Source organism: Drosophila albomicans, chromosome 2R, assembly GCF_009650485.2.
Source record: "Drosophila albomicans strain 15112-1751.03 chromosome 2R, ASM965048v2, whole genome shotgun sequence".
Taxonomy (NCBI): Eukaryota; Metazoa; Arthropoda; class Insecta; order Diptera; family Drosophilidae; genus Drosophila; species Drosophila albomicans.
In genome coordinates, this window is record NC_047631.2 from 9,304,829 (window position 1) to 9,448,303 (window position 143,475).

Consider the following 143,475-nt stretch of genomic DNA (forward strand, 5'->3'; position numbering starts at 1 on the left):
TTTGCTGGCTTGCCACCAACCCGCTGGCCAACACATGTGCGAGCTGATTATGTTAATGCCGTGGCCCATTTAATGCGTTGCCAAGTCAAACAGCTTTTGCGGGCGCGCGCTCTTCAAATTAAATTAAAAAGTTCAAGTGAAAAGCGAACTGGCAATTAAATTAAAACTTTGCAATTTTATTTCAATTTTATGACTCGCAATCAGAGATAAGGTGAGGTGTTAGTTCAACAAATCATTTTAAAAAGAGAGAGAGAATAAGTTCGTAATAGGATTATTTGTATCAAATGTTATTTTTAACCCAATGGTAAAACAATTAGGAGATTATTTTTGCTGCTAAATGGATTAACTACATTATGTAGAAGGGTCTAAAGGATATGTGTAAATAATCTATATTTTTTATAAAAGGTTCAGAGTCGATTTAATTTGACATTCATTTATGTATTGCCTTCTCTTTTAAGTTTAAAATTTGTAACTTGTACATCGTTAGCTTCTATCTGAATAACATACTGTTTTTTTAAAATTTAATTCGAATTTGGCTATGACTAAAAACACTAACTTAGTTTTAATTGGTTTGGATATTAACAAAAATCCTTTTAGGCATTATTTCTTAATTATAGAAATAAAGTATTTCTGAGTATTATGAATTATTTCCGAAATTTATTTTTGGGTGTTTGGATGGCAACAGGAATATGTATAAATTTTAATCTAGACTCCAGTCTTAAGTACGACTTTTCAGCGAGAGTTAATAATTGTAGTAATAGATATAAAATTCCAGGTAAGAAGCTCAGCTTAGCAGCAGCATCAAGAGCTTAATAAACATTCATTTACCGTTTCTTGAAGCTTTTGTTTACTTCCAACCTCTTATCGCAAATGAAAAGCTGCTCGGAAAGTTGACCTGCATTTAAAGCTGCTTAAGTGGTCGCCAACCCTCCGGAGAAAAGGCAAAGGAATGTTCTCTGTTCTTTCTCTCTTTCTCTGTCTGTATGTGAGAGCAATCAGAGAGGCTAAAGAGGGCGGTGGGGTATTTGTATTGTGGAAGTTTGAGGGTGTGGCACAAACAAAAATTCATTAAAATTTTGCATATTTTTAAAACTTGAGTGACCCGCGACGCGCCTTGGGGTAATTTCGGCCTTTAAAGTTCGCCTGTTCTCACAATAACAACAAGAACAGCAACAGCAACAGCAAAATCAACAGCAGCAGCAGCAGCAAATTCTCTTGTTTATGCCACGTAATGTGGCAGCTTAAGTCTGCTGCCCCCGAAAAGTATGCAACGAAATCCTCTAGCCGAGTGTAAAATTTAAGCACACAGCAAACAAAACAAGCTAAAAAAAGTTTTTAATATGCGGATAGCTTTAATTAAATATGTTTTCCACTTGGCGAACCCAAAACGAAACGAAAAGAAAGCAACAAAAAAATGGAGAATATAAACAGCAAAAGCAAAAATAACAAAACTGTGGGCGTAGCTTTGTGTGTGTTGTGTTCAGAGTGTAGAGAGTGTTTGTATTTTGGTTTTCCTTTTATTTTACATAAACATTTATGTCGGTCTGCTGTGGCAAACAAACAATTTGTTTTGCTGCTTTCCGAGGTGCTTTTGCCTAGTGAACTAAATGCTGGATGAACGTTGTTGTTTCTACACTATTTCTTAAATAGCTAAGAGCAGAAAAGAGGAGATTTTAATTAGTGACCTTTGTGCTGATGACTAAATCTTTTTTGATACGTTAAAGGCTGCCTCTCAAAACAAATAAAATAATTTTTAATTATAACTGGCCATAGATTGTGGATGGTGAATGCTCTCAATGTGAAAATCATTTGCATGTTACTTTTTTTAATTTAATTTTCAACGCTTCATTTCCATTATCAGCTGCATACAATCTTCATTATTAATTTGATTATTAAATACATATATATTTTGCTTTTATTCCATTTTAATACATTGTATTCAGTGGCTCTGTCTGGGTCTGAAAATGTGCTGAAAGGCTTTCAGCACATCGCAACTCTGCACTGTGTTCTGTCTCCATTGATAATAATTTATTATGAATTTCTTTATTATTTTTCGGTGTCGCCAGCTTCGATTCACAGTAGCCATTGTTGTGTTGCTTTTCGCACTTCTCAATGCTTTTCCTCCCGCTCGCCTTCTCCCTCAATCTCTCCAACTCTCCCACTCTCAATTCACAGTTCTCGTTCGTTGTCTCGTTCATTTTGTTTGCCTACAAGGAAGTTTAAATAAACATAAAATGACGACACGCGCATGAATAAGGCAACAGCTACGACGTCTGCATATGCAGCATATATAAAATTTATACCTTACACACACTTTGACACGCTTCCACTCCCACACACAGATACACTCCCACACACACACACACACATACACGCACAGTTGCCATATGAAAAACAAACAAATTGACATGCCGATGCCGAAAATGCAAACAGAATGTGTGCGGAAGCGAAGTGGGATCTTTTTGCTACTGTTTGGTAAATGTTTTAAAAATTGTTGTAAAATTCATCGGATATGAAAATCTAATGATTTGTAAAGTCGCCGATAAGCGCAGAGCGCAGCAACAAAAACTCCTGTTGTTGTTTCTGTTGCGTGATTCGTGTCGGGAAAAGTGTGAAAGGATTTTCCGCATTTATTCAAATATTAATATTTGCTTTTTATCCCAGCCCATCCATATGATTGCGATTGCGATTGGAAATGCGATTGCGTGTGCCTCTGGAATTATTGAAAACTTTTGCTTCCAAAGTTTTCCCTCCTGTTACGTCGAGCATGTTAGGCTGCTTTTTTGGGGGCACCCTTAAGTTTTCATGCCCCACCAACGCATGCCACAAATGTTTGCCCAAGGAATTCAATGGACCAAAAAAGTTAGCACAGTCTAAAATCAGAAACAAAATCAATTCAAAGTTTCTGCCACTATTTTGTGCTCCTTTTTTCAGTGGGTCAACGCAATGGGCTCCGCCTCCTCAATTGATGAAGCATCTGGGTCTCAGAATGCGGACGCATGTATATACATATATAACATATAGTTTATAGTATATGTAAGAGGATTAACATCCATTATGTTGTAAATTATGCATCTGAGTTCGCTCGTAACGCATATTTTGCAATGCGTATTGTGTAAATTTCATTTATTTTTAGATTTATATTTTTGCTCTTATACGAAATCTCTGTTCGGTTTCAAGCGTGCGGCATTAAAAAATATTTACTGTGTCTAGACTTTGTTCCGCATAAATCAAATGCAACGGCCAAAGACTCGGCTACTGCAGTTTTCGGTCATAAAAAAAAACTGAAGCAAGGAAAACAAGAGTGTTGCCAAAGGTTTATTATGCTGCACTTGAAAATATCCTGCAATAAAAAGCTGAGTTTCAAGATAATCAAGTTTTGTTACTTAGCTGAAATAAAAAAAGTGAAATAACCATAAAAATAAAATCAACTATGTTTTTTATGATATAAAAAATGTTCTCGCTTTTAAATACTCTCTTGATTACATGACCAACAGGGTATCCAAATACAAAAATAAATAAAATGGTAGCCATAATGTAGTTGCATGAGTGTGTCCCTGGATTGCGTATACTTAATGTGAAGCGTATGTGGCGTCAAGTTTTACGAAAGTGGCAAAATGTGCAAAGACCTTGTGTGCAAGTGTTTGTTGGATTTTTGAGAATTTTATTTATATGTTTTTGTGTCAAGTTTTAGTTGGATTTATACTGCAAAGTATCGCAAATGAATTTAGAAGTGAGTGCCAAGCAATTAGTTTAGTCATGGGTTTAACATTAAGTGTAATTCGAGCCGTCGAACATATTTATAGAAGAACGCATCGTTGGATTATTCCACTCACACCTTTAATCTGACTTCATTTCATTACCGCTACTCAATCTCATTAATTAATAAACTACTAGTTATGCTGTAAAACCAAAAATTGTTTTAACCCTTGTACATCTATCTGATAATTTGGTAAAAAAAATATAATTCAAACATCACAAGAACATCTCTCAGCGTCTCTCAATCGCCGCGTCTCAAACCACTTGGATCTAGAGTAAATCGCATTCCAAAGGCAAAGCGATTTGTGGGTAAACTCATGACCACACTAAATCCCATCTGCAGTGGTAAATATGTCAAATATCTGCAAGAAAAATGAATGCATAGAAAACATATTTATCACAAGTGAAATGGAGACAAACCGAGTCCACATGAAGCCCACAAGAGCATCCGAATCGATCATGCCGTGAACAGCACAATTCCAGAAGTTCCATTGATAGCATATCGTGGCAATAGTTTTTCTTGTGCTGCGATTCCAGGCTAGTAAGTTGGCCATCTGAATCTGAGGATGAACACGCTGCCAATAGCTTACATCCAGGCCCTGGCGTGAAGCTGTTGCCGCAAATGAATAATTGTGATGCGAGTAGCTGAAGATAGGGGAAAAGATTTGTTAGGAAATTCTTACATTCATGTTCATTTTCGTTCACGAACGAATCTGAATAAGTTCATCTTCATCGTCCTTTTTTTGAGTTGATCAAATTTGGTCTTTAGTTTGCTCTTGTTGAGTTGCTCACACTTGATAGTTTGTACATACATATTTGTTGAGTTCTACACGTCTGATCTTTAGTTCGTTAATGTTTACATATTCAAAGAAGTGTATTGAACTGATGTGGCAATCACAAAAGTCCGAAACATTAAGATAAGAAATATTTCGAACTTTTGTGGTTGCTCAATATTTTCTTGAAAAATGTATATACTATACATACATACATATATCAAACGATGAAGGTAATGAAACGATAGACGAAATAAAAACCTTAAGGAAATTAAACGAATAATTGATAATCGATTAACAATCTTAGATAAAATCGAAAGAGCAAATCGAACCATTTAGTTCGTTGATCAAAAATGAACGAATGAACTTATTCAATGGATTGAACGTTGTTTAACACTAGTAACACTAATTTGTTTTGACGTTCTGTAGTCAACGTATCTGTTTACACCAGGATTGATAAAACTGATACCAGCAATTGACTGTAAAATCATAACTACTTACCGCGCTGCAAAAGCCAAGTCAGTCATGAGTCTTTTGGGCTCGTTCCACTCCAGAAGCAGTTCACCGCCAATAGCCCAATGAGGACTGATCGAGCGCATGGCGGAGAGCGTGCAACGTCCATTCTCATTTCGAACATTGTAGAAATTTGCAGTCCACGTGTCGCTGGGTCGCGTCCACTCAATTGTATACTGTGTCTCGACTGGCACATCCTCGGCATGCTTTTGCAGCACGGCCTCCATGCGAAGAGGCTTGAAGGGATAGTAAATCATTCTCAAATTGGCCGCCAAAGTTGTGGGATGCACGTTGCCAATAATAGTTGGAGTAAGCTGAACGAAAATGAAATTTAATGTGGCATAATTAATACAAGTTTTAATTGCAGACTTGCCATGAAATCGTCCTCCACTCGAAATGTGTAGACGCCGCCAAAACGAAAGCCAGCAGCTCGCACATGGCTGAGAACCCATTCGGCTGAGATGAACTTGTTCGGTGCCAATCGATGATAATAGTCCAGCTCGATGCCATCGTAGAACTTGGGCATCACATTGTGGGCCAGACTATGCAGCGATTGGACATTCCCAGGATTCTTGGTGTTCGAGATGCCGCCATAGCGTTCAAAGCAGGAAGGGAACTTATAGCCACCAAATGGTGGACAAGAATTACAGGACATGCCTTGCAAAATGTAAACCAAGTGAAGAACTCTTTCTGCGAATGCAGCGCAATCGATAAAACTAGATGCGAATACGAATTGAACTTTGCTTTAGGCGTGAGAAATTTTGGGCGTATTGTTTGTTTGTCGGGAAAAACGGTTACTATATATCTCCATTTTTTATAGTTTTTCTCAACGAACAGTAAACGAAATGTTACATAGATACAGTTCTCAGTCATCGGTTCTCAGTTCTCGGTTGCAATCAAAAATGTATGGAAAAGTCGCAAAGCATCAGCTGCCAATTGTCATTTTATGCGCCATTTCATGCAACGCCTGTCAGCGCGAAGGCAAACGAAAACGGGAAGACGACACGAAAAAAAAAAAAAAAAACTGTCATCCTTTTCGTCCTTTTGGCACACCATTAGGCGCATTTCACACTTTTTACATTATTTATAAGCCATACACTCTGCCTCGCTACTTTATCTCTCCCACTCTATCTCCTTTCTGTGTGTTTCTCTGCTCGTCTCATTGGCGATTCGTTATTTCATGAAATATTTAAGGCAACCACGAGCCTGGCTGAGTTCCTGTTAAAGGATCAGCGACAAGGCGAAGCACGAAGCACTAAATAAGTGCTTGAATAGTTGGTTATATTTAACTTTGGCTATCGCACAATTTCGCAATTTCTTGCCTCCAAAAAGTGATGACAGCCCAAGCGAAAGATACTTAAATTTATTGTCTGTCAAATCAATTCGTTATTCATAAGCTTTAAAGGTATGTGCAAGACTTTCATCCTATTTTATGACTATTCTTGCCACATTCGAGCCAAGTGTAGTTTGGGTTTATGGTACACGTACTTTTCATCACTGTTGCATAGATTTGTGTATTCCATGTCTTTTCTACGGCATTTTACTCCTGGCTTTCCGCCCCATTCGTAGATCCTTTCATCCTCCTGAATAGCTCTGTTAAAGGCACAACTGAGTATGACATAATTGAATATATCGTCTCTGTAATGCAAAACGGCGCAGCCAAATTTTGTATTATTCTCCAATAGCAGCAAAGCAGGTATTCAAAACACCACTGAAATATAATAATTATAACTAATCGTAGGATATTTTATATTATTTATTTACCTTTCTTTTTCCCCCACTTTCAATCTGAGTGTATCAAGTCTTGTTATTCTACTAATATCCTTCGACCAATCTTGAGCAATGCTTTTTATGGCATTTATCATATAAGTTGTGGAGTTACTATTTACAAAATTCGCTAGTCCAGCTAAATGGCCAATCTGATAAAAGTTCTTTGAACTCATACAAGGTCTGGGTACAACTGCGCATCGGCTCACGTCCAGTCGGGCAAAGTAGGCCAACTCCTTGTTCCAATACAATTTTCCCATGCGTGCTGCAACTGGCAAATTTCTATAAATTTCTCCCCCTGCAACGTTATGACGCAGCTCATTAAGGACATCATCCATAATACTTCTATATTCATGCTCTCTCAGCAGCGTGGCTCTTTTAAAGCATTTCTTGACTTTCTGCAATGTGATTTATCTATTTATATAGTACTATATCGGTCAGTATTCATACTCACTCCTGTATTATCGCAGGCCAGGTTGAAACTATAACAAGGACCCACTTCACAGTACACACTTGAATTCAATTCGCTTCCATGCAACACATAAACGAGGTAAAGTAAGTCAATTAGCCAGTGTAGCAACTGATTCATGTTAATTTTCAGTACTAACCATATTCCCGACTTGACCAACTATTTATAGATATTTGCTAGCAAACTTAAAGCTCTGTTTCTTGCAGATGTTCATGTGGCTTTTAGCAGCTGGGAAATCGGATATCAATGAATGAAGTTCACATTTCTTGTCAAATAGTTCGGCAGCGAAGTGTCTATGCTCTTTAAGTCTGTAAAGTTAAGTTTGTTTGAAAACCCAGTTACATACAAAAATTAATTTATTAATATACATTTTTTAATAAAAACAGTTCAATAAACAGTATGGTATTATCGTTTAAATATTGATATACTACTATATTAAAAATATACCGCAGAATACAAAATATACCAGATTGTCAACACAAGTTATTAAGACTTGACAGCTGGAGCTGTTTTTTGCCATATAAAATTATTGCTTAAATAACTTTCATGATTTTAATTTTGAATATTGTGACTCAATATCAGTTGGATAAACCAATTGATTTATTTAACAAAATGTTATTAAGTGATAATCACAAGCTCTAACTATTATAGTACATTCATATTGAGCAAAATCCTCGTGTCCAAAAAAGAATATCTCAGTGAATAAAAGTTTAATTTTTAAGCAAATACCGCAGACTTACACAAAAGACGCAACAAGAATGAGAACTTATTTGTGCACTTGCCATTTGCTTCCATTAAATAAGAAAGCGAATATGCCATTTGTTAGTGTAAGTATAATGACAGCGACAATGTCGCTGCTGCTGCTGTTGGCCGTCTAAGCCGATTTCCAGTTGAGTTCATGAAAGCAAATGCAAAAGTTGTTTATTCAACAGCTAAGTCGCGGCTTGGACTTTAGCATTATTCTTTCCTTTTAAGAATGAAAATGCTCAGAGTGCAAAGGGGCAAGAGGCAAGAGGCTTCAGCAGGCTCTAGGGTCGAGAGGGGGAGACTTGTTCGTCCATTACTTATTTAGATGTCGCACTTAAATTTGTCACTCAACCAACAATCTCAGTTCGCAGTCTGAGTTCTGAGTTCAACCCTCCGACTTTGGTTCTCAGATTCCATTTCCATTTGCCGCCATTTGCTTTAATTTAATATGCTAAAATATTGCTGGCCGCATTCGCAATCGCTAAATCAAAGCGCACGACCACAAGACTTTTGTTAACCACAAAACAGACTAAAAAACAAGGAAGGGAGCAAATGCGTTGGCAATGGAGATGTAGATAGAAAGTTGGGGAAACAGATAAATAGATGAGGATGGAGAGACAACATTATAATCATGAGTAAATAAAGAAAGACACAATGACTTCAACAAGTTCTTTGATTTTTGGCTGAATAAAAAGTAATTATTGCAAATGCAACAAGCCCAAACACGATCCCATCTTATATTCTTATTTAATCTTTTCCATATAAGAGGGATTTCTTTGAATTACATTTTTAGTTTCCATACAATCAATATACATATATTTATTTTTTCTCTTTCACTTGCCTTTATATTTCAGTAAAACTCTAATAGACCAAAAAGCGTGTTGGTTTTTTGCAAGTGAATGACGATAAACAATTGAATTTTCATTTAACACAAATTCACTTTTGTCTGTAGACGCCGTCAGGCACATGCCCCAAAGCGGCACACATTTAACTTATTCACTTTTTTAATCAATCTGAGTGGGAGGAGAGATGTGGAGGAAGTTGATACAAAATACAAGTATTCCGGAGCATATAAATTAAAATTGAAATATATAAATGATAGCGCAAAAAAGCAGCAACACTTAAAATATTTACTGTCCTTTATTGTGGAAAATGTAAAACATTTCTCATATCAGTAAATAAAAAAGGGTTAAATAAACTAAAGGTGAAACTAGTTGATACCCTTTAAAAATACAACTTTTATACTCAATGATTGATTGTTTCACTTTAACGAATTAGAAAGTTAGCATAAATTGCTTAGATTAGTAATTTTGAAATTTACAGGGTATTCGAAATGAGAATCCGACTTTATTTCAATCGCATTGCAATCTACAAAATGTATTTATTTTCATTTTTTTATTTGTTTATATGCAGCTTTTTATTCATGTTTGTGCAAAATGCTTACAAACGTGTTTATTTTTTAAATTGATCATTGTTTTTTATGCATTCGGCAAATAATTTAATTTTATTTATTACGCGTTACGTTACAAAACAAAAACTTTGCCAGCACAACGGAGGCGTTTGCAATAAATTTTAAATATATTTCTTGCTTTTTTTCTCTTTCTCTCTCTCAATATTTTTCATTACGCGCATTTGCATTGATGAACTTTTTCATCGTTCGCTCAGATAGCAGTTGAATGGGCGGCAGTGGGCGTGGCAGCGGCTGTTTGCAACACTTGAAAATTCGTTATCAATAAATGTTATTTGTGTGTTATGTAAACTTGTTGGATATAGCTCGAGGGAAATGCGCTTTCGATTGCAATTGCGATTGATACCAACAAAAATATTATAATATTGCAAGTTTCAATTTATTTTGCCACGAAAAGTGCAAGCGACAAACAAATTGTTAGAACAAAAAATTTGATTTTTATTAAACACATGTTCACAAAAAATGATAATCAAGCTTTTGAGTTATCAACGTTGTTTTTTCGACAAAAAAATATAGAAACATTCTGATTATTAACTAAAACTCAATTAGTAAGCTTATCCAATGCGTGCATAAATCCATTTGTGAAACTGACAGCTCTTTTATACAGATTTTAATTAATTCAAATTGAGTTTAATTGCTTGAAAAGAAAATTTCAAGTTTTTCCACAAAATCAAAGGAGGTTTTTTATTGATTTCAATTTGTAAATAATTGCAAGGATTTTATATATTTGGTTTCAATTTATTTAACAACTTAACTTTTATTTATGTACGTATAGTACATATGTTCGCTGTATTCAATATTAGCATTGATGTTGATTTAGTTAATTTAATAGATTTGAATCTCATTCGAATCAAAATAAATTTTATTTTATAACATAACAAGTAGGAAAGTTGCATTCGAGTTTACTCGACTGTAAAATACCCGCTACCCATTTTTAATAAAGCCAAAGCAGTGAGGTATTATTTTTATACAACCGATTTTGAGAAACTTTCTCTGCTTATATCTCGAACTGACTGGTCCCAACTTTCTTTGTTTACAAACTTGGATATAGCGGTGGAATTTTTTTATTCTACTTTAAACTCGCTATTTGATGCTTGTGTTCCATCAAGTATTCCACATTTGTCTGATAAACCCTTTTGGTTTACCAAGCAATTATCGAATTTAAAAAATCGTAAGTCGAGACTTTACAAAAAATTCAAAGGAACTGGCTCTTCCTTTGATTTTCTGCGTTATTCTGTTGCACAAGCTGCTTTTCGCACTCATAACAATGAGTGTTATAATAATTATTTGAGTAGGTGCAGAATAAGATTTCAGCGTGATCCAAAGCGATTTTACGACTTCGTTAACTCGAAGCGTAGATCCGCGTCATCACCAGCATTTATGTCTTTGGAAAATATGACAGTATCTAATGGTCATGATGTTGCCGATTTATTTGCGGACTTTTTCCAAACGACATATTCTATCCCAAGTTCTCAAAATTCCTTTTCTTATCCTTATCAGTTAAATTCATCTAATTGTATTTTTGGTCCTTTAATTACTGAAAGCTCTATTTTAACGGAACTATTGGCTATAAAACCTGTTTTTTCGGCTGGTCCGGATGGAGTACCTAGTTGTGTGCTAAGGTATTGTGCTGGTAGTATCTGTAAACCGCTTTTTAAATTGTTTGAATTATCCGTTAACTCATGTTCTTTTCCTAAAATCTGGAAAAAATCATACATTATACCTATCCTAAAAAAAGGGAGCAAATCTAAAGTTCAAAATTATCGCGGTATATCTAAATTGTCTGCGATTCCGAAAGCATTTGAAAAAATTATAACTTCTCAACTGCAACATCTGTGTAAATCTATAATTTCACCTTACCAACATGGGTTTGTGAAGTCTAGATCCACTTCTACTAACTTATTGGAGTTCTCTTCTATTGTAATTAAAGGATTCGAGAATAAAATGCAAACGGATGTCATTTATACCGATTTTTGTAAAGCTTTTGACTCTGTTAATCATCACCTTTTACTGTATAAGCTTAATGTTTTAGGGTTTCCTCATAGCCTAATTGAGTGGATATCCTCATACCTTTCCAACAGAATTCAGAATGTTTATTTTAATGGTTTTGTATCTAAATGTGTTCAAGTCACTTCTGGTGTGCCCCAGGGCAGTCATTTGGGTCCTCTATTGTTCACTTTGTTCATAAATGATCTTCCTTCTGTTATTGAGCATTCCCGTGTACTTATGTACGCCGATGACGTTAAGCTTTGCCTGACATTTAATGATAGTCTTGCGAGCTCACTGTTACAATGTGACCTTAATCGTCTAGAATCTTGGTGCAGAGTAAATATGTTACATCTGAACTGCAATAAGTGTAAGTTTATGACCTTTTGTAGGGGTTCTTCCCAGTTAAATAACTATATGATGATACTCCTCTTGAGCGAATTGAAGGTGTGAATGACTTAGGGGTTCTGCTTGATGCAAAACTAAAATTCGATAAACATATTCTGTCTGCTGTAAATAGGGCCATGGGTGTTTTGGGATTTATAAAACGCTGGTCGAAAGAGTTCAATGATCCCTACATCACTAAGACTTTATACTCACTGGTTCGTCCTATCCTTAGTACGGATCTCTTGTCTGGAATCCCCAGTATAGGGTTTATCAAGATGGGATTGAATCGGTGCAGAAACAATTCTTATTATTTGCTCTTCGTAGTTTAAATTGGAATCCTAATATTAGATTACCACCGTATCGAAGTAGACTTTTATTACTAAACCTTCCTTCTCTTTCTGACCGTAGAACTATGCAAGGTGCTGTTTTTATACAGAGACTAATTAATGGTGAAATAGACTCTTTGGAGCTGTTAAGTCAAATTAGTTTTGCAGTTCCTGTCAGGATCACTAGGAATTATCTTCCTCTTGTCATTTCACGTAGATCTACTAACTTTGCTTGCCATAATCCCTTCCGTATTCTGTGTGTGAACTATAATAATCTCAATAACGTAGTTTGCTCTAGTAAATCTATTCCTTTGCTTAAAACCTTATTATTAGCTTATTTATCGAGTATTTAATTGTTATTTATTTTATTATACACTTATTCTAACATATTTTTAATCTAAATTAATTAGCTGTCCAGCGTCTTTTAATATTTATTCGCGGTTTTCGTTTAATGCATGCTGTTTACAAATTTATTTTGTTTTGTCCGCGCGTCAACAAGCCCGTGCTTGGTATCGCTGGGCCACTTGATGGTACTGCCGTTAGTACGTCAACGTCCAAATAAATAAAAAATACTTAAATAAGCCGATAGATATATTTGGTTTATTGATATGTCATAGAGTATAAAAAATACCAGATTGTCGTTGAAAGCATAGTTTTTTTTCCATACAAAAGTATTACCCTAATAATAACTTCTAGTCTCAACTCTGCTCTTAAGCCAATTAGAATCGAAATAAATTTAATAATAAAATTTTTTTGTTAGCATGTATATTTGTAATTCGCGTCTTAAAGTCGATTTGGTGTTTAGTGATTAGGCATATTTGATTTATTCATTTTAATTAGGTTTTAAACTTATTGGAATTTCATATTTAACAACTTTAATATATTCAAGGTTTGGCTTCATATGCTTAAAGTCGAATTTTAGGAACATTCTAGTGTCAAGCTCAGTTGATTTCCTCATTTTAATCGGTTTTTAAACTCATTCAGAGGGTCTAAAAGTATATTTATTTTTATTGGCGGCCCTTTCAGCAAATAACATAAAGAGACAGATACTCTCACACATACTTAGACAAATGTCTGCATAGACACCATTCGGTTATCTGTAATTACCAGAAAATTGCCGAGCTGCCAACAAAATAGTCAACAGCAACAAACACCTTTGCAAAGTACACATACACACACACATACATGGATAGCATTGAATAGAAAATCCTCAATGTTCATTTCCCTCAGCCAGCCACATTGTGTGTGGATTTTGAACTGTGCTGTCAATGCTATCAATTGAAGGCGACCCTCTGGCGCCAAGTCCAAGTAAGCTGCACACATAAAAATGGCCAACAGGAAACGGAAAAAGGCTTAACAGCTGCGCTTAGATGGCCGCCCCGGGGGAAAGAGTGACTCAAGTAAGGCCAAGATGGAGGCAGAATGAAAGTGGGAGGAGATCCAAGGGAGCAACGTTAGCTGGACAATCGCTGTACGAGCATAAGCGGCATAATCATGAAAATTGTCAGTACATAATGCCTCAAAGGACCTCATCGAAGCCGAAAAGGCGGAAAAGGTTTTTATTCGCAACTTTACTTACTTTACACGCTTGACTCGAGTAGGAGCGAGTGAGCGAGCGGCTCTGCAAAAATTTGTAGAGCGGAAAGTAATTTTCTTGCGATTTTTTGCTCTTTTTATTTGCAACGTTCCCTTTTTTATGAGACTCGATTTTCGCTTAGTGTCCCGCCTCAAAGAATCTTGCCAAAAAAAAACGAGAAGAAATGAAAGAGGAAAAGGGAAAAATGGAAAAGGAAAAGTTCACATGCCGGCCGCACTTTGATTTTGTTGTCTGACATTTTTTTTGTGTTGTTACTCTTGTTGTTGTTATTGTTGTAGTTGTTATTGTTGGTGCTGCTGGCGTTGGCAAAAAGCAACTTTTGCACGTTTCGATTGTGTAAAGTTTTTATGGCTTTTTGATTTTTTCACTTATTGGCCACGACCGACGAGGGTTGGAGAATGACGAGGCATTGAGGCCGACTTTTCTTTCGATTTTTTTTTTCCTTTCCCTCCCTAAAGGCACTTAAATAATTACGAAATAATGGATGGGCGTCCAACTGGAGACACTTTACTGTAGCTACTTGGCCAACATAAAAAAATGAGAAAGAGCGAGAGCGAGAGTGATGAAAATGAAATGGATTTCTGGTTCTATTCGGGAGAATCTCGCCGTTTTATCGATGGCCATAAGTAATGCAAATCGTGCCTAAGTGCCAACTTGGCAGAGGGAATGAGAGAAACTCTTTCACGTGAAGAGCTGTTTTGTCATCTTCACCCACAACATCGCAGTCGATTCTCTCGAACTCGCTGTCATTGAGTCAATGGTATGCAAATATTGTGAAAAGCGAAAATCAGTAAAAGTGCCTCGAGGGGGCCTCAGTTATAGTCATGCTTCATGCTGTGTTTGAATGTCACACTTTGATTTGTCGCCCCCTTTTTGTAAATATTTAATGGAGCAGAAGTAAGCGTCAGTTTGAAGTTGAAGCATGTGTTTACATTTTAGTTTACTATTCAAACCTAAGTTTCAAGTGCTTTATGTTAGAGGCACTCAATATGACGCTCAGCCCAGAAGTATGCAACAGAAAAGTTAGACGACGCTCGAATACTTTGCCTTTAGGTTGGGACTTAGATAACCTTAAATATCATGCTATATTCTTTAATTATAAACTAGTTTATTGAACTTTAATTTTAAAAATATAGTAAATTAGAAAAATATTATACTATATATACTTTAAGTATTATCTAAAAAGAAGATTCATTAAATTAAGAAAGAGAAATAATCTTCTACTATTGTCTATCTACCATAAAGCTAACATTTTATGACTCTAATTTCTGATTGATTCTGCTGATAGCCATTTGAAAGCAAACAAATTGATTAAGCCAAATAAACCAAATAAAATAACATTAGAGCAGCGCACGTTTTCATTAGTTGTGCAAAGAGTCCATGAAAATGTCATAACTGCAAACTTATTGTGGCATTTGCAATAAAGAAGAAAATAGCAAAATTGGCAGCTGTGCTGTGTGCTGTGTGCTTTTACCTACGTTCAGATATTGAAGTTTTTGGACGGGGACATTTGTGGTTAATTTACTGCGACTACAATGCGCCAAATATGCAACATAAATAATGTTGAGCGTTCGACATAAATAACTAACGATGGCTGAACGAGCTATGCTCCAGCTGCTTGACACAGCTGCTGCTACAACTGGGGGGGAAAAACTCTCTTTCTCATTCTCTCTCTTCCTCTCTGTTTCTCACTGTCTTTGTCTGCTTGGTCTGTGTAACTGTTACAATTAATTAGAAACTAACAAAGTTCCACTTGGCAAGGCGCTAAACTTGTTCCAGCAGTCGCCGCCAACCCCAAAGACTGTCGCGTACATAAAGCGCTTTTAATTGATTTTTGTGTGTTACGTGCAATGGGCAAATTGTCGTCCTTGTGGCTGCCACTCGACTCGACTCGATTCGCCTCGACTCGACTGTGGCAGCCTCTTCTTCGTTTGCTGCTGGCTTGAGTAATCGTTCATTCATTCATTCGAATTGTAGTTAATTAATAAATTATTCCATGCGATTGAACTAACAATGGCAAGCTGCTACTTTTGCTACGTGTCTGTCTCCTGCAGTCCAAACTCAACTTGTGGACTTCAATTACCCCTCCTTCGTTCTTCTTCCTCCACCCACTTCCTGCTTGCATCATCTTCTCATATTCTTAACACCCTTGGCGTTTCCATTTGGGGCAGCACTCACGTATATAAATTACATTTTTTGCAATTAAACACATTTTATGCGAGAGCGATGCGAGTGCTCCAAAATGTTTACGGCCGGCACATGCTGCGTATACGCAATGTGCTAAACTCGTCGTGAGTCTCACAAATGGCGACTATTCGGTGAATCCGTGTATTCTTTACACTGTTTAAGCGAGATATGACCCTGGGTATTAACAAACTGTCCCTCTTCACCATGCCTTGCCCTTTTTGACCCCTCCCCCTCCCCCTCCGACGATCCAATGCTGAACAATAAATTACATTTTCATTTTATTTCATGTCCATTTGGGAGCAAAGCTTTGGAGCTCTTAGAGCTGAATGTGTTTCTGCGTGGATCAGGTGTGCCGCACATATTGGAAATTTATTAAAAGCACAATATAACTTTGCGAAAATACTCGCGACTCGCATCGCGATTTTATGCGAGCAGCTTTGTGGTCAAGTTGAAATTAATTTTGTGGCTTGAAAACGTTTCGTCATTAAACGAGATGTTGATTAAAGAAATTAAATGCACAAATTAAGAACAACAATAATTAAATTGCAATATCCAGACTCGGACTGGCTTTAATAAAATCGATGAGTGAATTAAAGTTTAATGTAATGTAATATGAAAACATGTTTTTCCATTGTTTACCAATGCTAATGCTAAGCTCTTTATTTTATTTGAGGCCAACCACAGGTCAAAATTGAATATTAAATTGTAAATCACAGCCGAAAAGTTTACGAAAAAGTCAAGTGAAAATATATTATATGTATTACAGGCTGCACACACTCAGCTCTTCTCTCTTGTGCGCACAAATTGCATGAAAACCGAAAGGCAACCAAATGAAAAACACAATTTTCATAAAAAATAATTGAATAAACAACCGCACTCTGCAAATAACATCAGCAGCAACAACAACAACAACAACAAAAACGGCAACAACAAGAGGCCGAAGAGACTGGAAGTAAAAGGCATTAGCAACAGATTACTGTCAGACTCTGAAGGATTCAGGATTCAGGATTGAGGACACAGCAGGCCCAGCTGGGCTGCCCAGTTGGTCTGCAATTTCCTTCGACAATCTCGGGAGAGAGTCATTAGCAATGTGACCCAGAAATGAACTAAACCACATAAAATTTTATGCCGTTTGCAATAATAAATTTAATTAAAAATTTCAAATAGACTAAAAGAGGCCAAACGGCGAGACGACACACAACTTGAGACTCGGCTGCAATTGCACAAATATAACACACACACATACATGAAGTATATTACATACTGAGATTGTCCCCAATGACCTGCTGGCTAGAAATTGGAAACTCACGTTTTAAGCCTCAAAGCGGAAGCGCCCAAAATGCTTTTCAATTAATTTTTCAATTGCGCTTTTCTTGTCTCTCATCGTTGTTTTTTTTTTTTTTACTTTTTTGACAGAACTTGCAAGCCATAAAAATCAATTGCCTTCGTTTCTTTTCCCTTGGACTTTTATGAGCGAGTTACTTGCAGTTAATTAGAGATTGAAAGTGCCTCGGCTAATCAACTGAAAGTTGCTCAACCGCCTCAAACTCCAAACTTCAGCGTCCAATTGCCAGAGCAAAGGTGTTGTCTGGCTGTCAAGTAGCTGACGATGGCGGCGTCGATAAGCCAGCTACACCATATTGTAACGGAAATGAGAAAAAGAAAAAAGCGTGAAGAAAAGAAAAGAAAACTCAGGCGTAGACAGACATCGCAGTGGAATAGAATGAGAAGTAGGAAGGGGGTTAATCCTAAATGATTGCCTCGATGATGGCTTTTGTGTATGGCCAAAAAGGGTTAACTAGACTCCACATCCGCCCAATAATAGATTAAACCGGGTGTTAAAGCGTGAGCAGCCAAACTAATGGGAGTCTGCTTAAAGCACTCGCAAATCATGTATACGCACAACGTATGACAGAGCCTGAGGGTAAAAATGGAAATATTACTTTAAAGACGTGTATACCACACGTTCATTGAATACTAATATATTTGAATGAGCTCAGAATATTATTGATGCAGTAAAAATAATAATAAATTTGTGCATAATTATTAATTGTACTAAGTTTCTAGTAAACAAATAAACAAATAAAGTAAATAAACACAATAATAATTCAATGTACAGACAATATGAAATATAAATTGATATTAGGAAATTGAATAATGCCTAGAGATTTTGAAATTTTATAGAAGATAGGACTATATACATAATTATACCAAATATAGCCGTTGTATATGTTTGTATATTTTAAAATGAATAACGCACTGTTTTGGTTTTATTGAAAATGTGTAGCGGGTATCTCACAATCAAGAACAGTCGACTTAAGCTTTCTTACTTATTTCATTACTCACTCCTAATTAAATAAAAATCACTACAATTGAAATGCATAACACGCTTAATATGAAGATTGTTTAGTATGGTTTCATTGATATGTTCTTTCAGTTTATAAATAAAATAAATAAAATGATGTCTGCTTTTTTACTAAGCGTTTGTTAAAATGTCCATTGAGTTAAAGTCTAATACGAATAGTTGAGTACATCTGAAATTTCTAATTACATTATAATGATTTAGCTGCACACGAATTCAGTACGCTGTGCGCATCTTATCCAAAAAGCTGTCAATGAATTCTAAACTGCGAGTATTGACTTGTTTTGCTTCGTTGATGCTTTGCTCAAAGTTCTTCTCATCACCCATGCGCTTATAAGCGAGAGCTCTGTAAAGAAAAGCTCGCAGATATCTCGGATCTAGTTTGGTTAGAATATGATTGCATTCGATGATTGCCATTTTAAAGTTGCGTAGTCTGCAGACAATATGCTGAATGAATTTAATATTTAATTTAATTTAATTTCTCACTCACTTGATGTAGCAGCAAGCACGATTTATGTAGAGAACTGGCGTATCTTTAATATATTCCAGACCTTTGGTATACATCTCGATGGCATGATTAAACTGATCCTTGCGATAAGAAACGTTGCCCAGTCTAAAGAAAATCAATTGAATATTATAATTGATATTTTTAACTAATTTCACCTCCGAAAATTCATTGCAACACGTTCGCGTTCTTTGCGTGCCACGACTCGCTGCTCTTGGGTTTGCTCAATTTGCCGCATGAACGTAAATTGATTTGTGTTTGTGGCTGACTGTATTTTTGATCTAGTTTTTCTGGTTGATCTGCGTCCCATCCTTTGTCCACCACGTGATGAGATATAAAAGTTCTCATCGGTGACATTGTCGCTAGGATCAACAACAGGTTGCTGCACAATCTTTTTGCCTTCGCGTTTGCTAACGAATCATTATTAATGGTATAGTAATTACTTTTTTAAGTACTTACTCCTCCATTTTATTGGCATTGACCATCAAGTCCATAAACTGCAACAGATCCACAACTTTTGAGGGTTCTTTGAGGAAATTTTCATTGGATTCCGGGTGATTAAAGTCTTCCATTGTCTTGTGTATATGTTTGTATTTTAAGTTTATATTTTATTTTATTTTATTTTTATTGTGTTTATGTTGTTATGTATTGTTTTTGTTGTAGTTTCTTTATGTGGAAGTATTTCATGTTAAAAGAAAGAACTTTTTTTGACAATTGTTTCAAATTGTCTTGAATTTCCCTACACTTAAAAGTTAAATGGAAGCGAATTGCAAACAAACCTATTTAATAAGCCGTCGATTAACCCTTTATCTCTTTAGCTGCCTCATTTGCCATGATGATCAACTTGCTGTCCGTTTGGCGTACTTACCACTTGCCATAAGCGCAATTTTTATACCCAGTTTTGGATTGGAAAAGAAGGCATACATTATACATTACAAAGTAAGAAAAATAATTAGAAAATAACATACTGGATTTTTTTTACGGTGTTCGTTATTACCTTCAATTCTATTTAGATTTATAAGTTTCATCAGATTGTTCTTTTTGTCTGCCATAATTATAATCACATTTTAATCAATCATATTAGAAAGAATAATAATTTTATGAGAAGAAGCTTATTCAATACCATATAATGACTCACACAGTATGTTAAAGTCGAGTAGTTACGACTTTAGCGCTTCTCCTTATTTTATTTTAATTTGAATTAAAAATGCATCACTGAGCCGAGTTTAATGCACGCAATTAAAAAAGCAAGTCAGGAAATTGCATTCAATGCATTTAAAATTCGCCGAGAAAATCAGAAAAGCGAATGAGCGAAATCAATGAGCGATGGCAAATTGCAAATTGCGGTGACAACAACAACGACAACAAACAGAAACGACAGCAATAAAAACAACATCAGCTGTGAATGTTGTAGAAAATGCAAATAAAAGAAGTTGCAACGAATCAAACTAATGTGCATTTGTCAACAAAAGACACCCTTCAGCTTCCCCCTTGACACCCACACACACACAACTAACTACATATGTGTGTGAGGGAGTCTGTGTAAAGTTGACGCTTAAAAGTTTTGCACGCTAATCGCTAATTGCTTTGAAAGACAGTGTTTGGTGGGTTACAGAGTGGTTCAGGCGATGCTGGAAATGGAAACAAGAGCTTGCGTTGTCACTGTAATTGTCGCTCTTTAAAATCACAATTTGCAATGCAAATGTACGCATTAGTTCGAGTAGCAACAACTAACAGCAGATACCCGACGACAGATGGCGCTAGCTCGATAGCAATCATCGATACCAAGCCGATGTTACATCGGTTATTTTAAAAAGCGCTATTCAAAGCGTAGCAAACAACATGCGATGCTTATTTTCAAAAATATATGTTTTATATATGATGTTCAATATATATATGTTATATATTATTTTGAATATATATATATATTTTTTTATTTTATATATATTTTTTTCAACGTCTAAAACGTTGCTTTAGCTGGCTTGCTAGTGCTGTTGCAGTTGCTGCTTGTACTGGCTATTGAGTGACAGCATCTTCGAGCTGTGCGTGCTCTCGGCACACTTTAAGAAATTCTCACGCACAAACTGCTTGTAGGGCGTAACCAGATGATCGATAAAGGATAAAACATGCACCTCCTCCGCATTGTACTTCTCCACATTCACCTCGAATTGACAATAGTGGCAACGCAGCTGTTGCTCTTCATCTTCGAACTTGATGATGCCATGCGAGCATCGACGGCACAGCAGACAGGTGTACTTGAACGTGGCATTGCAATCATCAATCTGTGGCAGCTCCGAAATCACCGATTTGGCACGATAAGCCCTGCGGCAAAATGAGAAATAAAGACTGTTTAGGATTGTTAAATGCCTCCCACTTACCACTTGCGGCAGTGATCGCCATGTCCAGTCTCACCGTGGTATACAAAGGCAGCAGCATGACACATCTCGTGTAGCAGAACCTTCACCAGCATGATCGGCTGCTTCATATGCTTCCAAAGAACGATGCGTGAGGTGCGCTGGCCATCAGATTTAATGGAATTCACAATTGCGCTCGGTGTGTTCATGCAACTCTTCCATGTAATTATGCGGCGCAGACCGCAATGGAAGATGCTGTGATTGAGCACATTGAACAGTGTCTTGGCCAGCCCTGCTTTCGACGATTCAAAGTCACGCTTGCGATAGTAGACAGCGAGTGGATGACACATGTTTAAAGGCGTCTCAGCTACAAAATAGAAAAGAGGAATTACATTAGGTTTAAGAGACTGCAAAATGTTCCAGACTAAAAAAAAACGGCTAAAAGTCAACTCACGACGTAGTGAATCCACAAAGCTGTAGAGACCCTTATAACGTTCTAGGTAATCACTGATCTCCTTGTGCTGCTGACAATTGACCGCACGCACCTCCTGGCTGGGTAGACCACTCAGATCAATAGGTTTCTTAATGTGCTGCGGCGTTTGCCTCTCAAAGTAATTGGCGTTCGTGCGCTGCACAATATCATCAAGGATCAGCATTTTCATTTCATTAGTTAGCTTAGCATCCAGGGATTTTACTATTGGCGTCGATGTTGCCTTCGCCACTTGGGCTTTTGGTTCTTTGACAGCAATGTGCGCATTGTGTGCTGCCCAGAGGCGTGAGCTTGGAGGTGTATCCTCATTCATGTGATTGTCCTCGAACTCATAGTTGGCCATGGGATTGAAAAGACGCCGCTGTGCCGGTCGTAAACCCAAAAACTTGTCCAAACGCATTTTCAATTCGCTATCGCATTCAACGGCAGTAGCATCAGCAGTTGGCTCGCTGCTGACAATGGCCACCGGTTGCTGCAAATCCACATAGATGAGTGCGGCATCTGCGTTGTCCGTCATGGAGAAGCCGGCAATGCTGCTGCTGCTGCTGTTGGAGTCGCTACTCAGCAGTGCGGAGACGCGACGTTTGCGTGTGGGCTTCTTACGGACTTTTAACACATAATCCTCATCGTCATCGTCATCATCATCAACCTCGAGGTGAGCCTTGTCGACCTTGTGATCGATGCGTTGACGCAAAACGCGCCCACTGCGCGTGTTTATTACTTTTTGTGCATCCAAAGGCGTCTCTTTTAGAAGACGCAGTTCTAGCGCTGCGGGCAAACAGAAATTTAAAGAAGTTTGTTTAGTATGTCAACTGCTTACTCACATGGCTCCTTTGCCTTGGTCTTCTCGCTACCGCTGGAGAAGGAATCGATTTTGCGACTAATTGGTGCGCTCACAGACTTTTCCATCTTGCTGTCATCACCTGAAAAGGATCGAACTATTGATCATTTGTTTTTATATTATTTTCATGTGTATGCAATTTACTTAGCTTCTCAACATCAATGTAAGAATCGTCATGATTGTCATGAGTGTCGACTTCGATGTTGCAGTCGATGTCTCCTTTGCCTTGATCACATGGCTCGCCACCGCTCAAGAATGATTCGAATTTGAGTTTAAATGCACTCACAAACTTTTCCATACTGCTGTCATCACCTGAACAAGATCGGACTAATGATCATTTGTTTTTATGTTATTTTCATATGTATGCAATTTACTTAGCTCCTCATCATCATCAATGTAAGAATCGTTCTCGCTTTCGGTTTCGGGTATTGTCGAAGCCTTACAAATGTCGTTGTTTTCGTCGCTATCTGTGTCCAAATCCGATGGATTAATGTAGCTGACAATTGACGAAGTTTCCGATGTATACGAAACGGATAAGGATTCCGCATCGCTTGCCGCTCTTTGGGGCATTCTCCCCGTGAGATTTTCTTTAGTGTCGACATCGATGTTGCTGTCAATGTCTCCTTTGCCTTGGTCACCTGACTCCGTTGCCTTGGACTTCTCGCTGGAGAATAATTCGATTTTGAGTTTAATTGCTGCACTCTCAAAATTTTCCATCATGCTGTCATCACCTGAAAAAGATCGAAATAATGATCATTTGTTTTTTTGTTATTTTCATATGTATGCAATTTACTTAGCTTCTCAACATCTATGTAAGAATCGTTCTCTCTTTCGGATTCGGGTATTGTCGAAGCCTTGGAAATGCCTGATGTATCCGCAACGATAATAACGTCTGAGTCGAAGACGTCACCATTGCACAGTGGTTGCGTCCATAGGCCAAAAATAAAAAAAGTCATAACAACAAAAATGTACGAAAAGTAAACAAATCGTTTCTAAATTGTCCAACCTTTTTCATGGCAAACTAGATTTTTCTGGATATCTAACGGTTCTTTCTAAAAATAGAATTGAAGTTGCGAGCAGGTAGTCAATTGCACAGCACAGCTTGCGCGCATCGCCAATTTTTCACAACAAAACCGAACTTTGAAGTGGTCAGTTCATTTATTACGTGTCCAAGTTTATAATATTTTTAATGAATTTTGAAGTTGAAGGTATTTTCTAAAATTTGAGATATTATAAAAAATCGTACTTGTTAAACTCTTCTTGTTATATTAATTTGAAATAATACATGTTTTTTGTCTATATTTTGAACGTCTTTTTTATGTTTAGCTAAGGTTTTAGTAGTGACGCCACTGAATGCCACAGTTAAATTGTATATCAATGTGTTTGTCTGGCTCTAAAGGTAATAAATGTGTAATTTTTTTTTGCCGAAAAGTGCCGATGTGCTTACAATCATAAAAATTCTAACACCGTCTTAACATTTTCAGGGTCAGTTTTGCACTAAAAAAATTTGTTTTCGCTCGTGTGCTTGTTGTGCTGTTGCCCTGTCTTCGTCTTTTGAGTTTGTGTTTATTAATAGTTTTTCATTTATTAATAGTTTTGATTTATTTTTTGTTTATTCCCTTGGTTTAAACTTTAATAGGTTCTTATTTAGGGATAGGAAAACTCAAATTCAAGCAGACTTTCGCGCCCAAATGGGAATACATGTCGACCAACCAAGGAGTGGAGGTAGTGGAACTTCTAATGATGGTAATACGGCAAGAACATTTTTTAGCGATACGAAATGGTCTGCTGATATTACAGGATTGGATGAAAATGTTTTAATTAGGTGTGCGACATTACTGCAATGCATGGCATCTGGATATAAAATCAATTCGGAAAAATTTGGATGCTTTGCACTTGACACTGCAAAAATGCTTATTGAATTGTATCCATGGTATTACCTTCCACCATCCGTTCACAAAGTTTTAGTCCACGGTTCTGAAATTATAAGCTATGCCCTTGTTTCGATAGGAGAGTTTTCGGAAGAAGCTGCCGAGTCTAAAAACAAGGATATAAAAAAATTTCGAGAGTTTCACACTAGGAAAACGTCTCGAGTAGACACAAATAGGGATTTATTCCATAGATTGCTGTTAACCTCAGACCCATTTATAAGTGGGCAAAGAAATTTACAATGCACAAATAAAACAAAATTATTAAGTGGTGTGCATTTTTTGCTCGATGAATAAAATAAGTGTTATATGTGAATTTATGGTTGTTTTAATTTTGGGGATTACGATTAAACCAACGTTTGTATTAAGAGGTCAAATATTGAATTTAGTCTTGGAAAAAAATTATTTTATCCGTTTGTATGGAAGCTATATGATACGATGTTTAGAATATTTTTATAGATTTTTGGAGTTGGAGTGGGCACTAATGAAGAAAAAACTCGAAGAGTAACTAGTTTGGTAGAAGAAAGCAGCAATATAATTTAAATATAATATATATATAGAATATATATAGTATATCTTGGATTCTAATATCAAATTTTAACACTGTAACTCCACCGGAAGAATTTTGGCGCACAATCGGCATATACGCCATAATAAGGTTATATGGGAGCTATAGGATATAGTCCTCCGATGTATCCAATTTTTTTACTATATATTCAAAATATTTTTTTAAATTTTTGGGGAAAATTTCATAACGATATCTCAACGGGAAGTATTTTTGGCCGCGGCTTCATACAAGCCCAACCACTGTGCATTGTTGCCATCATCTGCCGCTCTTTGGGGCATTCGGCACGTGAGATTGTCATGAGTGTCGATGTCTCCTTTGCCTTGATCACATGACTCGTTACCGCTCAAGAATGATTCGAATTTGAGTTTAAACGCACTCACAAACTTTTCCATACTGCTGTCATCACCTGAACAAGATCGGACTAATGATCATTTGTTTTTATGTTATTTTCATATGTATGCAATTTACTTTGCTCCTCATCATCATCAATGTAAGAATCGATCTCGCTTTCGATTTCGAGTATTGTCGAAGCCTTACAAATGTCGTTGTTGTCGTCGCTATCTGAGCTCAAATCCGATGGATTAATGTAGCTGACAATTGACGAAGCTTCTGATGTATCCGAAACGATAATAACATCCGAGTCAGAATCGTCACCATTGTCCGCATCATCTGCCGCTCTTTGGGGTATTCTGCACGTGAGATTGTCGTGAGTGTCAACTTCGATGTTGCAGTCGATGTCGTTGCTGTTGTTGCCATTTTCCGCATCTTGTTGTTGTTGTTGCTGTTGATGCCGCTTTCGTGTGTTACAATTGCTTATTTTTTTTATTACCACACAATTAGTAAAACTTACCAATATGCTTTTTGTTGGGCTTGTTGTGCATTCATTTAGCTCATCGGTAATGTCTATCGACTGGAATGCATCGAGAAGGCTTTGTGAATTCAAAATATTAGACATTTCATGAATTTCATTTAAGCACGAGGTCCGCTTTTTCTTTGGCAATTGCGCCGCCTCCACAATTTAACATAGAGGTGGAAAACAATCAATGACATTATCGACGCTACCGATGGTTGAGCGCTTTCGAGCCACAATCGATAGTAGCAGATGGTGCTATCGATAGCCGTTAAAACAATTTAATTCGCTCTTATTCTGTGTAAAATCGTCAGCAATTAAGAAGAAAAACAAATAAATATGGATCGATTTTAAGGAAAGGTATGTTTATGTATTATACAAAAGTATTTTGATCGATAAAGTGCTGAATTTAAGATAAACGTCAAATGTCAGCCACACTTAGTAAGTCAAGTACAGACAAGCAGGACTGCGATTGCACCAGCACAGACTCTGAAAAGGATTCTGTACCAGATAGGCAGAGTACTACAAAAAAGAGTTAAATTTCACATGTCTGGAAGTATTTTAAAAGGACTACGCCAAAGAATCAAGCTTGCAACGAATCAAGCTTGCACGACCACTTGAAAAGATTTCATCCTGGCTTCTGCCTTTAGCATACCAATACTTGCAGATATAAACGACACTGTGTCAAGTTGATACTGTCAACAAGAAGCAGTTGTACATCGACTGTGAACTCTGTAACGTCCTTCTTCAAAAGATCCGTCTTGTACAAATCGAATTCTAAGCGAAAAATCTACATTAAAAGCTTTAACTGAGATGGTTGATATCTTGGATGAACGTATGCCTAAAGAACTATTTATAAGTTCTATATAATAAAATAGATTAAAACTATAATTTTCTTGTATACTTAAAAAAAATATAACTATGTTATCGATGACACTATCAACAGTATCGAAAGTGCCACCAATCAATAGTTTTCCATCTCTAACTTAACGTAAGATCAGCGTTGCCACTTTCTTCAAATGTTTAACAAAATATATGTAAATCAAACTCTGTTCTCAATACTTTGTGCGAATTTCTCGAGATGCAGTTTGTTTGTTGTTTAATATATTAAGTAAAGCTATGCAACAGAAGCGATTGCAATAAAAACAACATCAGATGTAATTGTTGTAGAAAATGCTAACAAAAGAAGTTGCAACAAATCAAACTAATGTGCATTCGTCAACAAAAGACAGACACCCTTCAGTTTTCCCCTCAACACCCACAGACACAACTACAAATACATATGTGTGTGCGGGAGTCTGTGTAAAGTTGACGCTTAAAAGTTTTGCACACTAATCGCTAATTGCTTTGAAAGACAGTGTTTGGTGGGCCACAGGGTGGTTCAGGCGATGCTGGAAAGGAAACTGATTGTGGAAAGGGAAAATGGGGAAAGGGGAATTCGAGCTTGCGTTGTCACTGTAATTGTCGCTCTTTAAAATCGCAATTTGCAATGCAAATGTACGCATTAGTTTTAGTGGCAACAGCTAACAGCAGCCACCCGACGACAGATGGCGCCAGATCCGCAAAAATGCTCGCCCTGTAACATGGCTGCTCTTTATCTCCCTCTAAAGAGATAGGGAATAAAAGGGGGAAAAGGGGGTTTGTCGGCTGGCTTTCGTAAAAGTGTGTTTGGCAACAGCTTAGCGCGCAATCAATTAAAGTGGTTTATTGACACTTTTTGCACCGCCAAAGCACAAAAACCCAATCGGAAATTTCGACTAGTTTTGCGCTAAATAAAATGCCAAATTAATACTAAGAGTAACACACACGTTTAAGCCAAGAAAAAGCTGTACGCATTTCAGTTGCGATTTTGCCGCAGGGGCTGCGTCTGTAAATATTTGCAATTAGTTGACTTAACTTGTGCTTCGCATACGAGAGAGTTTGACACACAATTGGAAATTTATTAAGGCGCCACACACACACACAGAGCACATAGAGAGGAAATTAAGTGTCCTTTTGCGAAAAGAGGGGATTTATTTATGGTTCATAGATTAAATACTAATTAACACTACGCAAACAGCAAAGGCCAAAAAACAACAAGAGTGCGAGGTATTTGATTTATGCTGAATGAATGCTGAGACTTTCGATCTCTCTGTGTGTGTGTATTCTGTAAGGATTAGAAGCAGACAGCAGAACAACATAGCACAAAAAAAAAAAAAAAGAGAAAACAACAAACCAAACACAACATTTGCCTGGCGCTTTTTGTCTGGGCCATTGACCAATGGGCAATTGAGGGAAAAGGGATTGAGAGTGAGAGAGGCTGCGTATCTTTAGCTTAATGCCATAAATTGTGCTTAAATTATTGGGGTTGGTTAACGCACACACACACAAAAGCACACATACACTTATTGCGGCATTTTCTCTTTCATTTTGTGTATTTACTTTGTGTGCCGTTCAACTTTTGGCTGCTCATTTGCTTTGCTTTAATGTCCACTTGACCATTTCTCTGCATTTTCAGGTCGAGTTTTCATTGAAAGCAAACGGCAAATTTCTGGAAATTTTTGTCAAATTTTACTCAAAGTTACTCAAGTGATCGGAACCAGTTGATAAAAACCTCAAACAACTTGAGAGTTGAAAGTGAGCAGCAAGCAAAAGTTCCTCTCTCTTTCTCCTGTTCATTGTTTTCGCATTGTTAAATGCAAAATTGTTGCGTATTCATGCTCCATGAAGTTGGAGTTGACTCTGCTGAAATTTATGTGTCTGCGTTCTCGTGGGCTGAGGGAGGGGGAAGGCAGCACACAGGCACACATAAAAAAACGGTACCAGAATCAAAATCTGTCGGGCATAATCAAGCGAGACAATGCGCCAACAATGCCCACAGTCCTCCTCGTAAGCATTCAGTCTGGGGACAGTCACAGAGAGTCAGACAGCAGGTTGAGTGGGTTGATTAACGCCGCCTCGACTCCAAAGAGATTCTCTTTTTATCCCCGAGCAACGGCAGGAAGAGCAGAGAAACAGCAGCAACTGTCATTTAATTGGAATTATTCAATGCGGACTTTGATTTTAAAGCCCGGCTTACGCTTAATGCGCACATTAAGCACGCTCTTTAAAATTGCTTCGAAAATAATTGCACAGTTTTAATACTAATTATTGAACGCACATTAAGTATTTCGAATGTTAAAGTACAATCAGATTCCAGAGCTGAAAATCATTTGTATAATTACGAATTTATTAGTTGCAGAAAATAAATGTGCAGTTGCAATATTTAATATTATAGTTACATTTAAAGAGAATTTCAATTATTAAAGATAAAGCATGAAAAGTTATACAAATAAATAATAAATCTATACGTGTTTAAATATTTTATTTATAAATTTAAAATTATTAGCAACTGGGAATTGAATTTTTGTCAAACAAGTGCAAAAAAAGCAACTGAGATCTTTTTAGATTTCATGTTTTTTACTTAGGAATTATTGTCTTTTTAATGCACTTTTAATAATAACAGGTAAGAAATCTAAATGTGCTCAACTGTGAGATACCCGCTACCCATTTTTCAAAAAGACAATAAATGCGATATTATTTTTGAAATATATCCAATTAAATAATTAATTTTTGTTTGCCTAAGAAGAGAATTGATTTAGTTTCTCGATATTGGAATAGTTTGATTTTAAGTCAATTCATATTAGTCTTTGCTATTGAATTTCATTTTCCACTTAATATGAAAATAATAATATTTTAATATGCATTTGATAGAGTAGTTTTTCCACTACTCGCTCATTCAACTTCCCACTCTTTGCCAGTTAATTTCTCTCATACCACAGATTGCTCTGCTTTTCTCTCGTCATTTTTTCATTAAAATAAAAATTGAATTTGAAATAAAAATGAGCATAAGCTTTTCAATTTCGATTGCATTTTGCGACTTAATCGAATTAATTAAATTTTCAAAACAATTAAAATGCTATAAAGGAAACCTCGAAACCTCAAATCGCATGCCTTGAAACTTGATTAATTTTTGGCTGACGCTATGCATGTGTGCATGGAATTTAAGCTTCGATTATAACGTGCATGCATTTAAATTTAATTAATTATAGAAAATGTGCATTTCACATGCCAAGTTCCGAATGAAATGAGAGCGATGATTTCTTTCACTCTCACTGTGTGTGTGTGATGGTGTGTGTGTGTTTGTGAGTGCATATGAATGCAAATAACTGCAATTAAGCAGCAATAATAAGCATCGTTAATAAATTATGGCAGAAAATTGTTCAACATCAGCCGAGCCACTATACAAAGAGTATCAATGCGGTTGCTACGTTTTTTCCTGTGATGAAAGAAATTGCTGAGCTGTGTGTGTGTGGTTATATGCGTGAGTGTGTGTGTGTGTATGTGGTCAGTGAATAGTGCAAATATACAGTTATATATCCGTGTGTATTGCACTGAGTATTGTATTCGGGCGTTGAGCAGTGCAATTAACTTTTTAAATCTTGATGCATGCAATTTTATTTAACATTTCCAACTATGAAAAGTTCAATTGTATTCACATTCACATTCGCATTCACAATTCACATTCATCACCGAGCAAAGCAGCTAGCCAATCTGAAATTGATAAATGAGAAGCCTGAACAAAAGGCATAAAAATATATTCATAATTGTGAAGCACTAGACAGCAATAATATTATTAAAACAGTAGCTATAAGAGTTTAACTTCAAATAAATGAATAATTAAATAACCGGGAGACACAAGAAAATGAAATTTTTCGACCATTAAACTTTCTGCGCACAAAATAAAATATTATTAAAAGCGGAACGAAGATTTTTATCAAGCTTACTATATACAAAAAATTCCCAATTATTTTAAGTATTTTTAAAAATAAACCAAACTAACTAAATATATAACTATAACTATGAATTTAAATCATCTTCAAAGTTAGTAATCAATATGGAAATATATAAAATATAGTAGAAGAAACTTATAACATTGCAGGAAATGAACGTAACAGGCAGAAGGAGGCATCTCCGGCTTTATAAAGTATACGTATTCTTGATTCCCCACCGCAAATCGACAAAAATCGAATAGCTTTCGCAGTTTCAAAGTCATATTCAATAATAACACACAATAATAACATAGAGTATTTAAAATTCTAGTAAATTTGGTTGCGATCAGATAAAAATTGTAAAAGTTATTTAAAGTTAAATTCTTTAGTACGGGATAAAACACTTACTTACTAGTGGTCTTAGTTGATTTGTTTGAAAATCTGGTATATTTTGTAGTCTATGGTATATTTCAAATGTACTACTATATCAATATACAAAGTATAGATTTTGTTATATTTTAGTATTTTGCGATATATTTTCAGTATATTTGTCGTATATGGTTTTATTATTGCGAGTATCTCACAGTCGAGCACACTCGTCTGTAGCTTTCTTATTTGTTTTTAATTCATTTAAATTCTTAAACTTTAAATTAACAGACAACTTTGTAATAATCTAAATATGTAGGAGAGATAGTCTTTTATTTCTTATCTTCTAGAAATTCACAAATTTGATAAGCTATATTTTATAACCAATCTTTAGTTTAGTTATTAAATTTTTCAAGTCAATGATTTTATGAATAATATTTCCTGGTGTATTTTCGATAGATTATCATATATTACTTACTGGCGACTATTCAATCATGTTGATAGTCTATCTGTGGCTGTCGGTAATCTATCAAGGGGCGCATTAAAGTTTAGTTGGTGGGTAGCATTGCCTACGAAGCAAACTTCCAAATTGAATTTAGCTGCCTTCAGTCATAACTCATCTATCATAGAAGCCAAGCCTTGGACTTGGACACAATACAACATGCTACAACACGTTGCGACTTGTTGCCAAAGGGAAATGGCGCGTTTCGAGTGGCGAGTGGCGAGTCGCACAAAAGCAATTAAAATCGTTTTTGTTGCCATGTTTCTTGGCTAGTTTTTTGCCCCCTCCCCCTCCTCTCCCTTGCCATCCACTTCACAATCACTATCTTTATAAACCATCTTGCTGTCTCGCTTCCTCCGCCATTGTGTCGTTCGTTTTGTTGGAGCTTAGGAAAAGTTAAGCGCATTCTTTTTCAATGGTTTCTCGTAAATTTCGCTTTGGCGTTTTTATGTGTGTTTGGCGGGCACTTCAAATAATTTTCTGCACTAAAAATTTATTGCAATTTTCGGTAATGAGAGTGCCGAGTGCAGTTTGTGGAAGAGAGGTGGAAAAGCGAGAGGGGGAAGCAAGTGTGCAATATCTGCAGCTTTAATGTTGTTAGTGTTTGTTTGACTGTGGTTTCCATCTCTTCCTCTCTATCTCTCTCTCTCTCTCTCTCTTCAACTCTTCTAGTTTCTTGGTTGTTTGAACTTTGTGGCATTTCCGTTGCATTTCTTTTGTCTGTCGGTGTTTCTTAGTGTGAGTGTGTGTGTGTGTGGCCGGAAACGGAAGTTTTTAATGTTGCCCATTGCCCATTGCCGTGAGCTTTTGCAAAGTCTTGTTTTCTTCGCAAACTTCAAATTAAATGTTTTTAATGGCAAACCAAAAAAAGAAAAAGAAGAAAAGAAAAGGCAAGTTCCTTAAATGCTTTAAACTTAACATACCTTCCATAGCTGTCGTCTCCCCTCTTCCCACCTCGTGCTGTTTGCAATTCGTATAAAGCGCATTTTCCTGTTTTATTTGCCAGTTTTTGAAGCGGCTACCCGCATTTTTGTTGTTTTGCAGCTCTTATGCCAAAGGCCTACCAGCCAGTTGTTGGACTGCGAGTTCGCGGCTGGGCAAGATAAACACGCACACATACAAATACACACACACACAGTCACTCACACATATAGAGTGAGTCAAGTGCGTTTACGTTTTACCCAAAATGCATGTCGCTCGTAAATCTCGCGCGTGAAAACATCAGTTGTTGTTCTCGTGGATGTTGTTGCTGCTGGTTCTCTCTGTTCTGGTTCTGGCTCTGGTCTGGGTAGCACAAAGTTGCCCATGTCTGCGGTGTCCCGGCTTTTGCCCACACTCCAAGAGTTCTTGCCTTAAATCCCTATACAAATCTGGGCATAAAATGCACAATATGTGTGAGGTAAAATGTGTTTGGCATTAGGATTGAATGATACTTTACCCTGTAATTGCGTTTGCTTTCAATTCCGTCCCTGTATATTTGTGTGCCAGAGTGCTGAGATTTGCACTTTATTGTAGTCCTATCAAAACTGTGAGCTTTGCTCACAAAGCGAATGTGTTGGCTGCTGCAAACCAAGATCAGTTTTACATTGTTGTATAACAATGCGCGAATTCGCATTGAAGAGACTTTTGAGTTTGCATTTCAATGGATTATTTTGCTGTCTACAAAATCGTATATTGGAAAGTATTTTTTTTAGAAATCATATTATTGGGGTATATTCATTTTATTCTTTACAATTTATTTTTTTTAAATAAATACCAAAAATATTATAATAATTACATAAATAAATATCAAAATGTAAATTATCTATTTAATTGCATAAGATTTCATTTGTTTATCATATGCTTTTAAACATTATATTATATTATTATTATTTTGCAGGAATATACATTTTTTTTAGAAATATTTTATATTATATTACTATTGCAATCAGTCATAAATTTTTCTAACAATATTAAAAATAATATAAAATTAAAAATAATATTAAAATAATATTTATTACTTAATGAGTAAACTTGTGTATGTATTAAGGGCAGTAAAATTATTAAAACAAATTTTTACAAGATTTTAATTATGAGATATTTCTCCCGTTTTTGCTTAATGATAGCAAGTATTATTGTTTTTAAATTTAATTATTATCCACTACTATTTTTAAGTCTCAAGAAATCTTAAAGAAAATTACAATTACAATTAATTTACATTAGCTTAAGTTGTTATAATATAGTAATAATTCTTAAAATATATAAATGTTAACCATATAAAGAAATCTTTTTATTCAATAAACTAAACAATTTTTATCAATTTAATAGATATGTTATCCATATCAGGGCACTTCTTCGGTTGAAACGATCTGCTGACAAATATCTATCTATATATCTAACTTTGCATACCACAAAATGTTGCAGCTGTCATCCGCATGCCACTTGCCGCCACTGAGGGCTTACAAACCGGTCAGCCGCAGTCCCTACCCAATTGTGTTTCGTGTCATGCCAAGACGGAGACTGCAAGAATTTTCTGTAGATCGTTAGATGAATCGTCTTGTAGAATGCTTCTTGCATTGAGTCTGGTGTACGCGCCCTCTTAGCGCAACGCGTAATTTCCCTAACGCCTACTTTTCTCGAACATGTGCAATTTTGTGTATCATGCGTCATTTGTTTTGTGAGTGCTGAACAAGAAAGTTGATTTTTTCCTGCGCGTCTTTTATAAAACAATAAGAGGTAAGTTGTTAATACTTTTAAACTTCTATTCTAATCTGATTTAAATTAAGAAATATATTTGTATTTATATTTACAGTTTTAAGGACCACGAAAGAGCTATGTTGGATGACAAAAATAGAAACTACAATGCATTGTCCATGGCGAAGAATATAGAAAACGGCGAAATAAATTAGTTTTTTCTTTTAGCTATTAGTTTATTTAGTTATAAGTAAAACTGTTTAGATAATATATAATTTTAAGTACTCATTGTTTTAGTTTAAATACATTTAATTTGAAGTACAATAAACATTTTATTTACTGCATATATTTTTGAGCGTATTTTTATTTTGCATATTCCGAACTACGCACTAGAATCTAAGCACAGATTTTCGGCAAGAGCTGCACCGCATATTTTCTACAAGAAACGTCGAGTACAAATTCCGCCAGCGCAGCCGAGGGAAATTTAAATTTCCCTTTGGCAAGAATTTATACTCGACGAGTCTTGTAGATAATCAGTTCCGCATATACGGCAAAACGAAGTGAGAAAGTCTTTTCGCATCTTGTGTCTACACATGACGGGACTGGAAGAAAACTTGTATATTGTCTACGAATAAAACACAATCGGGTAGCCTATCGCTTAGCCTCCTTCTCTTCCTTTTTCTCCTCCTCTTCGTCCTTCGAAATCAGTCTCAGCGCCAACACACACCGCCGGATATTGCCCAAGCTGCCCATTTTCTATTTGAGGTTCTTTTTGTGTGTGTGTGTGTTTTTTTGTTTTCTGGCAGCTTTTGATGTTTGCTGTTTGTTTTGGTTTCATTTTTAATGCTCGACTGTGCGTGTGTGTGTGTGTGTGTGTGTGTGTGTGTGAAGCAACCCTTGCGTCGACAAGCCTGGCGTTCCCCCTTCACCTGAGGCACTTCAGTTGACGCTGTGATACAGAAATTAATTGCGTGGATCGAGTGGCAACAACTGGTTGCAGAGTGCAGGAGATTGACAGTGAGAGAGAGAGGCAGCGAAAGGTAGAAAGAGAGTGTTGCCAAAATGTTGACGTACACTAAGCCAGCTTCACACACACACACACACACACACACGAATACACAGAAAACCGGACACACACACACATAAAAGGGGAACCGCAGAGCGCCACAAGTGACAAACGCAAACACATTTGCCGCTGCTATCCGCCAAATATTGTATCTGTATCTATGTATGTCTGTGTCCGCATCTGTATCTATGTATGGGTGTATGTGTGTGTGTTGCGAGCACTTGACGAGATTTGTTTATTTGTCTAGGCGAAAGGCCCGTCTGTGTTTGGATTTGGCGTCTGGCGAAATGAAAAATAGAAGAATAAAATAAGTAGTATATATGAAAGCGAGAGAAAAAGAAAGTTAAATGCATATGTATAAAGAGTAAATCTCTTCAAAAACAACTAAGAACTCAAAGCTGGCCAACTCTTTTGTGTTGTCCGATGCGTGAAACTCTACGTTAGACCTGCAGAAAATAAAAACTCTTTGGGAAAAGATGTTCTTTAAAACGATTTCTAACTAAATATAATAGCTATTTCGCTTCGCTCATTTTTTAGTTCAATAATAGCCTTAAACTTCATTATACATTAAATTAACATACAATATTTTAGTATAAAAGTAATAACATTAGCCAACAAAATTGAAATGAATTGGATTTGAATATTCTGTTATATTAACTTAAGCGAAAGTGTAGAATTCGCATATGGGATTTCGATTCACATCTCTAAGTTTTGAATAGCAAATTTAAGAAATTGAATTGAAGTTATATAAAAAACATTAACACCTGCAGAATTGAACAAATATTGTAAATAAGAGTTCTAATAAAATAATTTGGATATCGTTTACCAAAACATTTGAAATGTGTTGATTTCATTATATAACTTAAGTTCTACTTCAGTTTATTCAAATCATAATTTTCCTTATAATGTGTCAAAATAAATTAAAGTAACTAAATTAAAATAAACTTCTCATTCTTATACAGAAATATATAAAAATTCGTATATATGAAATTTAGTGAAACCGCTTAGAAATCGTTTACGAGAACACCTTTAACGGGTTGTTTTCTACTAATGCATCACCGTTGCTTGTTCGAGAAATGCATTTAATGAAGTGCATCATTTCATCATCAGACACGTGCAATTTTCATTAAGTTTTGCAATTTCGAATTTTTATTGAATTTTCGTAGCATCATCATTTTTTAATTCAGTGCGCAATTTGTTAATTCTATTTGCTGTCCCGCTTTTGCACTCAGTTTTCTCAAATTGCAGTGCGAGCGAGCAAACAAATTTAATCTGATTTAATTATTTAATTTTGATGCTCGTTTCATGCAATTTTGAACATGAAATGAGCCGAAAGTCTGAAGTGAGTGTTATTAATTACGCTAAAGTGGGGTTATTTTTATTGCTGTTGCTTTGTGCTGTGAATAAATTAATAACAACTGCATTGTTACATAGATAATGTAATGTATGTCATTATTTCTATACCTCGTATCTATTAAAACAAGAGGTAAAATAATTTTGTACAAAAATGTAAATCTATTGATCAATAAAATTAAAAATGAAGGATACTTTGAGGCAAAGGTTTGAAAATATTTTAAAATGATTTGATTAAGTAATTGTTTTTATTATTTCCAAAGCCATTAAATAAGATACTATTAGTTTCTACAATGAACTGTATGTATATAAAATAAAAGGTTTAGGTTAATTATATAATAAATGCATAAATATAATTGTTTATTAATTTAATTTTTAATCTTTCTATGTTGTTCAAAATTGAGCTGAAAAATTATGTAGTTAAATTTAAATTAAATTATTAATAATGCAGTGTATAAAATCAATAAATTTAAAATATTATATATCACATTATTGTGTCTGTTTAAAATTCTTATATTATATTATAATGATTAAATGTTGCAATGCATTTTTCTATTCATTAAGTTTTTTGTAGTCGAATACACTCTATATTTATTTTTACATATTTTCATTTGTTTAATCGCATGTTTAAACAATGCTTTACTATTTATTTATTTGATTAATATTCATAGAAGAACAGCAGTTATCCATAATGATAAAATAATAGAAACAATTGGAATAAATTACACAAACTGACAATACTTGATGGACGTCACTAAATTTACATATTTTTGTCTACTCTCTTTATAGATTATTATGGTTAATGGATACTATGGTCATTCTTAGATTATTGGTCTTTGCTTTAATTAGTTACGTTGTAAATCAAGATGTAGACTTCGTGTTTTCCACCTTAAGCGTCTCTAAATCGTCTTGTAAAATATCAAATATTTTCGCAGCAACTTAGTGGAATGATGGCGTAGCCGAAGACGAAGGCAATGGTCATTAATTTGTGCCCACGCCGCGTAAATATTTATACGCAAATGCATATGGCGAGGCGCTGGGCAGGATTTTCGGCATTTGCTCATTTGTGTAAGTCAACATAATTTCCATAAATCCAATGCCACACATAAGGCACAATCCGCCATCCTTCCTTAGCAGCAGTCGAAGTAGCGTCTGCAATTACGCTTCAGGGGTTCGCAGCTGAACCAATTGCATTTGTGTGTGTGTGAGTGTGTGTGTGTCTACCGTCGATGCCGCCAGGATATTTGTGCATTTTGATTTATGCATTTGCCTTGGTCTCTCTGCATCTCTTATTGGTATTGTGCCTTGGCTTCTTGCTCTATTGGTCTACCTGTGAGGCAGTCTCCTTTCTCCTTGCTCCACTCTTCGCTGTCGCCTACGCTTGAGGCGCTGCTGCTGCTGCTGCTGCTGCTGCATCTACAAAGCTGCGTTGCCGTGGCATGCAACAAACCAGCAGACACGAGTCCCCCATGGTTGCCCCCGTTGAGTGATTTAGCGTGTGCCTCGCCCGTTAACCGCAATGCAATTGTAATTACCCGAACTGCTTCCGTACCCACAATCCTCCCCCTCCTTCCCCCCTTTTTGCGCTATCATTACATTATATATCCCTCTGTCCCCAGCGAAGCCAAGCCCTGCTGTTTTTCTGCTGTATTTACTGGTCGTGCAGCGCGTTGCAATTAGTTCCAAATCATAAACGAGGCTTCCGTTTGGTCAACAGACTCCCTTATCCCCCTCGCCCTTGCCCCCATTAGCCACTCCCCTCTTCTTACTGCACAATTGCGTGTAAATTTAAAATTTTAATCGTTTTTGTGCATGCACTCGAACAACAGCAACAAAAACAACAACAACAACGACGACCACAACAATCGCTTTCAAATTTGTATGCAATTTTTGCACAAATGCATTCGCAGGACTTTTGCCTTGGAGTTGCTCAAAAGGGTTGAATGCCACTTGATGTTGCAAATGTTGCAAATTTATGAAAATTACTGCCGCATGCACTCTTGCAAAGATATTCTTATTTGGCATTTGAAGCAGTTCTTTGCTGATCAATACGCAGTCAGAAAGATATCTTCAGTAGAATTTTATGTATAAACGTTTCTCATTTTTACTGCATACATACATACATAAAATGTTAAGCAGCAGCACATCAAATAAAATGCTACAGCAATTAAGGGGATTGATGCGCGCTATAAAAATTGTTTATTAAACAACGTACGATGTCGTTTTCTAATTACTTTTACAATACGTCTATAACAACATAAAATTGTTCACATAAAGCTCGTATTTTATATTAAAGTTTGGGTACTTTTAAAACTGCATAAATATCAGCTTATTCAGAAATATTTAGTGAAAAAAACGCAGATCTTTTAATTTGCTTGCATCAAACATTAAATAACATAGTTGTTATTTAACAATTTTATAAAAATAAAGATTTTGAATTGAACTAAGACCATTTTATGACCGAATTACTAAAATGAGAATATTAATGTGAATAATGTTAATATTTTAAATAATAAATAAGATTTGAAGTTTTAGAAGACTAACATGTTTTCCCTTATTAATACAAACTTTGTTTTTTTTATCAGATAAACAGAAAATTGGAGGTTCCTTACTTCAACATTTTTGTGTTCTTCGTGCTCCTTAAATTAACAATTTTGCCTACCAAGACGAAAATGTTAAGTTAAGTACTTCTTTTTATGAGTTGTAAATACTCGTTTATTGAGTTTTATTTTTAATTTAATTTTACAGCTCTACTTGATAATATTTTTGCCATTTTCTGCTCAGATTTTTCTAATGGAATAATTTTCTGCCTTTCGAATTTTGAAGTAATTCATTTCATTGATTTATTTACGCTGTAAAGTCTTGCCACTTTTCATGTAAACTCTTATGGATAGCTTTATTCAAATCGAATTAATAATTCAGAGGTAAAACCTAAATAATAATTGCCATAATTCAATCATTGTAGCTAACCATCGATTAGTTGTATTAATTTCATGCTTTAAAACGATAGAAATTTAATTTAATCGCCAATAAAAGAGTAGCTGGCCCTTACAAGCCACCCCCAAAAAGCGGTGTCCATTCACCGTTCGAATGCTGCACTTCCTCCGCTCACACTCACACACACACTCACACCCAATGTTATTGTGTGCCCAGCTGGGTGTGAGTGTGCGACTGAGTGCATATCGCATTCATAATTTATACGCATTGTCAGCAAGCGCAGGTTGGCAGCAAGCACACTCCAGCATCACTCATACGCCCCCTTATCCCTTTGCCTCTGCCTCTGCACTCCATCAATTCACGCATTGCGCATTCAGTCGTTACATGCGATTGTTTTATATGCCAGCCCCATGGAGCATTGTTGCATATTTAGCAATAATAAAATATTTAGTGGCATTGCAATAAATTTATTATCGTTGCTGCGGCTGCTGCTCTATGCCATACACACACACAAACACACACTCACACGGACATTACACACTCACAGATTGCAGGTTAAATATTATAAATGAGCGCATAAAAATTTCAGTTTGCTGAGATTTGGCTTGGCATACGGGGCGTATTATGTATTTCTATACAAATGCATTATGCGACAGTTTAGTCCACACCTCGCACCTCGCATTCTCCTCCCCCTCTCCAGCCATCACGTTTGCAAGTTTAATCAACAAACGGCAAAAATCCTTTACAACTTCTGCCCGCAGCTCACATGGCAGGCGACCAAAAGGACATTCTGCAGGGCATTTGAATGCAGGTCCATGCACAGACACATACGAGAATGTATGATAAATTGCCACACACCTTGAAAGCAGAGTGAGAGAGAGAGAAAGCGAGAGAGAAGGTGGGGCATTGGCATTCCATCTGTCTTTTGTGTTGCATTGCGCAAACATTTGGCTGGCATTTCAAGCATTTCTCAGCTGGAGTAAAGCAAAGCCAAAAGCCAAGGCGACAGGTGTGGCAAGCGTGTCCTGTGTGTGCTCTAAGATACCCCAATTGATGATAAAGCAATTAAATAATGATTTAAGTTTAGGAAATCCCCAATAGACAACGACTCCTTCTTAGATTTAAGTGTAGGATGAGTCGAAATTAAATTAATGCTACTATTAGTAAACTTAGAAATATGCTTATCTAAGAAAATGTTTTATGTTCTAAGTGAAAATGATAAATTAAGATTATTATTTTGATTTTAATACTCTCTTTAAAATGTTTTTATTTTAATTATAATATATGTCATTTTATTTCATATTTATTTTATTTGTTTTATTTATTTTAATTCATTTTATAATACATGACTCTAAAAATAAATAAAACATTAGAATAAAAATAATTTTCTTATTATTTTAGAATTTTAAAACAACATAAATATATTAAAACAACATAAATATATTATAATAATTACTAATTTTAATTTTAATTTTACTTCGTTTGTTTTATATTATTTGAATAAGAAGTAATGTTTTTACTTGTATTTTAGTATTAGTATTATTTTTATTTTGTAATAAAATCTTAGAATTTTCATCTCTCTTTTAACCCATTCTTAAATCTATCTTCTCACCTTTACAGAGTATTTTATAGTCAAGCTGACATAATTGCTGCGACATTGAATGATTTTATTGTTTCCCTTTTCATAAATTACCGTTTAAATGGTAATAATAAAATATTTTTGCTGGCTATCGTTGTGGGAGAGTTTCTCTCCTCGCCGAGGGATCGACTGCGATTCGATGCGATTGGATGATAAATGCGCTTAGGGTCGCGTTGAGTGTCAATTGTGTGAATAACAGTTAAACAGATTTACACTATTTATTGTCATCTCATGCCTTATGTGTACTTGTGTGTGTGTGTGTTTTCATTATTTATTGAGCTGCTTTCAGAATATTTAACACAAGTCAACAATGTTTAATTTAACATTGAAATTGCCATTTCAAATTAGCGATTCGCAATCAAATTCGCAATGCGTTGAGAGTTCTGTTATTAGTAAACAATATGATTAATAAATAAATAAATGACAGTAAATTAAATAAAAATAATTATAATAATTATACATTCTCAACTTTATTTTCATTTCAGAGGAATTAATGCGTTCTATCTAGATATTTAAATTAAACCTACGTCTATTAACACATTTCCATTGTTTTCAAGAAACTCACTTCCTATCTAGTTATAGAATTTTATTAAAGACTAAGGTATCTGCATCTAGTGCTTTAGAAATAATTTAAAGTTAATTTTAATTACAAGTAAATAAATAAAATATGATTAATAAAATATAATATTTAAATTCAAATTTGAATGTTCCTTATAAGTGGTGTATAAAAGTAATAGGATAATTATAATTTACTATTTAATAAAATATATATCCAGTTCATTATTAATTCTCTTATTTATACCCGCTACCCAAAGGGCCCATAGAGCCTTATTGCTTTGGCTGACAATCTGGTATATTTTGCATATAATGGTATATTTCAAAGGATATACCCGTTTGTATATTTTGAGTACTTTTTGAGTATCTCACAGTCGAGCACACTCGATTGTAGTTTTCTTACTTATTTTAAAGATTGCTTTCTTAACGTTGTATAAAATTTTAATTTAAAGAAAGTTTGCAGTTTAAGTGGACTTTGAATAAAATTTCATATCTTCATTCGCGTCATACAAAATTTACCTAAATTGGAATCTCAGTCAATTTCAATTTAATCGAGTTTTTGCAATCATAACTCAGGTGTGTGGTTGAATTTTAAGCTTGCTATGTGCGTTCAAGCTAAAAAGACAGAGAGAACTGACTGACTAAATAAAATATGATTAATAAAATATAATATTTAAATTCAAATTTGAATGTTCCTTATAAGTGGTGTATAAAAGTAATAGCCTAATGCTAATTTACTATTTAATAAAATATATATCCAGTTCATTATTAATTCTCTTATTTATACCCGCTACCCATAGGGCCCATAGGTATATTTTTGGCTGACAATCTGGTATATTTTGCATATAATGGTATATTTCAAAGGATATACCCGTTTGTATATTTTGAGTACTTTTTGAGTATCTCACAGTCGAGCACACTCGATTGTAGTTTTCTTACTTATTTTAAAGATTGCTTTCTTAACGTTGTATAAATTTTTAATTCGAAGAAAGTTTGCAGTTTAAGTGGACTTTGAAATAAAATTTCATATCTTCATTCCCGTCATACAAAATTTACCTAAATTGGAATCTCAGTCAATTTCAATTTAATCGAGTTTTTGCAATCATAATTCAGGTGTGTGGTTGAACTTTTTAAAGCTTGCTATGTGCGTTCAAGCTAAAAAGACAGAGAGAACTGACGATGGATGGGGGAGGTTTGGGATCATGGCTTTTGTCTGGAAATAAGCAGCTCAAGTTGCCCTGCATCGTTGGTCAGCTGCAGCACGCAGTTCCTTTTGTTAATGATACTCTTGCCGAACGCCACCAAAGAGTGGAAAACAGCGGCAACAGAAGAGTCATTATCATCATCATCAGCATCAGCATCAGCATCAGCATGATGATAATCATTATTGTCAAACAGATTCCTGAGCCACTGCAAAAGGAAGAGCGGGAACAAACGAGTTGTGGAAATGGGGGGCAACCATTTTGTGGATTTATTGACATTCTGTGATGTTATTAAAGTTGATTGCCAGAGGCTGCTGCACGTTTTTGGCTTAGACGAAGAAGTGCCTGCTGACTGGTCATAACTGCAACTGGGAGTTGCTTTCTGTTGTTGTTCTCATGGCATCATCAACATGCAACTCAGCTGCCACATTGCAACTGCAGCTGGCTGTCTGTCTGTCTATCTATGTTTGTGTGTGTGTGTGTGTGCAAACGGATGAGAAGCAATTTCAGTGCGGTCAATTCGAAAGAAACAATGACCAGGATAACACGAATTTTTCGACTGTTGTTGCGGAGGTAAAATGGCAACAGTCAAAGGAACCTGCACAACAGGCAGCCACAGATACAGATAGGGATACGGATACTTGTAGATAGATTGAGAGACAGATATATATTCAGTGTGGATAGAGAGAGAGACGGAGGGGGAGCGGAAGCACGTCATTGTCATTGCCATCGCCATCATCATCAAGTCTAATATGCGCATTATTGGTTTTTGTGTGTGCCTGGGCACAAGCTGCAGTTATCCTTAATATGCCTTGCATGTTAATACTACTACGTCCATGGCCATGTCCTCGAGTGGCCCGACATCGTCCTGGCTTGTGCCTGTGCTGTGCCTGTGCCGCACTCAACATGCAAATATGAAATGCAAATTCTGTGGCACCATATTAAAAATGTTACTCTCTCTAACTCCACTTTCTCCCTTTCTCCGTTCTACTTTCTCCGTCTTACACTTTATCGCACTCCTTGCTTCCACCGCTGTTCGCCTGTCCTGTACAAATGTAATAAAAATTGTGTAGCACACAAATCCTTTTGATCTTGCTTTTTAATTTAGCATTTTATATTTAATTTTTTTTTTGCATTTCGTTTTTTTTTTCGTTTCGTTTCGTTTTTGCGTGGCTGGGAACAACACATGGTGTATACGCAATACGCAGTAAGTGTGCCAAGCTGCCGACTCAATTTTGTCTTGTACGAATATGTTTGGTAAAATGTATTAAGAATTTTAAATGAATTTCCAAACGCCTTTTTCTTACTTACTCCTCTTGTTGCTCTTATTGTTGTTGTGCTGTGGCTGTTGTTGTTTTTATTATTATCATCCAAAGCCTGCAGAAAATTTCATAAAGTGCATATTAAATTTTCATATTAATATATTTGGTTTTTTCGGGGGTTCTTTTGTATCTTAACCTTGTTGCCAAACAATTGCGGTGAAACAAGGGGTCAAAACGAGCTTTCATTATAATCAAAGCACTTTGTTTATTCTCTAGGAGTTATGTTTTGTATGAAATTGAAAACAAGGGACTTAGATCTTTATGCATGTACTTAAAATAGGTTTTGTATTAAATTTCAGAATATAATTAACTGCGCAACAATTTAGTTGATGAAAACAAATGGCTTATTTTTCAATCGTTTTTGTTTGACTTAACATATCAAACATCTTTTCGCATTTTGTCTGGACATAAGATTTTATATAAATGCGCATTTGCTGATTTATCAAATGATTCATTTATAAATTATCAATACAGCTCGTAAAAAATAAGTTCACATTTTCTCTGGAAAATAATCAACGCAGTATTCACAATTATGAATTAAATAGTTCCTTTAAAAATTGTTTATATTTCGTGTAATATGTTAATTCTTTAAAAATCCGCTCGCATTTTATCTAGGAAAATATTTAATTATTCTGACTTTGATCTATTCAACAAATTATTAAACTCGAAACTTCTTTTCGTTTATAAATCGTTATTTTTGTGTAACATGTATTTTTTTTGTAACATGTAAGCTTATTAAATATCAGTTTGCATTGATCTATTATATATACATAAATACTTAAATTCGTAAATATTTTGTTTGAATGAATTAAATGGTTCATTAATCGTTTATATTTTGTGTAATATGAGAGCTCTTTAAAAATCAGTTCGCATTTTGTCTAGAAAATAGTCAATGTATTCGGACTTTGATCTATTATATCGGCGAGCATTTGCTACGCACTCTTCAAAACCATCTTCATTATTCATGCGCTTTAGAGCTCCAGCTTTATAGAGTAATGCCTGCACACAGTTGCTATCCAATTGATTGAGAACATAGTCCAGATCGATCAGGGCGCGTTTGTATTCACGTTTTCTATGAATACAATTATTTAATACTGATCAGGTCTTATAAATTGAAACTCACTTTATGTAGCACAGACTGCGATTGACATAGAGAACTGGAGAATCAACAATATAGTTCAAACCTTGACTATATAACTTAATAGCTTGATCATAGTTTGTCTTGCGATATTCCGCATTTCCCAATCTAAAATTAGTTTAATTTTTTTACATTATTTATAAAATTTGTTATTTAATTACCTGCGAAAACTGGTGGCAATATGAATGCGTTCTCTTCGTGCTATTTTGCGCTCTTCGTCGCTGATATCAATCTGTCGCATAAATGTCATTTGGTTCGTGTTTGATTTGATGACGCTGCTCTTTCTTGACGAACGAGAGAAAAAACTTTTTCTATCCGTAGTTTCAGTGCGTTTTAAAGCCAAAAAATTGTAATCAGTCACATCTGCACTAATGTCGACTTCCTTCTCCTCCTTCTTCTCTTTGGTGCCCCTAAGAGATATTTATTTAACAAGTAAGAAAGCTGCAGTCGAGTGTGCTCAACTGAAAGATACACGCTACCCATGAATAAAAGCATAACAGTGCGGTATTATTTTTAAAATATAGCAAAAATACAAAAACATTCCGAAGGCTATATATGGTATTTATTTAATATCTTCTACATTTTTTATCTGATCGCAACCAAATCAAGAATCATGAATACTGTAGTTATTATTGAGCTTACCAAAAATTGCAAGTATCAAAATTTCACTAGTTATTCGATTTTTTAGATTTTCGGGAGGCGGAAGTGGGGGTGACAAAAATTTTAAACAAACTTGATCAACAACAACAAATTATAGCTTTGTCTTTTACATCTCTATGATGTAGGTGTTCAAGTGGACAGATGTACAGAAGGATAGATAGAAAGTTATAATACCCTTCTATCATACGGGTAGCGGGTATTAAGATTAATATTGAAAACTAAAACCTTTAAATCTACTTACTCCATTTTATTGGATTTTGCCATGTCACCTAGAAGTTTCATTATTTCATCCACTTTTGAAGGTTGACGTAGGAATTCTGCATGAAGTTCGATCGGCTGCTGCATTTTAATATTGAGATTATGCGTGTATTTTTGTACAATTGAAAAACTGTGTAAAATTGTATGAAAGTGTTGACTGTATGTTTCTAGTTCGACTTGTGAGTATTATGACATTTTGGTGTGTTTCTCTTTCAACTTTTGGCATAGCCAACTTCGGCAATGCCGAGCAGTAATAATCATTATGTGCAGCTGTTAAATGCGAATGCGAATGAGAATGCGGTTGCAGTTCACGTTTAGGTCCAAGCTGCCACACGATGCAATGATGAACAAAAGCAGCAGCCATTTGCTCCTTGCCTCCTTCTTCCCCTCTCTGAACTCTTTGCAAATTAGCCTCGGATGGGGAAAAAGGAAAGCAGCTGGCTCGTTAGCCAGCATGTGGTTTTTAGGATTAACTCAATTAAAATTTTGTGGCATTAAAATTGTCTTGCAAAAACGAGCGAAAAAGTGACAGACCGAAGGCGGAAGTGAAAATGAAACTCGAATTTTTGAGGCGAGGGCAAAGCGAATGTAACATAAAAACTGTTAAAACCACATGTATTTCTCTCCCGTTCTTGGTCACATCTTTATTTGCGCCTCAAATTATTTAATTGAGTTTGTTTGAAAATTTCTTTTAAATTAAGAAAGTTTTTGCACGTGACTCTTTTGTGTGTTGGGGACTTCTTTTTTTCTAACTTTCTTTCCCTCAAATCGACGCGAGTTGACTTCACACAGTCTGCCGATGTTTCTATCGCATTCAGCACGTGCTGCAGTTGTCAAAGTTTTTCATATATATTTGCACTTTTTATAATTTTTGTCGTTTTTCTTTTTTTTTCCTGTGGCACAACGCATGGCAATCAAAAGTACAATAATCATAAAAATCACGCATACGCCAAGGGGTGCAAGCAAAACTAATCACGATAGCTAATGAGTAAAGCCAATTTGCACGATTCTGCCAAAAATGTCAATAAATATTGTTATAAAATAAATAGAACAAATAAATGTGTAACGCTAATATAATTAGACAACTTTTTGGAACGAAGATCACGTTTTAATATAATTCTATTTCTTACGAATATCGCTATTTTAAGTTAAACATCTCTTTGAGCTAAATTCAGTTTTTTAACACAATTTTCTTAGCTAATATTACTATGTGTTCTTCTGCTTGACAATAAATATGTCTATAATAACCGAACATATTTTTAACTATATATTTTATTCTAATCATTTTTACGTGAGCCATAATAAAATGAAACATTTTCGACAAAAACCTCGATAATGCTGCCTATTGTGTTTAGATTTAAAATTCATTGTGTAAATTAAATATACATATGTAAAAGAGTTTTTATGCAATATTTTGACTGTTATACAGAGTTAAAAAGGTTTGTTTGTTTTTCAAAGTTAGATAACAATAATAATAATAATAAATTCTGCAATTTAGAAAAGTAAGTGTTTTAAATAAAAAAAGTGATGAATGTAAAGTTATTTATTTATTTATTTAAAGTGAACATTTATTGTATATCCTAATAATTTAAGTTAACTCTTTAAAGTTAAGTTGCATCTAAAATAGAAAAAAATAAATAATATATGAACTCATATTTAAACCAAAAAGTCGCTATGCTTCTTTTACTTAATTTCGCCCAAATTTTAATTCGTCGATTTGAGATAAAATAAAACTCTTACTTATCTCAAAAGTGTAATACAAATCAAAAGAAAATGTTCTATTAATCTGTTACATTTTAGGAGTAGCATTAACCTAGCATATTTTATTTTCCCCTCTTATTTATCGATTCATCGCAGCAATATCGCTTCACTTTTTACTCGACTTTAGATATGCTTAGCATCGTGCGTAGCGTTGTATTAAAATATCATTTTGTTTTATAGTCATTTTTTATGACTATCGCCATATTGACGCATATTATTTTCAATTTTCGCAAAATGTTGCTCACGTTTTTCCAGAATTTGCTCATTAATATTTGTTAGCAGTCGCTACAAGTAGTTGAGTTCATGGTTGGATGGTTGGATGGTTGAACGTTGGTCATTGGCACAGAAACCCACTCTGTGGCATGCAACATGTCGGATTCCCCTGCGGGCGGCAAAAGGCGTTGGCGTCGCTGTTGCCGTTGCCGTTGAAATGTGCGAACATTGCAAAAGCATGGCATACTTACAGGACGATGGTGATGCTGATGTCACGGCGACATTGATGACTCCGTTGACAAGTTGCTCCAGCTGCGGCAACTGGACGACGACGTGCGCCAGTCTCCCGAGAAATGTGTCAAGCGTGGCAACTTGAGCTGCATAAGCAAGCAGTTTACGCGTGCCTGCCACAAGGGACCCACCAAGCGATGCGGGGGACGGGGTAGGGTGGTAGGTGTGTGTATATATGGTAGTAGTGTGTAAGGTGTTAGCCACCACAACTGCCAAGCTTAATGTAACATGGCCCATTGTTGTAAACTTTAAAGTTATGCCGACTTTGTTGCAAGTATTTCAGATTTTCTTTTTTCTTTCTTGCGCTTTGCTTGCTGCTTGCCACCAAAACAGACAAGCAAACTATGGCGAAAGTTCAGGTTAAAGTTGAAGTTAAAGCGCTGACCGCCGCGGGCTCAACGTTGACTTTTTAACTTGGCTTTTCACCTCTTTGGCCCAAAATAAAACATAACCAGCAAAAGCAAGGCTTAACGAGGGATTTAACCGACTTACGCATACTCTACTCTTCTTAGATTTACTTTACTCTGACAACAATTATCAGGAATGTGTCAGTTTCAGTGCTTTTGATTTGATTATTTTCGGTCTAGGTTCAATTTTTATTTTTTGTATTCTTTAATTAAAAATACATATGTTCATGAATTGAGGGCAAGCATTCTCAATTCATGAAAATATTTTCACCCTAGTTGCACTATAAGTAATTATAAGAATAAGAATAAGTAATCATTAAGAATGACTAATCTACATTTATTATTGCAAATTTATATGTTGATATATTTGCAGTCTAGAAATTAGAAAATATTCTTAGAGGCAGGTTAATCCTTCCAATTTTTTTTAATTTAAATTTTATTCTCTACGTTTAATTTACATTTCGGTATGCTTCAAAATATAAATTTTTTTATATTTGAGCTAAAATATACTTATTTCAGAAATGTCAATATAAAATGATTATAGAAATTTGTAAAGATGAAAAATATATTCTTGATTTTAATTAAATTATTGTAGAATTGTCCTAATTTATTTTATTTAAAGTCGACATTGGACCAGAATTTCTTTTTTTGATTTCAAATTAGATAATAGTATAATTAGTATATATATTATATTATAAACTGTCTCAAATTTACTATATAAAAAATAAATTAAAATCTGTGAAACATGCAAGATTATAAATTAGTACTTGATAACTAATATTGTAGAAATGTAATCTTTGATTTAAAGACTTCATTTCAGCATGATTCACGAAATATTTCATAATTTAAGCAGGTGTTATTGCTATATATACATGCTAAAGGAAAGCTGTTAAAATGAATGGACAACAAGTGAGAGTATTGGGAAAATTTGTTGCGCGGCACAAGTTGAGCAAAAGGACGAGAGTTGCTGTTGCTGTTGCTGCCGCTGAAGTGAAAGATTATACCTGGCCCAGCCGCTGGGCATGCTTTGTAATGGAGCAAGAGGCGGCTAAAGCTAAAGCGAGTGCTAAGGCTGATGAAGATGGAGCTGGAAGTGGAGTTCGAGTTTGTGTTAAGGCTGCTGACGGAAAATGCGGGGAAACTGTGGAAACTGACAGGCGGGGGGAATGCAGCAGAAATAAATTGCATAAACGTTGGCGCAGGCAGCAAAATAAAAAGTAAACATGTTTAAAATGTTGTTATTCACACACACACACACACACACTCACACATCCAAGCAACATCGCGACTGAGATTTACCACCTTTTGCTTGTTTATTGCGCCTTTCCCCACTTTCCATTTATCCTTGCAACATTGTTTCAATGTGTGTGTGTGTGTGAGCAGGCTGCGTTCCTTCTCTTTGCATATTTCTCTTTTCACGCTATCACCTTTTGCTGGTTCGTCGTGTTCTATTTACCTTTGTTAACCTTTTCTTGTTGACAAACTGTGCTAGGCCTGTATATGAGTGTGTTTGTATGTGTTTGGTGCTATGAAAAATGGAAATCTGGGAAAAATTTGTTTGCGGCCAAAGACATTTTTTTGACTGCTACATACAAAGTCTATATCAAGTGTGGCAGCTTTAAAAAAAAGGCAGAACAGATAAATATGTTACTTTATTTTTATGTTAGGCTTTATAGATAATCATTGACTATTTGTAGTGAATAAATAAATAACATAAATTATAATATAATAATTTAGAACTCAAAATGTATAGCTATGATCCTTACCTCATACTTTCTATAATTACATTGATTTGACTGTTTAAATGCCACATGATATGGGAAAGTACATATATTCTGATTGTGCTTTGGGGTACTTTCTATTGCTGGTACTGATATTTTTATTAATTTAATGCCTTTTTAAAATATATATTATTATTTATTATATGGGATAATAGAAAATTATGTAAAATAATACTGCTTCCTGCTGACGACTGACTGCTGCTGCTACTCTTATACTTTTGGCGACGGATGATCTACTTCTGGATCTCTACTTATTTCGTCTGCTGATGCCTATCGACTTGCTAATGCTAACCGATATCGACTAGTTTCCACCTCTGTTACACATACATAGTAGATAGTCTATTGTGGACTCTAAATAAAATAAATTACAAAGTTGTAAACTCGACAAGAGAATAAAATATGGTAGATTGACTTTCATTAAATGATTATTATTTGCTGTTAAAGATATCATTTAGAAGTTTTTAGCATAATGCCTATATTTATCTAAAAACATAATTCATAATGTGTTTCATCTTCGAGTAAACTTATAATCCCGTGCTTTTAAATAATATGTATTTAGAAACTAGCGCGTCAGAGATTGACGCAAGTTTAAATCAGTTAATTATTAATACAATTCTTGGCGATAGCTTGAAATGTGAATTAAATTGCAGTAGCGTAGTTTGCAAAAAAAATATCTGGTAATTTCTACCATAAATTTATTCCATGAAAAAAGATCCGTTTCTAAAATTTAGATAATTTGTCTTAAAAGTTGTGTTTTTAAAATAAGACTACTTTAGGCACAAATTATTAGAACTAAGAACATTAGTCCAAAAAATTCAAAATTATCAAAATAAAGCCAAAAATACTAGACTTAGCTTATAAATTCTGTAATCCATCGAAAATCCTATAAAGTTATTTATCTACTTTTAGTGATTTAGTGCATAGCTTAGTTAGTCGAGCTGTCGCGAAAAATTCTTCATTGTAGTCTAAAAGATGTGGTCTTGTATTCAATTGAATTGATTATAAATATTTTCGTAAGTAAAGTACTTTAGACTAAGATTCAACAAATAACACGTATACGTATACCTGCATGACCTAATTAATTTAAAAAAATACTAAAAAAATAAGTAAATTTAATATATATTTATAATAAGATTTTTGTTTAAAACTATTCGATTTTCTTTATATTAATAATAACAACTAATATAACATTTTTTTAAATTCAGATGAGTTTTTTAACTTTAAGATTTTTATTCCAGTGAATTCAATTTTTGAATTTCAATTCATTTAGTGTCACATGCATTCTGACTACAGTATTTTCGCTTCACAACTTTCATAAAAAATTGAACAACATTGGTTAAGGTTGCAGTTTCTAAAAGTGTGCTAAACTACAAGATACCCAGCAAATTGAGTAGCTTAACAATAATTAGAACATAAATTACTTCAGTATTTATTTGCTATCATTAAAACTCACTTACAAACTTAATGAATTAAAGATAGTTTAACCCACATTGTTGACTTCATCAGCTTAACTTTTATTACAACAGGGTATCCAGAAGAATTCTCTGTAGGAAGAGTGAGATATGCAGATAGAGAGGGAGAGGGAGTGGGAGGTGAAGGTGGAGGGAACAACTGTTTGGCAAATGAAATTTGCAATTTTTGCATAAATTCAATAAAAATTCCTATTGTCATGGGAATATTTGCCAATACAATATACTCGGTACCGAGAGAGGAAGCGGATACAGATACAGGACTCGTTCTCCTCTATCCTCCTCCTCCTCCTTTTACTCATCCTCCCCCCACTTGCTAGCCAACTCCCCCTACAACTGCAATTCCAGCCACGATAAGGGCCACTTATACGCTTCGTTTGGGGCACGTTTCTCCCCCTTGGAAAGCAACACCACAAAAGACTGACGCTGCGGTTGGCTATATGGCTATGCTCTGAGGTGGCGTTGTATACTATGGTGGCAGCGTGGAGGGTGTGAGGGGCGAGGGGCGAAGTGTGGCCACAACCACAGAGTTTACAATATGGCGCCAACACCATTTGCATTTGCTTTGGCTCAGGCTGTTGGCTTTGCAGGTTCGCCCCATAATGAAATGCAGTTCAAATGCTTTGGCTCTAAACTTTTGTCACAACTGGCAACGCGAGGCGTGACAAGCGGCAAGTGGGACAAGGGGCAGCCTTTTCTGTTGTTGCCGCTGTAAACTGGCAAACAAACGCAACGGAAATGCCACAAAAAGGGTTTCACTGTTTGTCAATTTGTGTGCGGCCGCCCAACGCTTGACACCTAAACCTTGCCCCACTTGCCACCACCCGCACTTGCCGCACTGTTGCATTGGCATTTCCCTTGATACTACTGACACGCTGACAGAGTTTGGCCAGAGTCTGTGCTCGTAGTTCTTTGCTATTGCTTCTTAGAAATGCAAAAATCCTTGTGGCCTGCTCTCTAATCAACTGCAACTGCAAGTGCAACTTGCAACTTGCAACTTGGTGTAACTGCTGATGCTGCCACGCCCACGCTTGTAATCAATGCTGTAAACACTTATTTTTGTGGTAGCAACAGCTGCAGCTGCACCTGCTTCACAGTCCAGCTGCTGCTGCCTCTTGCTTTGTCTGTTGTCATGCAATTTTGTGGCACAGTTGCAAAAGTTTGTCGTCTGCCTCAACAATGTGCTGATATGGTTAAATGTCCTGGTTGTGTTGCCTGCCTCTGTCGCTGCCTTTGCCGCTGCTTCCATCACATCTACTGCTAGTTCAGTTACTGTTTCTACTCAGACTTCTCATTCCCGATGGCATTTGTTGTTGTTGTTGCTGTTGCTGTTTGGTTGCCTGTGTTTTGCGCTTTTTGCAATCTGATCAGAGGCGCATTTGGATTTTTGTGTTGCGGCGTTTTATAGGTGTGGTAAACGGGAGAAAGAGGAGAGGAAAGAGGGAAAACGGAAACGGGGGGAACTGGCAACCAGCTATCGACAACCAGCGACCAACGAGCGACAGTTCTCAGATACACCTGCGGTTAGGCTTGCCACAGATTGTTGCAGTTGCAGTTACACACAATGACAATGATGATGTTTACACAAATGTTGTATGGTTATTGGAAAATGCCAAGAAACAGGCAGTCGAAGGAGAAGAACTCTCTAGAAAAAGTGTGTTTTGCATGCAGTAATGAGTATTTCCATGATGAATGTATTAAAGCAAGGAAATTCTAATGTATTCTTGTGATTTGTTTTTCCTACAGATTGGAGAAGGCTTAGTGGGCTTAACTGTTTAAATTTAATAGAAGTATTTCAAAGTAAATTGCAATTACAATAAAGGCATATGACATATATATTACATTGCATTATAAGGATTATACGCTTAGTAGGGATATATATTAAGTATATATTAAGAAGATAATCAATTTTATACAAAAGGGAGCTGACTAAACAAGCAAATATAGAATTCCGCTGAATACCTACGATGCTGTAGTTTAACTCTTTACTAGTAGAGTTACCTTTTGCAATATATAGCAAGTCAACTTTTTTATGTAAATCTTAAATATTTTATAATCATATGAAATGAAATCTAATCTTCTTATTAGATTTTGTGTTTTAGCTGCCGAAATTCATAATAATATATGCAGAACAAAAGCACATCAGGTTAAATCATCAGAATTCGTTTATTCAATTAAAAATTATTTATCTCGAGAAATTGAAGTTAATCCTTCAAATTTTACTTGCGTTTAAAGTTATAACTTATATTGCAGTATATTGCTTCATTTACTTTAAATATTTTAATCGATGGGATATTTTTTAACAAAGTTTTCTACATTTTGTATTTGTACAGTAGACTTTTCATATGATACCATTACTTAGAAATTCGTATTTATCATGAGTAAAACAAAATTTGTTCTCATTTATACTTCATATTTTTATTCAAAAAGTTCATTAAAACAATGAAAATAAAACACTAACATACCCACTACATTCAGAATGGCACACTTTTAACCTATTTAAAGTATTTGCCTTTGTCGAACATCTCTTAAAATAGCTCTAAGTCCAAAAAGTAGTTCAATGTCCTTGGAGAAATAGTGCAACTCCATTTAAATTGCCCTCACTTGATGGCAATGTCAATAAACTTATTCATAAATCAGACCAACGTCGCCGTGGTTGTTGATCTCTGTTCACAAATTCCCACTCAAAGCGGTTTTTGCAAGCGGACAACATTTATTTCTCAAGAGGATCACTATAAACCCATTTTCAACACACATACACACTCACACACACACATACGACATACAAATTCAAAACTATATTTTCGCATTTTCAGTCTTGTTGCTAAGAATAACAAGACTCTTCTTTCCTCCCTCTCTTTCACCCTCTGCTGACAAGTTGTCCAGTTGCTGTGTGTTTAGTTTTCAGCTTGCGGTTCGTGGGTTCGCATCTTGGCAACGTCTTGGCCAAAAAGTAATTTGGCCTTTATCTGTATTGCGGTTTAAACAGCCAAACAAGACCCAAAAACCCACAACCACTTGGTTGCCATGGGGAGCTCAAAGCGGAGTCGCATCTTCAGTGGAGTTCAAAAGGAAGCCCCGCTCTCTCTCTCTCTCTTTCTCTCTCTTCACTTGCCACATTTTGTTGTCTTTGTTGTAATAAGCATTTGTTTGCTTACCATCTTTTCTTGGTGGCTCATACTTTACTCGCTGCACTCCCCAAAAGGGTCTGCTTGACATTACAAGTCAAGTAGGTTTAATTTCATTCATTAATACTATAATATATCATTATTATAATATCAAGAATTTTATTCTTATTCATATTATCTTAAAATTTTTCAGATTGGTCTTATGTTAAAGTTATCTTATGTTTAAGAACACTATTTGACTTGGGCAGTTGCTAAAAAATATTTCATTATTATAATATTCTAAATTGTTCTCATTTTTTTTGAACTTGGAATTCTTAAGATTCAAAATTTGTTCAGTCACTAAAGAATATTTTATTGTTATAACAATTTTTCTGTTTTTGTTAATACTAAATTTAGAATTTATTGTTTTACAGATTAATATTCATAGTTTTAGTAATTAAGAAATAAGAATACTCGTACATGAATTCCAAAAGTTTGTGGATTCGAGAAACAGTTTTATTTTATATATTAGTAGAGTATTTCATGTTCGGCTCTGTAACAGTTTTCTGTATTTTTTTGCTGCAGTTCTTGAGCCACATCCGGGACTCATTTTGGTCTTGGGCTAAAACTGAAAAGTTTGTAGATTTTTGGCCAAGTTTGTGCGCTCCATGCGAATGTTGTTATTTTGTAGTTGGTTCGCAAGACGTTTAACTGAAATTGAACTTGCCTTGCCGGCCATCAAGTTTTTCATTAAACGCGGAGTTTTCCCTTAGCTTTCTTCTGTTGACACTGACGCTGTCATTTGGGGCTGGCAGTTCATTTAAAGTTGCTGTGTCTCCCATTTTAATTAGCATGCCAATTCCTTGGTCTGTTCCCATCCTCCCTTCGTCCCTCTCTCCATTCGCTCTTGAAGAAGTTGAAGAAGGCGAATGACCAAAAATCTATTGACACTTTTGCGCTTTATTGAATGTTTATTTGCTTTGTTGATTTCGATTTTCTCATCGACTGCGCTGCGAATTTGAAATGCAAACAAAAACAAAACTCTGTCGCAAGTGAATGGGGGAGGAGTGTGGCGGGGGCGTATGTTTCGTTGCGACTGGCTTAAGGCTAAAGACACACACACACACTCATACTCCACCTCACTCCAACTCACGCTTTTGAACACAGGGAGCGAATGGCGAACTATGAACACGCCTGCGAGCAATGAACAGTAAATAAGGGAAATCTATATGAGCATACCAAGTATATCGAGTCTCCCACTCCCCTTCCTTCTCACCCCAAGAGGGGGAAGGGGCAGTGACTGTGACAATGACTGGACAAAACAAACAGCAAACGAATGCGAGGCGCAGACAAAGCAACACCGTTACCGCTACGTCTGTCTCTGTTACTGTTACTTTTACAGTCACTGTTACTGAATTAGCAATCGACTGTGGAGCATCAGGCGTCGCGAAGGCAAGGAGATGCCGGGGGTGGGGAAACACTGGATGAGGGTGTTGCTAGTTGGTAGCTGAGAGCACTGAGTTGGGGCAACAATACCTGTCGGCTGTCTCCAACTGTGACTGCGACACTATCACTTCTTCGATACACTTAGCAAAAATACATAGTAGCTTGATAAGAATATGTTTTGTTTAGTTAGTATTTTTAATGAAAGAAATACATGAAATACACAATTTGTTGGTATTTATTAAATTCCTATTACTGAAGTTTTAATGTTTTATATGGGAAAGAGTAGAATTTACGTGGTTTTTATAGTTACGTAGTCTTAAGATATAAACAAACAGTAAATTAAATAAAATTTTAGCCAAGTGTTAGCTTATTCACAAGAAATAATTACAACTAAAATTAAAAGTTGGTTAAGACAAATAATTCAAAATAGTAAATATTACATTGATCTTCATTGGAATTTCTAAGGGTGTAAAATCAGAGAATAATTAGCTTCAGATTCACATAGGATATCATCTCTAAAATTGCAAAAGTCAAATTAAGTAAATAATTAAATCATTTTTAATAATAACATTTATTTCTGTATTAGTTAAAGAGACTCCCAAATAAAATCATAAATCTCGCTATAAGATATTTAAAATTATTTTCAGAAATTTAAACATGCAAGACAATTATTTGAAGAACTTTCATATATTTTTATATAATATCTAAAATCAATTCATATTTTTTTTTAAATTCTTTTCCATCAAAATATGTTATATTATGTTTCTTATATTTGTTTTGCTTAAATTCAGTCTATTAAAGTAGAAAAGCATACTTTTTATATTTGTATAATTTCTTCTCGTATTATGTATATTATATATAATGCAATATATACTATACTATACTTTTGAATTAAAGCTTATACATATACATACATTTATTTATTTAAAGGTTAGCTATAATTAAAATTAATACTAACGCTATTGATAAAGCAATGGTAGCGAAGGCCTTCAGCTTACATATACATACATACTTCATGCTTTAACTCAATATCTTAAAAAATGTATAATAAAATACAAGCTCTACTATAAATGATAAATCTCCCAAAATTTGTTTTGTTTCGACTAAGCTGAATTCATTTTTAAATCAGAAAACAAAAAATTCTCTTTATAAAAATGTAAATTATTTAAGCTCACTTTAAACTGTAAAACAAAAAAATACAATAGAGGGAAATGGGTAAAGCAAAGCAATGCCATATTTAATTAAAATTCCTTCAGCCATTCCACAACTATTTCGAGATTTTCTTTAGTGTAGCTTATGCCATGAATCTGTGTATACAATTTCACTCACACATAGAATAGAGGAAAAATTCATTCAGTAACAGCGAGCCAGAGTGAGAGCGAGAGCTATGGGCCCAACTAGAAGAAATGTATTCACGTGGCATTTTCATTATTCATGACAACTTGCTCTTGGCCGTCGCTTCAGCTAGATTGTGACTGAGTCAAAGCAAACAGCAGACAGCAGACAGAAGTAGACAGAAGCAGTAGAAACAGAAACAGAGGCAGTAAAAAGGTGATACACACACTCACACTCAGACTCACACTCACACTCGCACACTACAGACAAATAACAAAGATGACAATAAAAAGCAGTAAAACAATTTTCCCCCTCCTGTTGCTGAGACGACAAAGTCAGAAAAAACAGCGGACGCAAAGGAAACTAATATTTTAAGAAAACAAGACACGGACAGTTATGGGGAGGTAGTTAGGGGGAGGCGGGCAAAGCAGCTTATGGCAAGTCCATGTGTGTGCACAAAGTGGGGGTGTGGTTGAGGCAACGTTTTGGGGGTTGCACTCCCCGAAAAAAGCCGGCAACAGTTTTGTGTTTTCGGCGAGGTCTGCCCAAGTGGCCGTCGTCAAATTCAAGTGACATATTTAGACAGCTAAGCGACTCCCAAGTGTAGCATCCACAACACACAGCACACAGCACAGAGCGTGGCACAAAGCAAAGGTGAAGTGGCATTGCCACAGCCGCAATTTTGCAACAGCGAGCAACCCAAAAAAGTATGCAGCACTTTTTGTTATATCCCTTTTTCCCATTTTGTTTTCTCTCGTGTTTTTTTTTTTGCTACTCTTTTGCTATGCAGTGCGAGGGGTCTTGTGTGTCAGACAACCCCCAAAATAAGGGGCAGCCCAACCCACAAGATCCACAGAACAACGACGACGTCGACGACAGTTGCTTTTAATAATAAAATCATTGAGCATCAAAGCATAAAAATCAGTCAAGTGCAACATAAGCTTAAAGACCACGTCGTGTGTGGGGCTGAATCGAAGGTATCTAAGAGCTACCTTAGCTGCCCCTGACCCAGACTCAGACTCTATATATATTATGTAGAGGGATGCTTACGGGGCGGAGTGTTCAATTCGATTCTGCTAGAGTTTTTTTTTTTGCTGCTGTTGCTCTCTGCTTCTCGTTTTCTTTTTTTATGATTGGCCCGAACGAAATGAATGTGATTTAATGTTATTTTTACAGCCAAATTAGTTGGCTTTTGATGTGCGTTTAACTTTTGTGAGCGCTGTCTTAACTTTAAGCCAAGCAGCAGAAAAATTCAGGTAGCATAACTTTAATACCCTTGAAAATGCAATTTAAACTCAGTTCATTGAATCCGAGTTTACATTGTTAAATGTTCGCAGTAACTTTAAATGAATATTATTGATTGAAAGATTCGCTTTGACTATCTGCCATCGAAAGACAGCTGTTCAGCCAAGGGTATTTAAACTGTCGGCAACAGTTTGTGGCACACGCATTTTGTGCGTAAGTGAGTCAAAATATAAAAAAAAGAAAAGAAGATGAAAGAAGGTGGCACATGCAACCATAAAGCGACACCGCACAGCCGGTCTCTGCTCGCTGTGCAGCCATAAAAACTCATAAACTGAATTCAAAGTGTGCGAGCACATGTCTCGCATCTCTTAGGGGGTATCTTTAAGATACATTGCCAGTTACTTTAACTTTGTGCGGCAAAGATGGCAAGTTTATTGGCCAAGCTCGCTGGGGAATTTCGTAGGAATTTTGCAGGCAAAAAGTTAACTCAAGTGCAATCATTTCAAGCTGCTGCATTCGTAATTGCATGAAGTACTCGCAAGTACTCACACACTCGCACTCACAATTCATATGCCTAACTCATATAATGTGGCAGATGTTTCTTCTCTCTTGACTTGGGCGAGAGTCAAGTGTTCACTCCTTCCACACTTTATTAGCACTTGGTCAAATGTTTTGCTTACAATTTTAATACAAAAAGATACTCCAAAAGGTTCGACATACCTTCGGTCAACACTTCAGCTTATTTATTCCAAACACAATTTGCAAAATGTGCCATAAATTTGCATTTCACAAATGAAAAATTGCATATCTGAAGTGCAGCAGAAGCAACTTTGATAAATAACTTGCGAGAGTGTGTGAAACTCAAGCTTCAAATAAAGTAAATTCCAATGACCTGAGGCACTTGGATAAATAAGTCGAAAGTCAACAAAAATGCACAATTTATTTATGAAAAATGTTTGTTAGAAATCTGAACGCATTTTGTCTAAAAAATAATCAATATATGTCGACTCTGATCTATGATAACGTCGCGCTGTTTGAACGCATTGTTCAAAGCCGGTTTCGTTATTCATTCGCTTCAAGGTGCCGGCTTTATAAAGTAAAGCTCGCAAACAGATCTCATCTAGGTTGTTAATCACATAATCGAGATCTAATAGAGCTCGTTTATATTCGCGTTTTCTAGAGTTGAAGATGGTTAAAAGAGAACTTTGTAGAGACTAAGACTCACTTGATGTTGCACAGACTGCGATTCACATAAAGAACTGGCGAGTCGACAATATAATTCAAACCCTTTGAATAGTAATCAATTGCCTTATCATAGTTTAACTTGCGATACTCTAGATTGCCCAATCTATTATAGAAATTCGTAAATATTATTAGTATTTATCTTTAATGATTACTTTACCTGCGAAAACTATTCGCCACACTCATGCGTTCAATTCGCACTTTGTGACGCTCCTCTTCACTTACATTGATCTGCCGCATGAATGTCAATTGATTCATATTGCTTATCTTAAGCGTGGTTCTGCGAATAGAGCTCTTTGGCCTCTCGCCAGTTTCGATGCGCTTCAAGACCATGAAACTAGTGTCCGTAACTCCTGCACTGATGTCCACTTCAGTCTTATCCTTGCTGCTTTTGGCAATTTCGTTGAGCAGTTTAATGACATCATCGACCTTTGAGGGTTTCAATAGGAAATCCTCATGCAACTCGCTGTGTCTGTGCGCAGACATTTTGTGAATATTATTGTGATAGTGTAGATATATTAGACTCGTAACTGAGTTGAGAATGGAATGATGTTTGCTGCGGCAACTTTGTTTTCCTATCGGAAATTTCAATTCACTTGTAATTGAAAGAGCCCAAAAACAAATTGATTTATAATTTAAATTAAACGTTTCTCGAACACAACAATGAACACGATAAATACCCCGACCAGCCATTTAACATAGACACAGACAGCAGCAGACACAAACCCTTTAAGCAGTTTTCAAGATTGTCTCTTGCCGCCCGCGGAAAATCAAACAAAGCCAACGCACAGAGAGACAGACAGACAGTGAGGACATTGGAAACGTGATGTCTTAATGTCAGACTCCTTTGCCAAGGGATTGAGCCACAGTTTACATACTCCCCGACCTTCTCTTGTCTGCATTTCAACTCCATTGTCATCCTGCTTTCATTCTGCTAACGATGCCCCGCATAGTTTTTCCTGTCTGTCCTTCTGTCTGCCTCATTGACATCATTTGCTTTGTACTTGTTATTCTCTACAAATTGTTAATTATTTTCATTGTGCTTATTATGAAACTTTTTCATCCCTCCCCCCCACCACACTCGTAGCTTTCCCTCCTGCTTGCGTTCGCTTGTTGTCCTTAAGGATTTTTGGCATTTAATTAAGCGCAATCAAATTGACATTTTAAACAATTTAAACAAGCAAACAGACGTCACAATTGCCCCCTCACTTTCCTCCCTCCGCACGCTCGGCCATTAAAATCGACGACCACGCCTCCTTTTGAGTACATTTTGGGCGCATATTGAAACGCTTTATGACCAGAGGCCAATTGGCAAATGCTGCTCGAAGAGCTTTGCTCCTCTTTCCCATCGCAGCGGGCAAAACAAAAATCGATAAATGAATGGACCAAGTTCCCGTTATTCTCTCTGCTGCTGCTGCTGCTGGTCTGGTCACACCTCGTACCCCATTCCCCCCGCCGCACATGCGCCTATTAATTATGTCTTTTGCCGTTTTGTCGCATTTAAAGACGACGCAATTAAGTTGCCAGCGGGGTCAGCGAGGCAGCAGCAGTGGCAGAGTAGGAGGACGGTAATGTATACCCAGTCACTTTGCTCACTTCCCTCAGAGTCACATAATACGTATCAATGGACACGACATGGACATGGACATGGACACGCCTCCTCCCTTCCCTCATTCCGCTCTACTCGCTACGTGACCAGCACAGTAATTCATATGAAAATTTAATTTGTTAGGCCGTACATAGAGAGCCAACGAGGGAACTGCTCACACACACACACACGCACACACAGTGGCACTTGGGGAGTGGGAGAGACGCATAATGGAGCGGGCGGGAGAACATCAGAGCCGGGCAATGAAACCAAATGATATTTACGTTTCTAACCGCATGTGAAAATAAATATTATTAGGTTGCCCCCATACACCAAAAAAATTAAAACCCGAATTGTAGCCGAACAGCGCATACCCTGTATATTACTGCAATAAATCTTTTCAATTATTAATATTTATAATATTGTAAATATAATGAAGTGAAATTTACTTTGCAAATAAAATGTACCACGATAATTTATATTTATAATTTTTTTGTAGTTTATATTTTATTTTTTGTTACTATAATAATTAATTTAAATATATATTAGCGCTTCGTTTCCGAATAATAAGAGTAACGTTCTTTAAACTTTTAATTTTATTACTATTTACAGAAACATTTAACTCAAATCAACAAAATTTTGTATTAACAAAATACTTATTCCAATTTGGCTTAGGCAGAAAAGAGTTGTTTCTTTAGACAACTGAAGTAATAATTTTGCTGTTTACTATTTTATAGTGCTCTTACAACCTATAATTAGTTTTATATACAATAGTGAAAGAATCGTTTTAATTAGATGTTCAAAAGACTATTTCATAAGAATTTGTGCGCCTAAATGTAGGCAACAGTTTTGGTGTTATATTTAATTCCAATGAAAAGTATTTTTTCTATTCAAAAAATATACCAACCAATTTTTTGTGTAGTATTTTGCTACCTACAAGGCACTTTACATGAAGGCACTTAAAATGAATTAAAAATGCATGCCTCTTTAATCATTCACCAAGTTTTTTTAAGCTAAGCTGATTACTGAGTAAAATTAACTAATTAAATCATGCAATGATTCGCACTTTAAGCTGATATGAAAGTTGTTTCAGTCACAGGGTATGCAATAACATTGGTTGGCTTTGCGGAATTTTGGAAAATTATTGCAAATTTGGCATAAACAGCTGAAATGTGGTTTAGTTTATTTTTGTCCCTTGGTCAACACGTGGGGAAAACCACAGAGCATGCAATGCACTTTTTCCGCTATTAAATCATTTGGCTTTTTTCGCTTTTGTGATTTCCGTTACCGCAGTTTGAATGATATTTGGTTTGTTGGCGGTCAAAGCTTTCAATAATAGCACACAGAGTTAGAAAGGATAGAGAGAGAGCTTCTTACAGTTTAGTTGCTAGCTAATCAGCACAATATCTTCAAGTTAATTGAAATATGGCTTAATTTAGTGCATTTTCAACTGCAGAGTAAGTTATTCCGTTTCGCTGATTCGATCATCGGCCGTTGGCTGCAGTGCTCAATTGGAATGCAAGCCGTGTATTTAACTCATTAGCCCAGCAATGCAGAAAATGCTGTGCAGCACGGACTCAAGTCAGCTGAACAGCTTAACAAGTAAACGGGCCATTGAAATAATTACCAGGACAACTTCTACATCCCAGTTTCGAGTCCCTTATCCCCCACCCCCAAGTTTTTCATTTGCATGACCCACAGTAGTAGACTGTGGTTCGCCCATCTCCATCTCCAACTTTGGACAGCGTTTTAAATTTCATTAAATCTGTTCACTTCGTTTGCCAATGCAATCAGCAATGCGAAAATGTTGAGAAAAATCAGTAACAAGGCCGCACTGAGGCGCCGCATTTCATTTGCAACGCCTCAAGTGCTTGAAATCTACTTAGATCTCATTCCCATTCCCCTTCATCCGCACCCCACCATCTCTCTCGCTTTTCTGCTGCCCTCTTTTGACCGGCTGCTGCTGCTGTTGGCAAGTGGCAGCGCTTAACCTTACGTAATTAACTTGCTTTGCGCTTGTTTTTCTTCTCTACCTCACTGAGACTGACTTTTTTATCAGCGCAAGAACAGAGTATGCCAGATTCTTAGAATAGGCTTAAAGTGCTCAATTAAACTAATATATCTCTTTTTTACAGGGTATTTCAAAGTCATCCTCCTCCTTTCGCTTGTCTTTTTTTCGTTCCATCTCTGCGCTTCATGTTTTTGCTGCGTTTTTCTTTAGTTTTTATCCACTTTACGCAAGGATTTTAGTTTAATTTCTTGCAGTTTTTCTCCGCTTTTCACTGGCTTTTCTTCTGGTTTGCTCTATTTTCCAAAAAAAAAAAACGGACAAAAAAATCCAACAATTGTTTGGGGCGCGCTTAGTTTGTGTTGCGCTTTCGCTTTTCTCTAATTTCTTTGCGCCATTTTTCACAATTTTTTTTCGCTCTCGACCGTTCGACGTTCTAAGTGAAAAAGTAAACAGAAATCCATTAGCTTGGCAATCATTGGCGGCGCCGCCAATGGCAACCCCCCCACCACAACTTGCCACCTATTGTGGCACTGTGGCACTGTGGTTGGGCCGAGGTCAGTGTGGCTCTTATAAATTGCCGCCATCAGCGAATTTGCTCTAGTTTTTCAAATGCTTTTCCGATTGAGACAATATTTCAGTAATTTATAGTAAACATACTCGTATATATTTTGAGACTTTTTGGAAGCGGAAACTGAGGAACAACAAACGTAGTTTTCAATAAATAATTAACTAGAACTGAGTGACTTTTGACCCCCTTTCGGCTATTCGATGTCAATCTTATAGCCCAGATCAATGGAGGCACGTATGTGCTCCTTCAGATTGATGTAACCATTGCGCAGTGACTCCTGTGTAAGAAACTCCTTGACTTTCGTCTCATTCTCGCAGAACACCAGATTGTCCGTCACATCGATGAGATGCTGCAAATGCGCTGGAAATCTGTAAAGTATCAAGAGCGTTGAACTCGATGCATCCGATTGACGGCACAAGTCACTTGACAGCTTCGAGATGCCCTGAGCTGCTGTGTAATCCAATCCGGTTATCTTGTGGCCATCGATGACTACCGTGATCTTAAACTCCGCTTGGGTGCAGGCCTTGAGCACCAGACCACGCAGATGATTGATGGCTGGGAAGTAGATGCCATTTCCCGGCACCACAGAGATGTATTGCATCTCATCCAGTTCCTCGATCTTCACTAGAATCTCTGGACGCGCCCAGAGGAAGAGCAGATGCAATGCAGTCACAATGATGCTCACAAAGAGTCCGACTTCCACGCCGAAGAGCACGCACACACAGAAGCAGAGCAGCCAGATGCCAAAGTCCCGCTTTGACTCTTTCCACAGTCGCATCGGCAACTTGAAGTCCAGCAATGTGAAGATCGAACAAATCAGAATCGCCGCCAGCGTCGCTTCTGGTATATAGTTAAAGTAGGGACTCAGATAACTCAGCGCCAGCAGCACAATGACACCTGTAATCAATGGGAAATGACTGTTAACTTTTCTTCACTCTCACAGAGTTTCCCTTGACTCACCCAGATACAAGTTGGCCATAGGTGTCTTCAGGCCACAGGCTGTGCTGATGGCGTAGCGCGTAAATGCCCCAGATGAAGGCATCGCCTGCACACAGGAGCCAAACATGTTGCACAGGCCAACGGTGAGCAGCTCGTGGTTGGTGTCAACCAGTCCCTTGGGAGCTGCAAAAAGTAATATATAACATATAGTAATTTAACTATTTAAAAAATATATAAAAATTAAAATTTATATTAAATCGAAACATTAAGCCCATCATCATTTTATGTACTACTTCATATATTATATAATAAAGTATCTGCAATTAAACTCAAAGAATTTCTGTATTCATTCGGCAGCCATAAAGATAATGCAATATTTCTTATTGAGCGAAAAAATGGAATCCTTAAAAATTCTTTTGTACATTTTTGCAAACTAGACGGCATGATTGAAGATGCTTCAAAAATTAAGGAATAAAACTAGTTAACAACTAACATCCGTTTTCTTAAGAATCGCTTTTGAGATCATTTCAAAATTCATGTACATATATTAATATTTGTATACCCATATTTGTTTAAAAATCTCATTAATGATATTTTTGGAAATATGAAAAACAAGTAAGAAAGCTACAGTCGAGTGTGCTCGACTGTGAGATACTCGATACCCATTTTGAATAAAAGTAAAATATTGCAGTATTCATTTTAAAATATATTAAATGGTTATACCAAAAAATACTGAAAATATGTCAAATGTCATTTTGGGTATTTATAGAGTATTACATTCAAAATATATCATAGAGTGCTAAATATACCAGATTAATAGCCAAGGCAACTAAGACCCCTAGTAAGTAGGCGTTTTCCCGATACAAAAGATTTTCTTTAATGTCTTCGACAAACTTGATGTGATTGTATAGATTGCCCTTCACAGATGGCAGCATAAAATTATTCGCGCATTAATTTTTTTAATTAGATTTATCTGAAATGTCGACTAATTATACGAAATTTTATGATAAAATTGTTAAAATTATGTGTGATATTATTTTAATAATCATGCTGATCGAATCAGAATATTCATTAAAATATTTCCTTTAATCTTCGTACTAACATTCTTAAGCCATGGATTGAGTTTTTCACATACACAATTATTATTTATTTATTATTTCTACTTAACTGTTAGTCACTTATCTTCCACCATTTCGATGTTATTTTCTTAGTACTTACTTAGCTTGCCAATCGAGATGTTTGTCAGAATGCCCACAATGGGAATGACAATAATGCCGACGTTGAGTTCACTCAAAACCTGCCAGAAGCTGTAAGTGCGTCCGGGTGTTTCGATAGTCAAGCTGGGCACAGTGAAGTTGGGCAGACTTGAGAGAGCATTCGAGCTGAGGGCATAGGGCAGCTTTTCTCTGTAGCCCAGCCAAGTGTACGAGACAATTGCGGCAATGAAGACGATGAGAGTGTTCCTCGATGTGGACAAATAGCGACAACAGATGCGCAAAGCCTTGCCACGTTTCTGATTGCGTGCCACACGCTCCAACAGCTAAAAAGAAGTGAATGTTTAAAACCAACTGGTGGAAGAAAAAAAAGATACTTACCTCGAGCAGCAGTAGGAAAACAATTGCACAAATGCCCATGATTAGATCACCAATGTTGGCTTCGTGGATACGGGAGCTGAGAGTGCGGACAGAGTTGACGAGACCCGGAACTAAGTACTTGATGCCCAGGAGCACTTTGACCTGGGACTCGATGACTAGAATCGCAGTCGCCGAGGAGAAGGCTTTGATCACGGGCATCGAAATGAATTCAAAGATGAAGCCTGGAAGTAAATTGAGGTGTCAATCGATGCACGTTTAAACGCACAATTAGCGACAATAACTACTTGGCGAAGGTGTCAATTGGATTGAATATAATTTACATTGAGCCATACTTATTGAACTACATCAGGTTTGTTTATTTGCTTAACCGTGGAATCGACACAAACTTGGATTAATTCAATTGGTATGAGGTCACGAATTGGACAAACGGATATTGTGGCTTGACTATTGTCGATTATCGTCATAATTTAGTGATTAACGATACCATTATAATTGCTCTAACTTCCACTTCATTAATTGCTGCTAATTGATCGACTCAATAATTATTTGACAGTCTTTCAATCTCACTACAAACTCAATTTGTTTGCATGCCACTTAAATCCAAATCTTTTTCTCCGCCTCTCTCTGAACTGCCTCAAAGCGGATAGAGCATGTGAACTCAATTGCTTTGCGCCTCGCGTGGGTCGCTAATCAAAATTGTACACCCAAGTTCAGGGCCTAATGAAGCTGTCGCAGTCAATGAAATCTAGAACTATGCTAGTTAGGGATGGATTATGCAGAGAGAGAGGCAAAGATAGATCACACACTCACACGCTGATATTCTGATTGTTTGGGGTCACCCACATCGAATGACAACAATCAAGCAACTTACGAGTCGCACTTAAGTCAATTGACACCGACAATAAAACGCACAAGACGTTTCAGACTTTTACCAGATACCGGTAGAGGAACTATGAAGTAACATAATGTACTCAAAGATACAGGTGCAGATTTCGCATTCACTTTTGAAAGTGTCGTGTGTCGACTTTATTCTTTTCGATTCTACAATTATTTTTCACCATTGCAAGTTTAAATATTCATTCACTTTCACACTTTACTCGTTCATAAATAGATTGAGATACAATTTCTCAAAACTATCTACAATATTGTTTTGAATTTTAAATATAGTCAATTGAGATGATTCAAATAAGTCAATAAGAAAATAGATTTACATCCGTGTTGATGCTTTTTCTTTCAGATAATAAGTTCTTGGTATATTTTATACTTCTTAATAAAGATGCAGATTCTGTGTTCACTTTTTAAAATAGACAAAGAATCAGTTGATGTAGTGGATAATATAAAACACTTCCTTAACTTAGAGTAGTACTTTCACTCATATCTTTGCAGAGAATCTTTTTAGATACGAGATATGAATTTAGTGGAAGTAGAAGAGACGGTAAAAAAAGGTAATAAAGATTAAGAATACAAAATAAATTATTCATTTTCGAACTTTTGTTAAACTAAACTGTTGACACTTCACCTCGATTTACTTCATATATTCACTACACACACTTTGAATTCTTTTTCTGTAACTCACCCATTCGCATTGCACCCATTATGATCTGAACAATGCCACTGAGAAAGGTGAGCAGAAAGGCAAACTCGATGGGCCGCCCCACGGTGAACTGGACGCTGACCAAAGCCACGAGGCTCGTGGGTCCAATGATGACCTTATCAATTGAGCCGAAGATCAGATAGATCAGCGGTCCTATGAATGCCGAGCAGAGGCCATAGCGAGCCGGAAGACCAGCGAGTAGAGCACACGCTATGCTCTCGGGTATGATGGTGAGGCCGAGAGTGATGCCCGAGATAAAGTCATCGATGCCCCATTCCATGTTGTAGGCGGGCAGCCATTGAAAGACAGGCACATGACGCAACAGGGCGCGTCTCCATTTGCTGGGCGGTGGCTGTGCTTTTTGGGCATCTTTGTCACTGGCAATTGCCTTCGGATTGCAGTTGCTATTCGTGGTGAGCAGACGCACCTTGGTCGCTCTTTCGTCCTGCTCTGACTCCGTTTCCAGTTGCGGATACATCACAAAACGAGGTCTGTTTCGATTGAGTCGCGGCTTGATAATAATGCTGATAGCAAAACGCGAGTCGCAGATGAACGCTTATAATCGCAGATAGCACAGATCTCTGTCTCACATCCCTTCCCCGTCCACCCACGTCAAATCAAATTGTAGTCCCAATTTGTTTGCCTTAAGTATCAGAGCATCGCTCAGCAGATTCGCAGCTCAATTGTCAGCTGTTGTGTAGCCAGAGCAGAGCTTAAAAGCTGCCAGCTGTTTTCTCTCTCTCTCTTTCGTTTTCTGCGTTGCTTTTCGCTCGTTTTTCTTTGGCTTCGATTGTTGATCTTACAATTTGATAATACAGATGCTAACTGTTCTGTGCACCTCGGTGGCTAGCCGTACCAGGGGCTTGCCCTTTTCCGATGCTTATAATTATTTGATTCAATTTGGAAACCAACCTGACACTTTGGTACTGTGCTCATGCTCCATGAGCGCACTCTCATTCACTCATCCGCACATCTGGCCAGACTACACTAGATGTAGATGACATGTGGCGCTGTGTCCAACAATTTGCTAATTGCCCGTTAATTGAACACCCGCCGTGTCACTTGTGACACAACTCTGTAAATTTTCACTTGCCAAATAACAACAACGGTTCATTCATTGTACGGTAAACAGCAGTCAATGACGTCAGTGTCAACAGCTGATCAATGCACTTGAAAGTGTCAAGCCGCAGTTGCAACTATTTGCATCCACTGCAAATAAATTCCTTATTAGTGTGACTTAATATTTATTTTATTTATTATAACTTTTTTATTTGATTTGAACAATTAACAACTAATTAGAACATTAAAAGCAAAAAATTAAAATAAAAAGTATAGGGAATTTAAAATCAAAAATCTTAAATGAAAAATTAGTTCAATTTATTTTGTTTCTATATGAAAGTATTTTCGGAAGAGTGTTTTTGAAATTTTATTTTTCTTTTTAAAATTAGATTTATTTAAAATGATACACAATAAATTATCTTTGTTTAGAATTAAATTTCTCGAATTCAAAACAATGAGTTAAATAATTTGAAAAATAATATAAAATATTATTAAAATATTATTATAAAATTTTCATATCACCCAAATATTTTAGATTTTTAATCAAGATCAGTAACATAGAAAATTAAACTGAAAATTATCTTAAGTATCGAAACCAAAGTGACAAAAAAATATGTATGTCCATATTGCTTAATTCACTAAATTAATATTTTTAAGACATTGTTATACAAATTTGTTTTTTTTTTTTTATAAGCCAAAATGATTTCATCTACAGTTGTAGAAAAAGTAAATTATTTGAATATTATATACCAGATGTCGCATCACATTATTTACCATTAAGAGATTCCTTCCTAAAAAAAAGTCTTGACATTTTTGCATTTAAATTATTTGTGTGAAAATACGAGTTGCACTTTGCGACTTAAAAACCCCGAACCACGCTGGGTTGAGTCTAATTATTGCCACACATGGCGTATGATTAATATTTATTTTTCGTGCTTTTTCATTTAATGTTATCGCACTTGCGATGTGCGTGTCTATGTTTTGAGTTATGCAAATGTGATTCCTTTCTTGCCAAGACAAAACTTTGACTGCGGCCACGTTTTCGAAACAGCATAAAAACCAAGAGAAATCATATAAAAGAATGGCGGCAGCTTGAAATACGATACATGAACACATTGTGCTAATTTTGATGTAAATTCAAATTTCAAACTTTTGCGTATTAAGTGTAAAGTTTGTCAGCACCATAAAAACAATCAAATATTACTTGAAAAATCAATGCTATGGAAACATTTTCGTTTTAATCTACTTAAATGTGACTGCATACAAAATATAGCTAGATATTATCTCATATTATTTTGGAATTTCATTGAATACATTTTGTTGCAGAATAGCTGTCGGGGCTGTTGGGGTATTCGTAAGCGGCTTTTGAATACTCCTCTGCTCGTATGTGTATTTATCGCTGAGCTGCTCATTTGTAATGTAAAATCTGATTTTTCGCTTATGGAAATTGTGTTGGGCCTGTTGCCTATGCAGTTGTTCTTATTGCTTATGGATTTATCTGGCACGTTGCCATGAGCAAATCCAGTCAAATCTCTATTTAATCACAACTCACTCGTTTCCATTAGCAGAGCTTGCCACAAAACGAATGAATAAGTAAATTATCCATCAGAGGGCGCCCTTTAAAAATATTAACATTCCCATTGTAAATACAAAAAATCATTTATTGCCCCATGCTTATTCATATAACAATAACAAAGTTGAAATCTTTTTTCAATTGCAAATCGTCATGTAAATGATATGCGAATTTGAATTTGAATTTGAATTTCAATTCGATGAGTAGTTGTTGTGCATTTACACAAAATCAATTAAATCGAAATGCAAATGGAAATATACCACGAATTAGCCCCAAAACGTGATGGATATTCATATTAGTTTGTTGCAATCAGCGATGCTAAACTTTCTAAATGGACAGCCATGCGTATGTGTAATGCGTAATAATCGCAATATGAAAATTTGTGCGGTTGTTTTTTTCTGTTGAAAACTGGCATAACTTATCATTCATTTAATATCAAAAGATGTTTTTTTGCATATTACATAGTTTTATACCGGATACCTAAAGGATAAAAGTGTATTATGGGTTGGTGTTAGCGTGAAGCGACAGACAAAGGAAGTACTATAAGTAGAACAAAGTATGTCTCAATAACTATAGGAAGGAGAGACCTACCATAATTATAATTTATAATTCCTGGTGGCAATCAGATACAAGTTGAAGAAGTTATTTAAAAAATAATTAAATATAACTAAAATCGTTTGTTACTTTGGTTGACACCCTGGCATATTGGATACTCTAAGGTATATTCTTAATGTAATAGTATTTTAGTAAAGCAAACATATATTCGGTAAATTACAGTATATTTTTAAGAATAATACCTCATAGTTTTGGTGTTATTGAAAATGTGAAGCGAGTATATTACAGTCGAGTGTGCTTGACTTTAACTTTCCTACTTGTTGCTATTATCTGTCAGTTCGCGACTATATCAAATAGAGAAAACGAAAATGCAATATAAAGAAATATATTAAAGATAAGATTCAACTAGTTTAGAGACTTAAATCAATCACGACTGAATGAAGTAAACTGACCCTATGAATGCACAAAACTGTATTTAATACTTCGATTTAGATTTCTTGGGTGTCATCTCTAATTATTGGTTATCTCGTAGGCGATAATTTACACTAAATTTGAACGTGTCCAATAGCTCGCAATGGCAAAATTGCTGCAAGCTTGTATGATCAAAGGCAATTTGGTGCAAGTTAGTTTAATGCAATTTTCAAAATTGCTTTTCAAATGCAAACTGCAACATTTTCGCACGTACTTTGGCACCCAACAACAAGAACAACTAGAACAACTTCAATAACAACAACAATAGCCATAACTGGGTCTAAGAAAAGTTTACAAAATGATGCACTTAAAGTTATTATTTCAGCCGATTATTGCAACTGCCACGACGCACGATTGCACATTTAACGATGCCTTTACGAGCGTCTCACTCACTCTCTCTCTCTCTCTCTTTCACTCTCTGTGTTGCCTTCTCTTTCTCTGTGTGTGTATGTGAGCCTTATTCAAATGAAATTTTAAGTGCCCCGACATGAGCTTGAGCTTGGAAAGCAGCCGCTGCCAGGTGCAAGCAGATTGCGATGAGAATACTACTCAGAGTGGGCGTGGCTGTTGGAGTGAAGGCGGGTTCTGCCTGATTATTATTTCCAGGCACACTTCGTTGTGGCATTATTATAATGACTGTTGCACAGCAAAATTCACCACGCACCTGACTCGCATACAACACTGTTGAAAGCAACTTGAGCTCTCCGCTCTAAGCTAATGTCCTGCCAGCTGCTGGTATTCTTCCATTAGTCGGCAAGCAAATAAACACACAGTGCGGGAGAGTCTGACGGACTGACAGACATTAGATGACCCAAGTCCACACTGCTAAGTAGTTTGTCTAGCCTCAGACACAATGCCAGACAGAACATAAATGTCGAAATGTTTTCGCTTTTAATAATACAATTTAAAGTTGTTTTTTTCTAGTATTTTATAATCCCCTAAAATTCTCTTTATTTTATTCTCTCCCAACTCCTTTTCGATTATAACAAAAAGGGCGCAGTTTTATTGTGCGTCTGTCTATATTAATATTTACTCAGGAATTTCACATTCTCTTTGCTCGTCTTCAGGTGTTTGCTTTGTGAGATAATACTAATTAAAAACGAATGATGCGCGTTTAATTAATACTTTCCACGCTTGTTATTACACTTTTTTGGCGAAGATATCTTTTGATTAAAAAGCAACTGACGTCAACCGTATTATGAATCATTTAAGAGCTTTGGTATCTATTTCCTCCGAGATGTGTCATCTTGAATTATATGAGAGTTACTTTGATTTAATGTCTTGCAAATAAAAAATAAAAAATGCATTAGAAAACTTAGTTATCAGAATGCATATAACGAAAAAAGTATTATAATCAAAGTGGACAATTGAGAGTGCTTAACTTGTAAATACCATGTGATTAAAATTTGAAGAACTCTTACAAATTAATTACAAAAATAATCGGAAACTACAAATTTGAAGAGTGTGTCGAACACACGACATTTTTGAGTTGAAGAGCTGAGCAAAGTTCTGCGACTCAAGTCTGAAGCATGCTTTAGATTAATATAAATGAAAATGAGATTGACACTTTCATCTTGCCATCAAAACTCAACCGTTGACATGTGAAATGGGAAATGCTTCGTGCCTCACATACCTGCTAGCATAATTAAAATGTTATCACGCATCCCACACACACACAGAAACACACACCCGCACCTGGCGTGAACATAAAAAAAAGACACATAAAAATTTAAATGAAATTTGAAAATTTGAAATTAAACGAAATTTTATTTTAACGCTTATTTTTTTTGTGTTTGGCGCGCGCATTTTATATATTTTTATTGGGGCTTGCGTTTTGCAATTGCCCATATAATAAAAGGCAAGCAAATATTGCGTATACGCCGCGTGTAGGCAAACAAAATATTATGATGCACGTACACAAGTGGCACGCCCACCACACATACAGACAAACCCGAAAGATCCACTCAAATGCGACGCCTTTTGATTTTTAGTTAAGGGCAACGAAGCGAGCGACGATTTTGCCAATTTTGACAGACGCCGCATTATTTCCGCCAGCTGCCACGCCCACTGTTCCAAATATTGAAAATTGTTCCGTTTGTTCTATTTCTGCTGCTGCCTGCGATGCTGGCAAACGTGCCATGGATTTGTAATGAAACGTGCGGCAAAGAGATGGAAAATACTCATACGCCGTGTGAGCCGAACATTTTTACGAGTGTTGTTAGGCGTAATTTTAATGGCTCAAACATGCGCAGGTCCTCCCAGCCCCACAAAAAAGTTGGCACGGATACCAAAGTGTTTTAGCCAACACACACACACACACACACACACATACATACACTCTGTGGCACACCTGGAGTTGAGTTTGGTGTTCTACCGGAAATTTAATTGTGTGCGTGCTCTAACAGTCGAAATTCGCTCTACGCTTTTGTGCGCCCGCCTTTGCCTTTGCCTTTGGTTTTGCCTTTGCCACCGACTGTTTGTCGTTTTGTGTTTGTAAACAGGTGTAAAAATAAAAAACTAAGCCACTCCTCTCACAGTCCCCGCCCCACTTTGTGCTATATTTGCGTTTATTTTTATGATCATGTCGCTCGTTAGAAATAATGCCAATGCCAACACATGACGTCTATTGTGCTACACTCCACTCAGAGGTCTCTTCAACTCCCTCTCTCTCCCTATCTCTCTCTTTCTGAATGGATTACCGCCAATTTACACCCCGCCCTCACCTATCATCCGCTTAATCTGTTCTTCCTCTACTGCTGTCAATTTTCTTCTTGTATCTTCAATTGTAATTGGCATTTTAAATGTTTCGTAGCTTGGGTTTTTTCCTCAGTGGTTGGAGAACTTAATTAATTGTTTTAATTGTCGTAGGCGAGGCGAGAGTGAGTTTGTCGGAAAGTGAGTGCGGTTTCAGTTGAGTTCGACTGTTAAGTGCCATCATAATTTTAATAGCATAGCCAAGTTTGACACAAATAATTCTACAATTATTGTAAAACATATTCAAACCTGAAATTGGAAATAGTTGCAGCTTCGATTTCAATGATAATTATTTGACAGTTTGGCATCATCATTGAGCTCATCAGCAGTGACCACAACAAAGTCCTCAGTCCGTTAAGCTGGATCAAATGGCAGTCGGAGGCAAACAAAGGCTGCCTCCAATCAACGCTAATAGCAATCTCCTCCTCAACATGCTCGCACACTCAAAGTGCTTAGAAAACCAAAAGCCAAAATACTCAAGAACCAGGCAGATGGATGATTCGGTTTCATGGATGGAAGACACTCACACTCACACTCGCACACACTCACTCTCTCTCTCTCAGGCAAGACTATTAATTAATTTCCCAGTCATTGGCACATACGACGAGACATTGACATGGAAAAGGACATAAACACCGCATGCCGTTGACATCTGTGTCAAAGGCAAAACCAATACGCAACCATTTGGAACTGCAGGAGATCAGACTGTCAATTAGAATGCTATCTACTTGACTACTCTACTACCATATACATACATACTTATAGTAGACAACAAGATACAGGCAGTTCCTAAAAAAGCAGAACTAATTGAAGCAAAAGCTTGCAGCTATCAGCAATATTGCTAAGTGCTTTCAAAGTATACAATTCACCAAACAGGAGCCTTAAAAGCATCAATACGCATTATGCTTATGAGAATGTCAACTAAAGTTCGAGTACACAGAGCTTTTAGAGGCTTTAGAAAGCACATTCTGAAAGTAGATTTGACCCAAATGAATCGTCGATAGTCTAAACAATTAAACGCTTAATTAAATGAGAAATAAATGTTGACCTGATTTATTGTAGCCTTAAGCACTGAACAACACTTCAGAGTGTTAAATTTTAGCCTAACGCTTTTAATGTGCTTTCAATGAAAATACTCAAGTTAACTTAAAGGTATAAAAACAAAAACCGCATCAGTTTCGCACATTGTTATTTATTCAGACCGAGTTCTGAATAAAAGCTATCATTGATATTCGAATTATATGATTTTTATTTTATTTACTATGCTAGATATATTTTTATTTAATCATAGTTTTGAATGGGTTTCAGAGTACAACATTTTATTGTTTTTATTATATGTTCACACAGCTTTCATAAATATCTAATTAAATAGATAAAATATGCTTAATTTTTTGTGATTTTTATTCAAACTTAACAGTAGTGAAATGATTAAAAAAAGTATATAATATTATTGTGAGCTTTATGTGCTTTTACAACCGTTTGCTGTAAATAATTTATAAAGAAGAAAAAACTAAAAAATAGAGCAAATGAGTTAAAGTTCTAGATAATTTAATTCAAGCCTGTTAACAATGAAGAAGCTTTCACTGTTTCAATTTTAGTCCCTCTCTTCCTCCTCTCTTTCTCTCCTCCCTATTTCCATGACGTCTCCTTGCTTGATTAATACAACGTTTCGCTTTGAAGCTAATGAGTCGCATATGAGAATTGGCTGACAATGAAAATTGATGCCAAGGAAATTGGCTTCGACTCTCACAAGGAGCTCACTCTCTCCCCTCTCTCTCTCCTTTCTCTCTCCTCTCCACAAGTGACACTCAAGTGTTGGGCTAGGAAGCAAATACCGTTATGATAGCTAAAGCGTGGAGAGGGGGGAAGGTGTGAAGATGTGCGGCAATGCTATCTAACAAATTGAAATCTTGCAGAAATCTCGCACTCGAGTATTCAGTGTTTGTCTTAAGTTGTCGACCAGAAACTGAGCCAAAATTGGCAACAGCAATTGCTTAACTGTAAGTGTGTGTGTTTGAGTGTGTGTGTGTGTGTTGAAGTGGGTAATTTATGTTGAGCTCCCAAGCATCAGCTATCGTGCTGTGTAAATTGCTGCACTCCAGTAAGCATTTGCATAGATTTGACTGTTGCCAAAGCAAAAACAGCATTTGATCTCCAGCCGAGGCAAAACGCATTTTGTTTAATTTGATGTGTGACTGTCTGACTCTAAGTGTGTGTGTATGTGTGTGTGTGAGCCTGAGTGTGTGGTTTGGGATAATTGAATGAGGCTAGGCTCTAGTCATTTACATTCAATTAACAGTTGTGTGCAAAACGCATCTGCATGGCCATCTATCCATCTATTATCTGGGCATTCATGAGATACAGATATACTTGATGTTATGACTTGCCCTCTTGCATGAATATTCATCACAATCGGGTAATTTATACCTGATGAGTGTCTGCTAAACATGTAATGCAAGCAGATATCTTTCATTACACTAACTTCTGCACATGCATACATAAAATATCGATCAACTAATCGTGTTGAAACTCAACCTAAGCAGTCGGTTAAGTCAAGTTGATTAAAGAAAATAGTTAGAAACACAATGATAAGAGGATTTGAGTACCAAAAATTATTACGAATTCAAAAGGAAAGCTAAGAAAGTCGAGTGTGCTTAATAGCAAATTATTAGAGCTATATTCGAAAAGAAATAGATGAAAGTCAGTTAAAAGAAATGTTGTTATAAAAATTTCGATTTTAAAACTATTTATGAAATTAAGAAAAGTTCTCTAAATTTATCTAGCTTGATTTATTTTTCCTCCATTAAATTTGAAGATCATATTTCTAAAATCTGTAGACAGAATTAAACTGAAACAGAAAAAGCCTCAGTTAGAACAATTCCTATAAAATAACTCCTATTCATTTTTTCCGCACTGTATTAAAATTTCTTTATAAACAAATAAATATTTTAAACTATTTTTATTTTTACTTGATTTTTGCGTGATTTTTAATATCTTAAAATCAATTATCACATAAAATTCAATACATGGATTCAAACTTCTTATTTCGATAATGTTTTTCTAAAATTTATGAATTATTTTTATTTTTACAAAATGTTATTGAATCTCAATTAAATATAATAAAATAAATTTCGTAATTGTTGCACGAAATAATTTATCAACCTAACAAAATTCTTATAGCAAATCTTTACCTATTTCTATTTTATTATTGTGCTAAAGTTGAGCGTATTTGCATAAAACAAACGATAGCTTCACTTGAATAGTTTCGAGTGAAAAGTATCTCAATTTGAAAAAAGCGTAAATCATGGAGAAGCAACAAAGTTAACTTTTTGGGGCTCTTGTGTTATTATTGGCTTTGGCTGGCAAAGATTTTAGCAGCTACTTAATCGATGTAAGCTTGATTTCAATGCTGAGACAACAACATGAAGAGACAGAGAAAGAGGGAAGAGAGAGCAAGAAGAGAGCTAGAAGGAAGCAGAAGGACAACAATTCTGAGATTGTAAGCAAACAATGTAACCAAATTGTATCAACAAATAAACATAAACAAACGAAGGACCGCAACGAAGCAAATCGAAGGGCAAAGACTGGAACTTGGCAGGACGAAGAATGAGAAACACGGTGGGGGGGGAGGGTTGATAGATGGGGCTTGCCGCGGGTCAAGTGGCAACAAAAGAAATCGTACACACACAAACACACAGAGAAGGAGAATAAGTGGGCAACAGGAACAAGCAAAAGGAACAGGACCTGGAACACAACAGGACTTGAGTTTGGATGCGTGTAAAAGTGTTGGGTGATTTAGTCCTTTGTGACTGAGTGTGTCTGTAGGTGTGTGTGTGTGTGTTGATTGAATCGAGGCAAATAAGCAAACATGAAATCAGCAACAAGGAGAGCCACAAGAACAGTTTTTGGAGAGACGAGAGCTTCTCTCAGCTAAGCGAAAATTGATAAGTGCATAAAAAGGAGATGGGCAAATAAATCGGGATGTCGATTCTGCTCCTCAAGTATTTGACTAATATAAACAAAGCCCAAACAGCATGCAATATAGGACAATTAAGCATCTTAAGCAACTGTGTTTGAGTTTGTGTCGTCAAGTGCGAGTTGCAAGTGTTTGTTGCCAACCTGCGTCCAAACTGACAAAGTGTTATCGCTTCACCTTTCGATTTCCATTCTTCACCGAGTCAAGTGCTCACCACATTCAGCTCTGCTCCTGACAAGACAGTTTGTTTTGTTATCGTTATCAGACAGCTAGAGCTTAACTTCTGTGGCTGATGTGCACACAGAAGTGCATGGAATATAACTGAAATATAAATTTACCTTTTATTTATTCATCTTATATCAACGTTAATAGACAGAGTAAACGTTATTTATGCTACGCTATAAACTACATATTTAAACTGATAAACTCAACAGAGTTTCATAGATTAATAATCAGATTGAATGCAAATTGATTATCTTTTATCTACCGAAAATTTCTCGCAGATTAAACAATATCTATGCTATGCAACAAGCTACTTATTTAAGCAGGTAAAACAAAAAGAGTTCCAATAATTAATCAATAGATGCCTCTTACTTAAGTATTAAAATATACTATATAAACTTTTATCTATCCAAATTATTCCACACTTCCCCGACAAATTAAACATTAATGCTATACTGTAAATTACTTATTTAAGTTAAGTAGATAAAATCAAAAGAGTTTTCAAAATCATTCTATTTTGTAAGAATTTTCAACCTATTTTGCATTTTTTATGCATCGAAATAATTTTTGGGTTTAGTAGACAAATTAAACATAATTTATACTTACTTATTTAAGTCTTGCTGTCAGATAAAACCAAAAGAGTTTATCATATGCATTCTACTTTAAATTCTATTAAATAAATTGACCTTTTATCTATTCAAATTATTCCATAAATAACAGCCATATTGAATTTTGTTGTAATATGCTATAAAATACTTATTTTTGATAAGCAGATAAAACTAAGTTTCATTGATTAACCATTCGGTACATTAATCATACGAATTTGCTGTTTACTTTGAATTGAAATCTATTCCATAAACTGACCTTTTATCTATTCAAATTCGATCAAAGTTAACAGGTAAATTAAGAGTTATTTATATATACTTATTTATGTAAAGCAGATAAAACCAAACAAGTGTCATTAATGGTTTAATACTTCTAGTTATATTATTTATCTATTCTATAAATTTATCTTTTATCTGTCAAAATTATTCCATACTTCCCTGACAGATTAAACATTATTTGTGCTATGCTATAAACTACTTATTTAAGTCCTGCTGTCAACATTAAGCAGATAAAACCCAAAAGAGTTCCATTGATTAATCATGCGATTCATTGATTTAATCTTTTTGCTGTCATAATTTATCAGCAGAGTTGCGATACATGTAACGGCTTGTTATTTATTGATAGCCATATCGATTCGTTAAGCTATTCCCCAAATAACGAGTGGTAATAATTGTTGGTTAAAACGATAAACGATAAACGTTAAAGGGATTGGCGAAGGCGCATTAATTAATAACATGCCATAAAAACATAAAATAATGAAAATAAAAATCAGTTGCTTGAGTGATTTGAGTGTATCAATCAGTGCCAACACACCTGCTGTCTGTCTGAGTGATAAGATTTTTGCCTAGCCAAAAACAAAAAAAAAAAAAAACAAATATTATTGGCGCTGCGTCGAACGGGGCGTATGATTGATTTACAACGCACTTGTAAATTAGAAATAACTATTGCGAGGGTGTTCGGTTGTTGTTGTCTGTTTGCTCGAGGCTCTTCTGCGGCTCTTCAATTGTGGGTGACCTGTTTGGTTATCATATTTTATCTTTGGCACTTTATGTATTCAGTCGCCTTTTTTTTTTTTTTATCTTATCGCGCATGCTTTGCACTCGACGTCGAACATGTCGGGGACAAATTAAAGCACCCGATATTGCTAAAATGTTAGTTCAATGAGACAACAATAACAAAACTACAAAACGACAGAAAAAAAGAACTTGAACTAAAAACTACGGCAATCTTAAGCACATGATAACAAATGTTTTTTTTTAAGGTTTTCTTCAGTTTTGGTTTAATTTAGTTTATTTTATGCGTCAGGCGTTTTGTTTGGTTTGCTTTGTTTATTGTGACACAGTTTTCTCTCGTTTTTAAATACACACTAAAAACTAAATAAAAGTCGGCAAGCAGACTACTATTAACAAGTTAATCATTTTCTCTTCTTTAATGCGCCTTGATCAACAGCAGAGCCAAAGCAAGGAAACCAGATATCAGAGGCAGCGACTGGGATGCCGAGTTTCTGGTGCAACTGTAAGAGAAGAGAAAAAATATACATAAGTATACAAGTTAAGGTTAGCTGAGTCATTGAGCAATTAATTAACAGAAATGTTCCCAAGAAATTCCCAAAATTAAATAAAGTTTTCTAATTGTAATGGCTGCGTTATCTTAAAAGCTGATAAAGAAGATCGATGTTGTAGTCGAGTTTTGAGTCATTAGGAATTTAATTAAAAATAGCAGGTGGCTACTGCTTGTTGAAAAGAATAGATTTAAAAAAGTTATAACATAGATAAAGATATTCGCAATGATGTCATTGAAATATTAGAAAATTGTGACGTGGGTAAAGCATTTCTTTGCTATCAACAATTGCGGGGAATTTAATAAAAAAAATTTCGATTTTATTTTGAAGGTTGAAAATCAATGAAGTTTCATTTGTGTAAAGGTTCGAAAGATTTCTTCAATTTTTAAAATAGTAAAAGTTTAATACATTGAATTTTTCAAATTAATAAAAATGTTAGCTAATTGTAAAGTTTCTGATATTACAAAAATTCTGTATCATTGGGAATTAAATTTCACAATTACGATGTAATTTTGGAGGTTAGAAATCAATGAAGTTTCACTTATTTAGAGCATTGAAATATTAGACTGTGCTTTGAGCAAAGTTTCACCAAGCATTTTTGAATCATTTGGAATTTAATAAATAAAAGAACGATATTGTTTTGGAGGATAAATTTAAAGAGGTTTCACTTCTATTAAAATTCAAGAGACAGCCACATTTTGTTAAATAGAATAGAATAGAATTGGTTTTAAAGCATTGAAATATCATTAAATTGTGCAATTTTTGCTATCAGAAGAATGTTGAATTTTGGAGGATTGAATTTTGAAATTAAAAGGCCAATGAAATATTGAAATATTGAACTATGAAATAGGTAAAGTTTTGTTTTCTAACTCTTAAATAATTGTGCATAATTTCGAAGGTTGGAATCGATGAAACTCAAATGAGTTTAATCAGAAACTCAAATGATCGCTAAAAATTTTTGAATAGAAGTTAACTCACCCAGTTTGCAGGATGGTGGTGAAGTTGTTGGCCTGGAAGTTGGCGTAGCTGGCACTGGCATTGTTGTTGGCATCCTGCAGACCTGTGGTGTTGTAGGTGCTGGCACGACCCAGAATGAAGCCATAGCTGGTTGAGTTGTCTGACGAGTTGGTATAGCCACAGCCGATGACGTAGTTGTTGTTGTTGTACAGCTGCAGCAGCTTGATGAAGACAGTGTTTGTCGAGTTGAATTTGACATCGTAGCCAGTCTTGGCGCCTTCGACCAGAGTGACATTCACATTGGGCTCGTTCACGTTCTGGTAGAGCGAAGAGTTGCTGCTCGAGTGAGTTGAGTTGAAGGTGAGAATTGTGCCATTGCTCAGCAGATCAATGGAGAACTCCATGCAGGCATCGAGACTGTTGCCAGGATGACGAGCCAACTCCAACCAGTTGCCCACAAGCTAAAGGAGTAAACACACACACATTTTGCAAGTCGTTTCCTTCGAGTCGTGAATGTCTCAACACTTACTGCGGTGTTATTCCAATCCAAGCTCTCGGTAACTGCGCTGCAATTCTGAGGAGCTGTGGTCGCTTGGCCAAAAGCCTGGCCGGAGATCAGGGCCAAAGTGGCAACGGTTAAAATCACAATATTACACATGATCACTATTTGTTATTGATTTCTTTTCGCTGTATCGTTAATCGGTTCACTTCGAGTTCGAGCCGCGAGTTCTCTTTTCTTTGCTTTTTTGGGTACGTGACACGTATCGGTTCGTTTGCGAGGGTCTCGAAATACTGTCGCTACGCCCTTTGGCAGTGGTCTCTTTTATAGGCATGTGGCACGCAGATACAACGCCGCTCCACTCAATGTATCTTTCGAAGGTTCGTTATCACCAAGCACACACACACACAGATACTTGCAATCTTTGTTGCAGCTTACTTTTGTCTCTCATGCTGACGTCTGTTATCTTATTTGTCATTTTGCCACTACACAAATTATTTCTATAATATATTTTCATATACATATATATAGAAATTCGCAATGCCCGTAGACTATGACTAATCACTGTAGCTTAGCTTATCACAGTGTATGTGTGTGTGAGTAGTTCATATGTATATAAAATTCCCCCCAACTTTGTGCAGCTCTTTAAGCCACTAATTGCCAACGTGTGCCCCGAAGAGTTTTCGGCGTGGCTTCGAACTCTCGAAATAGATTTCTTGACTAAGTCAATTGTCACAATTTATATCGCATAATTACTGCTGTAGATAGTGAATCTTCTCGAATGGCGTCATTATTTATTGTTTTTATGTCACATTTCAGATTTCGTATCAGCAAAAAAGTTATTCCATTTCCGCAAATAAAAAAGATACAATTCGTTTTTATCATTTCAAAACATTTACGTTGATCATAAGCGTAAGTGTCATAAAATTACATTTGATTTCTTTACAATACGTTGTGAAACTTAAAAAACACCGCTTTTTCATTAAGAAGAGCGGACATTTTTTAATTTTTAATTTACATTTTTATTAAATAAAAAAACTGTAAATAAAAGAAACAATTTTCAAAATGATCTATTTCGTTATTTTCAAAAGCAAACATTGTACAGATTTTTAGTGAATTTACTTAAAATCTAATCAATATTAATCACATTCTAAATAATAACATATAACATATAATACAACATAGAATAACATATAATATTAATATATAAAATCTATTTAATAAAAAGTGTAAACTAATGTAATATAGGGTTCATTTTGTAGCTGCAAAATACTGAAATTGTAAATAGTAAAATTTTCTTTTTTCTTCAAAATGAAATTACAAATTCTTTTCATTAAGTTTAAAGATTTCCAATTGCGCAGATTTCGAGTTCATTCTCGTGGATAACTTCTCAATTGGAATTGTAAACACTCCCCGATAATGTCAACGGAATTCAGGTACAAATACACCATCCACAGTATCTCTCTCTGTCTTATCAGCAACATTGACTGAGTCAGCACATTGAGTACAAGTGCGAGTAACAAACACATGCATACGACTGATAAATTTTGAATTGAGAGTCAGACGACACTTAAACAAAAAAAAGAATAAAAAACATAATAAAAAAAATTCCCTAAAACGTTGGGAAATTGCCAATGTTATCATAGAATAGATATTAAATTATATGTCTAGCAACACTGGCCATGAATCATAAAGTTATCTAGCCATACAAGTGCAATAGAATTCGTTTATAATTTCTTCCCTGAAGCAACATTTCAGTTAACAAATTAATTTAATGTCACGCATTTTTGTTTACAATGGGAAATTCAATGTTATCTTAGAAAAGATATAAAGTACAGATATGCTGTTTGTTTACCAACACTGGTATTGAATCATTAATTTATCTATGCATTAATACCGAAACTTGAATTTAAATAAACTTTGTTTCTAAGCAATATATGAATAAAAAATCATTTAAGTTCTTAATATAAATATCAATTACGAAATGAAATAGCCAATGTTATCTAAAAAATGATAAAAGAAAAAACAAAACAAATATATAGACTTTCTCTGCAATCATGAAGCAGAACTTGAGTAAGCAGAGTAAATAACATATAATATTAATATATGAATATACGATTTTAATTTGAAATTTAATTTTATCATATAAATAATATAAATTCACATGTTTAAATACACTGGCCATTAATAATTAATGTATTCAGTCATCAACAGCTAAAATACAATGCAAAGAATCGGTTTTTGATTTATTTCTCGAAGCAACTTTTGTGGGAACAAATCATTTTAGTGCTTAGCTTTAGAATCGTTTACAATTCGAATAGATAAAATAGTTTATAGAATTATTTTCGATTTGTATTGGAGATTAACAATTGCACAATAGATAAACATTTATTTTTGGCAACACTAACCATAAGACATTTTTTTACTAAACACCAATTTTGCTTATAAATTATTTCGTAAATCGACATTTGTATTAACAAATTGTCGTTTAGATATTTATTTTATAAGAGAAATAAAAGACATATTGTATGTTTACCAACACTGGCTAAAATTCATTAACTTAGCTCGTCAATATGTTTTTATTATGTTAATTAGATTTTATTTCTTGAAGCAACTTTCGAGTTAACAAATCATATTTGTTCTTAGTATACATTTTATTTTCAATTGACTAATAGTTTACCAACACTGGAAGTGGATCATACCACTCACAACTGTACTTTTAAGTTACTTAGTCAGTTGGTAAATGACAAATGCAAAGACGGCGTAGAAAAGAGTGAATGCCGTCGAGGGATCAGCTCCGCTTCCCAAACACCTGCAACAATAAGGAACTCTATGTTAGTTATATTGAGTTTGGGGGTCTAAAACAGATTAGTTTACGCACGTATCGTCCTGGGTGATCAGGGTCATGCTGCCATTGGCGAAATTGTCGTATTTGGCCGAACTCTCGCTCTCCAGGGAATCCAGATAGACAGTCGACAGAGTTCGATTGCGAGCGATGACCATGCCAAAGGCTGTGGAGTTATCGGTGGCATTCGTGTAGCCACAGATGAAGGCATAATTAGAGTAGTCGGTGTCAAGGACCTTGAAGACCGTGTAGGGTGTATAGTTGGGTGCATTCCAGTAGGTGAAATTGTAGCCATTCGCTTCTTCGGTGTCGTTGAGCACAGTCAGCGTGGCATTCATCGTCTGATTCACCCATGGATAAGTCACAGTATTCGAGTAGGTGGTATCGATCAGCACATTATTCTCGGCCTGATTCAACACTGTCACATTGATCTGGGTACAGAAATTGGTGCCCACCGGTTGACGCACAATCTCCCACCAAATGCCCGCAAACTAATTCCAGTAAAAAATTGTAGTTTCATCTTTGAAATTTGAATCTCTTTTCACTCACCTGGTTCAAGTCGAGGGCAATGCTAGGGCTGACATCGCAGGGCACTGGAACATTTTGACCAATTGTCGAGGGCGTCGAGCAAAGGCTCAACAACAGCCCGAAGAACAGTCCAAGTCCCCAATTGAAGCCTCTGGAAGCCATTGTGCAAATGCTTTGCATGTGGTTTGGATTCAACTGGTGAAACTTCTGACTGACTGACTTCTTACAACCCAATCATAATTGGTTGCTAATGAGGTTGTTAATTAATCATATGATATCATTACTCTGATAAAGTCAGTGTTGGCAAACGCATGCAGCTCATGCATGCGTGCAGTGTTGGCAAATTGCGTGTGCACACTTGACTCAACTGAACTTGACTCGACAGATCATGTGATGACAGTTTGTTGAGCATTTAAGACCCTCAACTGCAATTACTATCGACCATAGTTGTGTAACTAATGATATCGGTTTTTAACTTTGGTGATAAGTAAATAGATCACACCTCAAGTGGTCTGCAAACATTTGGACTCGAAGGTCCAAACGCCTCATAAATATTACTGATAACTTGGCCGATTCGAGTCTATTACTTCAATTAAGTTGCACTTTCTTTCGATTCAGCAATTCATAATTAATTAGCATGGGATTCCCTTAAAGTTCCCCAAAAGTATTGCCGAGTTGTTCATGTTGCTTTTTTATAGAACTTTGTCAATCAAGTATTTCAAGATGTTTTGGGTAATTCCCTGAAACTCATGTTCTATAAATATTTTGGTGACTAACCTGAAAAGTGAAATAAAAACTTTGCACAGCGTTTGACAACACATGAATCGTTAACGGTAAATATTCTTTGCCTTGTTTAACACTGAAAAACCAGCTGCCAACTGACACATTAATTTAAAACGAGCTACACAGTTCGAGTATGCTGCAATCCTGCAAAATATCCTGCACTCAATGTGGTAAATGAGTATACTGACTTTGTGATGGTGCATGCAAAAATAAAAAGGAGGCAGAACTAATAGTAAGGAACTCAAATGCTTAATGAGAAATACCATTGTCAATATGATTTATCAATACCAGCTTAAAGAATTCTGACTTTATTCCCTTTACAGCATATATAATATTTTGAATCCACAATCGAATATAATAAATTATTTACTTACTAAATTATTTAGTATATTTTTTTTATTGTTTTCTTTAAAGACCAGACTATTTCAATATTTTTTTCTCTTAACGTTCACTTTTTTTTATTTAGTTTTACTAATTAGTTCAGTTGAATTTTATTACGAGTATTTAATAATTAAATTTTCAGATCATATGAATAAGTTTTTGAATTTTCCGTATTTAATTAATGCTCGTCTAAAAGTAAATTTGCATTAAAGCTACAATTTTTTTTTTATTAATAAAATATATACATCATATCTTTTTGTAGTTTACTTATTAATGAGTTTAATTTTGTATTATTAACTTTCTGTGTATTTGTTAACTAATAAATTTAATAGTTATATTTTTCAATTTTTTATTTTACTTTTAAATAATCGAAATAATGCGAATATAGTCCTTCACTTTCGATCACACTGTGTGATAGTACTTTTATGTATTATTCCAGCTGCTGTAGAGAGAGGAGAAAAAGAGGGAGAGAGAGAGCGAGTGGAAGACAGAAGTTTTTGTAACAAGTGACACACATTCAGTGCGATTCGGTCACAACTCGTAGGCGTGTAAACGGCTCCCGTGACACCCGGCAACTTTGTTGAGGAGAGGGAGGAGAGAAGAAGTGCCACGCCCACTGGAGAACAAAGTGTAGTACTAACTTTGTCAGATGCAGTGCAAAGAATCTAGGTAACTGTTAGCAGGTAACGAGTAACGAAGAAATGGGTAACGGGTAACGAGGATGAGAGCTTGTCCCTGTTATTTAATTAAAACCTATTGCAAGTTGCGCCCAAATAAGTTTAGAAAAGAGTTTTTGGCATGTCTTAATAATTTAATTGGGCCATGTGTGAAATTTTAATGAATAGAAATGCTAACACACACACACACACACACACACACTCACACACTCTGGGACCGAAAAGTTTTGATTAACCTAAAGTGGAGTTGAGTCGAGTACAGAAAGTGGAACAAGTCGTGTCTCTAGGCTAAAATTCAAAAACTTTTCGATAATTACTTTTGCAGTTAAGAAGTCCATAAAATTTCAATTAGCAATTAAAAACGGGGTTACAAATCTGCACAATTCTCTTTGCAATATTGATGAACCTTGTTCTAAGAAATCTCACTCGAAGAATACCCTTTAATAAAAGTATTCCTAGAACTCCCCATCGATAAGATAAGTTCGACGTTGTTTTGGCCATAAATTGGAAATTTGTCAAGATTCACTTAGAGCCTATGACAACAATATGAATCCATCAACGATAAAACTTGTTGTGTCCATAGCAAAGACCTTTGGCGATAACAATTACAACAAATTCAAAAATTATTATTAGATAGTTTTGCACTCAATTTACTGATAAGTTAACGACGTCATCTACAGCGTGTGCTTATTTTCTTCCTGCTAAAGAGCGAAGCGAAAGCTTAAGAATGCAGCTTAAAGTTCTCGTTAAACAATTCGCCAACAACTTTGACAATCCAACTATTTTCGAAGAGCAATTAAGCGCACGCGTAGGCGAATATGTGCGCAAAAGCAATTGTCAAACATCGCGTCTATAAATAGAATTCACAAGAACAACAACAATGGATGGGCATTGGCAAAGCTCGACTTCGTGCCGCGTATTATTGTTGTTGTCTAAGGTCAGTTTTCGGACGCAGCGTGATTGAGAGCGGTTTGCGCCGGTTCTGTGTCGTTGTCGCTGTCGACGTCGACGTCGCAATAAAAACTGATTAGTTTATTTAACAAGATATGTACGTGTGCAATAATTTTTAAATATTTGCAAGTCGAGTGTGAACAGAAAGACATAGAGATAGATAGAGAGAAATATGGCGGTGTACTTTGTAGTACAATTATTTGCGGAGATCATTAGCTTTTGGTGCTTGTGGATCGAGTGTATCGAAAGTGGATTCTAAAATCACTGCGTACATTTTGGGTTCTATATCAGTGTACACAATGTGGATTCTAAATCAGAGCCAACTGCGTGGATTCAAAAAATTAAGTGAATGGAATTGTGTGGCATAAAAATTGTGCGCAGCTCCAAAGTCGTAATTGCCTTTCTTAATAGGGAAATTGAAAGCTTCCCTCTAATTGGCACACTTCATATAAATCTTCACACAAACACACACACACACGCAGAGCGCCCCCAACGAGGTATGTATGTATTTAATTACTCAACAAGCTTTGATGCTTTCATTAAGTTGCTAGTAACTTTCTCAAATGCATATCTTGTGCTCAAGGCTGTCGAGCTTTTGAGCCACTGCAACCGCAGTAAAGTGCGAAGCCGCTTTCACACACACACACACACACACAAACACACATGTGTAAAATAATTAAGTTGTTTATCTTAATGCAAACATTTCTCTTACTGCAAGTAACTGTTAATTACACTCTCAGCAAGTAAAAAACACAAAACGAAAGACGCAACAAGGAGCGCAATGCAAACTTTCTATTAAAGTGAAACTAGCACACACTCTCACACACACACACACGCATGCATACGCACAGAGCATCGTCTTTCGCTCTTACTCTTGTGATGTCCTCCCTCGCTCTCCCTTACATTCTTCCTCTCGTTTTCTGTGTTTTACTTTTGTGGCCTCTGCCTGCTGAAGTGCGCATTGCGCAAGCCAATTTAAATTTTAAAATAAGCACATTAACTGCATGCAGAAGCGCTAACATGAACGCACTCACACTCACACACCCTTCTTGGCTCTTCGCCATACTCAGCCAGCATATGCACGTACTCCTCTCTCTCTCTCTAACACAAACACATAAGGCGCCCACACGCGCGCACATGTTTAACGCCAACGTCTTAAGAGCGAGGTTTAAGTGTGCGTGTAAGAGGAGACAAGCAACAGGCGTAAATCTGCAGTAAATTTAACATGTGCGGCGTCTCTTTTTCATGCTCACCTGAGACTGACACGTTCCCTCCCTCCCCCATCCCTTCCCAACTTTATAAATTAATGAGATTGACGTTGCTTTTTATATTCATAATTTGATTTTAATTATTATCCATATCTGCTTAAAGAGAGAAGAACTAATTGTTAATTACAAAAAATTGATAAACTAACTATTTGGCATAAGTGCTAATCATTTAATGTAATTGATATTAATGTATGATTAACTGGCGTTTAACATTATAAATTCGATTAAATCGTTTGCGTTCTTTTTTATTTGGGTTTCAATTTCTTTTTGTTGTTTTCATAAAAGACAGATAGAATAGAGCCTCCTTAGTGTGTTTTTCTTCGTTTCTTATAGTTTCATTAGTTTCGGTATACGATAGATCTCATATATATATATTCAAATATATTATAGATAGACCCAATTGCTGATATGCTGTTAAAGTTCTCATATATCGAAATCATTAGAACAAATTAAGACTAACTAAAACAATTTATTTACAATTTAACAGATTTCAAAAACAATAATTTGATCGATTAACATTAGAGATTAGTGGAAGAACTACAGAAATTTTCCGTTACGAGTTATTATTGACTTGTCATACTATTTACAAAGACTTCTCGACTTCTTGAGTTCTTGAGTTCTCAGTTATGATAATGATAGATAGTTTAAACATTTAAGATTAAAACTTTTGTACTGATATTGATAGTATCGGAAACCAGGTGTGCTATATAAGTAACACGTACATAAATGCCTCCCAAAAATTGATATGTAATATTCGAAATGAGAATCTTAACAAATTGGGGATAGTCTAAGCTGAAACTATAGATAAATTATATTCGATAACTGAAATACTAGATAGTTGTTCTTCCTTAATCAATTAGGTTATGCATAGATTATGTTTAGGGTTGTCTGGCATTATTTTATTTTGTCACTCGTTCAATGATTGTGCTTCGGCATAATTTTCAAATATCTCAAGTTCGATTCTGTAACGGGTTAATGGGTATCGGATATCGGGTATGTACGACTACTACATTGAAGGGTATATCCAAAAATCACAACAACGTGAACTCCATTCTAAAGCATATTTTATGGATTAGTTGAATCTGGCTGTTGATGATCATGCTATGCTAGATGTAACGACGCTTAACGCTTATCGATTATTGATTATAGTCGTACTCTATGTACAGCAATTATTTGTTGATTTTTTTTTCTTTTCGGGGGCTCAAGGTCTAGTTTATAATACGTTGCTAATACTACTAATTATAGGATACATTGCATTGTGCTCATATATGAAGATTTAACATACAGCTCGCTCCTTAATGTCTCTCCTAGTCTAAATGGAAGTTCTAACATGTTTACAGGGTATTGTTGGGGGAGGTTCGAGTTCTCTATTCGCATGCTATTTACATTTCTGATACAACCTAGCAAGTGTTTCGTTTAAAGGGGCTGCGAACCCTTTAATTTGTTCAACGGGATTCTAAAAAGGTTCACTCGATATACCTAATGGGTGTTTAGTTTCACATAGTTTACAAGCATTATCAACTAATTATCTCTGCGTTTGTTAATCATAGTCGATTATTATACCGTTTATTATTGTTATGACAATAAGTAAAATACAGTTTTATTTTTAATATGTAAACAGTCTTTTGAGAACCTTTCATGGCGCAAAGGCTACGTTAAATGCATTATCTTGGCTGAAAAAAGCGAAAAACTAAATGAATAAATTCAAAACTAATTAAATTAAATTGCAACCCTAAAAGTATGCTACACATTTTGTCACAAGCGCTGTGGCTGTTCACATTATACGTTGCGCTTGAAAGTATGCAACACATTTTTAGGTGGCTAGCGTAAAAGTTTCGTTGAGTTTTTACGCTGTGTCGACTTCGACTGCTCTAATTACTCAAACAAAAATGTGGAAATCAAATTAAAATGTTCTGAAAATTATTTAAATGCAAACTAAATGCAAATTAAATAAAAAATAAAGTCAATTTGATGTTTATAGTATTTTTTTTAATGGTTTGGTATATTTTTTTGTTTGTTTTTTTGTTTTTTGTTTTTTTGTTTCTGACTTAAAAACTAAAATAACAAACAGAAGTTAAAAATCGTCAATTCAATGCATCATTTACAGATAGGATAAAAAGTTTCGTTATAAGTTACATTATAAATTAGAGTTTGTTTTCGCTTCGTATTATATTAAGATTTATATTGTAGAATTTGGCAATCACATTGGAAAAACACTTAGGCGCTATAAGTTCTTTGCTTTCTAGGAGTTACACTATTTATACTGTAGTACTAAAAGCTTAAATTACGCTGACTTTTCACTTTAAAGAATGCATGTATAAAGCGAAAAACTTATGGCAACCCTATATAGGATACAAAAGGAGGGCAAATTGCTAATTCTAGCCTTAGGAATACATAATATACATAACATATGTGCTAGAACTATTGCTTTCACGATGTACACGCAGCAGTTGAGAGTTGTACTACACTTACACATTACTACACTAACTATCGATATAGGGGTGGAGCTTAAAGGTTTAAGCTGCAACTAGAGCTGTACACAGTTGATGAGAACCCAGAGCGAAAGGCTCTTTTGCTATTTACATGATCAAGTCAAAGTCGATCTACGCTGGCTGCACATTGTTGTTGTCCAGCTGCGAGGTGACCGTGGAGCAGGCGCTGCTGTTGTTGTTGGGACTGGTTGCCTCGCTGCTCGAGGCATTCGCTGCTGCACTTGCAGCCGGAGCTTTTCTACCCCCTCTTGACCAGCCAAAGCTTAAAGCTGCGCTCAGCTTGCTTGGCTTAGGGAGTTGCTGCTCCGTCAGATCGTAATCCTGTCGCCCAATTGAACTAGCAGGCGTATGATGACTATAACCGGAATCGGAGCCGAAGCTCGAGTCGCCATAGGGATGTCGGTAGTCGGAGGTGGCTGTGGGCAGCAGCGTGGAGGCATAGGGACGCGCTGAACCGCCAGCACTGTCGTAGTAATAGTTGGCATTGTACATCGGTTCCGCATAGCCATAGGCTGGCTCCGCAGTCAGCGGTGCCGCATGGATGCGATGGTGTTGATGCTGATGCGCTGCCAGACGACGATCCACCAGACGGGGTTGGGTGCGCGCTCGCATCGTGGCTGCCATCAGACCTTGGGCACTATTCGGGGGATATTGCTGCACGCTGGGATAGCGAATGCGCTCCCGATAGATTGTGGATAGGGGCGCAACGGGCGCTTGACTCAGCTGTGCGTTGATGCGATTGCGACGCTCCACCTCGTGCTCCAGCGTGTTGTAGAACTGCGGCGCCGTGGAACGCGCCAGATAGCCGAGGGACATCATGTTGCTGCGATTGTCGTAGAGCGGCGCCAGATCCGCAATCTCCGCCGTCGAGTTGCTGTTGTTGAGCTCCTCCTGGCGTTGTTGCTGGCGATTGCGTGGAGTGCGTCGCATCTGGCTGGGATTAGTGCCAGTTGCCACCTCATTAGAGATGTTATTGTTGTTATTCTGATTGCTTGCAGTCGAGGCACTCGCTGTGGACGCATCCTGACCCGTCGACGACCCAGAGCTGAGCACACTGTGTCGCTCCTGTGTTGGCAACTGTGCAGCAGCTGTTGCCGCACTCGTTGTTGTGGCTGCCCCATTGCTACTAGCTGCTCGCTCGTGGTAAGGTGTTCCACTGGCTGTGGCAGCCGTTGCCTGTTGCGCCGTGTTCGCTTCCTTGTGGAAACTGCACTCGCCCGGCAGAGACAGCTCGTCCTCGGCGAAATCATCATCGGAATGCAGCGGTGGCTCCGACTCACCATCGGAGTCGACGCGTCCTGGACCCAGCTCCTCGTAGACATTGTCGTTGGAGCGATAGGGATCAGGACCGGGCGAGGAGCTGACGAGGAAAGGCGGCGACCGCGTCATAGGATAGCCACTAGGATAATGTATGCTCTTGCCCTGCAGCAGCTGTAAGAGGAAAGAAAAGAGAGAAGGAAAGTTAGTTGATGTTGTTGCAAAGGATATTCTATAAAACGAAGTAGGAATAAACCGAAGTAAGAGAGGGAAATATTCAGTTCAGATATTCCGAGAAAAAGTAGGAATAGGAAAAATTGAGAAAAAATAATAAAGCAAAGGCATTAAGGGACGAAAGAAACCAATCGAGCGCCTAAATGCCATTTGAATGGATGCCCAGCAATTAGCGTTAGACAGAGAGGAATAGAGAGGAAAAGACAGCAACCGGAGGAATATGCAATAATTGGAAAGTGTGTGCGACATTAAGCAGATTTGAGTCAAGGATTTGCAGTCTTAGCCATGGCCTAAAGGAGCTGTTTATCAGACAATAAAATAAACACGCACTTCAGCGTAAGCGGAAGGCTAGAGAGCGAGAGCCAGGGAGGAAAAAAAATGGACCATAAAGCGGCATCAAGAAATATGAAAAAGGCGAATAAAAAGACATTGCAAAGAAGCGGGAGGAAGACAAACACGTCCCGATTCCCCAAAGGCGTCAGAGTCGTAAAAATGGCACAAAAGACGCACGAATTGAGCCCGCAAAGCGAGCGAAGGAGCAAAGGAAGGATATCACATGCACAAGGACAAGGATAAGGGAGTGTGGGTATAGTCCATTCAGAATAAAGCAATAGCACATCAATGAATAAAAAGGATAAAAAAGCGAAGGCACTAAGGAAATGTGGTCTCATTTTACACACAGTTTTTGACAATTCAATTGAGTGAGTGAGCGTGTGTGTGCGTGTGTGTGTGTGTCTGACAAGTTGACAATGACAGTGCAATGTTTTGACAGCAATTGTCGAAATGTTGCCTCAAGCTCTCGCATTACACGCAAACAGGACTCGACAGCCAACAACTCGCAAAAACTTCCTGCACGACAATTAAACAGATTGACAAACAATAAGCAGGACACGACAACGAAAAGAGTGAGAGAGATGGATGACTAGAGCGAGAGAAAGAAGGCGATTGCGTACTAACCTCGGCATGTGGATGCTGCTGGTAATGATGGTGATGATGATGATGATGCGGATGCTGCAGCTGATGATGGTGCTGATATTGATGATGCCGCATTACCAGCGGTCGATGGTGACCCAAATGTGCATCAGGATCCTCGTACATGGCATGATGAGGACCATGTGTTCCATTGCCGCCCAGTGGCATTGCCCCATTGAGGGCGCCACGCGTTGGCGTCTTGCAGGGCAGCAGATTTTGCACCTTTCGCTTGTTTCTGCAATAGAAAGAGAGAAGGGGAGATAAAGTTAGTAAATGTTAAAGCTGGGAAAGCACTTAAAGCTCGTATTAATTAAGTTTATCTACTTAAAGTTCATTAAAGCTCTATTCTAAGCACATTTTAACTTCAAATTTGTGTGTTAAAGCTGAGTAAGAACATATAACTTTAAGAAACTTAAATGTATGTAAAAAGCTTCTTATCCAATAAAGTAGCTTAAAGTTCATTAAAAAGCTACTAATATAAAAAGAGTGCAACACATTTAAGCATAAACTTAAATGAAGTAAATTTAAACTTAAAATTTGTCTTACTCATTAAGCAGCTTCAAATAGAGAGAGAAAGAGAAAAGCAAAATGCGTAAAGTAGCTTAAAGCTGTACTTAATGTGACTCATAAATAAGACAGAGAGAGAGAGAGAGAAAGAAGGACTTTAATTGGGCAAGCAGCTTAAAGGCAGACTTAAGCCAAAGGAGCAAAAGGAGAAGACGACATCGACGACATTGTGAACGTGAATGTGGATGACATTCATGACGTTGTTCGAGCAACGAGGCCAGCTTAATAGAGCCATAAGTTTTCGGTCAGCTGAGGATGCCGGCGGAAGATAAATCGATTTGTAATGGCTGCAAAATGGGCGTGGCTAGCCATGATAAATGCCAAGCTGGCCAAACAGGTAAACAGTGCACAGAATATATATCCCCAGCTCCACTTGATTAATAAAGAATGCTGAGTATAAATAAAAAGTGAAAGCAACTCAAAAGTGCGCCACATAAAATTCAATTTAAATAAGCAGCAACCAAGAGGCGAAGGAGTCAAGGAAGGATGTCAAAATGACAACAGCTCGATGAAGCTCGAGCTGGAGCTGGAGCTGGAGTTGGAGGTAACCGCGTGCCATGAAAATAATGAACATAATTAAGTGTTGCCCATGGCAAAAGACAACGGCAACGACAACGACAACAACTTTGGCCTAAAGATGCCTTGTAGAAGCACTTGAAGACTGCCATATGGCAAAAACTCTCAGTCTCAGTCAGCGCCGACTTCCCATAGCATAAGCATAATGAAAAATGTGAAATTAAATTGACGCCACGCCACACGTAGCATGCCCCAAAGCGGAGGGAGGGGAAAACTGTCAGCCTTGTAAATGTCTTGTAGGTAAACAGGCTGCGATGTCAAACGGAAGTCGCTCGTAAAAACTCAACTCGCATGCAATGTCAAGCTTCGCCTGATTGCGAGAATGAGGCAAGGCACAGGAAAATATATATTAAATATGCTAGCCTACTTTCGGGTTCATTTCGAACGAAAGCGACGACTGTATGCGCTGTGCAAACGTTTGCGAAAGCGGCACAAAGCAAAATAATAAAAAAAAGGAGAGAGGCTCAAAAAAGGAAAGCAACTGAAATCAAAGCAAATATAAAGTGTTATAATTGCTAAGCTAGGTTGAAACGTTTACGAATAGCAGGTGAAGAGGAAATTCATTGCGCAAACGTTTACGAATGTCGCACATAGCAAAATGATAAAAAAAGTGAGTCAAGGAGAATATGAATGATAGATAAAGCGCTATAAGTACAAGCAACTTAAATTCTCGCGCGCTAAAACCTTTACGAATAGCAGGCGAAGAGGAAGCAAGGAAACGTCTGCGACAGCTGCTGTCAAATGGAGTCCAAAGTCAAGTTTACGCTTGCTTAGTGAGAGCATTATGACAACACAGTCTCAGTCTCTGCTTTCTGCTGTCTGCTGCTCTGTGTGTGTGTCTATGTGCTGAGGTTAAGAGTCGGTGAGTCAGCTGGCTGAGTGTCTGTTTACTTGGCTAAGTCGACTGTCAGGCAGCGTTGTAAAATATTCTTAAAAGTAAATTAAATAATGTGGCATGCCACAGCAAGACAACGAGGCAGAGAAGCAAAAGAATCTTCCACTCCTCCACTTTAACTTATTTCATTTCATTTCACTTACGAGGCGTAAAAACGAAAGCAGCGCGTGCAGATTTAATGTATCTATGTGTGGGTATGCGTGTGTGTGTGTGTGTGTGTGTTTTAACCCCTTAAGCGCCTTGTTTGATTTCTAAGCATTATGGCCAGCTATTGGAATGGACGCTGCGTCCCTGGAGTGTCGTACAATTTGCCAAACTCAAGAAACTCGGCAAAGTGAAGTATTTGTATGTTCAAAGAGGGAGGAAGGAGACGCTATACCTTTGGGGCAACACGAAGTGAGCAAGGGTTGCCTTGTGGCATAAGCAATTTACAATAAAAAACAAAAAAAAAGAGAATGAAAGCAAGAGTAGCTGAGGCAACAATCCGATCCAAGTCAAATTCTAGAGTGCTCTCGCCTCGCTCTTCACGTATGCAAGCGAATCTTTTATTTATGAACTCGAACTCGACTCGACAAAGGGGCATGCGGCGTGTGGCATGTGGCATGTGGCAGCGCATACGCTTTGGGGGGTTGCACGTCGCAGGCACGTAAAAAACTCAATGTAGTGCGAAAATTGAACTACAAAGGCGCGCCAAGTCGAAGCCTATTCCCAAAGAGTTTTCCTTTTCTTCCTTGTTTGATATGGAAATGAGGCAAGGAAGGAGGTTAAAGGGAAATGTTAAAGGTAAGCCAAAGACATGTCTGTGGTTTTGTTGCAATTAATCTGTGTGTTGCACACAATACAAACACGAAATTATTCTCAATTTCAAATTAATTTGTAATGCAAACTAAACTCAGACAAACTTTCCTCGTAATTTGGGTCTTGATTAAAAATTGCCAGGGCAACACAACAATCAGGGTTGGAGAATAAATTGTGATTGTTATTGCATACTTCAGGGCGCCCCTTTTGGATGTCGTTGTCATCTGCGTGGCAAATGAAATTGCAAGCAGGTGAAATTGATTTTATTTATTTAGCAGTCAGCATTAACAACACACGCACATAACTTTTGTGGTTGCCAGGGTTGCCAGGGGCTCTGCCTATTAAATATGCAGAAGCTCGTGTCGACCCGAGTTGAGTTAAGGAGATGCTTAACTTTAATGTACGGGCAACAAAAAAAAAAGGAAGAGAGACAGTATTACATAAAAGTAAAAGGGAGAGAGAGAGAAGGCAACATTTATCGCATTGCAATTATTTGCATATTTTGAGCATATTTATTTAAATATTATTAACTGGCGACAATGTTAACAATTTTACATGACATGGCACTTCATCGACATGCCACGACTGCCACATGTTGCATAGCTCGCCAATTTTATGCAATTAATAAAGTTGCATGTGCAAACATTTGCAAAAAAATATGCAACATAAAAGGGTTGCAACACTCTGGTGGTTTATTAAAATAATTAAGGTAATTATGACTCATAATAAATGCAATTTATGCTCATGAAACTGAATCCAACGAGGGAATTTCGCAAGTCATTTAAATTGTTGATTTAACAGATTGAAGATATTCTATTTAATGTGTTGACATTATGATTATTTTATTTGAAGAGCATAAAAGTAGGAAACAGCAAAAAAATATAAATAAAATTAGTTTGTATTTTATTTATAGGTTTTGCTGTGCAACACACGCAACACGATAACACACAGATTCATATTCACATTCACATTCATATTCATATTTATTTGTTGGCTGCTTTCGAGGCCCATAAAGGCAAAATAATGTGCCACATCATAAATGCCACAAAAATGGCGTCGGCCTCAACTTGTGTTGCTCTTTTTTCTTTTTTTTTTTTTGCTACTTCCTTTTTTTGCGCTGGACATTCATAGTCATTCACAAACACACACACACACACACACACACACATAGAAAGAAACACGCACATGCAGATAGCAAATGGGGCAAGTTTTTGGGGCAACACTTAAAGCAACAGCTATCTCGCTCTCTCTCACTCTACGTGTGTAATAAAGATGCTCGTCGTGCCTTTTTGTGTGTGTGCTTTGGTCATGGCCATAACCTCAGAAATGATGAAGCACAACAGCAGCAACAACAACAACAAAACCAACAACAAGGATATCTCTGTGTGTGTGTGTGTGTGTGTGGTTTCTATGTTGCCCTGCCACGCCCCCCAACTGTGCGTTCGTGCGGTCAGTAAACTTTAATGAATATGTATGAAAATCGCTTGTAGCAACTGCTCAGATATGCCCCTTCTCTCTCCTTCTCTTTTGATAGCAGCAGTGCCATGAATATTACAGCAAAATCGATGCGTTGCCTTCTCTTTCGCACACTTGTTGATGTTAATGAGAATAGAAAGAAGAACAAGACTTACAGTCGAAGCTTTAAGAGCTCTGACATGTGTGTGTGTGATATGGGAAATTTAATTTACTTTACTTTGCTCGTAAGCAAATTCATAAAGTCAAATAAATGTTTAGTTTTTAATTCATGTGCAAAGAGAGCAGAAAAACGCAGCTTCAAAATTTGGTTAACCCATTAAAATGAATAAACACACTCACACACACACACACAGTGCACACATTCACACTTAAACTAAGAGAGACGGATAAATGGGCTACCACTACTATGAAAAGTAGTGGAACTTTTTTTAAAGCTTACAAGGCGAGAACTGGGAGGCTGTTGCCCGTTTACCCGCTCACCCGTTTACCCGCTCACCCGTTTACCCCCTCAACTGCTTGCGCGTTGTCTCCCTCTCTCACTTTAATGCCGTGCGTGCAAAATTCTTTCACTGCTCACACACACTCACATGCTGTTTGTGTTTGGCTTGGTTTTGTTTCCTTTCTTTTCTCTTTTCGCTGCCCCTTTGCCCACCCCCCTCTGAAACCCATCGTTTGCTTTTGCTGCGGTTATTTCTGCTGCAGATTTCATTTGGTTTGCAATCTGAGAGAGTTCTCTTTTTTTGTGTGTGTGTGTTATTTCTCTGGTATTTCTTTTTTTGCATTTTTCTGTGTTTTTGCAGTGGGGATAGTAAATTGTTTTATTTTTTTGTGCTGCCAAAAAGTTGATGTAACTGTGTTTGCTTTCGGTTTTAGGGCAGGGGAAGGGTCATTTCTCACGTTTTTTTTGCTGTGTGTATTTAAAATTTCAATTTAATTTAGTTTTGGTTTTAAGAGTGCACACACACACATAGATTCACTCATGTAGGTCAGCGCTTGAAAGTAGACTACATTAATTTTCGTTTGGTCGCCGTTGCATTTGCTCTTGTTGTTGTTTGTTTACTTGTTTGTTTTTGTGACTTTAGCAAATGGGTTTTTACAATTGCATGTGTGTGTGTTTGTGTGTGGCCATGCATAGTTTATAATGTTTATACGTTTTCGCATTTGGCGCATAGCATGCATTTTTCATATGGCGCCAAATTTTTGGATGACCCAACACTTTTACGGTTTATGAATTTGTGTGCAAAATTATCAGCGAACTTTATTATGATTATCATGGCAAAGCCGACTCGCACATAATTAAAGCACTAAATCAGAAAGTAAAGTCTGCAGCATGCAACATGTTGCAACCGCAAGACAAGACCAACAGAGTGATGTCTTGTGTGTGTGGTCTAAGAGTAATTGAGAGATCGAGCTTAAGCAGAGTGTGCACTGCTCGCACCTATGTAAATTACTTACTTCCAGACAAACAGTGAAGAGATGAGCACGATGAGCACCAGCAGCAAAGAGAAAACCGCAATCATCGCTGAGGTGGCCAGTGATTGGCTGCTGTAAAGGCTGGCATCCAGAATCTGTAAGAGAGCGAGAGAGAGGGAGTGAGTGAGTGAGTTGAGCTTACTTAGCATTTAAAGTGAGTGAGTGAAAAGTAAAAGTAAAAGTAAAAAGTTCAAGACGATGCAAATCACGAAGCAACTCAAACACAAAGCCATTTTGCATTCCACCAACCAACAAACAAACAAAACAAGTAAAAAACAATTTCGGCAAATATGCCTAACGAAATGCAAACAAAAGCGCACGCGGCTGTTAACCGTTATTTTTTTTTTCTTTGCTTGCTTTTTGTTTCTTTTCTTTTGGGCAACATTTCTGAGATTACTTGAAGATGAAATGTCTTTTAACAATCAGTGAAATTAAGGTCAGTTATGCGTATATAGAATATGTATTAAATAAGTTAAAAAAAAGGTCTTCGACAAACTGTCATTTAATTATAATTTTATATAAGATCCCGATATAAAACAACTATAACTAAAAACTAGAAATGTCACAGAGATGCAATACGTAAATAAATTTTGTTATTATTGTTTTACAGTTGATTTTGCGTTGTTGATCTTTGTCAACAACAAAAGTAAAAATGCAAAAGTTGCACCTGTCATTGCGCCAACACAAATACAGATAAACACAAACACACACACACACACTCAGCCAGAGAAAGACAATCAGATACGCATCATAAATCAGTCAGAAAACATTGAAAAATATTTTGCTGAGAGCGAAACGAAGCGACGAGAGAGACAAAAGCTGCGCTCGAAATGAAATCGAGGTCAAGCTTTGACAGCTGTGCAAATAATTTCGCCTGTGTTGTGCCAGTGTGTACACACAACTGTGTGTGTGAGAGAAGAGAGAAGACAGGCAGTGTGTCCACACGCTGGAATTATGTAGGCCACACTTTAGTTTGAAATGCATTTTGTGCATACACTAATTTATTAACAAATAGTTTTACGTATTTTCGTTGATTTATTTGCTCAGTGTTGCGATGGCACAGTTTTCATTCAATGCGGAAGCATCCCCCCTTCCCCCCCTCTATAAATTAATCATTTTGAATGAGTGTAAACAAACAAAAGGCATCGATTGGGCGAGGTGGAGGAGGAGGAGGAGGGTAAAGAAAACATAGTCCCGCTCCCAATTCATCCAAAAAGCGAGATAAGCTATAAAAATATTGACAGCAGCCGGTTGTTGCCTCATGGCGAAATTGTTTAAACTATTGAGCAAAGGGGCAACTCCCCCTCCCCCCCTTCTCTACCCCACCACTCAACTGTCGCTCGCTTATCATATAATTTTCAAGACTTTTCAGTGTTTCGAGAAAATTGTTTTGAAAACAATTTACGAACAAATCGCCGCATGAAACTGTGGCAAACAAATAAATAACAATAAATTAAACAATTATGAGAGCAATGGAAGGAGGAATGAACACACAGTGTTGGAGGGAGAGTCAAAAGTTAAAGAAAGAAAGAAAAACTCGCAAAGCTCTCATTGCGTCGCGTAATCAAATTGATTAATGAGCTGTGGCTGCCACTTTGTGGCAGTGTCATGTGGCAAGGGGAAGCTGTGCTTTCGATAAGCTACTCAAAGCTGCTCTCAATTCGTCTATGCTCGACTGCAACTCACCTACACCAAAGAAAACAATTACTTTTGTCTCGTTTTCGGTTTCGGTTTCGGTTTTTTTTCTTTCCGCCGCAGGCAGCGACGATAATCGATAAATCTATATGAAGGGGGCATGTTACCTATTTGTAATGCTCATTTCGGTGCGTTTTCTGGGCAAATTAATGAGTGGCTGCCGTTTCGGAGAATGGGAATTGCGACAGCCTTCAGCTGCAACTGGGGATTAACCGGAGGGCCGTCGATAAAAAGTCAACGAGAACGAACTATGGGGTCGACAAAGAGTTGTTACCAAATGCGAGTTCGCTTTGTTTGCACAGATAAGCGTGTTTTCCAGTAGTATGCAGTAGGAAAATGATTGAAGGTTTTCCATCGAAGTCAACTTGCAACTAGGTAGCTGGAATCATAAATTAAATGCAGATAACGATAACAGTTTGAACGATTTATGTAAAGGCAAACATGAGGCGAAGGCAAACAGTAAACAGTTAAAAGCAAACACAGAGCGACCATACTGCATTAAAATGGTGCTGCCAACTTGTGCGATAAAATAATTAAGCCACAAGACATTAGGAGGTAAAGGCAAATGGGAATTTTGCGAGTGAATAAGAAATTATGGCATAAAGTTTACAGCCCCAACAAAATGGAGATTAACAAGGGCAGTGTTGCCAAATGCCACAAAAAAAAACCAGAAACGAAAACTTTGTAATCATGAAAAATTCGTGGCTCAAGGGCAAAAAATATTTCCGAGTAGGCCATTAAGTGAAATGTGACCCAATTTCCACAACGAGGCAACAGCGAAAATCCACAACACGAGTATGCGTCAAAATGTTGCACCTGCTTGTGGCAACTTGCAACATTTTCATTTGAGAAAACTTTGCCAACTCGATCTCTTTGTCTTGCAACAAAGCACGTGCCACTTGCAGCACTTGCAACAAGAGCAACAACAACAAGGACAACAGCTGAGTTCTGAGTTCTTCACTGATAACAAGGCGAAAAGTTCTCTCTACATGTGTGTGTAACGCCTTTTTCAACACTAAACCAACTTCGATTTCACAGCACGTGCATATCGACTGTACTTCCGCTTGCCTCTTTCTTTTCTTCCTCTATTCTTCCACCTCCTTTTTGCCAGTGTTTATGTTGGCAACTTGATGCAGTTTTGTAACCACTTGACAGTGCAATTGTTTGGAAACAACTTGTGATTGAGATGCCTTCAATTGGATTCGTTCTTCTTCGTCTTCTTCTTCTTTTCTTCGCACTTTTTAGGCAGTTTTACGTTACGTGAAATGAGTTTGAAAACGAAAGAAACATTTTGTAGTGTCAACTTCACACTTATTTGCGAGTTTCTCTTAAAGGAAGTTTCCAAAGTTCTTCTCTCACGAGAGAGCGAGCGAGTGAGTTATTCTCATCTATCTTTTTAGCTATTTAATGCGAGTTCAACTGAAAATTTCGATGTGCTGCATGTAAATTCAATTTTGTTATTGTCACAGCAAATTTCCAGACGATTTTTCATTCCATTTTCCTCAGCTGTCTGCAGCTGTGTCTGCTCTGTGTCAACTGTAAACAACAACCTTCTTCTTCTTCTTCTTCTTCTTTTTCTGATTCCTCTTCTCCTTCATCTTCATCATCATCATCGTCGTTGTCGTTGTGTTTGCGCCCAAAAAGCAGACTGCGAAACTATGCAACATTCCTTAGACAATGCGATTTGCGAGCATTCGGAAAAGCTTTCGCACGACATTTGATATCAATGTCAAGACATTTACCCTTCTCCTCCTCCTTCTTCGTCTTCGCTTTTCCTCGTCTTGTACACTTTGCTAACTCTCTGCTTATTTAAAGCGATTTCTCGCAGCGACTTGAAATATTTTCGCACAAAGCAAAAAAAGCAGAAAAATAATAAGAAAGGATTATTTTGGCTGCCACGCCCCCTCTACTGCCTCCCTCTTCTTCTTCTTTTACTTCTTTTGCTGCTGCTGAGAGCGACGCGCTCCAAATTTAATTTCGCATGTTTGACGCGTCGTCCTCGATTTTTTTTTTTCGCCCCCCCTCAATGCGAGAAACATGTCGCTCCACGAATCCTTTGCGTGATGCTGCCACTTCCGTTTGACTTTAAAGATTTCTAAATACCCTGTACGTTTCAATGATTTGATGAGGTATGCTAGACTAACTTTAAGTATTCATCCTAATAGTGAATTCATTTCGTTTATAAATTTTGTCATTGTGGAGTAATTTCATTTAAAAATTTCGAATTTCTGTAACTGTCAAAAAAATTCTAGTCTGCTAACTCTAAATATCATTTAAATTTATACTTTTTTTTATTATTTTTCATTTAAGATAATATAACTTAGCTTTATAACTTTTTTTGCAACAACTTTCAGATGTGAAATTAGGAAATAAGTTATCTATTCGACAAATCTCAAGAATTTGTTAAACAATTCATAAAAATTACAGTTCAGAATCCTGAAAAATTATATTTAAAAAGCAAATGGATTTTACAGGATATCCTGCAGCCGCTAAGTTTCTGTTTATTTCTGCATTTGACAATTACGTTTGCTGCTCTTGCCATCTCGTTCTTTCTCACATACATATGTTGCGTTCTCTCTCACACATGTCGCTCTGCCAAATTGGCACAATTCCCGTTAAACTTATCAATTTGATGAGAGAATTTCACACACGCACACAAAGTGAAATTCCCCCCACAACACCCCTCTCAACGCCACACATAGACTTGAGTTTGGCATTTCTCTTCCTTTTTTTTTTTTTTTTTTTGGTGCTAATCCATTAAATTGATGCTGATGGCAATTGAATTTAAGCTGCTTCGCACAGATTTCAACGAATTTACCTCAATGGCAGTTAGTGGAAGCATGAAATTGCATTTCGATATACGATAAACGATAGACGATAACTACGAACGTGGGAAACTGGCAATTTAAGACATGCCAGCACATTTGATTTGTCAGCATAATTCCACCAGAAAAAGAGATGGAATTAGAGTGTAGGATAGAGAGGGAATGAATGACATATTGAAGTGCCCACACACTGAAAGATCTATCGTTATCTGTGGGGACCACACACAAAACGCTCAACAACATTTTCTATTTATTGAAATTTCCATTTTCTGTTACATAAATGTCGAGAACTAAGTGGAAAACACTCGAGTCTTGGCGCTCTCCCCCCCCAAAAAAAAGAAAAGAAAGAAGAGCAAAAAAATTAAAGATAGAGCGAGGCACGTGAGTCTCATATATGGTTATCAATGCAACTCACTGACAAAGTGTTGATGTGGAATTTGATCTTGTTGTGTTTTCTGTGTTTTGTGTTTCCTCCTCATTGCCTAAACAAACAGGCGAGCGAGAGATTAGAACGAGTGCCGGGTTACACAGTTCTTGAGTTGAGTTCTTTAGTTTTCCCAACAAATAATTTGTAACAGTTTTTCTTTAAGGTTTGCCACACGAATTCGAGGCCATATGTTGCCAGGGAATCGAGGAATCAACCCCCAACCCAGCTTGTTGAGCCCTTCTGGCTTTTCATTCTATGCTTGCCAACTACTCGACTCAACTTGGGTTGTCCTTTTTTCTTTTTTGTTGTTGTTGGTTGTGCGTCGAACGCTTAACTTTTCATTGTTATTGTAATTTGTTGTTGCCTGGACAGTCTGTCGAGGGTGTTGGCCAGCCTCATAATGATGACGTTTTTTATTATACATTTTATTCTTGTTGTTGCCCCCCAAAGAAGAGTAACAGCTGTTGCTCTGGCAACAGTCGAGACTCGAGACGAGTCGAACTGAGGACTTCAAGGAGCCAAAAATGGCCTTAAAGTGTTGCCTTGTGGTTGAATGGCTGTGTAGACTTTTTTTCAAAGGCCTTAAAGCCAAAGCAAAAGTGAAGCAAAGAACACTCTTTAAGAATAAAACATAATTTTAATAGAAAACCAAAACCAATCAATTTTTAAATTTTAAAGAAATACAATTTTAAAAAACAATTCAATAATAAATTTCAACATTTAAAGAAAGGTAACAACATATCACCAACTACATGTCAAATTTTATCCTACTCGCTTTAATAGTTTGCGAGTATTTCAAGTGTTTATTCGCGGTCAGACGGACAGCCAGATTTATTGCTCTGATAAATTGCGGCAGACTTTCGGTGCACAATACGCAATCAAGTTGAAGTGTCAAACACTCAACTTTTGCCACGCCCACTGGGTTAACCCTCTTAAGGTCTCATCCCCCGAAAAGGGTCGCATTATTATTATTGTTGTATGCATAATGAAATGAGGCAATAATTCAATAAGGCAACATCAATTTTTGACACCTCGCGCATTTTCAACAATTTCCACTTGCAGCAGCTTTTTAGCTTGCTAGGAAAATGCCAACAGCTGTGGCAGCGGCAACAGCTCATTAGACAGGGTTGCAACCCTTACTCATTAGGTTGCATAAGTTTTTGCACTTACCGGCATCGCTTGGCAGACGTCGCTGTCCCATTGCTGCTGTGCCAATTGCTCCTCGTTGCAATCCTGTGGCACCACCGTGTACTCGGCAAGGGCGGGTGGGCGTGGCGGTGGCGGGATGAGGAACTGTGGTGGTGCTGCAAGTGGCATGCCGGCGCATTCATCGCACTCGAACATGAAGAGATCCGCATCCATCATTGTATCCAACATTTTCCACATTTGTTGAACGTTTTCTTTGATTCGTTTACGTTTTTGGTTGTTTTTCCAAATTTGGTTTTTCCCTCGTTTTGGTTGTGTGTCTTATGTATGTATGTATGTGTTCGTGTGTGTGTTTTGTGTGTGAGATCGTTTGGGCTGCGTGTCAAATGCGTTTCCTGATCGCTGTCATCTCGCTGGACAGCCGTCAACGGCGGCGGCGCTGTAAGGAAAAAGCAAACAAAGGAAAATTCTCTGGTTAGTCGAGGGATTACGAAGTGCGGAGGTTTGTCTCCTCGGACAACAGCTGGCGGCATCTTTTACATTCTCTTCTCTTTCTGTTCTCCATCATTAGCTGGCAACCGTAAAGCGAGGCACGTAACTAGCTTGATCCTGGCCACACTTCCTTTGGCACATGCGAAAACTTTTAGCCTCGGATCGAACAGCTTATTCACACCCCTAAAAACAATTCAGAGTCTATGATCATCCCAACCCCTCGCCTCGCTCCCCGCTGTGTGTGGAAAGCAACCCCGTCCCAGATTTTGTTAACGCTTCATGTTAATTTTTATTGATTTTGTTTAATGCGTTTCTATTTTTTCCATATTTATTTTTATTTGCTTTGGCTTTTTACCACCGCTCAGTTATTTTTGTTGTTGTTGTTATTATTATTGTGCGTGTGTCCTGCCTCATCCCTTTCTGCTAAATATACATTTTCCTTTTTTTTTGTATTCCTAAATCTGTCCAGTCACTGGCAATTGTTTTAAGCCAGCGCTCAACCCCCTTTAAAGGTTTTCCTTTTCTCTGTTTTTCTATTTTTTATGATTATTATTATCCTTTCGAATGCGGTTCTGTTGTTATTCTTCACACATATGCTGACAAAATAATTGAGAAATTGATTAAAGTGGTTTGGGGTGCAGTTGTTACTATCGATAACTGATGACGTACTATCGATAAGCGCAATTCAAATTGAATAATAATAAAGTTATTTGCGGTTAATGTAATATTGCTGTAATAATCGATAATTTCTTTTCTCGACTGTCGATAATTATTATCGAGAAACACAAAGTGTATTTTCACAAGCATCTTAGAATTTGGTTGCGCTACTTTTGATAACTATTATCGTTAAGCATCTTGAAATGCTTCCAGCTATCAGCATCTCAACTCAAACTACCTTTCACCGCTTATCGATTGCCTCAACTGCCTATTATCGATAACTGGCCGCCAGTGACAATCGCTTCCAAATTGGTTCCATCAGCGCAACAATGCCAACGGTCTATCTGGATTACGAGGCGGCTTAAGCTCTGTCTGCCAGCTTGACTTGACAGCCTGGGGGAAAATTCAGAGAGAGAGTGAGAGACGAGAGGCAAGAGAGAGGAAAGCCAAGGAGGCAACATATGTTGCCAGTTGGGCCATTTAATTAGCTGCACTGAGAGCTGACAGTTGTCAGAGAGTGTGGCACTGAGTGAAGAGCGAAGGAGATTGAACGAGAGAGAGAGAGGAAGATGGAGGCAGGTCGAAGCAACTGAACTGATAAGATCTTGAAAACTACAATCGGTTGCTGTTGTTGTTGCAGTTGTTGTTGTTGTGGTTGTTGTCTTGCAATCAAATGTAAGCCGCTGTTGACATTGGAGATTAAAAGATATTAAAAACGAAGACGACGAGGCGAGTCTGACACACAATGTTGCTGTGTATGGGGCAGAAGTAAAAAGACTGTGACTCGAAAAATACAATGACAGCGGACAGAGAGACAGAGAGACAAACAGACCGAACGACACACACAAAACATGTCAAAGATGAAATGTTGTAAAGAAAATTGAATTGAATTGAATGCGCTGGAATTGAAACGAAGTCAAACTAATAAATAACAACAAACAAAAAAAAAGAAACTAAGAGAGTAAAAAAGCACAAATGCAACATGAAGTTGCAACAAAACTGAAACTGAGGATGCATAACTCAGGAAGCGAAACTTAAAGTTATTTTGTTTGGTCGAAAATCGATTGAATTGTCTGAAAACTGAAACTGAAACCGTTTGCTGATTAGCTTTGAAGCGGCCCATTAAAAGCCTCAAACCTCAAGTCCCCCAAAGGTCCAAAATAATGAAATAAATCGTGTTGAAAAACTTGCAAGTTGCAAACGAAATGGAAAAGGAAACGACAGCCCAAAGAAAAGAAGAGCAAAGCGAAGAGAAGAGAAGACACAGAAGACAGACGAGACAACGAAATCGATTTGTTTCGAGATTAAGTCTGGGACGCAGTCAACGTCTCCTGGGAAATGTCCGACCAAGCGTAAAGCGGAAATGTTATGGACGCGCCAAGGAAGCGCAAATGGAAATCAAAGTACGCAGAATGAACGAGGGAAGGAGAATCACAGGAGTTGGAGGTCCTGCTGAGGTGACTCCAGCAATTAGCAGTAGCCTGGGCATTGTGATAAGAACGAATCAAAGCGAAATGAAAGCAATTAGATAATTGGCTTAAAGTTGAGATTCAAGACTCCAAGAGCAGCAGCTGCGTTCGACACTACTCAAGCTCAAGAGAGAGAAGCACTCAACGATGATGGAAAGAAATCCTTTTTATAGAGAGACACAAACACTTCAGGCCAATTAAAGAAAGTCTGCTTAACCCTATCCAATTGAACTAGGCTTTCTTTCTTTAAAACTGATTTATCGCCTGACTTTGCACTTGAGATACTTTCACTACTTCTAGCTCACAATTGCCAAATAAAGAAGGGAGCGAAGGGAACAACAGCTGTCTACAATTGAATTGAATTGTTACTCCATCTAACATTTATAGTAGATACAATTTGATATTGGGCAAAAAGGGAACATAATTTCAAAATTAGCTGGACAATGCCTCAGGGTTGTATTGGGTTTTCTTATTTTCCTTTTAGGTATTTGTGTTTTTTTGTTTTTTTGCCACGCATTTAAATGACTCAATCGAAAGCCAAACCACGTCGGGGTCAGAAACGAGAACCAAAAACCAAAAAACGCAGGTAACAGAAACACATTTATTAGCTGCAATGATAAATGTTCTTTCCCTAGGATCGACATGTCGCTCCCTCCTCTGCTTCTCTCTCTCTCTCTTTTCTGTCTCAGTCTCTGTCTCTTTCTATGTGTGTAATTTTAATTCGTTTTGGGCTGTAACTGATATGGGTGCGGTACCAAAAAAAAAAAAATAACTAGAGACTGCAGTCTACTGTCTAGAGTCTCGAGTCTAGACCGCTGTCAGTTCAGGTAGTCGACATTGAGAATGGAGAATTGAGACATTAGATGTAGTTAGTATTCGGCTATTCGACAACGATAAGTGTTATGGGCTCTGCGGGATAACATTCTTATTCTCATTCTCTCGAAGTAGAATAGATTGCAAATTGCTTGGGGAATTCAATTCGGGTCATCGAAAGATGACACGAATAATAATAGGTTGAAGTAGTTACAGAATTAAACTAGTTGAAATTAGAGAAATATTTTATATTCGACAGATGGAATCTAGCAGCATTTTATACGAAGTATAGGATAGAAAATAAATTGAATAAATTCGTTAATATTCAAGAAAATACTTCAACAGCACAATTTCACGCTGATTTTGAGTAGTGGCATTGCTTGATGTAGTGATGTGAAAGAAAACAAAATAAATTCGAAAGAAATACTCAAAATTTAACTAAATTGTAGTTTCACGCTGCATTTTTTATATGCAAACTGATTAATCAAACATCAACAACTAAGAATAGTTTCAAGAATATTAACAAAACTAGTTAAAATTCAAGAAACATTCAATCTTGCACAATTTCACGCTGACTTTTACCATTGAGTAGATTAATCAAGCTTTCCTAATCCTAAGCCTGCATTTTAAAGGCAGCTTTAAAGCTCGTTTTCTCCGCTGGATAAACAACGCCTCAGAGCATGCAACAAATTACCAAAAAATCTAGACTAAAATATGCGAATAAAAAAAACGGCAAGAGAAATGAGTATGACGAAAATAAGGCGAAGAAGTTGAAGAAAGATGGAGAGGGAGAGAAGGAGGCAACTTTGCCTTAGTTTACATATCATTTATTATTTGCCGCTCTCGTTGTTGTCGTTGTTGTTGTCCAGTCGGGCGAGGTGTTTGGGCTACTAACATTGTCACGCCCCCCTGCGGCCACATTACGCAAAACTTTTAAATAAAGCAAAGCACCGTTGTTCTTGTCGTTGTTGTTGTTGTTGTTGTTGCTGTTCTTGTTTGTCCAGAGATGACGACAACGACGACAACACAGAGGATGAAGAATGGGGGATGGGATGGAATGGGAAGTGCAAAAGCAGAGGCAGAAGATGACGGGCATGTCACATCAATGTCACTCAGCATTAAGAGCAAAAGCAAGACGAGACGGAGAGTGAGTACGAGTGCGAGTGTGAGAGAGTAAGAGTGAGAGAAGAAGCGTGCTTGGAAACTAACAGTAAGCATGTCCTGCGACGGCTGCGATAAAGTTTCGTTTCGTTTGCTTCGCATTCTCATTGTGATGCTGCTTTTGATTCGGCTTCTTATTCTCCTTCTACTTTTCGCCGGCATTTACCTACTCTTCAGAGGGATAAAGAAAGAGAGAGACGGAGAGTGCCTGCCTTTTTTCACGGCTTTCGCTCCTCGTGCGAGAAAATTACAAGCGTATAACAAATATTTTGTTTTCAGATTTTTTACTTTTTATTCCTTATGCTTCCATTTTTCTTCTTTTCTCTCTCTCTCCGTTCCCCTACGTTCTTTTTTTTTTTTTTGTTACAAATTTTCGCGTGCGTTTTTGTTTCGTTTCCTGCTCTCTACTGTTTATGTTTTTTATGCTTCTTTTGTAAATATTGTGTTGACTATTTGCATAAGGTGCTTAGCGAGTGTTTTATTTTGTATTTTTTTTTTTTTTTTTTTTGTGTGTGCTTTGCTAAAAAGAAGCTTAGCATATTGGAACCTTTGAGTCATAATTCCCAAACCTTGAACTTCAACAACTACTTTGAATGTGTTGAAATACAATAAATTCCCACGCGACTTTGAATTTAATAAAGTCATTTCAACTCTTCTCTCTTTATTTTCCCAAACTACAATTTATGTCTTAACTTCGTTTATAAAATTTATATAAAGCACGCGATTCGCATACTAATTAAGTGGACAGGCGGCTAACGAAATAAATTTGAAAACAAACAGCAAACGGAAATCCTGTGAGCCTTTTTTCCAACAAAAAACAGAGAAGGAAGGAGTGGAAAAGTGGAGGGAGAAGGGTCAACATGTGTAGCAGTCATGTTTCCATTGGGATCGTGTGGACAATTAAAATTCAATTTCAATTTCGATGTGGCGACAGGTAAGCAGACTCACTTTAAATCTTTTTTTCACTCACTTGCATGTGTATCCCAAAGATACAAGATACATTTAATACAAGCTGCAAGTTTTTCGCGTAGGCCGCAAAGTTGGAGTCGGAGTTTGAGATTGAGTTATTATTATTTATCTGCACATCTGTGGACTGCCTCGCTTAACAGCTCATTTATTCAACGGTCGACGGCGCAGAGTATCTTGTGCCCACTTGTCGCCGAAGCATAAATTTTGTTTGCCGCAAATTTATGAGTTATGAAGACATTGGCTTATTTACCAAAGGATTAAGGCGTGCAAACGAAAATAAACACGCAAAGAGCGCGAGCAAAGAATAACACAGACACAAGCACACACATAATGAACTTGCCGCCAAATGTGGCAAGCTTGTCTTTTTGCCCCTCACACTCACACTTGTTGCGCTTGTCGCTGCTTTGCTAATAATTTAAACAAATTTACTTAAAACAAAAAAATGTTGACACTCGACATAAAGCATCGACAGCTCCCCTTCTCTCTCTCTCCCTCCTCTATCTCTTTCGCACTCGCTCGTTTGACTAGGCAAACAAAGGTGTGTGTGTGTGTGTGTGAAGATGTCATAAGTATAGTTTGACTCCATCTGCATTTTTCTACACTTTTTCTCTATTTGGTTATAATTAAAGCTATTTGGCGGCACTTTAGTTGTTGCAAGAATCAAAGCAAAGGCTTCTTATTCTCTCTGTAGAAAAATTATTTGTTTGCTGACTTAACGGCAAACAAACAGTTAAGAAAACACTGCACTTCTTTATAACTTTACAATCCATTTTGTTTTTATCTTTTTGTCAAATATTATTTCCTAGAATTCACTGAAAATTCTTATGGACTAATATTCAAAGTTTCTTATGAAATCAAAAAATTATTGAATAACATTACCTCTAACCTTTTTTGTATAATATTAATTCCTAGAAATTCCTAAATTCCCTATAAAGTAATTCAATAAGCAGTATTTATTATGTTTTTCAATTTATTTCCACTCTTTAAATGCACTACAATAAAAAATCACTCAAATATTGTTGCGTTTCTTTGATTTGCTGTTGCATTCCATTTGCATTACACAAACAACAACGAAAATTGGCTCATCTTTTAACTGTAACTGTAACGGAAGCAGGAGCGAGTAAGAGGGAGAGAGAAGGCGCGAATGAGAGTGAAGTTGGTGTTTTGCTTAAGCGATAATCTGCAGCTCGCAGCAACTTAAAGCAGCTGATAAGCTTTGCTCGACCCACTCAAAGAGAGGGAGTTAGAAAGAGGAACAGAGAGAGCGATTGCAAAGGTTTGTTTTCACTCGCCCACACAGCGTTTGATGCCCGCTGCTTTTTTTTTTTTTTCTTTGAGTTTTTGAGTTGTGCTTAATACGTTTGACACTCGTAGGCAGCAGCAGCTTTGCCCAAAACTTGCACTTGCCGTCCCTCTCACACTCACACACCTCTCCATGCTTTTGTCACACGGCAAATGCAAAAACAAAGTTCAAGATCCCTGCACTCGAAGAGTTTTGTTGAGTTCTCTTTTCTTAAGACTGCCAGCAGTTTTTCTTGGTTTTTTTTTTTGCTTTTGTTGTATTCCAGTTGACGATGCTGATGACTTACCCGCTGTTTTTTAACTCCCAAATTAAAAAGGACTTGACTGTTGTTGTCACTGTCCTTTTTGTTGCTTTGTTGTAATTTGCTTTGACACTTTCTGCGTGCTGCCGTTTTTAATTAAGCCAAATCCAATTATAATGTATAATTATGCTTATTTCATTTTGCTTTTTGCTTTTTCGACACCAATTTTTCAATTATTTTGTTTGGTTATTGAACACAAGTTTAGCACACTCTTTTCTTAATTTGTTGTTGTGATCACTATTTGTATTTATGCTTTTTGCACATTAGTTGCGACAAATTTTCGGTAAGATTTTCTTTTACACAGTATTGAACATTTTTCACGTCAGTCTTTTATACGTTTGCGGGGAAAAAAGTTTCGTATTCGTTCATTCGGAAATTTGTGAAAATTATACGCGAGACGCACACGTCCGTTTGCGGCGACTGCGAGTCAAAAACTGAAACTGAATTTCAAATTAAGAGAGACGCAATAGCAGCAACGGCGTCGCCGAACACGCACATACATGTATACGCATACACATGCACATGCATGTTCAGACTTGCTCGCTTTGCCTCTGCTTTGCTTTGCTTGGCAACATTTCGTTCATTTCGCCAATGAACGCCTCCTACGCGCTCTCTCAATTGCGCTCTCTGTGTGCGCTCTCTCTTTTCGGCACATTGCAGTTCTAAGCTGAACAACACACAGTTGAATTTGAACACTGCTCGCTGAATGTTTGTTGCTGTTCTGCTGCCGTTGCTTTCAATTTTAACTTTTTTTAGCGTAAATTTTAGTGCATGATTATTTGTTTATTGTTGTTAAATATCGAATTACGCATAAAAAGCTGTTTCTCAAAATTGACAACTTGTCGCCAGTTTTAGTAATTAAACAGTAAGCACTTTTAGCAGACCTTTTCAAGCATCGAATTTCACAAGTTTATGATATTTACATACATATGAAATAGACAATTGGGTAAACAGCACAGACATATTTTCATTTAAATGCCCAGCTGTTTGTTCTCTGAGCTCAATGCCAAACAAATCCCTCGTTGGATTAAAAACACAAAAAATTCCCCCACATCAAAAATACAAATTCAGAATCATAACAGAGTGAAGCGCTCATCACAAAACCTATGACGAATATGCAACAGCAATAGCAACAGCAACAACAGTGTCCAGCATCCCATCACAATATGATGTTGATCAAGGTCAATGTCTCGCTCGCAGTGCGCTTTGGCCCCACTCCATGTTCACTCCCCCAACATGCTTTATTTTTTTGTGTTGAGTTTTGCTGTTTTTCTTCTTCCGTTTTGTGCAGCATGTAAAATTACAACAGCAAACGACAACCGGCAGCCTCAATTCGAAATTCGAATTTCGAAAATGAACGCAAGTTGCGCTCTCGCTCTCTGAGAACAACGACGCTGCGCTCTCACGCGCTCTCGCTCTCTCTGCGCTTCGCAACATGTTGCCGCCTATGAAATGTTGCGCAGCATGTGGCTGCAGTTGCCTAGAAGAAAAATATTGTTTACGCATTTATTTCGCACCTCCAGTAAGTGTGTGTGTGTGGGTGAGGGCGCTGCATTTGCACTTTGTGTTTATGTTGTACTTTCACCTTCTGCCCATTTTTTTTCTGAGGCTTTGTGTTTTGTTTATCAACATTTCTCTCGCTGTTTATTTTCAATGCAATTCCCTCTTCGCAGGCTGCACTTTTGTTGCAGGCGACGAAAGACAAGGAGTGAAAGAGTTATGCGAGAAGGGAGGAGGAGAAGGAGGTCGAAATTCAAATATTCATTATAAATTGTTGCTTGTCGACAACCAACAAACAAAAGCAACTTAGTCAAAGTCGCGACCTCTGCAATCGAAAAATGTATCCAAAAGATATCTCCTCCCCCCTTCACCACCCCCTTCACCACCCCCCGCTAAGGGAGGGCGGCATTTTGTGGCTTTTGCCTGAACTCATTAGGCGCGTCAAGTGAAATGTTTGCCACATGTAGCGCGAGCCCTTTTGGGGCATGGAGCCCGAAACACATTAGCAGCTCATTTCATGCAACATGGCCGCAAATTAAAGGCGCATTAGTGGCTAAAAACAGGGCGCTGAAAGGGGCGTGCCACCAAAATTACAAAACTACAAGAATTTCTCAAGAGTCGCCACACAAAAAAAAGCAAAAACCAAGAAGGAGAAAAAACTAAAAGTATGTTCAAGATGCAAATGAGCACAAAAGATACAAATGTATCTGCGCAATAAGTTTAAACTTAAGATACAAATCTATCATTTCAAAATTTGAAATACAACAAAATGTCAAATGGCTTATCAGTGCAGAGAAAAAGATACAAATGTATCTCAAAGTGACGAGTTAAAAGTTTTGCTTATTTTTTTGTTGTTGCAAAAATAAAAGTTACAAATCTCATCTCGGTTGACTAATTAGTCAAGCAGTTTGTTGTCCTTTTTCATCTGACACACGCACACACACACACACACACACACACGTACACCCATTGAGCTGTGGGCAGCTGAAAGCGAGGCTCGTGCTTTGCCAGTTATAATAATTAATAATTCCGGGGATAATCCGCATGTTTGTCAAACTGATATGACCCAAAAAACATTTTGCCAAAACTCAAAACACACACGAAACACCTAAAAGATACACACACACACACACACACGTATGCAGATACAGATACAGATACAAATGAATGTGAATGCTGAAAAACTAAGCCACAAAAGCAGAGGACGAATTTTCATTGCTCGCACATCTGCATAAACAGAGAGTATCTTTGGGTATCAGAGAGTATCTTTGTATCTGCGAGATACATTGGGAGGCTGGGCCATAATTGCATTAGACATTTGAGCATGTGAGCAACAAAGGCGCAAAGCAGACGACATTCACATTTTCAATTCACATTTCTTTCTCTTTGGCCAAACTCAATTGCAGGTAACGAATTGTATCTTTGTATCTTTGAGGTTGGCTCTCATATTTCAGCTGTGCTTCGATATTTTTAACTGAATTCAACTCAATTAGCAGCAAATGGTTTTGAAGAGCAGCCAAATATATTTGAACGATATTCTGTGCATCTTTTTGAGTCTGCAGTTTATTTATCTTGTAGCTTTTGCTTTGTGGTGAGCTTGGCATCCTTGAGATACATTTTTGCTGCCACTTGCTGGATTAAAGTTACTATAACAAATCGAAATATGCTAAAATACTGTTAAATAAGAATTTAATATTTTTTCATACAGATTTTAGTAAATTTTGGAATCAACAAAATTTAAAATACTTTTTATTAAGTTAGCTTAGTTTTTAGAGTTTTTATAAATGTAAATTGTTTTTTATTTCAATCAAAGTAGTTCTATATTTTTAATGTTTACTACTCTTAGATACATTAATAATTAGAGATGAAGTTATTTAAATTCCTCATAAAGTAATTGCAGTTAATTTTATGCCGCTTTTTATGGCACACAAATTTCAACAAATTTTATTCATTCTTCGCATTAACATTTTTGTGAAGGTCAAAGAACTTTTTATTGCATAAATGCATCAGACACACGTCAAGTAAAAACTTCATTTGTTATTCATGGATTATTCATAGAACACAAACAGTTTTTATTTGATTTAATATCGTAAATAAATATTTCAAAGGGTAAACATTATAACATCATTTTAAGTGTTAGCAAAATAAATATAAATAAATATATTAAATATATTTTAATTTAATTTATTATTTGATCACTTTGCTAGAATAAATAATATGAAGAGAAATTTTGCCTGTGAGTATATTGAAAAAGAAAGAAAATAAATGTATGTCAATGTAAGCTTTTTCAACTTCAACCTATTAAATTAATGAAAACCCAATATGAGGAACATAAAACACAGTTTTTAGAAGAAAAAATAATTACAAAAAAAAAATAAATCTTTTATTTTAAATAATCATTTTTTCAATGAAAACTTCCTGGGTTCCAATGCGATTCGATGATATGTATTTCGTATCAACAATCAAATGCAGAATGAAAATAATAAATAAATGAAATAGTAACAAAAAAAGAAAACAAACAAAAGTAGAATATAATATTTTTTTGATCTTGTGACAAGAATTTTGGTCTTAAAACTACAAAATTTTTTCTTCTTATTAACAAGAACTTGGGTTTTATATCAAATGTTCTTTTACTAATTTTCTAGACCAAAATCTTGATTTTATAACGTTTCTTTCAGTGTAGTATAGAAGGTTTCAGATAATATTAACTTTATTGACATTAAATCAATATTTGCTCATATATTTCTTTACAAAATTAAAAAAATAGAGATTTATTTAACATTTGCTTCAAAAATAAGTCGACTGAAAAACGTACATATAAATTTATTTAAAATTGTATTAAATTGGCATTATTTGATTTTAAAACTTTTTATTTCAGTGTAGTATATAGAAGGTTTAAGAAAAGTTTAACTTTATTCACATTAAAACAATATTTTATCATATATTTCATTACAAAATCACTAATTAGATTAATTTAACATTTGCTTCAACATAAAGTTGACTGAGACATGTATAAATTTATTTAAAATTATATATAATTAAGGAAACCTTGCAGTACAATCTCTTTTTAAATCCATCTAAAAATCAACCATCTGAGGTCAAATTCTTGTAATTTTACATTTAAGATAAACTCGCATAATTCTATATCTTCTTCCGCTCGTATCAACAGTTTTATTAACCATCTTATCATCTATATTTATCCACATTCAGTTGCATGCAACCTTGTTAAAGGTTTTCGCACTCAACTGAATATGGTTCAAGTTCAATTTGACTAACTGAATAACTCGCTGTTAATCTCTTAAAGGCAAGCGAGATAACAATTGTCATGCTGGCAAAACAGACATACACACAGCCCCCTTTCTCCTTTGCCCCTCCCCCCTTTTGGACACCCCCTCACTCTTCACAGTTTTGTGCCAATTTCAAGTGCAATTATAATTTTTGTTTGTCATGCAAAGAGAGCAACAACAATTGGCAAACGGCAAAAATATTGTTGTCTGTATGCGCCGAGGCATGCGGCAAGAGGCAGGTGGCAAGGTGGGATGGTGGGGAGGGGCAAAGGGGCTGTAGATTGGTGTGGTAATGCGTCACGCCCACAATCAAAGTGGGTCACACAAACAGACACACACACACACACACACAGAGACAAACACTGTAACAATTTGCATATGCATGAGTGTGCGAGTGTCCTTTAGGTATCCTTTCCCCCTCCCCGCTCCTCCCTCCTCTCCATTCTTTCACCTCCTAGACGGGGGGTCGTGACATTACACTTTTTGCAAGCGATTCTAATAAATTTGAATGCAGGCGGCAGAAATATGCAAAGTCACCCACAGGATATGCCAGGATATGCTATAAATATATACAAAGATATGCACGCAACATCTCTCTATATATATATATAGTATATATTGCCAGTGTGTGCGTCATAAATCAGCGCTGAACAGGAGAGAGAATCAGGAGAGAGAGAGAGAGAGAGAGAAGAGAGCTTTTGCCGCGCTTCCTGCTGCATTGTCCTTGTGTAGTTTCAGCATATTTGCAAATGGCTTTTTCTTTACACACTCGATGTCTCCCTCTCCCCTCTCTCCACTCTTTCCACTCCTCTTCCCCGCTGTGGCTGCATTTGCATGCATATCCTTGATACGCCTTTGTCGTCCTGGCATTATTTTAATATCCATGTGTGGCGTGTATTTTGGGATTCGGTTTTTGATCTGCCGACCTTTTGCCACATTTGCATATTGTCCATGTGTGTGTGTGTATGTGTGTGTGTTGTAACTGTGCCTCCCTCTTTTCCCCTTTCACTATCTACTCCCCCTCCCCCCTCGCTGTCTCCTCTCTTTGCCCACTTGGCACACATTTCGCTTTGTGCTCGTAATTAAAGGTGTTAATGCCGTTGATAATTACACACGCCATCCGAACTTTTGTCGTCCTTCGCTTCGCTTTTCCTAGGCCCGAACACCTTTACTCCCCTTCCCTCCCCCTCACCCACTTGGTGTTGGCCTAGTCTTCTCGGCCTGGCCAACACAATCGCGTTGACCATAAATTTGTGGCGCCTGCTGGCACATTTTATGCCCTCTAAGTAGTCGCTATTTATGGGCGTTGCCAGAGACAATAATAGCTCTCATTGCACTAGGTCAAACCCCCCCTTCCCTAAATAGTAAAAGGGGAAGCGGGGAACAAGCTGCTGAAATGCTTGCAATGTTTGCATTTCAGTTGTCACTTCAACGGTTTGGTTAAAGGTAGAGGTAACTGGGGGGTAATAGCTATAGGTGAGTTATAATATACATCAGTTATATATATATCAGATAAGTCTGAAGATTGCAAACATTTTTCAATTTTTTATTTGTTCTACTTTCATTTTAAAATTAAAAGTTCTCTTATTTAATAAAATGTTGGCAGCTTATGATAATATTTTGTATAATATTTTTTAGAATAGTATGAAATATTATCATAAGTAACCACCACCTTATTACATAAGTTAACTTATGATAATATTTTTAACTATTCGATAAAATATTCTCATACGTACCTTTTCTATAGAAAGTATTTACCAAGTGGTTGCATAAGATAATGTTTTATACTATTCCATAAATATTATCATAAAATTTGTTAAATACATTCTTTAGTAAAGTTATGCACGAAGATAGTTTCTTATATACTTAATACTTAATACTTAATATTTTGATATTTTCTTATAATTGTTTTCTTATTAGCTATGTGTATATAAAATACTTATTTATACCAAGTTTCATCAGTATAGCTTAAAAACTGAGAGAACTGTTGACAAAGAATCGCACGGACAGACGGATATCAGGAATTGAGAAATAAAGAAAATGCATGTTTCAAGTAGGTTTTAAAGAGTAATAGCTAACGGGACAAAGTGGACACTTAGACTAATTCTTAATTAGTTTTTCTTAGAGGATATGAAGTTATTTATGCATTAATGATGAACTGAATACATTCAAAAATTCCGAAGCAGGAACTCAGAAGCGAAGGTATGCGACAAGAATCACTTTTAGTCAATTAACGAAATTAAATTGTCTTGAAAACCCTATGAAAGGTTAAGAAAAACTGATTGCGAGGAAAGGTATTCGCTAAGGAAGTTTTCACTGCATTTCTTCTCTTATAAAAAAGTACAAAAAATTGATCATCAAAATAGGTTACTCGCTAAGAATGTTTACACTGCATCTATTTATAAAAGACATTACAAAAGTAATTCTCTTTTTTGGCCATCTAAATAGATTAATCATACAAAAAATATTTTGTACTTACAAATTGCTTGTTAGTAAACTCCACTTTTGCAGCTTTAGCTCTCTTGTTATCTCTTTCTAAACTTCCCCTTTCACTTTTCTATGAACAGGTTATAAAAGCATTCATTTACTTGTATTTCTCCAACTCCTCCCAAAACTCTATTGAAGATGAAAGAAATGAGACGATGAAGAAGCGTGCTACTTATTTGCAATTGTCTCGAGCTATCACAACAAGTGCAGCCCAAGGCGTATTCCATGCATGTTTATTTGCTGTTGAGCTTCAACTTCTTTCTTGGTTGCTTCCTCTTTCCCACCTGCAAGAGTTGTGGCATTGAACACTTGCCCACAAAACTATTCGCAGTTCATTGGCCTCGTGTTGGAAGCTGGTCGACCGCCTGTGGCTGCAACATATGAAATTACATGCGAAAGCCCAACTTGCAGCTTGCCCCCTGCAGCAACAGTTGTGCGGGAAGAGGGGCGAAGCTTAGAGGGGGAGGAAAGAGTGGGAGGAAAACCCATTACACGCAGTCGTGTAAACTAATTTAAAAGGCCGCTGCACAAAAAAGGCAGCCCACAAAATCACCACCAACAAAATAACAAAAGACATTGGATGGGGAGCAGGGTTACCACCCTCACTTCTCTAGTACGCTCTACTCTTCTGCGTCACAAGTCAGGGTTGACTTTGCTAATGAAGAAAAAGCAGCTGTCAGCTGTGCATTACAAGGCAGGCCAAAGAAATTGCAAAAACTACGAAATTCAATCACTCCCCCTTCCCCCATCTCCATTGTAACCCTGCCCCTGCCCCTTCTTAGGAACAACCCCACTGATAAGAACTGCCTAACTGACTGACTCTGAGTGAGTGACCCGCGCCCAATGCAGGTTAAAGGCGTTAATGCACATTTGTCGAACTCTGCTGGGAAAAGGGAGCGAAAAAGGATCTGAGCTTGAGGAACCGGGGGAGGGAGCGGAAGAAGTTGTTGCTTGCTCCTGGCGAGGAATTGGTATCGCTCTGTAACAAGTGTCAGGCATTGGAAAAAAAGTGTGAGAAAGACAATTTATGAAACAACTCGCTGTAGGGCAGGCAACAACGGGGACAGGGCCAAGGAACAACAACAAGAACAGCAAAAAGGGACTATGAAATCAATGAAGAAAAATGTTGCAAACTGGACAAAAAAATGAAGTTAACTGAAGTTAGGTTAAAGCTTAGACGAAGTGGAAATACGCTTCACTAGCTCAAAAGGCATATTATAAATATCTATAAATCTGAAAAATGAATCCCTTTATCCTATGAAATATTTTATATTCCTTTTTTTTAATTATAGTTTAAGTAGAAATGGATTATCTTCTCTATACTATTATTTTGTAATGTGACATCCGTAAAAGTGATTTCATATCATGCCTAAGCTAATAAAATAATTACTAAATGAAAGAGACAAACAAATTTGCTTCGAAAATCCTTATATCTCATCTCAACAGCATTTTATTCCTTTTATTTAATTTCAGTTTAAGTGAAAATTGTTTATCTTCTCTTTACTATTATTTTGTAATTCAAATTCACATATGACTTCCGTAAAAATGATTTCATATTATGGCTAAGCTAATAAAATAACCACTAATTAGAAGAGACAAACAAGTTTGCTTCGGAAATCCTTATACCCCAAGTCACCAGCATTTTCCGTAGTACTCTTTGCCTTGTCAGGGTATAAGAAAAGAAGGCAGTGTGGGAGAACAAAACAAGTCACAGTAAAATCAATTGAAAGCAAATTATAGTTGCTGCAGTTAGATAAGCAATGGATCTCTCCCCCAGTCTCTTCTCCTTCTCCTTCTCCATCCTCGCCTTTTTCTCCCGCCCCCATCAAACCCCTAACTGAGTTATGGGCCAAGTGTAAAATGAAACTTGTCCGTTTTTCTTCTATTTTTTTGTTGTTGTTGTCGTTTTTGTTCCTTCGCAGATAAAGTGTTGGCCCGAGGCGGCAGGACAATTTAGCTGAGCGCAGGACAACAGCAACTTTTGGGGTCAATTTGCTGGTTGCAACGAGAAATCTCAGTGTGACCTCCTCATTGCCATGCCCCTAATCCCCAAGAAAAGCCGGAAAAACGAGCAAGAGATGGAGATGGGAAGAGAGAAGTCTAAGAAATTGAGCTGAAATCTGATGATGAGCTGCATTTGTAATTATGCCAGGCAATTAAACGATTAAGTCCAGCGTTAAACGGAACGAGAAACGACTCCTGCCAAGCTATCGAACGGAAGTGGTGGCAAAGTGGAGAGTGTCAAGGATTTATCAGGTGGAAGAAGCGACTAATTGAACAGAGGAGTAGAACGGACTGTGAAAGAGTTGTCAGCAGAAGAAAAGAAAAGAAAAGAGAATGGGAAGTTGAATTTATGATAAGTCAAGTTTTTTTATGCTATATGTTTCAGACTTGAACTTTGTTGAATGACAGCAAAATTGGAAACGTCTAAAGAACTGATAAGAAAAATTATAACGAGTAAACGTAAGAAGATCCATTTTAAATGTTTTCCGCTAGCTGATTGTATGGAGTTTTCGATGTGGTTAACTTTGAGGCGCATTCCTTTGGCTAAAGTGCTGGATAATCCTTGAGCCTGATAGTTTGTTTCGCTTGAAGCACCGACAGCCAGGACAACAGACAGAGGGCAACATTACAAGTCCTGCATGAAGCAAAAACTTTCATTTATGTGCAACGCACGGCCATAAAACTTTTTGGACCAGACCAAAAAAGTCTGCAAGTTTTGTCGGGGGAAAGTGCGAGTGTTTGTTAGCCATATGAGAGAGGTTAGTCTGATGATAGAGAGAGAGAGAGAGATAGAGAGGGGGGGGGAAGAGAGGTTGCAGCTGCAGCTGGCAAACATATTTGGCAAATGCGGAAACGGAAATATTCGCACCAAGTCGAGACAACAATAAGAACTTTCGGGCCATTTCAACGGCTGACAACCCTCCTTATTTTCCTCCTCTCCCTTTTCTCTCTATGTCTCCCCCTTCTCCCCACTCAATCTCTCTTGCCCACAAACACAATACTCAATGCTCGACCACTCACAGTTTGTCAGTACTTTTGCAGGTTTGTCAGTTGGCTATCTGTCTGTATGTCTGTCTTTCAGTCTTTGACTCTGCCTCTGACTGTTTGCAACCCTCTCTCCCAGCCTTTGCCTTTCAGCTCTTCTCATCTGCTATCATTTCTTCTCTTTTTATACATATTTCTAAATGCATTTTTGTTGTTCAATTTCAAACTGCTTCTGCAATTTTATTTGCAGTTTCCCTTTTGGCCCACCCAATGTCCGTTTTCCTCAGCTTTTTTTGTGTTCGGCTTTTCCTTGGTCTCCTTCTCTCCCTCTCTCTCTCTCTCTCTCTCTCCCTAGCATTGAAAATGCGATAAGCAAAAGTTTTCAGGCACGGCTTGCGGTTGGAATTGTTAGATATTTGAATCTAATTAGGATATAATGACAGTTTTTTTTCAACCATTCTTCCGACCACTGTGTGGTTTAACTTCCATGGCAAAAGAGAGACACAGACAGTTGAAGGTTTTCCTCTAGCGAATCTTTAAGTTTTCTGTTGTGAACCATATTTTTCGTGGAATAATTTTGAGTTTTCACGCTGTCAACAAAAACAAGTAAGAAAGTTAAGCACACTCGACTGGACGATATTCGCTACTCGTTTTCAATCAGGCAAAACAGTGGAGTTTATTATTAAAATATACTAAATTAATATATCTAAACATACTAGAATATACTGAAATGTATATTTGGTATATCGATATATTTTCATTTAAATATATTATAGTAATATACAAAAATACTAATTTACCAAAATATATATTTGGTATATTGATATATAATATCGTTAATAAAATATAGCTACATCAAGAAATACTGAAATATCTCAGCTTTTATATTATATTATAAATATATCTAAAAATACTAGAATATGTATGTCGAAATGTATATTTGGTACTTTCATTTAAATATACTAAATTAATATTAAAAAAATACAAATTTATGCCAAAATTTATATTCGGTATATTAATATATTATCGATACAAAATATAGCTATATCAAGAAATACTGAAATATCTCAGCTTCTATATTATATTATAAAACATACCAAATTAATATACCGAAATGTATATTTTTTTGTTTAAATATACTTAAATAATATACAAAAAATATTATACAAGAAATATACCAAAATTTATTAACTTTTATATTTGGTATTTAAATATATTACTACATTCAGAATATACTAAAGAGCATACCAGAACATACCAGATTGTCAGCCAAACAAAACAAACCTTTCCTTTGCCATATAATTTTATTTCTTGGAAACTTTTTGATTTCTATCTGATTGCAACCAAATTTTCAGTAATCATAAAGACTGTTGTTACTATGGTATATACCAAAATCAGGGTAGATTGGTAGCGTGTATAAAAAACTATGCAAATTCTTTTTGGGCACAAAAACTTTTCACTCAACAATTACATATTTTGGGCGATTTTTCCTTTTGTTTCCCAAGAAATCCGGCTGCCATCAATAAAATGCTAAAACTTGGCCAACAATATTTTTAGACCTCCTGCTGTGTGTTTCGCACGACAGGGTTGTCGCATTTCTCGCAGAAGCGGGTTGTGGCCGGGCAGGGGGGAGTGAGGGAGGCACAAAAAATTGAATAATTTAATTAGAAATTGCCACTGCTGTCGCATTGGGCAACAAAAGGCGACCAAATTGGCTGCCAAGCGAAGTGACTCCAAGTTGAGTGTCGTCGGGGGGCGTCACAGTGCCTACAAAAAGAGTTGCCCCCGTCTCTCTTTTTGTTGCTGCGACTGACGCATGCAAAATGTTCGCATCGCGAGAGGTGGAAAAAAGAATCGAAGAGAAAAAATGAATGAGAACGAGAACGAGAACGGGAAAAGAAAAGTGACAGCTGCTTTGATGGCCAGAGAGAGTGAAAGAGTGAGAGGGGAAGAGGGAGAAAGTTATAGACACTCTTTGGGTTTAATTAAATTTTGCAAACATTTTGTGCAAAAGCACTTTTACACTGCACTGTAAATTATTCAATTGAGCAATTATCGCTGCAAAGAGAGTTCATGCTAAGTGCAAAATTGCAAAATGAATCACATTTTCGCAGCTTTTAAGCAATTTTCAATCAAATATTGCTCTCGCCTTCTGCAATGCGTATGAATAATTTATTCGCAAATTTGTGAGAATGAATTCAATAAAGTGCTAATTAGCTATGCTCTGCAATTTAATATCTAATATTAAGTAAGAGATTTCTGTTTGTTTGAAAAGTCGAAATACATTCGATATTTGTCGATAATTGCACATTTTTAGCAGATGATGCAATTATTTGCAATGTGTAATATAATTTACAAAATTTTTCAATTTATTTTTAGCTCAATTATTCATATATTTGTAATAATCGGTCTTATAAGACAACTAAAAACTCTTAAAGAACGCCAATTTTCTGCTTAACAAAAATATTGAGCGATTGGTTTCTTTATTTTACAGAAAAGTTGCAGTTAAGTGCACAACAGCTCATTACAATTTATATGAACAATCGAGGTAAACATAAATTAAAAAATATTTTCAATAAAATTACCTATCTGTTTAACTGTATGTTTAATAAGCAATAATTAAAAATGCGAACCTTTATTAAATGAAACTAATGAAGACTTCTAGCAGTGTTATAGAAGTAAAAGTGCAATTAAGCGTAGAAGAAATTTTGGAATTTTTCTTCATTTATTAAAATATAAGATATACTAATGTAATTCCAGTCTGGCATCAAAAAATATTTATATATATTTGTTTGCCACTAATTTTCTTTCTTACTTCTAGCTAAAGTGCTACGTAACCTTTACATTCTATATTTTTTTTTAGAGTTTTAACTAACTTTATAAATAAACAAATATATATTGTATTTACTTATTCTCTTATTTACTATTTTCAGCTGATGTAGCCAATGAGCTTAACATTATCTCAAATATTTAAGACTTCATTTTAATTAAGAATTGTAAATTCATATACATTGCTTACTAATTAAAATATAACTGATATCAAGTTTCTTCAACTGAAATGCTTATATCTTTCATTAGCTTTTACTGATTTTTTTTAACCCCTCCTTATGTTTAATCAATAACGTTTGTTAAATGTTCAAAATAAAACAATCTGACTTTTTACAGTGTATTTCTCTGCATTTTCCCGATTTGTAATCGCAATTTAAAGGACTTAGTGGCATTCAATCAGCTCGCAAATGGAGCAGAGTAGTGTAAAGAGATTATCAACAGGAATTCAGTTGCTTCACACATCACTCTAGTGTGAACCTAATTATTTTGGTGTGTGGGGATCAGAGACTGTGATTATCACCTTTCTGGCCGAATAATCAAGCCATTTTCGGCATTAGGCCAACAGTAACAAATGTGTCTCATTAGGAGAGCTGCCTTATCTACTCTACGGAGCAGAGGCGACGCACTTCTCCTTCTGTATCTTTGTCTCCTAATCCTTTTGGGAAGAACGAGGAGAATGGTTGAAAAGTAGCCCATTAAACGGCAGTTCATCGTCGTGTTTGTCATCGTCGCTTGTCGTCGTCGGTTGGGTTCAAAAAGGTCAATAAATAATCAACTTGCATTGATTTCGTTTTGGAAACAATTAAGCCAAACAATTCCGAGTTGGCCAAGAAGAAATGTTGATGTCACCGCAGCAAAGGTTGACACCCGACACAATTCAATTCAGTCCGATCTGGAGCTGCTTAGTTCGTTGACAAATGATGGAGAAAACTGCTGACTTGCCTTGTGTGTAAGTAATCCTTTAACCTGCCGCCAACCGATAGACGACAGTCGACTACAACTCAATTTTGAGGTCAAAGCGCGCCGCACATGAGTCGCCCTTTTTTTTACTTTGTATTTTTTGTGAGGCACCCGATTGAGACATTGTCTCAAATTTTGGGTCCAACTTTATCGTAGGTGACAACAGGCGACGTTGCTGACGAGTCAGAAAGTGTCACAGGTAGACGGAAGAGAGAGAGAGAGACACCGCAAAGGCAACCTCAAAGGACATTTTCACGTCTGAGCGCACAAAAGGAGCTCACAAAACTCATTGTGCAATTGGCACAATTAAACATTGCGGCGGCATCTATCTAACGTATCTGAAACTTTGTCTCTCTATCTCGGTCTATGTGAAAAGGTCTCAATGATTTCGGGAGAAATCCGCAAGGAATCTGGACAAGTTTTCGGTGCGACTTCAAAGAGTGGAAATTGTTGCCAATTGTTTGATTGTTTGGCACAAATGTTTATGCTTGACTGCGAGACAAAAAACAAACACAAAACAGTTCAAGCGGCATTAGTTGAAACAACATACAAACCTAGAGGAATGGGAAGGGAAGGGGAGGGAAGTCCTGGGAAATTGAGGCAGCTCGACAATCTGGTCGGGTCAACCTGACCCGGCCAAAAGCCGCGGACCCAAGTCATGCGGTCTCGTGCGAAATGCAAAGCTCGTGTCAGAAAAATGCGCCAAGAAAATAATTAAAATTGATGTGCTGCGGCTCCCGAGAGACCCAGAGACTCAGAGGAAGGGGGAGAGATAGGAGGGATGGAGGGAGGAAAGTCCAAGGACTCGAGCGGTAGCCGGTGAATATTTTGACAGACATTTTCAAAACTAAAATGCCGCACGCCAAGCTCAGGCCACAAAACCGTGGCATGTGTAGTACGAACGAACAGCGCAGCTCACTTGTGCCATAATTTGATTAAAATTGCCACGGAAAGGCCAACAACAACAACAACAACTATAGCAACAACAAGGACTACAACATATGACTGAGTGGAATATGTTATGGGTTCAGTTTGGGCTTCAGTTGAGCTGAATGCGTGGAGAGCTTCTCCCGAGGCAAGCGCGGCATATTCCTTGCCGCCTTTGAGAATGTTGCACGTTCTGATGAGTTGCCTGCATGATGAGCGCTTTGCTTTGTGCTTCTGCTTTCCCTACACACATAACATACTCTGGCACTCTTGCGATCTAACGGAACTCAAACTAACATCAGCGTTAGTATAATAAATTAAAAAGATATTGAAAAATGTTTAAGAGTAAAGATTAAATAGAAATATATAATAGACTAGACGCTGAATAAAATTTATCATAGAAAAATTATAGTTATAAAACAAAAAAAAAAAAAATAAGATCAACAAATAATCAAATAATGTGAAATGCACATTATGAAGTGAATAATTAAAGTAAATTGGGAAATAATTTGAAGTTAATAAAACAGAACCAAATCTTTTTGAAGTCAGAGCGGAAACATATAATATATATAAAATATTATATTATATTATTATACTAGATTTAAAAAGAGTTCAGATGAAAATGGAAAATTGTAGTAACGAATAAACAATTGAAGACAAATTATATAAATAAAGATATTTTCATATATTATATTTAGTTGACGTATATTTTTAATTTAAAGGAGCTCATATGACAAGACATAAAAATAAAATAATGTTCTGAAAAAAAGTATAAGAAGTGAGTCGAGAAACAGATAATTAAGGCCAAAAATATACTGAAATAATAAATAACGCAAGTGTTAAATGAAAGAGCTAAAAAGTACAATAAAGAAAGGACCATACTAAAGAGAAAACACGCAGAAAATAAAATAGCGATACAATAAAATAACGAAAGTGCTAAATAGAAGAGTTAAAAAGTGCATTAAAAGGAAAAACATTAAAAAAAAGATAGTAAACACCAATACAAGCAAATATATTTAAGAAATGCACTTCTAGAGAAAGAGATAAATTTATTTCTTTTGCTGGTCATAGCTTTACAGAGAGAATATTCTACCAAAATATTCTATACAGTAATCTTATCTATTTTTATTTTTAGCCAGATTTAATGCAATATAATCGAGGTCAACACTTGCACTTGGCAGTGCATAAGACAGTCGGTCTGTGGGTCTGTTCCTTTGCTGCTGTTGTTCTTTGAGCCTGACGACTCAACTCGTATCTACGCGCTTCGTTTTTATGAGGCATAATTATACCCTTCTGGCGGAGGCAGCGAACTCGGGCCGGCCATAAAGATAGCTCCCCCCGGGGTCGCTGCCAGCGAGCCATAAAGTTGCCATGGATTTAGTTTGATTTTAATATGTGTCGTGTTTAAATATATCTTTATGCCATCGTGTGATTGGGAGCAGTGCATCCAAGCAGCTGCTTGCTGTGACTTGCTTTTCAATTGAGAGCAGAGCAAACGCCCTCTTAGGTGCCACGCCTATTGCTAACCTTGTCACCTCAACCGGCACCGCAACGACACCGCAACAAATTAATGGCCAAAATCGAATTGGTTGCACTCCCGCGGACACTTTCCACTCGAATTAGACGCAAATGCAACGGATATTTGAGCAGCAGGACATTCGGTCAGGTTAGCCAAGGATATGCTAAACGTCCTTCGCTTACCTGTTAAATGCAGCATTCGCACATCATTATCGCCGGTCGACCAATGCCATTAGCATCACATTAGATGCGCTGCAAGTCAACCAACTTCAAGGTCCGCCACAGGACCTTTGCACTCTGAATACCTAACCTCAAACTTGGGTGTAACCCAAAATTCGACTTGAGAGGCACCCAAGACAAATCTGTAAACACACTCGACTTAAGCCAGCATTACTCGCAAAATGCTAGCTAAATGAGTTGCATATTTACATTTATTTGGAAAGCGAGTATTGTTAAGCAAACATAACCTCAATTTAAGTGTAACATAACCTCAATTAAGGGTTGCTATGCGGGAAATGTGCTTGTAAAAAGAGCATTCTATAATTTAGTGAATTGAAACTAATATTTTACTTAACTATAATTGTAGCTAAATTTTTAATATATTAAAAAAATATATAATGATGGTTTTATAAAACTATAATTAAACAGTACTACAATTTCTTTTAAGATTTGATATAAATCACTGGTGTTCAAAACAGATATTACTGATTTTCTACTAAAATCAAATATAATTAATTTAACTAATAGTTTTTGAAAGTGATTAATGTCAATAGGAATTCTTAGACATTATTTAATCTTTTATAGAAATATTCTCAATGATAAAAAAAATTCTAAAAATGCATTCGATTTTGATAAAATTGTAGCTGAAAATATTCATTATTCAGTTGGTTTTATAAAACCACTAGACAATGTAAAGTATCGTAATTTTTATTTAGAATTGCTTAGAAATTTAATTTAAATAAATACTACTTATTCGCTAGTGTTGAAAACATAATTTGAAGATTTCCTAATTAATTGAACTAATCATTATTTAATGTTTTATAGAAATGTTTTAAATGATTAAAATGCATTCGATTTTATAAAATTGTAGCTGAAAATATACAATATTTGAAATATACAACATTATAGAAATGTATTTCAATGTTTAAAAGAATTCTAAAAATGCAATCGATTTTATAAAATGGTAGCTGAAAATATACATCTTTTGAAATATACAACATTTGGTCTAGATAGGGATCCTTAAAAAATCCCCGCAAACATTGACGGCGTAGCTAACGCTTCCCTCTCCATGACAAGCCAACATTTGGCTAACCAGAGAATCATATGGACTTCTCTGGGCGAGACTTGACCTTGCAACCTTAGGGGTTCTCTCACAGAACCATGTGATGTCTCACTCGGCGCAGACAAACCGTCGATAATTTGTTTATGCGCGGTAATCCAGCCAACTGGCAACTTACAACTGCCAATTGGGCACAATATGAGGGCCAAGAACGCAGCATGCGATAGAGTCAAACTCAAGGCTGTCTTGGCCAAGGTCGGAAACGTGCAATAAATTGGCCAACAAACTGGTGAGAAGAGCAAACAGCAGTGAGGTTAGTAAGTCTTGTATTTTAGAGATTTACGATCTGCAGTTTGGTTCGTCGGTTTACAACACACATTCTGTTGAGGCCGAACAATGACAAAGACCATAAAAATCAATTACGACACGTCTGTCCCTCAACTTTGACACGGAGACCAAACCCAGCGCGATGCTTCGATCGAAGGCTGACACTGACGATTTTATGACAACTCATCATAGCGTGACATGCAACGATCGAGAGTCGAGAGAGAGTGAAAGAGATGGACAGAGTTGTGGCAATATAACATTTCGTCTATAATTAGTCATTAAAGCGTAGCATTGTGATCGTCTCCGGGATCTGTTTGGGTTCATTGTAAAAAACACACAGACACAGAATCGAATATCGAATTCTTGAGATCAGTTGTAGCAGAACTTTAAAGTCATTTTCCTGGAATCTCACTCGCAGTCTGACAATCAGCTCTCAATCTTTTTCAGTTGTCATATGCGGCAATGGGGGGCTTATAGTATAATATTATTGAAGTTATGTTTATTCTAAAGAGAAATGCAGTTGCGTGTCTAGTTGGCTATGCTACCAACATAATAAATACACTTCTACAGCTCAATTTGCTGCTCTTACTTTGGATACACTTTTTCTTTACATTGTGATTACAATTGAGAAGTAGGTTACGCTTAAATTGAGTTTAGACTCTGCTAAAGTAATTTGTATTTATCGAGCCTCTAAATTGAGGTTATGTTACGCTTAAATTGAGGTTATGTGCTCAAATGTATAAAGAGGCCTTGTAATGTTAATGTTCTCTCTATTATTAAGTTGCTTCAACAGCAGAAGTCGAATTTCTTTACATATTTTTTTATTAGATATCTCTTCATTAATGGTGAATATAATACATTTTTTGGTTTACATCAATGAAATGTAATATGTGCAAATTATAGAATAGATTTATTTTTTTATTTATCTATAGGCGTTCTAGTGAATATTAAGTTAAACTTATTAGTTATTATTCATGGCATATTATATTAAATGTCTATGAAATATATTTTAAGTATCCGAAACATTACTAATTGTTAAATTTGTATTTAAAATTTATGAATATACCACTTCAAATCTATAGACTTTCCACTACTTTAATCTTGTATTTTAAGATAATGCTAATTTATCGTCATGATTAAATTTAAATATTAACATAGTATAAATATTATAAATGTATATGTATATTTCATTTTTAATTTTAGCATCAATAAGGAATAAATGTGTTTTTTACGTAAAATCATACAATAATAACTTTCAATTAATTTTTTAGTTTGACTGTCTTCTTCATGTTGTTCTGAAGCAATCCCCTTCTACCAAATTCAATCTACCCAAACCGCATTCACTTTTAATTTTGAGTTATTGCAATATGAAAACTTGGCATCAATATCAATTCTGTGCAGGGAACGCGCGCCATGGCAAAGCCACAGAAACTTTTGACCCAGACAACTATTAATTGATTCAATTGCAATACCAAACTCCCTCCTAACTAACAAGATAACAAACAATAGACAAAAAGAGTGGGAGAGAGAGACAGAAGGAGAGAGAGAGTGAGATCAGTGGAACAGTGTGTCGAACAAATATTAAAAATTAACAACAAAAAATAATTTCCCATAAATTCTCGTTAACGAAAATCAGCCCTGTGCTTGCTTCTCTTTTTTTTGTTCTTGGTGGCGGGGGGAAAGGGCGATGCAATTTTGTTGTTAGCGCTTCACACAGGCTAATTAAAAGGCAAACAGCGTGTCGTCCATAGACGAGGATGATCGTGGAGACACTTATTGATAAGATAAGCTACTACTCCCCTCTGTGTCTCCCTCTCCATCTCTCTCCCACTCACTGATCATCTCGATGTGGACGTTGTCGGCGCATCACACAATTTGTCTCAAATACAAATATCATTTGTTAATGTCAGGCCTGCGGGCGGGAGGCCTCAGTCTCTGAGGGTGATATTCCACTCTCCCTCTCTCTTTCTCTCTCCACTGAGTATCTCTCTCGTTCTGGCTGTAACTTAATATGCATTTTAAATGCATGCGTAAACATTGATAGCATATTGATGACAATGGAAATGACGATGACGATGATGCGGATGCTGCGACTGTGACTCTTGATGATGATGATGATGATGATGATGCAACTGCCGCTGACCGCTGATAAGAGCTGCTGCCACAAGCAGCGATGATAAAAACAAATGAAACGCAACGCCCTTAATTAAATTTTCGCATTTGCCCTCGTGCTTCTTTCTTTCTCCCTTTTCCTTTGGCCGTTTCCGTTTTGCGATTTCAAGTTTAGCAAACACGACGATCGACTGCAGCATGCGTGCAACACGATGAGGGGCACAAGAGGCAAGAACAAGAAGAAGGCTCGCTGCAGTTTTTAATGTCTCAATTTTGGCTGCCTCGAAGTGGAGAAAATGTCTTCATAAAAAGCACGCTGCTCCACACACAAAACGCGCGTTAAATGAGCGATCGTTAAAGGGAATTGTGAATCGCGCACACGGGTTGCACGGGTTGCATGCCCCACGCCGTCTTCCTTGCCACACCACAGCTCGGTTGCAGCTCCAGTTGAAGTCGAGTTTTTGGGCTGGTTGTGTATCTTGGCTCTGGCAGCTCATGCCTGGAAGCTGTTTATCTGCGTTGCTAGTTGCTGCACAGTGGGACAAAATCGATTGCCCTTTGAACAATAATAAATTGCATGTTAAATCAAGTACAGAAGTAAGTGGTTGATACAATTTCAATTTAACTAATTTAAATGTTTATTTTTTTTTTACCATTTTTAGTAATACAACAACAATTTTAATATTCTGAATATGTGTAAGTGAAAATGTTTTAAATCGTTTCATTAAAAATGTTATTATTTGAAATAGTTATTTCTATACATTTGTGAAAATATGTTACTTACTTAAATATTGCATGTAAAATATTTATTTTTATTGTAAAAAATACCTCTACCTAAACACTTTATTAGAGTTTTATATGTATATTTACCAAATACAACAAATTTGTTTATTACTTTTGCTATTAGGTATGATTTTAGTTAAATAAAATTTTTTTACATTTTCTAAGTGTAAAATAAATATAAAGAAAGCGAAAGTCGATCAACACACATTTGTTTTAGTTTATTTAAATTAACTCTTAACAAAATGTTTATGATTTATACATACAAATTATTTCAAGGACTTAATTTAATTTAAATTTACATGTATTAATTTCAGGTTTAGAGAATGCTGAAAATGATTAAATATTAATTTAATATAAGAGCAGAAGCACTATGCCGACTTTCAACGTCGCTGTTGCAACAAGTGCTGCACGAAAACCACAAAAGACTCAAAAATAAAAAGAACGCGACGTTGACGTGGCAGCTGAAGCAGCAAAAAACGGAGCAAAGCCCCCACACAGCACACGACTTCAACGAAGACGTCACGACGCAACAACAGCCACAACAATAACAACAGCAACAACAACACAAAGTCTTCTCACATTGGCTTCGTCTGTTGTTGCCTGCTGCAAATGTGTTGGAAGTGTTGCATCCCGCTTCCCCTTTACGAATCCCTCGTCGTTGATCTTATCGGCAATTTGTCATGCAAATATTTTACTGCCGCTGCATCACGGCGGCCGCAACGTTGGCGTTGCTGCCACGGTTGCAGCTTAACAACACTGCTATTTTGGTGTTATTTTGGCCAACACTACAAAAAGATAATAAAAGAAACGTTGTTGGATCTGCATTGGCTTTAGTTGTATCTTTAAATTGTGAATAATATGCTAATTTTTGTGATTTGAGTGTCTTATTTATCTGAAAAGCTGAAGATGCGTACGTTTTCAATGCTACAAATTATTTACAGTAAACCCTCGCTAATTGAAATCACTTCGTTTGAAAATTTTGAAGTATTTTAAATTTTAGTTGTATCTTTAAATAGTTAATAATAATGTTGTTGATTTGAAACTCTTATTTATCTTAAATATGAAGATGCGAACGTTTTCAATACTACAAATTATTTACAGTAAATCCTCGCTAATTAAAATCACTTCGTTTGAAAATTATGAAGAATTTTAACTTCGCGACTTTCGATTTATTTAAAGCAGCAGAGTAAATAAAATTATTGTATGAACTTATTCAAAATCAAATGTATTATTTAATATAGAAATAAATAAAAATACAATCGTTTTATTACATTTACTCGATTTTATTTATAAGTTAATGGAACTAATATTCTTAATATTCCAACCATAAATGAAGAAATAAAGAAATTTAGTAAGAAATACATCGATAAACTCCATAACCACGAAAATAACTTAGCCTTAAGTCTAGAAGACAACAATTTAACAGTAAAAATACTGAGAAGATACCACATACTCGATACCCCCCATAGATAAATCCAAGGAACTAAAAAGCTGCTCTATATATATAGCAGGGATCATTGGAAATCTGCTATTTCTGTTAATTTAAATTTAATATTAACTATATAATTTACTTATTGTTTAAACAGAGAGATTGTAAATAAAAGGAGAAAGAAAAAAAAAAGAAACTAAAAAGAAAGTAGCGTATGTACATATAAGCTCACAATATTAAAATTGATAAACAGTATAAATTACTTTCTTATAATTACTTTACTTCAAACTTCTGAAAAAGTAAAACAAATTTTTGAAAAGTTAAATAATAAAAATTACTTAAAAAAAAAATAATGATATATACAATAGATAGGATTAAAAATACATAAGATTTCTTTTTACTTTATTTTATTTATCAACAAACTTAAAAAGTCAGTGTTATACTTTTCTAAATAAATAAACGATTTCTTCCGAATTGCTTAAGATGCTTAAATTCTAATATTTGTTAAATTTGAATTTCACAGAATTCAAAACTAGTATAAGCTTACACTATTTATATTAACAAATATTTAAGTTGGCTAAATAATAGTGTTATCAGCTTAGTTTAGCAGGATGTGGGTTGTTCTTCTAAAGGGCACAAAGAGCGATGTAGTCGAGGGAAGACTAGCAGGTCTCTAGGGGAGCATGGAGCCAGAATGGAGCGAGGGGCGCCGCTTGATCAACTCAAAGCACAAACAACACACAACACAACACACAACAACACACACAACAACAACAAACAACAACACCAAATGTGTCGATTAATGTGCTCCAGATGTTCCGGCAGCACTCGTCAGATGACGATGACGTTGACTGGAATGCGCCTTTGATTTGTAGCGTTTGTCGGGAGTCGAAGTCAGAGTCGAGTCGGAGTCGCAGTCGCAGAGAGACCTTCCACTTCTTTTTTTCATTCCTTATAGGGGCATTTGGGGTGGGTGGAGAGAGAAGGAGAAGAGGGGAGGCAAGTGCTACCATTCCCATTGGAAGCGGGCGCACTGACACTGATGAATATCAGTCGTTTGTCAAAACTCAATGGAAAACTGCCTTGCCTCCATCCACCTCCTCTCTCCCACTCCTCCTCCTCTCCCGCTTCGAAAAGAAACTGCGACTGTGTGTCAATGAATGACGCCAGCATCGATGTTGAGGCATCTTTGAGGCACCTTTGGGGGCTGTCAGTGCACGTAATTGTGCAACTGTCGAGGTGTTCTTGCCGTGTGTGTGGCATGTTGTCACTGCCAACAGATCGATTGAGAAGGAAATTCAATTTGAAAAGCACAAAAATACTCGGTACAAAAACTTGGAAATTCCAGATTAAATATGATGAAAGTAAAAGTTGGTCAAATAGATTAACGAGCTACGAGTGCAGGGAAATTCTCATTACCTGACAGCTGTGTGGAAAACCACAAAATAAGCAACACATTTTGGGTATTGGAAAAAGAGTCAGTTCATAAGGCAAACATACTCCAGAGTTAACCATAGCGCACATCCTGATGAAAACACTTGAGTTTTCATCTCAAGAGCCTCAGCCAAGTGGAAAATGGGCTAAAGACGAAGAAAACAGACAACAGAAAGCAGACAACAGTTGTTGAAATGAAATTGAAAAATATATTTTAAATACAATAAAATATCTTTTGCCCCCGCTCTAGGAAAAAGAAAATAAGAAAAAAGGTATAGAGTCATTAAGATAACAATCTGTTGCCGAAAACTGAAACTCGATGAAAACTGTAGCAGAAATTGTCATTAAAAATGTGCAGAGAAAACAAAACAAAAACTCAAATTAAATGGACAACATGTGTGCACGCAGGATAACACCAAAGAGAGAGAAAAGGACGACAGCACAGGACAACAGTTGTGCTGATGTGTTTATGTTGTCTCCAACCAACGGGAAAAAAACTAGAAAAATACCAAAAAATGCTGACAATCTCTAATTGACAACGAGCGAGGGAAAAATAAAACAGAATGCAAAAAATAAATATTATTTTATTATTATAATTTTGATTATTTTTCATACTTTCGCAAAAACGTAGACCACAACAAAAGCCATGACAAAACCGTAAATTTGCCGATTGAGTGGCAAGTGGCAGGTAGCAAGCATATCGGTGGCAGTTGCAGTTGCAATTGCAATTGCAGTTGGCTGTGTGAACTGTGTGTTAGATGATTGAGTGGTTGTGTGTTTCGCTCGAAGCGAAGTTCGATTAGGTTACGGTTACTCTAACTGTTGCAGTTATTAGTTGCGCCTTGGGCAGGCAGCAGAAGATGGAACTAATGCAGTTTTGCAACCGCATCAATTAATTTGCAACACTTAAGACCCTGACCGAACATAAGGTAAAGCTGGGAGGTCCCGCTGCTTCAAGATGCGTTGACAGTCGCCGTCTGTAACTCGAAGACACACAGAACTGAAACGCTTGTCAACACACAACGGGGCAACAACAACTGTCAGATTGATGGCTGTCACACAAAAAATTGACATAACAAATGTCACTCGACTCGAGAGCTCTGTTTCCTGTGGCGCAGTAAGAGTGAAAAAATATCATTGGGCGAACGAAAGAGATAGTTGAACAATCAGCGAAAGAGACAGAGAGGAAACAAGTTGTTTGGTTTCCCCAGTAATAATAATAATGCAACTAATGTTTGTTTTCATAGATTTTTGTCAACTAAAAAAAAAAAGAAGGAAAACAAAAAAATACCCCAAAACGATATCTTGGGGTCGTTACAACATGTGTCACTCACCCAGCCAAGTTCTCCAGAAATTCCAGCGAAAGAATTCTAGTCGTTCACAACAAATTACACGAAATGTAACAGATTTTTAATGTAAATGTAATTGCATAATTGTATAATCTGTGCCACATGGGGAAAATAGCATCCCAGCGAAAGGAAGTGCATTAAGAAATGTGACGGATTTTAATCGGAAGGATGAAAATGTAAAATATTTAAGACAACAGCTTATGTTGTGACAAGCAGAAGATAAATTTGATATTGCTACTCCACTCTGTAGGGGAATGAACAATAAAATTATTTAAAGAATAAGTTGGAGCAGTTGAGACTAATCTGTTTTTTCTGGGTTCTCAATTATTATCCAGTGTTAGTGAAGCAGGGTAGCGTCTTTTTATAAATAAATAAAGAAAGAAGTTTGGTTGAATTACAATTTCATGTAGGAATAATAAGTCACAGTTAAAGGCGATCTATAAGAAGTCTTTACAGTGACAGTATTTTCATGATTATCGTGCTGAGGAGAACATTTCCTTCACTTTTCAATTTTATTTGATTCAATTTAGTCAGCGATTCAAATTATAATGTAAACTATTTCTTATTTATTAAGTAATATTACGATATTTAATATCGTTTATATTTACCAACTTTATTTTTTCATTTAAATTATTTTGTATTTATTTATTTACTATATTAATTCATTTAAATTACTTCGATACTCAAAAAGAAATTTTATAATTTAACTATAAATAAATTTTAGCTTGAATCTCTAAGTCTTAAAAGAGAATTTCATAAGCTTAGTTTAATTGTATTAGACAATTTATAAGAAATATTTGGTACATACAGTAACAACTATAATATTTCTGACTTCAAACCTTGGTTGTGATCAAATAAAAATTGTAGAAGTTAATTCAGAAATACTGTTAAATGGGAAAAATGCCAAGTTACCACAAGTCATAGTAACTTTAACTGACAATCTGGTATATTTTGTACTCTACGGTATATTAATATGTTGATATACCAAATATATCATTCGGTATATTTTAGTATTTTCAGTATAATAATTTGGTATATTTTAAGAATAATACTCATGATTCTGAATTAATTTTTCACTGAAGCATTCTTACTTCTTATTTACTTTTATGTTCAGACATGCATATATCACATTGAATAAATAGTTCGACATCATTAAATAATGCTCTCTCTCTTTTTTTTAGGATTGTAGGTACAGATAGTTACTGTTATGTCAAATCTATCATACTACAATCTATCAATGCACTTGTATTCAATCTATTTAATATTTGACTTTCTTTTAAAGTGAATTGAAAAGGCACAATGTTTACTATGGTTAGATGTTATCAGTTTGGACATGATACGATCGCTGGTCTGCAAGTCATGGCGCCATTTTCCACATGAAAGGAAACACACATATGGAGAATGTATAGTAGTCGAGTGTGTATAACTGGCTAGCAGCTGCCAAGAAGCAAACAGAGTTGGCCACGCCCCTCACCGACGCCCACAGCCAATATCCCATTCGTGTGCTAATCACGAGAAATTCAAACGAAAAAATCAGAGCTAAAAAAATAAGACAAGTGGGGAAATGAGAGAGAAAGGGAGAGAGAAGAATCACGCGTCGTTGAGTGGCGCAACAAAGGATCAACTGGAAACCAAAAAAAAAAAAAAAAAATTGGGAGTTGTTTAGCTTGGCACCCCCGCGGGGTAAGTGGTAATCGGTAAGCGGCAAGCAGCAAGCAGCAGCGAATGGATCGTGTACGACTGACGATTGGAATTAATTTTGAAACACTTCAAAAGCAAAAGAACGCAGACAACGACGACGACGCCAGGGCCACACGTCTCTCTCACTCAGACACTGGGGATCACTGGAAATAAATTAATTAAATATGCCCAGAAAACAGAGAAACAGAGACTCAGACTCAAACTCAGAATCAGAACCTGAACCAGGCTCGAAATCAGGCTTCCTGGAGGCAGCAAAACACGCAGGCAACTTCAGCATTGTTTACGTCAAATTTTCAAATTTAGTTGTTAAACCCGAAAAACGAGACAGAGCAACGAGGGCAACCAACACACACAGTGTGTGAAATGTGCCCAAAATCGAAATCGAGACCCAAGACGAAACTGAAACCCAAACAAAAGGCGTCGGAGCACATCAGTCAGTCTCAGCCTCAGTCTCAGCCTCAGACTCAGATTCAGTTCCTCTTTCACTCAGAGTCCATAATTATGGGTTATGCAATGCCAAAAATGGCAGCAAAACACAGGCAGGCAAAAAAGGTTCATGCCTGGTTCATGCAACAAATTTAGACATTAGATGCCACAGCCACATTGCCACTTATTGGCAATTGAGCCAAGGCTTCATCTCCAGCTTCAGCTCCTTGCTCCTGTCTCAATGTTGCAAGTATTGTTTTGCCTGGCATGCTTGCTGTTAGCAGGTAGCCAGAGATCATGCACTGTTACCAGTTTTAGCATGTTGCGGATAACCTGTCATTAGCTCTCTGCCACAAGGAGACTGCAACAGAAACACCAACATCAATAGCAATAGCATAAACTGCAGTCTTCTTCCGAGTGCTGCTGCTGCAGGCGTTGCTTGCCTCGAAATTGAGACATTTGCAACACACTCACTAAGACTCGCACTCTGCAACACACAGCTGAGCTCGCTGACTTTGCCACAGTGTTTGCCACAATCCGGGTGAAATATTTTTGAATTTTTTTGACACATTAAAGGGCTCATAGCTTCATTTTATCCAGTAGTAAATCGAATACATACTTTTAAGGTTCTTAATTATTAATTAATTAATTAAATAATGCAAAATATTTTCTATCTTCTATGTGTCTACGGATTTGATAGTGTTATTATTTCTTTAACACGACTTCAATATACAAAGTATTCTTTACTTAAAATCAATTTTATTGTCAATATCTTGCAATTTAGGTTTCTTTTTTTAAATTAATTAATTAATGGTATATATTTTCTCGTTTTTATGCCAACTAATTTGACTAAAGTACTATTTTCCTAGAATGAGTTTTGAAAATAATGTAATTAGTCTTTATTTTTATTCTCCTGATTGTATTATCATTATTTGAAATAGTTTAGTTATTATTAAAATGGATTTAGTTTTTCTATTTTCTGTATATTTATTATCAAAACTTCAAATTTGTCAGCTTCAAAGATAAGATCTTAAATTCAATTCATTTCCAAATTTATAGCTAGATGCTATATCATGTGCTCGGCAATTTACCTAATTGACAGTTATTTTGCCACAAAAAATGAACAAATATTTAAATGCAGTCATTCAAATCCAACTTTCAATTAAACTAACATTAAACTCGATACACATTTTAATCGACATGATAAATAGTATGATTTAAACTTAATGTACTCAATACATTTTATTTATTTCAACCCGTTATTATATAGTAAAAAAAGACACTAAAATGAGCGTCTGCAGTAATAACTTTGGCAAAATTGAATAGAAATAGCTTTTTGGTAAATAAAGTCACACTTAAATGATGCAAAGAACATCCATCAAATACTCAATTTGGAGAATATATAATATTCAAAATATGTTCAAAGAACGAAAGGCGGGATGTTGATAGTAAAGTTGTTCGGCTAACAACTTGTTGGCAATTGAAACTGCAGCTGGGAAGGGAAAATTGTCAAAGCGCTTCAAAGTGAGGGAATATTCAAAGTGC

At 36.5% G+C, this 143,475-nt stretch overlaps 10 protein-coding genes across 14 annotated transcripts; all 10 read right to left on the bottom strand.

Moving 5' to 3' along the window:
• Window positions 1-3,823: 3,823 nt before the first annotated feature.
• Window positions 3,824-5,867, bottom strand: LOC117575743 (mitochondrial import receptor subunit TOM40 homolog 2). Its single transcript, XM_034260097.2, has 4 exons — window positions 5,419-5,867; window positions 5,034-5,359; window positions 4,180-4,404; window positions 3,824-4,121 (listed from the first exon to the last, which is right to left on the bottom strand). Exons 1-4 carry the CDS (start codon window positions 5,698-5,700, stop codon window positions 4,001-4,003), a joined length of 954 nt encoding a protein of 317 aa, XP_034115988.1. The 5' UTR covers window positions 5,701-5,867; the 3' UTR covers window positions 3,824-4,000.
• A 505-nt stretch (window positions 5,868-6,372) lies between these two features.
• On the bottom strand, window positions 6,373-7,419 carry LOC117575744 (allergen Tab y 5.0101). 2 transcript variants are annotated; one of them, XM_052008089.1, is made up of 3 exons: window positions 7,267-7,419; window positions 6,810-7,210; window positions 6,373-6,683 (listed from the first exon to the last, which is right to left on the bottom strand). In XM_052008089.1, exons 1-3 carry the CDS (start codon window positions 7,399-7,401, stop codon window positions 6,482-6,484), a joined length of 738 nt encoding a protein of 245 aa, XP_051864049.1. In that variant the 5' UTR covers window positions 7,402-7,419; the 3' UTR covers window positions 6,373-6,481. The 2 variants fall into 2 exon arrangements, with proteins under 2 accessions (XP_051864049.1, XP_034115989.2); XM_034260098.2 differs by having other exon boundaries at window positions 6,377-6,756; window positions 7,267-7,418.
• A 10,989-nt stretch (window positions 7,420-18,408) lies between these two features.
• LOC117574600 (tetratricopeptide repeat protein 12) lies at window positions 18,409-19,530 on the bottom strand. The gene is made up of 4 exons (XM_034258487.2): window positions 19,306-19,530; window positions 19,005-19,256; window positions 18,832-18,954; window positions 18,409-18,774 (listed from the first exon to the last, which is right to left on the bottom strand). Exons 1-4 carry the CDS (start codon window positions 19,416-19,418, stop codon window positions 18,558-18,560), a joined length of 705 nt encoding a protein of 234 aa, XP_034114378.1. The 5' UTR covers window positions 19,419-19,530; the 3' UTR covers window positions 18,409-18,557.
• A 1,231-nt stretch (window positions 19,531-20,761) lies between these two features.
• LOC117575998 (germ cell nuclear acidic protein-like) lies at window positions 20,762-26,625 on the bottom strand. Of its 3 annotated transcripts, XM_052008081.1 has the most exons (10): window positions 25,878-26,624; window positions 25,496-25,820; window positions 25,272-25,433; window positions 23,325-23,441; window positions 22,906-23,262; window positions 22,676-22,843; window positions 22,515-22,613; window positions 21,655-22,458; window positions 21,225-21,567; window positions 20,762-21,168 (listed from the first exon to the last, which is right to left on the bottom strand). In XM_052008081.1, the coding sequence occupies exons 1-10, from the start codon at window positions 25,980-25,982 to the stop codon at window positions 20,832-20,834; spliced, it is 2,817 nt and encodes a 938-aa protein (XP_051864041.1). In that variant the 5' UTR covers window positions 25,983-26,624; the 3' UTR covers window positions 20,762-20,831. The 3 variants fall into 3 exon arrangements, with proteins under 3 accessions (XP_051864041.1, XP_051864042.1, XP_051864043.1); XM_052008082.1 differs by lacking the exons at window positions 23,325-23,441; window positions 25,272-25,433 and having other exon boundaries at window positions 25,878-26,625; XM_052008083.1 differs by lacking the exons at window positions 22,906-23,262; window positions 23,325-23,441; window positions 25,272-25,433 and having other exon boundaries at window positions 20,763-21,168.
• An 18,375-nt stretch (window positions 26,626-45,000) lies between these two features.
• Window positions 45,001-46,529, bottom strand: LOC117574621 (tetratricopeptide repeat protein 12-like). The gene is made up of 4 exons (XM_034258508.2): window positions 46,322-46,529; window positions 45,582-45,830; window positions 45,406-45,528; window positions 45,001-45,354 (listed from the first exon to the last, which is right to left on the bottom strand). The coding sequence occupies exons 1-4, from the start codon at window positions 46,423-46,425 to the stop codon at window positions 45,138-45,140; spliced, it is 693 nt and encodes a 230-aa protein (XP_034114399.1). The 5' UTR covers window positions 46,426-46,529; the 3' UTR covers window positions 45,001-45,137.
• Window positions 46,530-60,321: 13,792 nt separating this feature from the next.
• On the bottom strand, window positions 60,322-61,197 carry LOC117575117 (tetratricopeptide repeat protein 12-like). Of its 2 annotated transcripts, XM_034259215.2 has the most exons (3): window positions 60,796-61,196; window positions 60,619-60,741; window positions 60,322-60,569 (listed from the first exon to the last, which is right to left on the bottom strand). In XM_034259215.2, the coding sequence occupies exons 1-3, from the start codon at window positions 61,119-61,121 to the stop codon at window positions 60,353-60,355; spliced, it is 666 nt and encodes a 221-aa protein (XP_034115106.2). In that variant the 5' UTR covers window positions 61,122-61,196; the 3' UTR covers window positions 60,322-60,352. The 2 variants fall into 2 exon arrangements, with proteins under 2 accessions (XP_034115106.2, XP_051864050.1); XM_052008090.1 differs by lacking the exon at window positions 60,322-60,569 and having other exon boundaries at window positions 60,643-60,741; window positions 60,861-61,197.
• A 3,661-nt stretch (window positions 61,198-64,858) lies between these two features.
• LOC117576226 (sodium-independent sulfate anion transporter) lies at window positions 64,859-69,538 on the bottom strand. The gene is made up of 5 exons (XM_034260839.2): window positions 68,913-69,538; window positions 67,337-67,557; window positions 66,960-67,281; window positions 65,763-65,924; window positions 64,859-65,699 (listed from the first exon to the last, which is right to left on the bottom strand). Exons 1-5 carry the CDS (start codon window positions 69,406-69,408, stop codon window positions 64,996-64,998), a joined length of 1,905 nt encoding a protein of 634 aa, XP_034116730.1. The 5' UTR covers window positions 69,409-69,538; the 3' UTR covers window positions 64,859-64,995.
• Window positions 69,539-81,419: 11,881 nt separating this feature from the next.
• On the bottom strand, window positions 81,420-83,466 carry LOC117575944 (uncharacterized). The gene is made up of 3 exons (XM_034260404.2): window positions 83,194-83,466; window positions 82,686-83,125; window positions 81,420-81,659 (listed from the first exon to the last, which is right to left on the bottom strand). Exons 1-3 carry the CDS (start codon window positions 83,320-83,322, stop codon window positions 81,575-81,577), a joined length of 654 nt encoding a protein of 217 aa, XP_034116295.1. The 5' UTR covers window positions 83,323-83,466; the 3' UTR covers window positions 81,420-81,574.
• Window positions 83,467-85,682: 2,216 nt separating this feature from the next.
• Window positions 85,683-86,742, bottom strand: LOC117574623 (uncharacterized). Its single transcript, XM_034258512.2, has 3 exons — window positions 86,558-86,742; window positions 86,045-86,499; window positions 85,683-85,975 (listed from the first exon to the last, which is right to left on the bottom strand). Exons 1-3 carry the CDS (start codon window positions 86,714-86,716, stop codon window positions 85,888-85,890), a joined length of 702 nt encoding a protein of 233 aa, XP_034114403.1. The 5' UTR covers window positions 86,717-86,742; the 3' UTR covers window positions 85,683-85,887.
• Window positions 86,743-92,626: 5,884 nt separating this feature from the next.
• LOC117575754 (V-type proton ATPase subunit C) lies at window positions 92,627-115,012 on the bottom strand. The gene is made up of 5 exons (XM_034260113.2): window positions 114,580-115,012; window positions 107,454-107,868; window positions 101,319-101,431; window positions 95,537-95,786; window positions 92,627-94,519 (listed from the first exon to the last, which is right to left on the bottom strand). The coding sequence occupies exons 2-5, from the start codon at window positions 107,667-107,669 to the stop codon at window positions 93,200-93,202; spliced, it is 1,899 nt and encodes a 632-aa protein (XP_034116004.1). The 5' UTR covers window positions 107,670-107,868; window positions 114,580-115,012; the 3' UTR covers window positions 92,627-93,199.
• Between the last annotated feature and the right edge of the window lie 28,463 nt (window positions 115,013-143,475).

Excerpts from the sequence above, each read along its gene's own strand:
- LOC117574600 (XM_034258487.2), bottom strand. The coding sequence starts at position 19,418 with ATGGAAGACTTTAATCACCCGGAATCCAATGAAAATTTCCTCAAAGAA. Across the intron at positions 19,257-19,305 it reads AATGCCAATAAAATGGAGGA|CAAACGCGAAGGCAAAAAGA; the intron begins GTAAGTACTTAA and ends ATGATTCGTTAG. Across the intron at positions 18,955-19,004 it reads GTTGCAATGAATTTTCGGAG|ACTGGGCAACGTTTCTTATC; the intron begins GTGAAATTAGTT and ends GATTTTCTTTAG.
- LOC117574621 (XM_034258508.2), bottom strand. The coding sequence starts at position 46,425 with ATGCAGCAGCCGATCGAACTTCATGCAGAATTCCTACGTCAACCTTCA. Across the intron at positions 45,831-46,321 it reads GCAAAATCCAATAAAATGGA|GGGCACCAAAGAGAAGAAGG; the intron begins GTAAGTAGATTT and ends AATATCTCTTAG. Across the intron at positions 45,529-45,581 it reads ATTGCCACCAGTTTTCGCAG|ATTGGGAAATGCGGAATATC; the intron begins GTAATTAAATAA and ends AACTAATTTTAG.
- LOC117575998 (XM_052008081.1), bottom strand. The coding sequence starts at position 25,982 with ATGTCTAATATTTTGAATTCACAAAGCCTTCTCGATGCATTCCAGTCG. Across the intron at positions 22,844-22,905 it reads TGATGATGATGAGGAGCTAA|GTGATGACAGCAGTATGGAA; the intron begins GTAAATTGCATA and ends GATCTTGTTCAG. Across the intron at positions 21,169-21,224 it reads GGCGATCACTGCCGCAAGTG|GGCTTATCGTGCCAAATCGG; the intron begins GTAAGTGGGAGG and ends ATTTTGCCGCAG.
- LOC117575743 (XM_034260097.2), bottom strand. The coding sequence starts at position 5,700 with ATGTCCTGTAATTCTTGTCCACCATTTGGTGGCTATAAGTTCCCTTCC. Across the intron at positions 5,360-5,418 it reads GAGTGGAGGACGATTTCATG|CTTACTCCAACTATTATTGG; the intron begins GCAAGTCTGCAA and ends ATTTTCGTTCAG. Across the intron at positions 4,122-4,179 it reads GTGGGCTTCATGTGGACTCG|ATATTTGACATATTTACCAC; the intron begins GTTTGTCTCCAT and ends TTTTTCTTGCAG.
- LOC117574623 (XM_034258512.2), bottom strand. The coding sequence starts at position 86,716 with ATGCAAAGCATTTGCACAATGGCTTCCAGAGGCTTCAATTGGGGACTT. Across the intron at positions 86,500-86,557 it reads TTGCCCTCGACTTGAACCAG|TTTGCGGGCATTTGGTGGGA; the intron begins GTGAGTGAAAAG and ends TACTGGAATTAG. Across the intron at positions 85,976-86,044 it reads CTGATCACCCAGGACGATAC|GTGTTTGGGAAGCGGAGCTG; the intron begins GTGCGTAAACTA and ends TTATTGTTGCAG.
- LOC117575744 (XM_052008089.1), bottom strand. The coding sequence starts at position 7,401 with ATGAATCAGTTGCTACACTGGCTAATTGACTTACTTTACCTCGTTTAT. Across the intron at positions 7,211-7,266 it reads TGGCCTGCGATAATACAGGA|AAAGTCAAGAAATGCTTTAA; the intron begins GTGAGTATGAAT and ends ATCACATTGCAG. Across the intron at positions 6,684-6,809 it reads AAAGTGGGGGAAAAAGAAAG|AGACGATATATTCAATTATG; the intron begins GTAAATAAATAA and ends TTTGCATTACAG.
- LOC117576226 (XM_034260839.2), bottom strand. The coding sequence starts at position 69,408 with ATGTATCCGCAACTGGAAACGGAGTCAGAGCAGGACGAAAGAGCGACC. Across the intron at positions 65,925-66,959 it reads CATCTCGATTGGCAAGCTAA|CTCCCAAGGGACTGGTTGAC; the intron begins GTAAGTACTAAG and ends TACTTTTTGCAG. Across the intron at positions 65,700-65,762 it reads TATGGCCAACTTGTATCTGG|GTGTCATTGTGCTGCTGGCG; the intron begins GTGAGTCAAGGG and ends CATTGATTACAG.
- LOC117575754 (XM_034260113.2), bottom strand. The coding sequence starts at position 107,669 with ATGTGGAAAATGTTGGATACAATGATGGATGCGGATCTCTTCATGTTC. Across the intron at positions 95,787-101,318 it reads TCTTCACTGTTTGTCTGGAA|AAACAAGCGAAAGGTGCAAA; the intron begins GTAAGTAATTTA and ends TTTCTATTGCAG. Across the intron at positions 94,520-95,536 it reads AGCAGCATCCACATGCCGAG|CTGCTGCAGGGCAAGAGCAT; the intron begins GTTAGTACGCAA and ends TTCCTCTTACAG.
- LOC117575944 (XM_034260404.2), bottom strand. The coding sequence starts at position 83,322 with ATGTGTAATATTGTGATTTTAACCGTTGCCACTTTGGCCCTGATCTCC. Across the intron at positions 83,126-83,193 it reads TGGATTGGAATAACACCGCA|CTTGTGGGCAACTGGTTGGA; the intron begins GTAAGTGTTGAG and ends TTACTCCTTTAG. Across the intron at positions 81,660-82,685 it reads ACCACCATCCTGCAAACTGG|TTGCACCAGAAACTCGGCAT; the intron begins GTGAGTTAACTT and ends CTTCTCTTACAG.
- LOC117575117 (XM_034259215.2), bottom strand. The coding sequence starts at position 61,121 with ATGTCTGCGCACAGACACAGCGAGTTGCATGAGGATTTCCTATTGAAA. Across the intron at positions 60,742-60,795 it reads GTGGCGAATAGTTTTCGCAG|ATTGGGCAATCTAGAGTATC; the intron begins GTAAAGTAATCA and ends TTTCTATAATAG. Across the intron at positions 60,570-60,618 it reads CGCAGTCTGTGCAACATCAA|AAAACGCGAATATAAACGAG; the intron begins GTGAGTCTTAGT and ends CTTCAACTCTAG.